The sequence below is a fragment of the Clinocottus analis genome, unplaced genomic scaffold, assembly GCF_023055335.1.
Source record: "Clinocottus analis isolate CAN_PGR_092001 unplaced genomic scaffold, fCliAna1.0.p SCAF_11, whole genome shotgun sequence".
Taxonomy (NCBI): Eukaryota; Metazoa; Chordata; class Actinopteri; order Perciformes; family Cottidae; genus Clinocottus; species Clinocottus analis.
In genome coordinates, this window is record NW_027175832.1 from 5,685,189 (window position 1) to 5,810,249 (window position 125,061).

At 41.3% G+C, this 125,061-nt stretch overlaps 5 protein-coding genes, 6 non-coding genes and 1 pseudogene across 15 annotated transcripts; 11 read left to right on the forward strand and 1 right to left on the reverse strand.

Annotated features, from left to right (window-relative positions):
- Positions 1–63,594: 63,594 nt before the first annotated feature.
- mylk4a (myosin light chain kinase family, member 4a) lies at positions 63,595–73,950 on the reverse strand. 4 transcript variants are annotated; one of them, XM_068571404.1, is made up of 15 exons: positions 73,140–73,950; positions 70,516–70,653; positions 70,085–70,181; positions 69,410–69,818; positions 68,821–69,140; positions 67,612–67,717; positions 67,059–67,152; positions 66,612–66,721; positions 66,221–66,362; positions 66,069–66,139; positions 65,850–65,978; positions 65,624–65,776; positions 65,467–65,545; positions 65,162–65,216; positions 63,595–64,940 (listed from the first exon to the last, which is right to left on the reverse strand). In XM_068571404.1, the coding sequence occupies exons 1-14, from the start codon at positions 73,668–73,670 to the stop codon at positions 65,163–65,165; spliced, it is 2,433 nt and encodes an 810-aa protein (XP_068427505.1). In that variant the 5' UTR covers positions 73,671–73,950; the 3' UTR covers positions 63,595–64,940; position 65,162. The 4 variants fall into 4 exon arrangements, 3 of the variants coding, with proteins under 3 accessions (XP_068427505.1, XP_068427504.1, XP_068427506.1); XM_068571403.1 differs by having other exon boundaries at positions 68,821–69,143; XM_068571405.1 differs by lacking the exon at positions 70,516–70,653 and having other exon boundaries at positions 68,821–69,143.
- A 9,043-nt stretch (positions 73,951–82,993) lies between these two features.
- On the forward strand, positions 82,994–91,255 carry hectd3 (HECT domain containing 3). Of its 2 annotated transcripts, none has more exons than XM_068571714.1 (20): positions 82,994–83,124; positions 83,709–84,184; positions 85,012–85,265; positions 85,371–85,506; positions 85,803–85,924; positions 86,394–86,507; positions 86,797–86,879; positions 87,028–87,193; positions 87,461–87,542; positions 87,739–87,921; positions 88,097–88,149; positions 88,253–88,421; positions 88,529–88,642; positions 88,754–88,843; positions 89,229–89,435; positions 89,587–89,716; positions 90,318–90,392; positions 90,519–90,600; positions 90,715–90,786; positions 91,045–91,255. In XM_068571714.1, the coding sequence occupies exons 2-20, from the start codon at positions 83,831–83,833 to the stop codon at positions 91,127–91,129; spliced, it is 2,571 nt and encodes an 856-aa protein (XP_068427815.1). In that variant the 5' UTR covers positions 82,994–83,124; positions 83,709–83,830; the 3' UTR covers positions 91,130–91,255. The 2 variants fall into 2 exon arrangements, with proteins under 2 accessions (XP_068427815.1, XP_068427814.1); XM_068571713.1 differs by having other exon boundaries at positions 83,069–83,269.
- Positions 91,256–92,048: 793 nt separating this feature from the next.
- On the forward strand, positions 92,049–95,618 carry LOC137782316 (small ribosomal subunit protein eS8). Its single transcript, XM_068571553.1, has 6 exons — positions 92,049–92,098; positions 93,004–93,110; positions 93,383–93,482; positions 93,714–93,889; positions 94,534–94,663; positions 95,463–95,618. The coding sequence occupies exons 1-6, from the start codon at positions 92,095–92,097 to the stop codon at positions 95,570–95,572; spliced, it is 627 nt and encodes a 208-aa protein (XP_068427654.1). The 5' UTR covers positions 92,049–92,094; the 3' UTR covers positions 95,573–95,618.
- Positions 93,161–93,267, forward strand: LOC137782427 (small nucleolar RNA SNORD46). The gene has a single exon (XR_011077280.1). It is a non-coding gene; the product is annotated as a small nucleolar RNA SNORD46 (small nucleolar RNA).
- On the forward strand, positions 94,351–94,419 carry LOC137782418 (small nucleolar RNA SNORD38). The gene has a single exon (XR_011077271.1). It is a non-coding gene; the product is annotated as a small nucleolar RNA SNORD38 (small nucleolar RNA).
- Positions 94,947–95,015, forward strand: LOC137782425 (small nucleolar RNA SNORD38). The gene has a single exon (XR_011077278.1). It is a non-coding gene; the product is annotated as a small nucleolar RNA SNORD38 (small nucleolar RNA).
- Positions 95,619–98,575: 2,957 nt separating the features above from the next.
- On the forward strand, positions 98,576–101,138 carry LOC137802439 (small ribosomal subunit protein eS8-like; annotated as a pseudogene).
- Positions 99,442–99,548, forward strand: LOC137782419 (small nucleolar RNA SNORD46). The gene has a single exon (XR_011077272.1). It is a non-coding gene; the product is annotated as a small nucleolar RNA SNORD46 (small nucleolar RNA).
- On the forward strand, positions 100,368–100,436 carry LOC137782424 (small nucleolar RNA SNORD38). The gene has a single exon (XR_011077277.1). It is a non-coding gene; the product is annotated as a small nucleolar RNA SNORD38 (small nucleolar RNA).
- On the forward strand, positions 100,769–100,839 carry LOC137782426 (small nucleolar RNA SNORD38). Its single transcript, XR_011077279.1, has one exon. It is a non-coding gene; the product is annotated as a small nucleolar RNA SNORD38 (small nucleolar RNA).
- Positions 101,139–102,504: 1,366 nt separating the features above from the next.
- On the forward strand, positions 102,505–108,669 carry acadm (acyl-CoA dehydrogenase medium chain). Its single transcript, XM_068568937.1, has 12 exons — positions 102,505–102,590; positions 104,088–104,199; positions 104,358–104,455; positions 104,771–104,840; positions 104,929–105,029; positions 105,286–105,366; positions 105,802–105,932; positions 106,224–106,332; positions 106,742–106,882; positions 107,407–107,502; positions 107,708–107,956; positions 108,059–108,669. The coding sequence occupies exons 1-12, from the start codon at positions 102,546–102,548 to the stop codon at positions 108,128–108,130; spliced, it is 1,305 nt and encodes a 434-aa protein (XP_068425038.1). The 5' UTR covers positions 102,505–102,545; the 3' UTR covers positions 108,131–108,669.
- Positions 108,670–108,928: 259 nt separating this feature from the next.
- rabggtb (Rab geranylgeranyltransferase subunit beta) lies at positions 108,929–115,300 on the forward strand. Its single transcript, XM_068571720.1, has 9 exons — positions 108,929–109,031; positions 109,374–109,481; positions 110,625–110,822; positions 111,232–111,337; positions 111,617–111,669; positions 111,769–111,879; positions 112,258–112,383; positions 112,620–112,769; positions 113,833–115,300. The coding sequence occupies exons 1-9, from the start codon at positions 109,029–109,031 to the stop codon at positions 113,971–113,973; spliced, it is 996 nt and encodes a 331-aa protein (XP_068427821.1). The 5' UTR covers positions 108,929–109,028; the 3' UTR covers positions 113,974–115,300.
- The last annotated feature ends 9,761 nt before the right edge of the window (positions 115,301–125,061 follow it).

The window sequence follows — 125,061 nt, forward strand, 5'->3', positions numbered from 1 at the left end:
ATAGTGGAATGAGCCTGGGCTGTTTGTGAGGTCGAGGCAGGGACGTCTGAGCACCGCAGACTCATATCTCGCTCCCTATCCCCTTCCCTCACATTGGCCAGAGACGGCCATATTCAGAGCACCCATGGGAAATGGGGAATTTAGCCTGCCACCCCCAAGAATATATTTTTAAGCAAGCTCTTCTCATAGACATATAATAGCTAATATTGCAAGGAATGTGCTTTTATAAATAGAAAATTCCCCAAAAAAGAGGAGTTTTATTTTGTTTATTTTTTTCGCTCAAATATCCTTGTTTAGATTGTGGGGTTTGGTTGCATTGAAGACGGGAGCAACTCTGAGGGACAGCAGCAAATTGAGACTTAAAAAAACTTTTGGGGGGAATTTTAGGGATTTGTTTTGAAAGACATTCAATGAAATGTACCATAACACCCTAGAAGTGCTGCAGCACATATTGTGAGACTGCTTGGACTCACAAACCTACATTCATTAGTCCAATCATCAGGAAATTGACCATTCGCTAAATCCCTCCTCCCGAACTGTGATTCTCCAATCATAGCCTAACTTGTGCAGACATGTCAAGCTATGGGTTTCTCAGAATATATAAGCGGTGTGTATTGCGCTGTAGACCAATACTCTATACAGGCTAAGGAGAGTTTGGGTGGTCTCAGTTTTGTACTCACTCCAAAATCAAAAATAAAACAACAAAAAGAGTAAGAAGCAGAGTTAGGATGGATTTAACAGCATCTGCTGTCATGTAAACTGCAAATATTAGCTTCATGGCTAACTAACTTGCTCCCGAGACCTACAGTAGGCCTATAACCCAGCCCAGAGGAATTCCTACTACACTATGTTGTGGTGCTACAGGTTAAGCCAAAAAAAGACTCATTTAAGACTAGCCTTTATGACTAGCATTTATGACTAGCATTTATGACGGAATAGTATTTTGAGTTTTTAACCAACCCGCGGCGTTCTGGCGATAGCTTCCGCTAAATGACGTTAACTGATCAAATCTGTGAGCAAAAGTCCTCAAATCTGCTGAAAAAATCCACAGATGTTTGCTACAAATGAGAAGCCTGCTTTTGTTTACTGCAGTGTGAATTATAAGACCGGCTATTTAACAAATTCTGGGGTTTTGAGTCACAATCTGCCATTATTATTGTAACTGTGTATACGTAAACTGTGAAATGGACATAATCAGTAGAGGGCATAGCAAAATGTATTTTTTATTTACACAGATCTTTATTATTTGTGTTATTGTCATCACCACTATCTTCAGCATCATCGACACGTGCATTATCATTATCATCATCATCCTGTCCATCATTATAAATATTTTCATTGTCATCACTATTGTCATTAGCACGCTCATGATGTCTGGTGTTCATTTGGAAAAAGCTGCACAAATATTCTGTTCCCGTTAAAATTACAGAGATCACATTTCTGTTTAGGTCATTTTTACATGCTTGGAGAGTCGTGTAAATCACATTTAAAAAGCATATACAAGTCATTATACCACTGAAGCTCTAATTCAGCAGAGTGCACTGGAGAATATTCAGACCTCATTTGTGGTGTAAACATGTCTTTACTTATCCAGATTAACTCCGCAGATCAGATTACCATTTCTTCCGCGACGTCCCTCAACAGGGCAGTTTAGGAAACCAACCCCGGTACCCCAAAGCAACTGGTGGCCCTACAATATTTTCTCTTAATTAGATGTGTTTTAAGTCATTGCAATCCATTTCATTCCATGCTCATGTTACAGCAGTTAAGCATTTTCTTGTGTATGTTACACCGAAGTGTACTCGGCCTGCTTGCTGGATGTCCTCTGAAGCCCAAGGCCACAAGCAGCGAGACCCGTCCATCAGTGGCAGTTATTAGGAGAGACCACCGGTGAACCAGGGCCATTTGGTGGGCCTAATAACAACGTGAATGGCAGAGCTGAGGGACAGGAAGTGCAGCCAGACAGGTCGGTGCTGAGAAAAGCACTTTTCAGCGAGGGAGGCCTCCTTGGAAAAAAAAACAATGACAAGGCCTATTTCAGCCTCAAACACTCCCATGGCTTACTTCCAGATGACAACCCAATGCATTCCCTGTGCTTTTGGTCAGGGACGTGGTGGAAAAGGCCCGGAAGGTAATCACAAATCCCATTTCATTTTACAATGATCAACAGAAGCAATAACGAAAACAAATGCAACTACAGCAAATGGATTTTTTTTTGTAATCTTTCCTCCTTTCTTGTATCACGGGTGCCGGGTTAGATTCAAAGCCGGTTTGGCGGTAAAGATTTGGGACCCCATATGTTTTAACTGCTCATCAACATGGGAGGCTTTCACTTTACAGCTCAGGGTTTATTGCGCGACAGCTTAAACGTAGCTCAGGTTTCACACAGGACTGTTCCACTGTTCAGCTGCTCTTCTCCCATCTCCTGACTGCAGGATGAATGTTAAAGAGGCATCTTGGCTGAGGCAACCAATATGAATGAAGTGCAAAGACAGAAAAATAAACAAGAGTTGGTGACAACATAATGTGATAAGCCAGATAATGTCATACAGCCGTAAGAGATTCAGTCTACAACTTGAAAAACATGAGGAAAAATTACTCATTTCTAAATCGCTTGAAAACCTGACTTACTCTATGATACCGTATCACACGGTAAAATGCACTTTCTAGGATAAATCCTAAATGAAGTCTAAATAATAAAGTGATCAAGTTCAGGAAAAAGTCATTCTCATATTGAAATATATGATTTCAGTGGTTTTGCACCAAAATTGAGGGTCACATATATCCAAGGTATACAAACACAATATGTTCACCATATACCAACCTATAAATATCACTGCAGGCTTCTTTAACAGTTTATTTCCTGTGATATGTCTACGCAAAAACACAGAAAGCCAGCAAAGTCATTAGTGGCTGTGACATCAGACCTGCGGGAGGCCTGGAATAACTCCTTATCTGGTAAATGCACCAATGGCCGAGACAGATTTACTGTTCAGCATGAAGGCAGCCCTGAAACAGGAGACATTGCACCAGTGTTTTTCAATCACTTTGAGCACTGTAATTGCACAGGAGGGAACAAGTGGCAAAAATGATACTCTAAACTACTCAGGGAGTCACAGTTTAGGATTTCCCAAGATGTCATTCTGAACAAAGGCGCATTCATCTCTTGTATATGTGACAAACCAGCATACTGTGCATTTATTCGTTGTAAATATCAAGTATTGGTGTGAAAATTCCATTACAGAAATACAAATCGGCATTGTTTTTATACTTGGTCACTAAGAAACAGGTCTGGTTGGTAGGTATTGCTCTGGCTGTTTGTTATATCTGGGGAGCTCATTGGGTTGTCTTCTATGAGAGACTGAGGAAAGATGAAATTAAATGATGCTTAGCCAGACAAAGATCCAAACCAGCAGCCATGAAGCTGACCACTACAACCATCCAGCATAAAAACAGACACAGGTTTTTATATACCATGAAACCTATGAGACAGAGAGGCTAAAACCAACAAAGAAATTGAGGAATTTATTTGAGGCTTTCAGTTGATCTGTTACTGCAACAAATGGCGATTTTGTTTGATTAAAAAAACTTTGAAGACTTGAACTTTTGAGTGTTCATTAAAGGATTAGACTGGGGATATTATGTATTTTAATTGTTAAAAATAAATCATCAAATCCAGTCCATTTCTAAATACAGTCCCACTTCTTCCGAGACCCAATCCCATGTGTGTCTACTGAAGATGTGCGTTTAAAAAATAGCCATGAAAATATACTTTAATTTTCAAGAAAGGTTAAAAAAAATTCTAAAGCAGCTGGCACTGCAGTTTTTATCAAACAGCTTTTGAACAGGAGTAAACAGTGAATTCATTGAGTATTTACAACAGCTCGAAATAAAGTGCAGTGCCCTTGTCCATCATAATAAAGGGACATGTCACCGCGTGGAACACCGTGGCATGCACTGGATCAGGCGTCGGCTTGAAGTTACTGTACTTGCAAGTAGGATCTTTTCATAATTGTTTTTTTCATCCCATTTGTTGACAATATGTAAGACTAATAAGTAAAAAAAAAAAAAAAAAAAGAGAAAGGAAAACAAGAGAAGTACATTCTAAGAACAATAAAAACAATAACCATTCACCTTAATAGATTCACTCGCTGACACATTCTGTGACGTAAACCGCATCCTCGTCCGACCAGTATGTGCAGCATTATTGTCTGGAACAAAAGTCTGTGTTTTTGGCCCTGCTGAATTCTGGGAATTTTCAAGTTGTTGTCTGAGGGTCTCAGCAGTTCTGCACTCCCTCTTGGCACAACTTCATAAGAGGACTCATGCAGCTCAAATATTCCAGCTTCAAATGATCTAGAAAAACACATTCCCACTGGGTGGTTAAAAGTGGGCGTGCACTGTGTGTGCACTTGTGAAGGATGGGAGAGTGTGCGTCGGTGTGTGTGTGTGTGTGTGTGTGTCTTTATGAGCTGTTCTGTGTCCACTTTATTTGTCTATAACTTGTGACGACTCAGAGTACTTCAAAACCCGCCGATTTCAGATACTCTTCCAAACGACTTATCTGTTACACTGTGATTATTTTTCTTGATTAGATGAACCCAAACAAGCTCTTCTACAGCAAATGAAAATTCAAATATTTCTGAAGGAATAAAATCATAGATGGGATTAAAAAGCCCTCACGACCACACATCAACTGTTCCCGGGAGCTATCGTGAGAGAAAGTACAAGTCTCATCATGAAAAGGGAAAGCTATTTATTCTCACTTGCATGATCCTCACCCAACCACACAGTACATTTGTGTAAGGTCAGTATCAGCCGTTGGGCTCATGGCCAAAGAATATCTTATGGAATTTAAGTTTATCAACGGAAAATGTATAAAGTAACACAAATGGCTTAGTGAGGCCTGTGCTGGTCGGTGAGTAAATCAGAGGCTATATTGCTTTAGGCCTGGAGACCACCCTGGCTGTCAAGCTCCTAAAGCCTACCCACAGGCCAGAAAACAACTATCCCGCCCAACCGCTGAACTCCCCTATTAGGATACTTGGATAAAAATCCCAAAAATCCATGGGCAGCCCGGAACCAGAAAAACAAGCAGTCTGATCTGTCCACTCAGGCTGCTAAAACCTACAGAAGCTTCTTTCTACTAACAAATACTTGGGAAGACAAAGATTTAAGGTATTACTGTTTTAATTTATTCCATTTTATTTATTTTATAATGTTTTGGAGAGGAAAATGAATAATGGGGCAGGTACTATAAGTCAGTTGTGCTGTGTATAAGAGTCCTGTTGGAACAAAGTGAAAAACAGACAATGTTAGGGTTAGTGATTTGGACTGCAAAAATCACAAGACATTAAAAAGAAGACCCAGATTATTTACTGTTTTCACTCTGCCAAAGCCAACACGAGAGAGCTTCAGTTAGTCACACAGTGAAGGATCGTTGATCTAAATCTCAGCGCTTGAAACAAGATAATCATGGTTTTAAAACAATCAAAAAGTTAAAACACGTAATGTTAAAAGACACTTTTGCTTCCTCAAATATCAATCAAGAGTAAATAACCAACACACAATATGTGTATACAATTAACACAAAACTATCCGACCAGTGTTTTTTAAATCCTCATTGTAAATCGGTGCAAATGCATCGTGGCTGGTGGTGCAAATGTGCTCCTCTTCGAGGCCTCTGCTGGAACCATGTTCATAATCATGAAGTCAAGATGGATTGTAATCACAATTTGTAAGGATATTTACAAAAGGTCGATATTTTTTCAGAGGGAGAATTATTTTCAGTGATGTAAAGTAAATTACAACAAATAAAGAAACACTCCTGTGTATACAAAGTATTTCCCTAATGTACAGCACATGCACAGTTCCCATAGCTACCAGGTGTTGTAACACAAATACAGGTGTAGAGAGACCTGGGAGAGCTCACAAAAATCCCTCCGAGGTGTCCTTTACTTACGTGAAATGTCTCGCATGTGCCAGCCCCACACTGACCACCTCCCATGGGTAAAACCGGTAAACAGACTCTGTGCGAAAACTGAGAGGATGAAGTAATTTCCTCCTCATGTGGTCTATTAAGTCTGGCAACTGTGTGGCACCTTACCTCCCGAGCATTTCTGGAGACAATGATGTCATAGTTGTTACCTCAGTCATACAGGCTAAGTGCTGTAAAGTACCACTGAGGCCACAGGCAGGTGACTCTCAGCATCACAACTGGCCCCAGTTGGGCTGTAATAATATCCTGACTTTTCATAAAATACTCTCCCTCCAGACTTGTATTTCTCACATTGAGACAATTATGTGCTTAAAGTTGAAGTTGTGCTGTGTTCAGTCTCTTTTCTCCCGTGGTGTGACACATTCTGTTTGTGAACGCTCGTTCATAATTAATGTTACCGCACGTTTAGGGTTCGAACTAGTGTGTCCAGATTGATGTGGACACATTGAAAATCAACATTTGCATCAGAATCGGCTTCATCGGCGAGGTTTGAATACACGTTTGATTGATGAATTTGACTTAAGTGCAAAAAATTCATATGAGTAGTTCCCAGGGAGCATTTGATTTAGTGCAATGCATTGTGCCAAATTCCATTTCTAATTATGTTTTAGCAATGTGTGTTTAGGACTGATCGCAGTACTTCTAAGGAGCTATCGCTTCACTCTGGGATAAGATGGAGTTTAATTGATATTGTTTCTGCAGGACATGCCCTGGAATGGTCGCCAGACTATCGCTGGGCACATATAGAGACAGACAACTATTCACGCTCACATTCACACCAACGGGCAATTTAGAATCCTTTATTAAACAAAGGACTGTGGAGGAAGCCATAGAATCCGAATATATATATATATTGCAGAGGCGTATATATATATATATATACGCCTCTGCAATGCATGCAGAGGCGTGACGCCTTTCAAAATGAGTTGTTATCAGGCTATTGCCATTATTTACAATGGCTCCACTCTGCTTGAAGGGTGCAAAGTGCTTCTAATAAACGGTTTAGAGTTTCCTCTTCTGCTCGCTGCTTGCCAGCTGCTTTACGAAAAGACCGTCAGAGTACTGACAGTAAATAGAGGAACTGGACCTTCCCCCGAAGCAGTAGGTGTGCGTTGGGTGGAGGCGGGGTGGCCGGCAGGTAACAGATGCATGTACGTAAGGAGAGAGAGAGAGAGAGAGAGAGAGAGAGACAGTCAGACAGACAGGTCTAGAGTATAAATAACAGACAAGTCGTGGCATCCGTGAGTGAAACAAGAGAACTATTAGGCCTTGTTGAAAGAGCACTTGTGTGGAGACAAGCCAGCGATAATATTTCACAGGTAAAGAGATGTCCACATGATGATAACACCCACTAGCAGAAAGGATGAGTGGGGGATGAGTGAGAGGTCCCAGGCCCCCAGTGGACACTCACCCCCCCACCCCTCTTCCCCTCCCACCCTCACACCTCACTCACGGTTGAGAGGAGATACCACAGGAGCAGGGAGGCTGTTATTCTCATGACTATCCCGGTTCATCAGCAGATTCTTATCATGCCTGCAGACTCAATCTTTACTCCAGTTCAACGATCCGATTGCCCAAAAATTCCTTAAAAATGCTTTAGCTGTGACCAGAAATGTCACTCCAGGTCACCTTGAAATGGGGAGGTTGTCATGGATGAGATTGAAGTGCGGGAAGGTGGCGTATGATCTTCACTGGTGGAAATTCTATCTCCCGTAGGCTCTTCTCCGACACTGCAGTCAGACGCGTCTCATATCGCCGTCGTCACGCTGCCGTTAGTGGTGCATTTAGCCAACAAAGAATATGAAACCTAATCGGCTCCTCGGCTTTATCTCCTTAAAGCATCCGTTGGCTATGGAATTAGAGGTTTAATATTTGATAGCGCTGGCGTCATCTCCATTCATGAGAACTCTGAACACTTACCCTTTTATATTTTCACAGAGCGTGTCCAGCCTTTCTCTATGCCGCCACCCTGGCTGGTTCTTATGGTTACATTTAGAAACTTATTTTGAAAAGCACGCTTTCAACTAGCATTAGAAGTACATTTTGGGGAAAACAACTTTTGGCTCCCTCACCAGGAGTATAAGAGAAGACCAATGCCAATCTGTGGTCTGCATGTAAAGCTACCTTCAGCAGCCGGTTAGCTTAGCTTATCATAAAGACCGGAAGCAGGGGGAAAAAGCTGGCTCAGCCCAAAGGCAACGAAATCCATGCAGTGTCCTTCGGTTGCCTCGCGACCTCATTGAGACACGGGACTTTAGAAGTTACGGTGTCAGGCCAAGAAGTAGTCCGGCACATTATTATTTTTGTCTCACGTTAATTGCACGGTACAGTTTTTAGGTTGGCGGTTTCGTGCCGTCGTAAGCAGCGCATGGAATTGTCTGTGAGAGGGGAGGTGACGCGTGGGCCGGGGGGTTCAGGTTAATTGTGTCAGACAGGATGGGATGTCCAGCCATCCTTCCCGCTGTCCTCAGGGAGATGGAGAGGGACAGAGCCGCCTCTCTGGCTCTGAGTCAACCAGCCGCATCTCACTGGTCAGTGAACTGAAGTTCATTAGACTGCCGGGAGAAGACATGAGTGGGCAGAAACAAAGAGGGAGAGCGGTGGTAAGAATGCAAAAAAATGATCAGGTGTGCAGGATTATGCATAGTGAGACAAAATAAGCATAATTAGGTGCAGAAAACCATATCACAAGGTGTTATAAATGCTGGTGTTTGTTGTTTGTTTGCTTTATTTGTCTGAGTTATTCAGCAGATAGTCATTCCATTATTACGTCCACAGCGTACCATGAAATCTAACCCGGCCTTTGCGTGTCTAGCAACCTCAAAGAATATTGTTGTCGTTGTTGTTGTTGTTGTCTTTTCTAACCTGGTCCAGAAGCAAGGGTACTTCAAATGACATGAGAGCTTCAGAAACACTTACAGAGGATTCTGAATTGCACATAAAGGGAATGAAAACCAATCCTTGAACGTAACTGCTCTGAACTGAGACCACAACAGAAACCTGTCAGCCATCTGCTGGTTGACATTGATTGTGTCCTCAATACGCAGCTGGGATGCACATGCAACAGCAATTGTTCTCACTTAAAAAATGCAACTCTATTTTTGGGTTGTTAGAAGACAATAGTGCAGTTGTTTTACACTATTTCACACTCATCAAGTGGAGATTTAAAAAATGATGTCACGAATAAGACTCATCAGTGTAATGTAATTAATGTACTAAATGAATGTAATTAAAGTGTCATTAAGGTAAACACACGTGTGTAAAATCTGTTTTCTATTGTGATGATTCAGATTAATCCAAACTAATAGTTTAACAAAGAAACTAGTTGTTGTCTTGTAACGTCAAGTCAACGTATTTATAAAGCACATTTAAAAATAACAAAATGTTGACAAATGTGCTGGGATCCGAAAGAAATAAAAGATTATTAAGACATTATTGAAGAAATACAAGCATGATAATAAATAATGTTGGCTGAAATGAAAAGAAACTAATAAGATAAAATGGTGGAAATAAATTGTGATAAAGGTGGAGATTCACAAAGTGAAAGTGAATGCTGATATGACCTGAAATAACATTCACTTTTATTATGTTTATCTTCTTAAAGATCAATATGTTATTGTGTTATATATGCTGTGCTGTTCATGGTTTTTTATTTCTTAATATACAAACAATATATGCATTGTGCTATTATAATTAAATATGAATTATTATAAATTCCACTTCAATAGTCCGATAGTAAAATAGTGTAGTATGAAAGAAAATTGACTGAAATTAAACACAAAAATGACAAAATAAGACAATTCTTCACATCCCACATCACCTTAAAAATTGATTTCAGCAAAATAATTGAAATATAAACCTCAGGAAAATGAAAGCATCAACCCTCTCTCCGTGACGTTCTCTCGTCTTCTCTTTCACCCAGTTCATCCCTCTGTCCTGCACCCCTCCATCCTTGAGAATGTGCAGATATTACTGATAAAGGAGGCGGTGAGCTGAGCGAGCAGAGGAGGGAGAGCTTAAGCTGCTCCTTGTAATAAGCAGAGCCGTAAAACTGTGTCAGAAAAATGTTGCCCCCTCGTTCTTCTTCCCTCCCCTCCCTTTATTCTTTATGGGTCTGTAACCGCATTTGTTACTCGTTTGATGGGCTGGGGGAGCGGTCCGGGCCCTGGAGTACAAGATATTATTCTTCACTCGCCCCCTCGGCCCTCAGCCCTCCCAAAATAACAGCCTCCAGCCTACTGTTTAAAGTCTCTCACCAGAGGGAGTGAGGGGGAGGAGAGCGGGAGGTTAGGAGGGAGGAGGGAGGAGAGGAGCACAGAGAGGCTGAAAGATGTCTCCATAGCTCTCCTCTGAGAAGATCAAAGTGGACTGTTCCTTCAACCCTGTGGCACCATAATGGTTTGGTGGAGTCAGAGTGAGAGCCCTCGCTGCTCAAGATGTTGTAACATGGATGATTAGTGACAGTGTAACACTTTGAACATGCTCCGTACAAAGGGAGACCCCAGCTGAGAGAGAGGCTTTAAACTTTTTTTTTCTTTCTTTTTTCTTTTTTGAGTGGGTTGGGCTAGTAGGGGTCTTCCTCAGCCACCGGAGAGCATTCAGGACTGAGATGAAGTATGAAGATATCACACTCATTTCCCCCCTCTCCCCTCCCCCGTTTATACACGCGGCTCTGGAATAAAGTTCAACAAATAGTGCAAGCGACTGTTACTCTGTAATACCAAGTACTCAAGTGGAAGTCATTGTACTCATAAAAGTATTAACCATCGAATTAAAGACGATCTATTGAAATGAAACAGCTTGAGAAGTGACAGCGGTAACTTCAGCGTTGTACAGGATTGAAAAGGGGCGCATAGATCTTTATCGATCATATAATCATGAGGTACACAAGGTATGGCATTAGCAGGACTGTTAGCATATGTTGTATTCAAACATAATAAAATACATGTGATATGAGGCCCAGAGTAAATCTGATGAACTCTCAATAAGCCTCTAACACTGAAATACATTCAGTATAAAGACATATAAAACATTTACTGTGTGTTGCGTAGCCAGTACATAACATGCATTGTTGATTACAAAAAAGATCTAGTTCAGTTTGGCATACGAGTTTGAATCGTTTAAATGTCCTTCTGGGCAGAAAAGTGGAAGTCAGTGGTAGTAATGTGAAAATTACTTGAATATAATCGGTAGAGGAGTCGGTTTTGACGTGGAAGTGATTGTTTGCCTTTGTACGCTGTGTACTGTCTGTATCTGTTTCACTCAACAAACGTTCTTATTTTCCTCCCTTTATTCCTTTCAGAGAGTCATCAGGGGATCGCAGCTTAGTGACATGATGAATCCAACAGCACTTAGAGAAGCCGAAGCAATCCTCACAACTATGGAGCTTTTCTTGTGGCGGTGAAAATTATTATTCTGGACAGAGGTCTCTTACGTACTCCCAAAACAAACTTGGTTTCTCTTTATTCTCCCGTCTCTTTCATTCTGTCTGGCTCCGAAAAAACTGACCCCAGTCGTGATCTCTGTTCATTACAGCTACTTTAGTGGATAGCTTCATATTAACATCCAACTATGATGTATATGTGAAAGGTTTGATCATAAGATGAATCAACAGGAACCATCACCCGATACTGCAGGGACCCTACAGATCTATGTTTTACTTATTCCATCTGCATTAAGCGGCTGTTTCAGTGTGAAAACTCTACTTTACCCAAAACAGCAGTCGAGCTGATGAACATAATGAACCCTTTAGCCACCAAAGAGTCTGATGTTTCCCTTGGGAGTTGCTAAAAATCCAAAGAGGGCTAAAAGAAAAGAAAATAACTTATATATGTCCAACACTTCCTATAGGCATCAAATACAGCTCGGGCAGCGCTCATGGCATCTGATACAGACACACTCAGCCCCCCTTTAGCTTTCGGATACAGCGTAACTCACTCACAGCAAACATACCTGCAATGAATAAGATGCTCAGAACAACGGCCGTAATGACTTGAGTCATTGGTCAGTGAAGTTAACGCTCCTAAACCTTACAAAGTGGTTTTATCACCTAAACATGAACTCCTGTGAATACAGAGATTTTTAGAAACTACAGATGTAACAAGTGCATTTTATGTATTGACACCGCGCCGCTGGCGTGAGAGGGGTGCAAAGAATGTCATAGTGTGAAGCTCAGGAGCCCTGACCAAGCTGCGCTGTTTGACACGTTGTGGTGGGAATGTGTTGATTTATCATGTGACCAGAAACATGACTCCACATGAATGCTACTTTTGCTCTTCATCTGCTGCATGTGCAAATAGTCAACTCTTTGCTAACCTTTTAGGAATAACAACTGTTGATAGCTTGTTGAGCTGCCCCATATTGATACAATTTTCTTTTTAAATTCACACTAAAACTCTTACTTTAAATCTTTAAAACTGCATAATCATCTTCTTACATCTTATTCTTTTCACTTCTAACCTTCTCTCCAATACATGTTCAAACTAAATATAATTGTAAGTATTAGTAATGACACTTCTTTTGAAATTGACACTAAAACTCGTAAAAAAAAAACCATCTGATTATTTATCATACTTAAACAATCGTTAAAACTGCATATTCATGTTCTCATATCTTGCTCTTTTTAGTTCTAACCTTCTCTCCGATACATGTTCAAAGTAAATATAATTATAAGCATTAGTAATTGTTTCACAATTATTTAAAACATCATCATAAAAGTATTTACGATGGTGGCAAATCAACATAATAATAGGGAAGCGATTGTAGCAACCAGCCTGAATAAAATCTTAAATTGCACTTGTGTCACTCTGTTGGCGCTCATACGATCATCTCCACTTCTTCATAGGAACATGTCCATGTGTCTGTACGGCGGACTAACAGGTTCACTGCCAGGTTTAAGACACAGGCTACGTAATCCACTTATCTTAAGTGGGCTTTACCTGCCTCACCTGCCCGGCTTTTAAGAGGAACAGGAAAGAGTGAGGGAAGGAAACGTTCACCTGGCCTCAGGCAGCCATGACAGAATGAACCACAGCACATGAAGGGGTGATGTTATCACATGTTAGATCAGCTTCATGGTCGCAAAGCACAACGCCGGATGTTGTGAAATCGTCCATTACGTGACGCGCAGACAGTTGTAATGTGTGGTGAGCAGTATGTGTGTGATGTGGCGTGTTTGTGTGTTTAAAACATCTGCACCTACTGGAGCGAGCTCCCCCCCCCCCCCCCCTTTTTCGAGCCCCGGAGACGTTTCATTTGGTCTAAAAATATTCTAAATATTTCTCTCAGAAATAAACAAGTTTTAAAATAAGACAAAAATGAGCCTTTTATGGCTCGGAATAGACGTGTCTCGTTCTGTGTGGCTTTCATGTTCCAGGAAGTGCAAAACAATCATATTGTTACATTGTTACATTTCCTTTTCTTGCTGTGAAAGCCTCACATTGATCTTTATGAGGTCACAGACAGTCCTTTGGGAAGTCCTGGAGATTATCTTTACGCACATGTATAAATAAGTATAGCGGGTGCTATAAGGATATTTTTATACTTCAGTAAGATGTACAGCAATACTAGCCTGCTTTTATAAAGCAAGTTTAATGATTTATTGCTGCAGTATGAATGACAATCCAATACAATCAATGAATTCTTCATCATTGCAAGATTTATACTTTTCTTTTTTACATTTTTTTAATAAATCCAATCTTATTTAAATGTGTTTCACATGACATGTTGTTTCCTGTGTGACACTGAAAATGTAGTGGTGCTTATTCTTGTACAGAATCACATTCACATTTGGACAAAGGTTCCCAAATTGTCAATGAACTGTTACTCAGATACTTACTGAGAATGATTGATTCAGTGATGAATGTTAGAGTTCATGTATTGTTTTATTTTTATTGACAGTTTACAAATGACCACAAACATACATTTAGCGTTTCTGTAATATACCAGTAAACATATCATTGTTTAACGCTGATATAAGATAATATATTGTGTATATGGACGTGTCTTCCAATTGGGTTTCAGGTTAAAAAAAGACACAAATGTGAATATTAATAGAATGGGTGGTATCATGTTTGTAAAAACATAGTGAACAATGATCAGATAGAGTGGAGTTGTGTTGTGTTGTAAATGATGGAGAAGGTTAGATTTTCCATTGAAACTAAATCTAACCTCCTCCATCATTTACAACACAAGAAACAGTCAAATCCAACCATTTTTCGTTGTTTTTTAAATGGCGGGAAAGAAAATAAGTAATCCTCATCATTAGTTTTGGTTTCAGAATGATTGTTTTTTTTTGCCACCCAAATGATGTCCATATTTGTCTATTACCAAATGGCTTTGGTAATTAAAATTAGAATAGTACATAGCTGCCGCAAATAGGGGGAAAAGCGCCTTGACCCCCGAGGTCTGAACTAAGATATTATGTTTACAATGTCTGGCTCCGGCACCGCCTGCCCGTGTGAGAAAGTTCAGGAGAATAACTTTATCAAAGCTCACAATTAAATCTTTTTGAATGAATCAAATGGGAAAAAAATATGTCAACGTTAAATAGGAAAAGTTTTGCTTGAATTTAGTTGTCCATGTCTTTTTCTTACAAAATGTTGCTCCCTGAAAATGGCTTCAGGATCCAGAATTCAGTCGCACAACAGACTAAAAATGCCCAACTCAAGGCTTCAAAACCCTCGTCCTCAAACCAACGGGTGACGTCAGAGTGACTACGTCCCCTTCTTATAGATAGTCTATGATTCATGAGAGTCTTGTTCGGCAATGCGCTGGAGCTGGGTCACTAAAGACACACTTTAGAGACCAACTATAACCTGTTTTCTTTTTTTATTGTCTTGTTAAAATCACTGGCCTTTAAATGGCTGTGCTGCAGAACTGTGTAAAAACATACCTGAAAGAGGGGAGAGGGGAGTCAAACATGAGAGTGAGACACAGGGAGAATACTTCATTCATCAGAGATGTCACAATGTTGAGTCATGCACTCAAACTTGGCAAGGAGTACTGAGTGAAAAAAAAAGAAAAGATCCTTGATTATTTGATTATCTCTTAACCGTCGCTGGCTCGCTCTCACTGTCAGGACCAATCACCCAGGAGGAGAAAAACAGCATTCTTCTTCTGCAGCTGGTATTAATGAACTGACAAACTCTGTTACAGGCACAGGATGGGGCACCTGTGAGGAACAGCCAGCGATAACGGAACAAGAAGAATACAAGGAGGTTAAATTGTCAGCAATTCCCATCAGCACAATTAGCAGTCAACCTTTTCCTTGAACACATAATGCGTCACGGAGATACTGGAGAAAGACAAGAAGTGAAGTATGAGGCTGCATCTGAAATATTATGGAAAGTCCCTTCATGTAATTGCTCTTTTTGTTTCTTAACCCTCTTATCCTTCACCTCCATCCCCCCCTACACACACACACACACAGTTGTAGAGCCCAGCTGTTGCCGCTGCAGGCCCATTTGGTAGTAATCAGGTTCAGGCCAGAAGGCCCACATCCTCTCCCTGATTAACACTTCTCAAATTCTAACACAGCTCTCGTCTTCTCCGCTTCTCGAATATTCGACCACTCCAGATTTGCTCACCTTCCGAGAGATGAAAAGCCCCGTTGTTGACATGGAAAACAGCTCCGTCTTTGCTACCCTGTGGTCGACTCTCTCTCTCTCGCTCTCGCTCTCTCTCTCCCTTTTCGCCTTTGAAGAGAGAAAATAATGTGCCCTCCAAGTCTAGCCCACAACTCTATTACAACTGATGGGTTTCAGTGCCATATTTGTTTATTTGAACAAGCCAGCAGTGGAAGTGTTCTCCTTTTTTGTAATCAGCTGAGTTTCTGAAAGGTTCCTGGCCTCGGGTTTTCTACCTGTAGTGGAATCTGGACCATTCATACGCTCCATTACCGCGGCTGTCAGGCCCAACGATCTCAAGGCCCAACACACAGATTAATGCATGACTGCCAGTTACAGGACATTTGGCGTGGACATTTTTTGTCTGGCCTGAAAAGTCTGATGAGAGGGGGGAAAAGTTCCCTTGAAGCAAAATGGTCCAATTAACTTTTCCCCTCTGATCCCAGTGTAAATGAAAATACAAAGTTCCATTTTAAAAGTTCAGAGCTAAATTTAAAAGCCTCCAGTGGGGGTTTTCCAACACTACTGACCCTTTAGCAATGTTTCGATGAGATAGTTTGTGTCTTGAGATCAACAAACATGGACACAACGAGAAGTTTATGCATTCCTCTTCACATTAACGCCTTAATATTATGACTCTAATAATTAAAACACTTGTGTAATTAGTTTGAAAGCGCCTTTTAAGCACAGAAGAGTTTAAAGGGGACTGTGCTGACACGTGTATCTGTACATGACACACAGTAAATTGTGGGCTTTCATAAAAATCCATTGTCTTTTCTGGAATTATGTTCAAAACAACATTTATCAGGCATGATCACAAAGGCAGCGTAGTCTCGAACGGCACCTTTGAGTCGGAGGCGATTCGGTCATTAGGCACGAGGTTCTCTGTGTGTATGAGTGTGTGTTTGTGTGACTCGGTTATAGGATGCAGCCTGCTACAGAAGCTGAAGTCGGCTTTGTGGTTAAATAATCACAGACGGCAGGGGTCTCTTCCCTCCTCGGCTCAGGCTGTGAAGTTTACAACCTTTCCATCCTCCTTTTATTTATCAGTTCTTTTCTTTTGATACATTGAACACGCCTGACCACATTTCCCTTCGGTGACATGCTCCTTTTCCTTCATTTCCAAACATGGTCTTTTGTGGCTAGGCACCCCACTGCCAAAACTACTGAGACGTTTCTTTGAAGTTTTTTACCCTCTGTCTTTGCTTTATTAACCTTAGACCCATGGTGGCAACATTTTAACGTCATAGTAGTCCCCCGGTAAACTCACAATGCTACTGACTAACATATTGACCCTGACAGTGTGGCACACTTTTATGTGACCAAGAAAAAGTGAGTAACCTTTTCTGAAATCCCATCAGCAGTATTTGATTACAAGGGGATTGTTTGGCCGTAGATCTATTTCGAGGTCGGCATGGCATGAAAAGGAAGTGACCTAAATTCATCTCGGGCTGATTGGCAGATGCATCTGCTTCGACTCCAGTCATCACAGACAGAGTGAAGGCCAGAGGTCCTCTAGAGTGAACCCTTACTGTAAATGCATTCATTGTGTTTTGATAAGGAAATATGGAGGGAATTCAATATATAGTAAGAGGAAAAGGTGTCTGTAGTTTTAAATGTACATGGGGGTCAGGGGGAGTACTTTGGTCTGTTACCATGCAGGTTTGCATGTTACCTGAGCAACTGCTGTGTGTTTTTCTTAAAGACAGCACCACCTGTTGGATGGCCAGGGTGCCGCCCAAATGAAACGGCATCCTAACTTCACATGCAGGTGACAGCATGTGGTAGAGGTTAGTTACCAACTCCAAAAGTGTGACCACCCGGCACAAATGAGCTCCCCTGAGATGATTTATAAACTCCTCATCTGAAACCTCTGCCCCTAGACTCTCTCTCTCTCTCTCTCTCTCTCTCTCTCTCTCTCTCTCTCTCTCTCTCTCTCTCTCTCTCTCTCTCTCTCTCTCTCCCATAAATACACACACGATTTGCCTCTTCATATTCACAGATGAGTACAGACTCCTAGGAACCAAAATGTGTAAAAGTGACAAACAGGGTGTGCAAGATGAGCCCTGCCATCATTCGTCTCATGGGGCTCGAGGATGAAATCTGCCAAGATCTTGAAAAGCTGCTTAAGTTTCCAGTTCCTCATCGTCTTATTTGTCCCCAACATTCTTGCCGAAGCCTAGGATTATGAAGAAAATCAACATCATTTTCAACGAGTTAGCGGAAGGTCAGAGATCTGGTCTCGCTGAATTTGCATTGTATTACATTTAAAACTCCGATCATGCATTAACACCAGTGCAGAGAGTGTTAATGGCATGTTATCTTGTTGGAGAACTCAAGGAAAGCAGACACTTGGCACTGAGTTCTGATGCACTTTTACACTGAAGAAAACCAGAATAATTCTGCATGAATTTGTTGTTTTAGAATATGAAACTGGCTGCTGAACAATTTAATGTCTGAGATTTGTGTCTGAATTATAATATGTATGTTGTTTTTCTCTGTTGTTTCCTGCCTGGCCTCGCCTCCTGAGCGATAGATATAAGTTATTAGAAGTGAACTAAAAACAAGGAGTCATTCTTTGTGTGAAGTGAGCCACAGAGAGGCAGAAAGAGAGAGAGAGAGAGAGAGAGAGAGAGAGAGAGAGAGAGAGAGAGAGAGAGAGAGAGAGAGAGAGAGAGAGAGAGAGAGAGAGAGACAAGGAGAGACTGATTTTTTTACTCTTTCTGCACAATTTCCTTTCTATTTCCTCCCTGAAGACCCTTGTCTGCAGAATGTGCAGAGTATGCTTTCCACGGACAGGAGGCTATGGAACGTGCCAGAACAAAAAAAAATGTGAAAAAAAGGGAGAGTGAGAGAGACGCTCCGCCTCCCTCTTGCACTGCAATGCAAAAAAAGATGGAGTTATTACCCAGAAATCCTTACCGCCTTGTTTTTTCACTTTTTTTCCCGGAGTTCCCGGAACACTGAGCTACTATTACGACCAGAATACTTGGACCGCACACCGGTTACCCGCTCTGACGTTGAGAAGAGGAGAAAAAAGAAATGGTCCTCGTTGCAAAGTGCATCGGCCTTTATTTCTGTCCTCCATCACGCCTAATTGGTGTTCATGTGAGACAGCCAATAGTAGGCTGGGGCTGAGGTTCAGCTGTGGTAGAAATATTAGAACAGTTGAATAAAGTTCCCAGGCGTCCTCTCCCTCCCTCCCCCGCCGTTAACCGTCTCAAACATTCGTCTCACTTTGAGATAAAATTGCATTTCTTGTAACAGCGTCGTTGCTGTCACAAGATACGCAATTTGAGTTTACACTGCAAAAAAAGTGTCTCTGAATTAAAATTAGTATTGAGTTCATTTTTTGAGTGATTTTTGTTGAGGTAGAATTATAGAAAAAAATAATTGTATCTTTCTCTGCTGATCATCAAAATATATGCCTGTTATACGACATTGAACAACTTTTCTGATGTGTACAAATAGTTACAATGTGTAAAAACATGTTTTGTAGTGGGGCCTCTTTTGTTTGCATTTGATCAATGTCTCTTTTAAAATGATCTTTCATATTAAAATATTGCCAAATGAATATAATTGACGTGATATGTTCTGCCACTTTGAGATACTAACACACCTTACTTGAAAATGGCTTTTAAATGTATAATTCACACTTAAGTCAAATAAGCACTTTTGGTCTTGCCCCCTTGTACAACAAACATTCAAGTATACTTTTAGCCACATTTAGTGCTAAAACGCTACTTACATTACTCTCACAACGTTGTTGACGTTGGAATGTGATTTCTAATTCCTCAAACAACATGTTTGCCCTCGTGACAATCAGTGAAATAATATTTGTGTTGCCTTGGTCTTCTATCAGTGTAAGTCATTATCCATTTTCGTCAATTTGGAGGAGAAAAGAAAGAGTAAACATCAACAAACCCTCCCAATGAGGCCACACGTTTTCACTGACTGTGAGATATGTCCTTTAAAGCCATGGTCAGTGACGGCCCTCAGCCTGATGTGTCTCGGGACAGCTGGCGAGAACGACTGCAGTTAGTGGCCATTTGTCCTGAACAAATTAAAGCCGAAGTCCAAGGGCCACTTGAAGCACCCTGTAATATGCAGCGGGGGAACCTGCGAAGCAGTGCATTGCACAATGGGTGTTACAGAGCAGAGGAAGTTGGAGTCAAAGAAGGAAGGATGCCCTCTTAAAAACCAGGAAATGAGACTCCAGGATGCCAACTGCTCACCACCGAGGATCAGGTCACACAGCGAGATACTTACTCACTCTGCGGTGTCTATTTAACTTTTCATGGTGGCAACACACCTAATTTCAACACACAACAAACGTAATAACAAGCCACCGGGATGCCGTGTTTAGCCACTGAGCAAAAAAAAAAAAGGTGTTACGGAAATGAATCTTCTACAAATAGACTGCGGTATTCTTCAAGTTACAACAAGTGTGCTTTTATTTGTATCCTATTGGTTTCTCCGACAACATGACACAGCTCAAATGTTCCTTCCCTCTTGTCATGAGTCATCAACCACTGCTGACACTGGCTGTCAATAAAGAATACCTTATTCTGCTCGCAAATCATAAGGCGGCTCAGTAACGGCCTATACTCCCATCTAGTACAAACACACACACACACACACACACACACACACACACACACACATGTAATGACAGAAATCTGCTCTGGATATTTTAACAGTGGGAGGATGCAGGAGCAAGGCCAAGGGCTGGGGAAAGGGAGAGGAAGGAGCGGGGAGATGGGTAGATAGACGGAGTCATTAAGATAGCTTGGGTGTCAATGTAATTCATCAGGCGTGATAAGGCCGTGGCCCGCAGCCAAAGAGCAAGGTGTGGCACCTTCCCTCACCGATCACTGTCAGTGGTAGCGTCCCTCGCAGTCGGTTTGTTGTTTTTACTGTTTTTAATATTGATGAAATGGAAATGAGAAGGAACAGCTGGCACATTGGATTCTCCACCATCTGATATTGTGTTTGTGTGAAATTCATTGAAATAGTTCTCTTCACACTTAAATGTCTTACATGATCAAAATGTCAAAAGTCTTTGTGACACAGGAATTGAGTGCAGGATGAATCCTTTTAATCTTGGTTTAGTACTTTTTTAAGCTGTCCTTATCCCACATGCATGGTCACCTTCTTATTCTCTTTTCATGAACTCAAACCTGCAACAATAAAGGTTATGCAACCATAAATAGGGTGTGAAGCAATAAGCACATTAATATCATGCTGGACATTTTTGCTTTTCCACTGCTTCCATCTCATAGATAATGATAAACAGCCGATGCAAAGTATGAACTGTGCCTCTGCATGTTAACTTTCCACAAACCAAATAGGAATTTTGGATGGCGTGGCATAATAGCACCTGAAGCGAAATTTTAAGTTGCACAATCTGCCAAGAACACACCCATCCAAAATCAAATCAGTCCAACGTTAACGCATTGCGACTTAAAGGACATACAGAGAGGAGAGCTCTGTGTTTTCCCTCGTTAAATTACCCAGAACGATGTGCGATCCATCGCCGTGTCTCCAGACGATGATGGATAGATCCATCAGTTGCGTTGTCTCCTGATTAAGTGGCTGTGTCTAAACATAACTTCCAATCTAACAATTGGGTTTTCAGTAGCAAACCACCGATGATTGATGTCTTGCACAGTATTTTCACTCCCTTCACTCATCCATTTTCCCCTCTTTCTCTCTCGTCAGCTTGTTCCACCTCCACTCCGTCGAGCATCATGTGACCAAGGTGCAACGCTCCCTGAGTTGCCTGGCCTCGCAACAACTTCTTCACAGTGAAAAGCTGCACAAATGGCCATTCATATCAATCACTAAACACCATCAACCAGGCTTTCTGTTTCCAATGGCACTGAGGCAAACACAGCCGGTCCTGTTCTGGACATGAAAAGTTGCTTGTGCAGAAATTCAAGGTGCTAAAACCGAGTTGAAACTCAAAAAGCGAGATTCTTTCGGCCGGGTTTTTATCAAGGTGGCGGAAGAGAAGGTGTTTTTTTTTTTTTTGGGGTCTTGATAAAGTTAGCGAAACTATTTCATACAGTTAGTGATGCTTTGATGAAAGAGAGCCCTATGGTGATCTCAAGGAGTGTAAGTGGAGGGAAAAGCTCCGGCCTCCTGCTGCATTTAGGAGGTGTGAAGGGCTGTCCAGGTTCCAGTGTTAAGCATCTGTCCCCCGAGCAACAAGCGAGGCTGTGTGGCGACCGGCTTACCTCTCTGCACAAAGGATGTCCTGTATTTTCCATGCACATACACACTTAAACACACAGTCAAACACATGACCCTTTAAAGCCTTTCTCTTTGTCACAAGGCACACGTTTCTGAGCCTCAGCTTACAAATACTTGTTTGCTGACAGCCTGCTGGTTTTCTGAGCTGCGAAGGAGAAGAGTGAAGAGCTTTAACCCACATCTCTTTCCCTCAGGCTGATAAAGTGCTCTGATAAGCTGCGAGGTGCTGGTGAAAAGTGGCTGGCCCTCAGCCCCCAGGGCTACAATATGAAAGAGTGGCTTGTCTGGAGCGAAGCAGAATAGAAGAGATGATGCAGCCCCCCCCCCAAAAAAAATGACATGGAGGAAAAACAAAGTCCAGAAGAAAGGAGTTGGATTGATGATGAAGTGGTCTGGGTGCAGTAAGCATGTCTGTATATGTGTGTTCGCTCAGGTATGCATGTGTGTGTGTGTGTGTGTGTGTGTGTGTGTGTGTGTGTGTGCGCATACGTTTGTGAGAACTTACTTTCGCCACCAGCTGTGGAGCAGCGAGACGGGGGCAGGGTGTGCATGGGGGAGTCCTGCCATGTGTTTATGTTGACTAATGAGCTAATTACCCAACCCCTAATCTACCTCGACTTGTGTCATTTCACAGGAATGCTGCAGCAGTCAAACGCTTGTAGATTATGGGTCATTTCCTGACAGTTAAAGGCAAACTACTACAGCAGTAATTCCTCCACACACCAGGCGCTAAACCACAAGGGCTGCAGCCTCTCCATTTGCCTCTTCGTGGATTTAGAGTCCTAAAATTTTGACTGCAGGATTTACACGTAGAAAGTGAACACGCTTACTTCAGCGTCTTGCATTTTATTTGTTAGATGATTTGACTTGAATTGACCCATTGTCTTTCGCACATTTCCTATTTCGTCAGCCCAGACTCCCATCATGTGTACAGATTATCATAAGGTATCATGAGGTTTTGAATGATTTAATCAACACAGGCTCAAATCTGTGCACAGTAGATCTGGATTGATAAATCCACGATGATAAGTCATGATTTTTCTATATTTCTGCTGTGACCTGTTAACAATGTAAGGCAAGGCAAGTTTATTTGTATCGCGCGTTTCAACAACAAGGCGATTCAAAGTGCTTCACATAAAACCATTAAAAGCAAAACATGGACAATAGTTAAGAAAACTTTAAAACAGTCAAGAAAAAATGAAATAAAATGAATAAAAGTTGCAGTGCAGTTTAAGAAATAAAATGCAGTAGTGAGATGCAGACATTGATATCCTTGAATCTGGTTCAATTAAAGGCAGCAGCAAACAGAAAAGTATTCAATCTGGATGTAAAGGGGCTGAAGGTCTCAGCAGACCTGCAGCTTTCAGATATGTGGAGCAGAAAAGCTGAACGCTGCCTCTCCATGTTTAGTTCTGACTCTTGGAACAGAAAGTAGACCAGAACCAGACGACCTGAGGCGTCGGGATGGTTCATCAGGTAGCAGCAGATCACAAACATACTTAGACTTAAAGTCAATTCTTTGTTGGACAGGAAGCCGGTGCAAAGACCTCAGAACTGGAGTGATGTAATGCACTTTCCTGGTCTTAGAGAGGACTCGAGCTGCAGCTTTCTGATTGACTTTTTACGTACAATACAAGGACAGCAAATATATATAAATTGTATTTATTCATTTGTGGCACCAAACATTCTTATATCAAGGGTAATATGTGTTTAAATGCATATCATCGCCGTTCAGTTAAAAAAAAAAAAAAATCTTCAAATTTAGATTTTTCCTTAGTAAAACAGAAGTGTATGTGTTTCTTTATGGACCTTTATTCTCCTACTTCTTAGAAGGGAACACCATCTAAATTAAGATTTCCAATATATTATGTCCATGGCCTATAAAGTTCAATCAATATTTGTTTTCACAGCAGAAACAATACATAAAAGGCTCAAAGGGAAACTGCCCCATCGGGAGTACTTCTTAAATAAGTTGCATAAAGCCTTTTGCACCTCCAGATGGGGTGGTGCAAAGTTTGAGATATTACCTTAAGTGATGTCACTCGCGTCAGCGTCGGACTGGAGCTGAGTGGAACAAGTTTGAAATTGAAAACAAAGAAAAACAAAGCTGAAAAGATGAGCGGTTAGTGCTTGAGGCTTGCAGCTTGAGGCTTGACCCTTCAGAGCCTTCAGTAGCCAATAGCTATTATGTAAACATGGAAGGCTCTTTATGACTTTGCTAAATAACTGCGGGGTGTCAGGATGTTTCATGATTTTGAAAAATATGAGGTAGCCCATAGCAAAAACATTACAATGCAGCTGGAAAGGCCACATGCCGGGATATAAGTTTGGGAAACGCTTTCAAGTGTTTCACGTGAGTGTTGACAAATTCACTCAGCGCTCCATCGCTTGCTTTCATCTAAGAAGTATTTCGAAAAAACATAATTCAAATAGCAACTTGTCTACACTGGAGCCGTCCAAGGCGAAGTAACTCATTGTTAGATATTAACTACCACTTGCAGATGAATATTAATCAACCCAAACAAGTTAGATGAAAGTCAAAGATGGGAGAAAAAGCAGGCAAAAGTTTAAAGTACTTTGGAGGATTGAATCAATCAAATTTCTCAGTCAGACAGCATGGGAGGTCTCCACCCACAGGGAGAGAGGTGTGAGTGGGGATTTAGTGAACTCACCCCTCCTTCCCTTCATCCATCCCACCTTGTTCATCATCCACCTCCCAGGGGTGTAGGCTGCTCCGCTCCCCCTCAACAAGCTCCCATCCATCACTCCTAAGAGTTCACTTTAATAGGTGGTCCTCTTCCTCTTTCACACACCCTGATGGGAACATTTGGCTGAGGAGAACAAGACAGCGGAGGGTGAAAGTGGGTGTGGTTTCAAACGTTTTTGTTGAAACGTTGTTGATACCAACAATGTTTGGTGCCAATTGGAGAGCTGAGTTTACATATCATACCACAATTATGGCTGCTGATACTTTATCTGGTGGTGTTTTCATATATTCTCGTTTTATTGCGGTGGGTATTCTTATTATTATTGATGTATATAGTTTCATTATTTTTAATTAAAAACAAGGCACATTCCTTATATGTGTGACAGGAAGCACTTATCATTCATTGCACTTTATTTAACGAGAGCTACTTCATACATCTCCACTTTACTTCTTTCCTCGGTTCTTGCCATAGCGTTGAGGTTACTATAAACTGAGTAATGTGTTTGAAGAAGATCACAATGCATTGCACCTTGAATCTTGATGCCTTTCATCAAGGATTGTGAAGATGTTTTTCTTCTAAACCCTTTTTTCTATTCAACAAAAGAAGACAAACCTGCTGAATGTGTTGCTGTGTAATTTAGTCTTAACACAAAGTGTTTATATCGCTGCTACAGACACATTCTGGACAGTCGAGAAGAGCCAACCACACACAGTCTATATTTAATCCCCCAGTGTTATCGTACCACAAATGAACAGCTTTGTTTTGCTGATGTTCACCCAGTTTGGTCCACGCACGGCTCAGAGGGCCGAGCACGTAACACCAGCATGCCGGACTACAGCGCGGGCTGTGTGGCAGCTCCTTCATTCAAACAGGAGGCCGGTTGGTTAATATTTAAATGGCCTCTGTTTGTTTTTCTTCTGGTCCCGTGTGTGCATGTGAGCCGAGTATAAAGGGCCGGGTCCTTTTGAAGGGGATAGCACCAGGAAAGCAAGGAGGAAGGAAACCTTGCTTTGGTGTTTTATATATCAACGGAATGACTTCCCTCAAATAAAGACGTGCTCCGTTCTGCCGGTCCGGCTGGAACAAGCTGCTCGTTTCCTGTCCTGAAAACTCAGCGTTGCTCAGAACAATGCGCCCCGGCCGGAACGAAGGAGATGTCACGTCTTGAAGATTTGGCGGGGAAACTTCTGTTTGACCACGAGCTCGGGCTGAATCGTGTGTTTACAGTATTTGTGACATTTGAATGAAGCCACACAATTGTGCTATTTGAATTAATAGAAATGCTGAAACAAAAGATTTCAATGACGCTTTTGAAGCGGTCATCCGGAACAAAAAGGCAAAGATGAAAGTATTTCCTGGCGAGGCTGTAAAGCCATAAACAGTGGCCTCACGGTAAATCTGACGACGGGGATAAAGACACCTCTGCAGTTGAATCAATCCCAGATGAATTAATCTTCCTCTAAATGTTCATATTTCTGCCAACTGCCGTGGCCACAAAGGCTTCTCTTTGCCTCTCTGTCCGCTGGGAGCTCGCCATGCAGAGTTTCTCACTCACGCTGCCTCCTCATCAAATTACAGCCCTGCTCCCTCCTGTCATGTTGGCAAACAAAGGTCTTAAAGCGCACTCCCGGTGTAATTGCCTCTAATCTCAGACATAATGTGGCCTTTCATGTCAACTAGTCCAAGAGAAAAGGGAGCTGTTGTTCTCTCAGCCTTTTTTTTTTTTTTTTTTCACCACTTGTGCTCTCCCACTTTCACTCCGAGGAGCCCGGTTTCACGGGTTCGGCTGCCGGGCTCTGTTTCCCATTTTTGAAGGTGGAAAAAGATACTTTAGTCAGGGCACAGTGTAAACATTGTGACAACGTAAAAGTTTGCTCTGGAACTGAAAGCCATCGCTGAACCTCTGCCGATGAGCAGATGTTTAGCAGCGCGGTGTATAAGAAACTTCATGAAATGTCAGAAAACAGTCCCGGCTCGTGCAGTAGTTCTCGATGAGCGCCTCCACCTTTGGCCTGGATTCCCTCCGTGGCGAGCATCAGGCAGTCTGCAGCTGGAAGTGTTTCTGCGGCTTGGCCAGGTGTCTCTCTGCCCTGCCCGGGACAAGGCCTCAGCGGGTCCTGGGACTGGAGTCTGGGAGCAGGCTTGAGGCGCTGAGCGAGCTGGCTGCCCCTCCGTGATCTAAAATGTCCCGCAGACCCACCTGACTGGTGGTCAGCTGTAATTGATACAACACGATAGCAGCGCTGGAGGGGGAAAAGAGAAAATGAAGATGTGTGTGAGCATGTGGGGAAGAGAAACATGGAGCTGTGGAGAAGAGGAAAGAGAAGGAGAGAGGGGATAATGGAAATGTTGGACAAATTCTTAAACTGAAGAGGCCTTTTGGTTAAATAATGGAACGCAGACTTTAATATGGTTTCCAGGGGCTTTGGCAAGCAAAGATGAACATATCAAGTAAAAAACACAGTATCTGATATCTGCGCTGTGCTAGATTTTCGAGCGAGTGGGGAGAAAGTGCAGGGTAAGAGGAGATGCAGTGTTTCTAAAACCATTCAGCTGGGCTTTTTTAAGGAACCCAGCTGTGCGCCCTGGAGGTCCCGAGCTCTAGCTGTGGCAAAATCAGCACAGTGAGGCCCGGCTGCAGCTTCAGAGCCTGGTTTGCCATGACCTGATGTTCCAGGAGACTCTGTGAATTGATGGGCCCCAGGAGAGTTGTCATAAGGGCCCTGGAACAATCACCCATTCATCCCTCCAGCCACAGCAGCAGGGCAAACACTCGCAGAAGTTTTGAAATAGGCTGCGTTTTAAAATGTGATATGAAAGAAAATTTAAAACCTTTTGTGTTTTTTAAGCAATACGTCGTGAAACGTACAAAAATGGCAAATAGGTTGAGGCGGTCTCACGTGAGTAAACTCCTTTTTTTACAAGTGAAATTTGAAGAACATCAAACATGTGTATATTCAACCGTAAATATGGTCAGTATACATACGGGTAATGTGGCTGAACTGGCTCAAGCACATCACGCCTGGTGTGCCAGGACGACACACATGCTGTTACATAAGAAAGCTGAGCCGCTCCAGACATCTAGACGAGTCCTTATGTGGACACAAATGGGTGTGTTCTCCGTGTCCCCTCGCCCCAAACCCATTTACCATGACTGTATCAACCAACTTCTCTCCAGAGTTTTCTAAGTCCCTCTCACACTCAAAGATTAGAGGCCTGGAGGTCAGCTGCACATCAGTTACATTTTTCTGCGCTTCACCGGCCAGTTATTTATAGAGCGAGAGCAAATATACAATGGAAGGAGGGTAGTGGTTAGGTTAGGAGGCAGGTTAAGCCCAGGAACATCTGTCCTTTCAAAGGCATCTCTTCCTTGGTATGCTCAAAATCCACTCCAGGGGTGTCGGTGCTTCACTGGTAGTCAGAGAGATGGCATGCTAGTCAAAACAGAGCTGAAGAGGAGGGAACGGAGAACCTCATCCAAGCCCAGTCTCCCATAGCAGAGTACATGATTCCCAAAGTCACCTGACTCCTGACGATATTTGCAAGTATTTTGAAGGTTTGCCTCATGGACACTCATGTTCCAGGCAGGGAAGGAACAGAGCAGAAATAGCAACAAAGAGGAGAAATTATAGTTCAAACATGAATTATTCATGACAGGTCTTAAGCAGCGATTAGTAGATATTATTCTAATATAGAGTATGACATCCTGGAAGAGAAGGGGTTTTAGTTGACATTCAACCGAATGAGAGCCTGAGCCAGTCCAGCGTGCTTTTGGTAAAAAGGCTGGTCGCATGTTTGCAGCCAATTGCATCACAACTAGACAACAGGTAGAAATGTAATGTGTCACAGCATTTACTTTCGTCAGTGTGCCTTTGTATTGTTCTTCCTTTGAGCTGTCACATGACGTCTTCTCAAGGCAAGAACAGTGCATGTGTGTGTGTGTGTGTGCGTGTGCGTGTGTGTGTGTGTGTGTGTGAGGCTGACAGAGTCTATGTTTAGTCTGTCAGCGTCAGAGATGCTTCATTACACACTCGTAAATCCAACCACGGCGACACTCCCAGTCTGACCTCTCACTCTTTCTCTCGCTGATTCTTACTGACGTGCACGGAAAACAAACACACACACACACACACACACACACAAACACTTAAATGGATGCAGATGTGCTGGTTTGACGAGAACCACTGAGCACCTGAGATTTGTTTTTAATTTAAATGATTAATTGTGTACATAATTTAAGAAATCTGCATATCAGATAGTACAAAGAATGAATCATAATTTTGTATTAATATCAATAAATAATTATCATTTCTCACAATGTTTCAATTTCAACTCGTAATTTTCTCAAGTGACATTTTGCCTGAAACATAATTTAAACTGTTGTTTAAATTCAAAGTATAATTATTCTGTTTGTTATAATTATGTGACTCAACATTGAAACAATTATTATTAAATTGTATGTTATTTGTTATAAAAAAAAATATGTATTCTTGGAACTTTATTGTATGACTCAGGAGACAATAAGAAAAACTTTACAAAAGAACTGTAATTGAACAAATCTAATCTTTTCCTGTGGACCTGTGTGTTTTACTTTCTCAGCCACGTATTGCAGAGTAACTTTGAGGATGAACAGCAGACTAAATAAACTCACTGAAAATAGAAATCAAAACTGGCTGAGAGATGTTTTATATCCGACACTTACTCGCTTTCTGGTTGTAAAATATTTATTTTCATTATTATATTAGTATGTATCAGACCCATTGCAAACACATATTCCACATGTTTAACAAATAATTCATTTGTCTTTTTAAACCCACTCACTCAAAACACAAACACAGGCCAAAACTCAAACCAGCAACCTTTTATTCAAAATGTGAATAAATCCTACATTCTCAAAAAAAATCCCAAATCGGGCTTAACTTTATGAAATCTGTTTAAATGTGTCATTAGAATATAATTTATATTGGATGTGAAGACAATTCAAATGTGGAGAAAAGGTTTCAGTCAGAGACTAAATGGAACAAAAATGCTTTTCTAACTTCATGTGAATACATTTTTCAGAAAACAAAATGAGGTTGAAACTGTTTGCTTACTTTGTTTTATTTTCTGGGTAATTGTTGATTGAACGCAACGTTGATGAAATGTTAAAATTAGTAATAACTGGGTTATTATGTAGTCAGAGAAACTGAGTTTCTCTGACTGAGGCTGGTGTCTGAGGCCCTGAACAACACGCTCACTTTCAGCCTTGCTCGTGCAGAAGCGACATTATGAAGAGGAATTCTTCCCAAATATGTTCCCTACAAAATCTCTAGAATAAATAAATAAAAAGTATACATCGAAAAAAGCAGTGTGGGAAATAAACGTGTTTTCTTTAAAGTAGGTTTTCTGAATAAGGCCCCTCGGGAAAATACAATACATATGTTTACAATTCATATATATGTATATATGTTCACAGTGGGAGGTGTTTTTGATTTAACCAATTATAAGTCATATATATGAGGAGGAAATTAGTTATTCTTAACCCAACCCCCAGCTACGTCATGGTTCTAATTATTTTCATTATTCCCCCATCGCAGACTGGCGACACATCCTGTACCTCTTCAGGCAAAAATTATAAAAAGTTCCTGTTGGGTCACGAAGGCAGTGCATGCTGGGAAGTCGACAATGTTCCTCCTTTAATTGTTTTAAGTTTGATGGCTTGAACTTCCAATAAGCCATTTCATTTGACAAAACATCTTCATTTCAAGTTTAATTTGAAGTTTTAAGATCGCATTTATTTCATTTATAAATATATTTTCAACTATTTATAGTATTTTAAAAACAACATTGTATGTTTTCCACTATGATAAATACTTGTATACAACATTTTAGAAACAAGGAAAAAAAAAAAAAAAGCTAACAATTAAACCACAAATTGTGTTAAATCCTATATTTAACCATCGGTAGATATGTATCATGCATCGTGAATCAGCATATCATGCAAAATTCAACAGAGCTGTCAAACTGCTGTGCAGGAGAGGACTCCCCCTGTAATTACATTTTAAGAGCAGAGGAAGCTGAAGGCCTGAACCCAGTCATTCAGTCGGCATTAAATAAACACAGCACCCATCAGTGTCAGATATGCCCTCACACAGTCGCACTGTAAATAATGACTTTCATGGCCGTGAGCAAAAGAAACCCGGGGTCATGACGAGGCCATACGTGAAGAACGGCCCAGCTCCGGAAAGCTGATATATCGATTAATCATTTTTTAAAAAATGTAACTTGTTATCATTTGGCTGTATCCTCAATTCATATTCACTCCTTCTAAAAAAAAAAAAAAAAATGTTTTTAAGTATGACACATTATTCAGCGTGTAGAAAGATCAGGAAGCAGCGTGTTGCCACTCGCCCAGTGGAATAACACAACACAACACCAGCAGACAGTGAATGATGGAAACCGCTCTCTTGTAATAAATACTACATGGTGCAACAATATTGTTACTGAATCAAAACAATGGTAACGATCGGAGGAGAGAAATGTGTTGTTCGCCGAGAGGTTTGCAAGATGACCTGAAACGTGATATCTAACACGTCATGGAATTTCTATTCTTCATCCGCCCGGCTGGCCTTTGATGCAGAGCGTAATAAAGCTCTAAGAACCTCTGAAGACACGCATTAGCCAGGGATTACATCCATTCAATGACAAATAATTATTGTGAGTGAAGCTGAGCTCAAAAGCTAAACTGTGTTTGACGGCGAGACAACAGTCAGACTGCGATTCCTGTCTTCATGTCACTGCAAATAATTCTTTCATTTTCAAGTTGTATTTTGTTTTTGAAAAGTGTATTTTTGTGATGTCATAATGTTTGACTGTTATGAGCCATCCTTATTTATTTTACTCTTTAATTTAAAATGTTTAAAATGAGTTTAAAATCATGTCATCAAACAATTTCAACTGTATATTACGATGAAAAATGGTGGTTAAACTTTTTTTTTTAACTAAATACATACGTGTAGCAGTCTTTTTGAAGCCAAGGAAAAATCATTTTTGAACATATTTATTCTGATTTACAGCTCAATCACACAGACATTAGACGCCCCCGTTGAGCTCTGTCCCTCTCCAGTTGTAGCTTAGTGATTTAGGATGACCTTTATAACCTTAAGGTCAACATCAACATTGTTTTAAGGTGTCCTTGTGTGGGCGAGCAGTGCTAATGCTCTGTGACACAATAAAGCATTTTAAAATTGGTAATAAGAAAGGTTGCAACGTTTTATCTTCCCTCATCCATTATTTAATCATTGTCTTGTGTATAGATGGGCCTCCGCAAACACCGTTGAAAAATACCTAATAATTAAAGGAATACCACAAAATATTTGTAGTATAGTTTCTGTTTAACCGCTAGACAATAACACCAACTACACTGTGACTGGTTTTACATTTTCCACCCACTAATGGGCCTCCAGAGGGCCCACGCTTATGGTCTCAACTACCAAATATTTAGAGTAATAGCTGGTTACTGTGCTATCTCTACCACTACAAGCTGTCAATCTCGACCCCGGAGCTAATTAAAAAAGGCCCCGGCGCTTTATTTGTTTACACACAGACTGGAACAGTCAGGCGTGGGGGCATGACAAGCACGCCATGCCCCCTTAAATCACTCCCCTGTGCCAAAACGCTGACACCACACAACAATCCTGACAAAACATAGCGCTGTGTCCCCGGTGTGGGCGAGACGAGAGAGGAAAAAAAAAAAAAAAAAATCACGATTGGGATGATTTATAGGAAATGGTCTGTCTTTCTGTATCGTTCCGTTCTTTCCCCTCAGCTCCAATATGAGCTTTTGGTCCCGTTCGTGTCACACAGATACACACCCTCCTTGTATTCCCTTTCCACATAAAGTACAGGAGACTCTTGCATCGTTCAATATAAAACATGCTCTGACTTACCGGCCTGCGTCCCGTCAGCTCATCCTTATCAGCTGCGCTTTATCTTTTCTCTATGTGTCACTGCTGCTGTACTTGAAGTAGTTATGCTACCTGCGGGAATATGCCGGTCCTGAGAAATGACACAAAGATGGAGCTGGCAAGGAATAAAAGACACTTTTTTTATTGTGTTGCAGTGGACCCTCGGGCATCAGCTGCTGTGGCCTCGTGGCTCTCTGCTGCCACCTGTCTGTCTGTCGAGAAGCACATCGGGACCTGCTCTGAGGCTGGACCTGCAGAATGTGCTGAGTAATGCTGTGGGGATCGTGTTGAAACACCTTGATTACTGTCTTGATAGCGCCATTTTTTAGTTTGCAATTAATTCTATGTTAGAACGACAAAGCGAAGAGTAAGACTAAACATGTCAAGTCGTCATCTCTCCACCGAACTCCAGCAGTGACTAGACCTTTTTGAGATATATCATTGGATTGATTCTCATGAGGGCAGCAGTAAAAATGTCTTGATCCTGATTAAATCTCAAACCAGTGTTTGGAAAGCAAACCCCTGTTTTGCATGACTTTACAGCTCAACAGGAAACCGTTGAAACTGTAACATAAATAGCAATCAGGCCATGAGTAAACCAATCAGCAGCTTTGTTTCAAAATATGCACCCATCAATTAGCCAATAGATTTCCTTCCAAATTAAAAAATACCAAATCAAAGCATCTCAGGAAAGACGTTACGGACGATCAACAGTTTGTTTTGCTTAATTGCTTTGCAGTCTTTCTGGATAATCGTCTAAAATGTGTTTTCTTAGCGCAGGTTTTAATCATCTGATCGATCATCGGCCTATTCCGCTTGATGGATGTCTCTCGTTGCAATTATCAGCCGTTGAGCTCATTTTGATTGTATCTCTTGGCAGCATCTTCTTATCCACTGTAAAGATAAGCAACAATAGCAGGTCATTACCACTCTTTAGATTTAAATAACTTCCCTTCAGCCTCTTGAAGACAGCCCGTTGGCCTCATATGTACTCCAGCCCCCTCACACAGCTGTCTCCCAGACTACGAGCAGAGAGCTCCATCACCTGCATCCAGCTGCAAACCCAAAACAGATTAAAGTATTCCGCTGGAGGGGGGTTTTGTGCGGTAAAGCCATCATCGGCACGGAAGATGAAGAGGCCAAATATCAAGTAGAACTGGCCTCCTGGTCCAGTAACAAAGGACAGTTCGCACAGCTCTGATCTGCTGTGCCAGTGAGCACTGATACAGTAGTAGCTAGGAATGTTGTCTGAGCATGTGACAACATTTCCCAGACCACTAAACATTGAAAACAGACCAACGAGGCAACATATTGCATTGATTTAGTCATTTGACAAATAGCTTTGGAATGAGTATTCGTGTGCAGTCGTTTGGAAGCGCTTGCCATACAAGTATTGGATAAAAGGAAACATGGTTTCTTATTTTAAGAACAGGAAATGAGACAATGACAGCAGACAAACTTATCGCATATTGAGATGATTGTGGTAACCGCGGTTAGAAATGCTCTCTGGATGGTGTCTTTATTGTCTCTCCATGCTGAAGTCCTCATGTGGTCATCCCATTCACAAGCTTTTCATTACATCTGCTGAGCTGCTGCAGCTCATGTCCACATGTTACAGCACAGGGTCATATTTTCTAGTGTATTCCAAGGAATTTGGTAATAACCTACCTGTTGATAGTTCACATTTTCTTGTCTTGTTTTTCTTACTGTGATTTTCTGCCACATTTTCTTGTGTGAAGGCATTGTTTTGATGATTCTGTTGACATTTCACCCCAGTTATTTCAAATATAGCAGGTCAGCAGTGTTAAAAGATAGTCTTCTGTGCTATCGTTGAGCTTCTAAACTGCTTGATAGAAGAAAAAAAAAATCATATCTTCCTATTACAGAAGCCCTCATATGGTTTGAGTAAGCTCTCATTCATTATATTTCAGTGTTCATGCGGTTTCCCATCTTTACTGCCATGAAGATCCTAATTACCTTAATCCCTAAATCATAATGGTTCTATAATAGCTAAATTCCTATCCTAATATAAGAAAGTTGTTTCTGCCCTGAATAAAAATCCTAAATGTCACCATAAACTGAAGATAGGATTTCAGGCGTAGGACGTTCCTGTAATGAGGCCCCTGGTGTGTAAGCTCCCTTGTTGGAAACCTCCGTGTGTGAATCACTGTGTGGGTTTCTTTAATCTCCCTCAACATGCTACATTATACCACTGGCCTGAATTGGTTTACATTTTTCACATCGTGCCAGATTTTATGGGAATTATTTCAACTTTTAACAACCCATATTTTATTTTGAAATGTGTCAACTGGACCAAAAATAGTATATTACACCTCAGACACCTGCCCTCAAGTATGTGTGAACACAAGGTTAGCGCTTACATTATGCGTCCGCGATCCAGTTTGGCTTTGCAAAACAAAACAGTGTTTGCCCTCCTTCTGATTTTATTAAACCCTCCGAACTCCAATGTGAGACTTCAGTCAGCGAGAGCAGAGCAGTTGAGAAAACAGGATTACTTGCTATGGCAACACCTGGAAGCAGCACGTGTGAAAGAGAAAAGTGATCCCGCTCAACTGCAGCAGATAATAGCACTGCTATATTTATATTTGTGTTTGGCAAATGGACAGCTTAGCCATTCCACTACTAACCACACGTGTTTTTTTGTGTTGTCTAAACAGTGCCGTTGTGACTCTCGGTGTTGTAGTGAAGTGTAACAGAAGAGCTTCCAAATACTAGCAGGGTCAATGGTGTCAAGTGACTTTGAGTCCTCCGAGTTTGTAATTACTGGAAGTAGGAGTTGCAGCATGTCAGTGAGTCAGTGCAATGATGTGCTGGACAAAGCAAGACCTGGAAAGTGAAGACAATCGCGGGTGTTTCATTATCTAAGTGATTTTTCTGCGTTCTCTCGGGGCAACGCTTTAACATTCGCTGATCCCGCTGCAGCACCTGCAGAACAGTGTTCACCGTTTATGTTTTGAAGCTGACGGACGTTAACTTTAGTTTGATTTGTTAGATTTGTTTGATAAACGGACCATTTCTTGGGTGAGAAAAATGTACATTGTTAGTAAAAGCGGTTGCTGAGAAATCAGGGACAACTTTTGAGGAGTTGGCCTTGAAATCAACGGGGGGATTGGGAATTCTTGAGGAAAGCAAGAGCAAAAATATGGCAAGATTATTATATATATTATTATTATATTAATACTATCTTTCTATTGAAAAAGCCGCCTCATTATCTGTATTTTTCTCTATAATTTACGACAATCGAAGTTAAAGACCCTCTCAAAAAATGGTATGGCATATCATACACTTTTGTCTTTTCTGCTTCTAGTAAACATTTCCTAAAGGCAGCCTTCTCCCTCATTGAAGACAATGGAATATATAAACAAACACATATTTTTGGCTTTCAAATTTCAACTGCTGCACACAATATGTCTCCTGCTTCACTGCGAAAAGTCCGTTCTCAGTGGTGCGTTCATGTGCAGTGTAAGTTGTGTACATGTGTTAAACTCAAATCTAGGGTGAGTTATTTGCTCCTTCTGCAGATAACTGTGAAAACACTAACTTTGAGTGACAGACGACATACACATTGTTCAGTAAAGACAGACCGTTAGTCCGGTACTGTGTCCAGATGCCCTCAGACTGTTTGCAGACTTTAATGCTGTTCTGTGTTTTGGGTTTTCTCCACTGCCTCTCCCTCCTTTCCACATCTACACACCTCCTTTGGATCAGCCTTGTGAGTTCTCCGCCTGTTCTCCTGCCTCACCACCTCCGCATCTGTCTTAAACAGGCTGGTTGTGTGAAAAATCACTGAAGCATCACACGTTTCCCAGATTTCTCCTGTGGATGACCCCTCCTGATGTACTCATCACTCCCATACGAGCTCCTGATAATGCCTGTCCCCACCCGCCCCGGGTCACATTCAGGTGGAGCTTCTGTTTGACGCCACAAGGCCATGATCCCAACCTGATAGGGGTTTTTTTTTGATGGGGGTGGGGGGGTTGTTTTTTAAAAAACTCGGTGACCTTCAGGACCGAGACAGTACCCAAGGCGTGTGTTGCGGCGCTCGCGCTGCTTTTATAGAGGCTTTTCCGGTCCATCACTGTACACATGGTGCCAAAAAAGGATGGCAACTATCAAACGAGATGTAGAGGCAGAGGTGAGAAAGGGCAAAGAGATGTACAAACAAAGGGAGTGAAGGAGAGATAAGGCCTCAGAAGATGTGAGATAGCGAAAGCAGCGGAGTGAAAAACGCGTTATCGCCGGGGCCTGTTCGACAGACTGGGTTGGCAGAGTTAAGAGCAGGGGCTTGCTGGAATATGTGTGGGGCCATAGGAAGTGCTGCGTGGAGAAGATAACGGTGCGTATGTGTGTGTGTGTGTGTGTGTGTGTGATGGAGTGGGGTGGGGGGGTTAAGAGAGTAGCAGTGTCCTCAGCCCTGCCCTGCTTTCCTCTATTCACTGCCCGCATCCTGTCTCTGTGCTGCTCCCTAATGGCTTTTAATGAGCCACCGGTGAATCCCTCTCCTTCCTGCCTTCACACAACATGCCAGGCAAGAGAGTGAAAAGGAGAGAGAGAGAGAGAGAGAGCGAGAGTTGAACTATCGACATCTTTGCCTCATGTGGTGGTGGTCACTTTACATTACACAACATTGAGCATGAGCTGCAGTCCAGGCGATTCTGATTCAATATCACGCTTGTCACTCCCTTTAGCGATGTAACTGCAACGTCGACATGAATGTCATTATTCGATCAGACAATAAATCATCAGACTAAATGCTCCGGGAGAGTGATGACGTAGTATGAAACCCCCCAAACACACACACAAGCATGCACACACACACACACACAGTGTGGGAGTTCTTGGAGGTGGAAACACAGTATTTTGACCAGGGGACTGGTGTTCGGGTCTGAAAGTGATTTTCCATTCTTAAGTTACATTGTTTAGGTTTCATTTAGTTTACTTGTTTTAAGCCCAACCACAATGTTTTTTTTTAATATAGTGGTTTTGCTTGAATTCATAGTTTAAATTCATAGTTTGACACACTGGGTTATTAGTCGAAAAAAAGATTACCAGAAAAGTAGAAAGGATTTTGACTGAGGGATGAGAACGTGTTGGGGAGTCCCAATACACTGTGTAGACAAAAATGATTATTAACAAGTAATTTAATTACCACTACAATATAATTTCATGAATTGTTTTTAGATTTTTTTCATGACATATTCCTCTCATGCACCGTTGTTGTGGTTTGCGTAGGTCTGGGGACAAGACTACAAGGTTCAGGTTAGAATAAACATCACGGTTTGGCTTTAAAGTTGACCTGTAAGATAAATAACTCACTATAATCGCCACAACACAACGTGGTGTATACAATACTGAGTACTTATGATGAGTACAAATGAGTAATGGTCAAGAAAATTAAGATATTAGTACTTTGATCAATATGTAGATTCACAGATATGTATCATGTAATTATTTCATAATGCTTCATTAACATAATCAGTCAACATAGTGACATAGATCAGTTTTCTGATCTGTTCCTGTTCCTGTCAACATTTTGTGCAAACACACAAACGCTGTACATTTGTAGCTGCTCATGTACAGTGGAAATGTATGAAACATTACGTAGCTCTCCCTTACATGTCGCTCTCTCAGTTGCAGGCTCGGAGTTGTGTCTCGTCGCTGTGATGGATGACAGGTGAGAGCGACTCTCTGATCCCGCTGACACTCTGTAATCGAGTTAAGAATGCTGGATTAGAGGCTCCTTTTGAAAAGGGCTGAGGTCAGCTCTCCCTTCTGTCTGATGCATCGCTCGGCAGAGTGAGAGAAAGGGGGAGAACGAGGGAGACAGTTATGGTGCTTGTGGCGCCTTCAGGGTGTTTCAAAATGATCCGATATTTTTGACACAATAGGTCTGAGATTTTACACAGAAATAAACAAATGCAGGCTTTTGTTTTGGATCGAAAACTGTTGATTTCATATACAACAGGTCCAACAGATAAGTAGAATTTGTTAACATTAGTTTTACAGTACAAGCTATTATTCATTTAATTCAAATGTTATTTCTGCTAACATTACATTGGATGGAGGTTGAGATTTATGCCTCATTGTTTTCTAATTTTAAATAGTGCGCTCCATTTATAGAAGTGTATAAAAAGGATCTGAGGAAAAACCAGATAAAAAAAGCCACATGAGAGTCTAAACTCTGATATGGAAGCATCGTGGGTGAATCCTGAACAGGTATTTTTTCGAATGTAACCTGTTACCCCACAAACTATTGTATTGTCTTTGAAAACAAGGCTAATTGTTGACGTAATCTCGTTCGTCCGACATGTCAAGAGTCCAATTAACACAATTGAATCAATTCCTCATATCTTTGGTATTATAAAAAGGAAAAAAAATAGCACTTTTCAAACTCTTGTTTATCTCTCTTGCACACCAACGTTCAAAGCTTGACATGCCCGCTGTGCTAGTTTTGATTGCTTAACTGCTCTTTCCAACTGGAGCATAATGGGCCGCCCTAACTCCTCCTTTGCTGCAACAGAAAGTCCTCATTTGTTAAGATTTAACAGTCGGGTAGTGACAGCACAAGTCCCACCGAAAGTCAAAGCCTCTTCCTCGCCATGGAAGGCAGAAACAAGAACAGTACAGTAGGCCTATGGGACAGAAGAGCAGGGTGATGTATGACGGGATGTTTACTGCTGCCGTGATTGTGTCCACTCACAAACCTGGCAACACTGGGTGGGCCAACCCCCCGCTGAGATGATAATGGTGATTACGGGAACATCTACAATGCCCGCAAAAAAAAATGGAAAAGCATTGCACTTCAGATGACCTGAGTTTCGCAACGAGAGAAAGCGCTTAAAGTCATGTCAGTGACAGCAAATATATCGCACACTGTTGTAAGACAGTATACTAAAATCCATCCACACAGCTTCTGCTTCCAGTGTTTTCAACCGCAGTTGAGTAATAGAGGGAACAGTGGCCTTTTCATACCTTCAAAATCACCCGTCATTTCTTTGGGAAGCGCTTGAAAAATAAAAATGGAGCTGACCTCCAGCCAAGTCAGTTCAGTAGTGGTGACAGCACCCAACAGATGGTGGTTCGGTTAGCATTAGTCATAATAGTCACGACGGCGATGATTATGACAATAATAGCTCCAGCAGGCAGACGACAACTACAGTTGCAGGTGGGGACACGGAGGAGGAAATGCGTGCGTGTGCGTGTGTACGTGTGTGTGCGTGTGTCTGTGTCTGTGTGTGTGCGTCCATGCAAACACCTGAGTGTCTTGGCAACCCGAAGAGGAAAGGTCCCGGTCATCGGACATCGGACATCCCTGCTGCAAGGCCCACTCCCTGCAGCAGACCCCCTAATCAGTGGGAACAAAGGGGGGAGGGCGTTGAACAGCTCCAAAATAGCATGAGGAGTAGGAAGAGTGGAAGGATGTAGGGAATCTGATGCAGTGCCTCTTAGTGCACATATTAGTTGTGGTCGACTAAAGATACAGTACACATCATTAATGTCTGTCTTGTTTTAAAAGCAAATGCCTCGTAATCAGGTGGCCAAGAGAGTAAAGGAGAACAGAGCGCGAGGCTGTAGAAAGGAGTGGATGGATTCACAGTTGTCTGCTTTATGTGTGTGCATGTGTGTGCGTGTGTGTGTGTGTGTGTGTGACTTCCTCAGCTGTTCATTATGAAGTGACAGCCTGACAAACTGTGGCTCTAGTGGTTGCATCAACTTCCTGACCCTACAAACCACAAGGCTCTCCCTGATTGACTTTTCCTCCCAGACGCCACACAAGATGAGGAAAAGAGCCACGGTTTCTGAGGGGGATTACATCACTAATCTGTCTTCCTAACTACGCTAGATCTACAATTGATCTGTACTCACGCATGTGTGCACACAGTTGCACATATTTGCTGCGTGGCTTGCTATCATGTTGAAATACTTCTGTGCATATTCTAGAATTTAGAGAATAAAATCCTCAGATGGTCACAGATATCAATTTTGATGACGCATGCTTTCTGTGAGTTTCTCTAGGCAGCCCTGTCTGTCTCTCTGCTGCGGCTCTTTTTTTTTATGATAAGTCCCTGTCCATGTGGAGAATGGCCCATCAAAAGCAGGAGATGATAAAATGGACAATAAGCGGGGGCCACCAGGTCCCCCTCCTCTGGGGCCACAGATTAGGCCTCCTGCACTTCCTTTGGAAAACAGGCACCGGACCCAGAGGAAGCTCCTGTCAGCTGCGCTCCCTCACCTCCCTGGCCTCTCTCGCTCTAACTCCCTCTCCACTACTCTCCATCTCTCTCCCTCTCTCTGTCGAGGAGATGAAACGCAGGCCTTTCCATCCACAACTTGCCACTGTACTCCACCCGGATACCACAGGCCAAGCCTCATCAGGCTACTGCAGCATGTCACACTGACTCTCTTTTCTCTTCTGTGTTGTCCCATGCTATGGTGACTTCATTTGAAAAGTTTTTTTCTTTTCTTTTGTGAATAGCTTTCATCAGTCCAGTGTTACCGATGCCATGTGTGTGGGGGGAGTGTAAAGTGGTACACAAGTGGATGCATAGACAAGTGACGCTCTTGCTGAGAATATCCTGTTCTTCTGCCAGAGGGCAAGAGAGTCAGACAGTGGAAGGTGAAGAGGCGGTCAGGTGATCAACAATGATTGCGTTTGGACACTCCCTTGACTGCGGAGCCAAATTACTGTTAAAGTCATCAGACAGATAGTCCTTGTTGCCTCCACCCTTCTACTGTCTTGAAGATGACCCAGAAAACTCTGTAAAGAGGTCTTTGGCCTCTAGCATCACAGGAGCTTGTTTGTTGGGCTGCAACATAGCATTTTTTTTTTTTGAGGTAAGAATTTTCATTTAATTTGCTTCATTTCCTTTTTCCAAATATAAAGTGGAATTCATGAGCAATAAACACACCCTTCCTAAATTCAGTTCACACATTTTTTTTTTCTTTCTTATTCTGGCATATTGTGTTGGCGAAAACTTTCATTTTCTCAATCAGCTTTCTCTTAGTTAAGTCGGCGAATGATGAAGTCTTTGTAACAACTTACTGAATCGAAAACAAAATAACTATGGCAAAATGAATAAAAGGCAAAGACCAATGGGCACGCATCTGTAGAATCATTGTATCAATTAGTGAAACCATCATCTGCCATCCAAACAAATGTCCTCCTCAGTAGTTCATCACTTCATTTAGGCCTGTGGCAAAGAGTAGAGTGAAAAAGTACAACATTTCCATCTAAAATCTATTTGAGTTTAAAGTAATATCTTAAAACTGTACTTAAGTACAGTGTACTGCGTTACTTTCCACCACTCCCTTAGTGAGCATGTTATAATAACAGATTGAACCGCTGGCCTGGGATACAAAAATAAAACCTCAATTGTAATAAACTGCAGTTATTGCAGAGTTCAACCTTATAATGAACAGACCTTCACTGAATAGTTGAGGCTGTCTGGCACGCACAAAGCCAAAAATCATGCTGAGGTCGCAGACCCCAATGATTGACATGTTTAGTGTCACATGTGTGGTTATTATTCCATCCAGGGGTTGAGTTCTGGTCTTTGTAGACATGACAGGCATTTCAGGAGACTGCAGAACTGTAGGTTCTATTTCCAGGAGAACCGCCACAGGCAATTTGGATCTCCTGCTGGCCAAGCAGCGTGCCTGGTGAGGACGCACATGGAAACCCTAAGTAGGTAACTCTGTCAGGCTTCCCTGCAGGCCGAGCGGCCGCTGAAGGCTGGCACACGGTGCCCCCTCTCCACCACAAACACTGCCACAGGTAATGTTTTCCTGAATTTATGCCAGCGTTTTCAAATTTCCATGCATTGAGGGAAAAGACCTACCTCCTGAAAAACAAGCAGTCGTCTCAGCCAAAAGCGGCACTAATGTAGTCTGCGTCTGCAGACGGCGAGCAGACTAGAGCTCGCCCGTCCTGGAACCAAAGAGGTGAGAGGATTAGTGCTCGCCACAACAGTTAATGACACTGAACCTTGTTTGATTCAATCAAGCGTGTTAAAAAAAAAAAGAAGCAGGAACAGACCTAAACCTCCTGTTTTTGACCCTGCCGTGTGTTTGTGTTTGCGTGCGTGTGTGTGTGTGTGTGACACTTCTGGCACTTTGCCGCACCATCACTGAGTTGAGAGGACAGGATTCATTCATCACGTTTTCCTCTGACAAATTTGACAAATTCACAGGAAAGTCCCATCATTTGTAATCAACATGCACCTCTGTTGAGATTAAAGGTGAGACACTGGTCCTTTCAGTGAAGCACTTACTTAATGTCTGAATGCTGAACAGCCCTATACCAACATGAGTCATTTGAGGAGTTTTACTGCTGAATGTGTCAACGCCTCACAGATTGACTTTTTCTCACTCTTTCCTCAAGTTGCTCTACATGCCAGCCTTGCCACCTCGGCACTCTTTCTGAATTAATTTCATCTAACATGCCAACGAAACGTTACTTTTTGAGTGCACAGGCTCTGCTCCTGACTGAGATGTGTCTCGCTATCATTCCTTCCATTTCATTTGTGCCAAAAGCCAGACCCCGGCCAGACACCAATACACACTATCCCTCTGGAGACAGGTTCAGCGATTTGACAGGGTCTGGGCCTCAATCTGGTCGGGCCGAAGCCGAGCGAGCCGCAGAGGAACAACGTGATAAATGGGTCTTATCTGGAGGTTGTGGCGTTGGGAAGCTGACTCTGTTTCCCTTCGATTACATTAGCAGGCAGGAAAATGGGACATAAGGGGAATGGCTGGAATTCCATACAACGGGTGGGTGGGTGGGTGGGTGTGTGTGTGTGTGGGGGGGGCAGACACTCGTTTTCACTTATTTGCTGACTGATAAAGAGACCAGGAGGAGGCATGGAGGAGGTGTGCCGGAGACGGTCTGCGCACAAGTATTTGTATTTGTATTGTAACTGTAGTGTTTTAATCCGGCACTATATTCCAGTTTAGTGTACCTGAGAATGCACAACCTTTTAGTTTTTTGTTGATGTAAATGATTGAAGGACACTCTATATGCTGCTCTCCGCTGACCTTAGCCCCTGAATAAACAAACTGTTCAGAGCTTATATCCTGGTGACTGCATGGGTCCATACCATGAGATTGATTACAAGGTACCAAAGTGACACCTGCACAGTCACAGACCTCCACACCACAGTTGGATCTCACACAGGTGTCGGTAGTTTTAGTTATTTTTTTGTATATAGTAATAGATAAGCAAAATAGCCTTGTCGTCAGGGGTTTGGTGATTAATTCATTCATGCTTATATTCATTTTAAAGACATATTTTAAAAGGAGCTAAATTAGTGAAAGAAGTAATTCCATCCTTGTTAATAGTTTGAAATCAAATATTGAGCAAATAGCGTATTGAAAATTAAACATTAAATTTGAAGAGAAAAAAACATTTTCCCAAAGGACACCCTTGTTTAATTTCTAAGGTGCTGAAAATGTCGCATGTCGCATGTCGCGTCACCCAGTTCCTGCAGACTTTGACTCATCTGCTCTGCTCTTGTGCTCAAGAGTACATGAAAGCTACTGTAAAGTACCGACAAAGGTTGTGAGACATTGATCCTCATGGTTTTAAAAACACAAAAGGCATCCTGCACCATAATATCAAGAATTTACCATATGTGAAACATGTGATCAAGATTGTTGAATTCAGTCCCTGAATTTGAAAGTTTGATCAAACAAACTAAATGTGACATGTGAGAGCTTTTTCTTTTTAGAGCATTGTTCTTTGAACGTGAGACAACACATCCAACAATTGGTTCAATATGACCACTACAATCACACCATGTTCAAAGTTACCTACCATGGCTGTTTCTTGGAAGTGCTTTACACATATTACTTAATACTTACTTACTGGCTTTCAGCAGAAAGAGTTGTTTTTTTCATGGGGTATACAATCTGAAGGATTTTGTTGTTAGGTTCTCTCCATGAGAAGAAATAACATAATTTCAAGATTTTGAACAGATAGAAAAACAGTGATATCGTATGATATTGAGGGAGAGGAGGGGAAAAGGAAGACAGAGCGATTGTGATAAGAAGTCGGCCGCAGCCCAGACAAACATGGCGTGGCCCTTCCTCACTGACATCCTGAGGAGGAAGCCGTGGTGCTCTGGCCCCTCTGCCCCAGTCCCTCATCCAAGTGAGCCCGGATCAACGCATATTAACACTTTCCCTTCCTCTTTCTCTTCTCTCTCTGACTCACTGACTATGGTACTCACCCACACTTCAACATGTACGTGCCGTCGGCTCATCCGTCTGTCTGGATATCTCTCTGTATCTCTCTTTTTCCATCATTTCCATCAACTTCCCGTCATTCCTTCGTTTTCCACCCACCGCATCACTGATTTTCCACACCTGCTTGTCACTGTTCTGAATGTAAATCATCTACCAAAAAACTGCAGATATCCACCAGACATGTAGGAGGGCTAGCAGAAGGAAAATCCCCCCTCCAGGCTCCATAAATCACTATTCAGACAATCAAGCTAATTGCTGCTCAAATGGCTTCTAGCGAAGCTCAAATTGAATAAGGTGGCTGGTTCATTTAAGGAGCGATGTAAGCTGAACTCTGGAAAAGGTTTCTAAGAGTGTGTTTTTAAGCGAGGCAGGCCTGCTGGCACCAGAGACACAGTGGTAAACGGCTCAGTTTAGCATTACAGTGGTGGCTCCCTGTGGGCCTGTCCTCCACTGTAGCAGCAACCTGAGAAATTGCAGGCACTCTGACAAAGGGCTGGAAAATAAAGAGTGAGAGCAGAAGAGAACCAGGTTGTGCCAGTAAAATATGTATGCCACAAACACCCAAGCGTAAGCACGTTTACTCAAAAACTTGCAAGTGCATTCTTGTTTTAATTACAAATGTGCCCGTACACAGTAAGTCCTAAATATTTATAGATTTATTTTAATTACGTTGCTCTTTTCGAAGAAATGTGCACTCAGCGTTCAAATACTGAAGGGCTGGTGGACATGTTTTGAGCAAGGCGTCACCGTCAAAAACACCATGTTGGGTAGATATCACTGTGTTGTTATTCTCTTTTCATTTTGTTCTCACATCTATTCATCCTCCGGCGTGGTTATCTGCCCTCTCCATGCCTGTCGAGCACAGCAGGGGTCCCCCGGGAGAACAAACCCACACCGGCGGGGATGGAGCAGTCCCACAATCCCCTCCCTCTACCTCCCCTCCCTCTCACAGTCTTTCTCCTCCTGTCCCACCGTGTCCCTGCCTATATGCCCCGCCAGTCGGCCTTATGACCTGTTTGCTGATAAGACCAGGGGCCCCGCAGTGCTCAGCGCCTGGTGCCAGCACTTCCCTCTCATACAAAGTTAGGGGTGCTGTGTCATAGATGGAATAGGTGATCAAAAACAGGAGCCCAGAAAAAAAAAGAGCAAAAAGTAGGAGACAATAGGGCTCCATGATATGGTAACCTGACCCTTTAAGCCCTGAATAGAGCTCATTTCTCACAATGAGAGATTTTCTCAGCATGTTAGCAGCATAGCATGATGGCTATGCCTGTGGCTATGTCTATGTATTTGGTCTCTAACTCTTTGGAAATAATATCCTGCATTTTAGCTGCTAAATGCTCAACTGTGTTCACTTGCTAGTCACTAACTGTGTTTGTCTGCAGTTGTGTCCTGTGCAGTTAGTGTGCAGTGAGTTTTTAGAGCAGCAAAGTATGAAAACATGTGGACTAAACGACGCTTTGAGCGCAGCGAGTGAATCAAAACTTACTATAAAGCTCTGTGAACCATAGAGGATCACATCACCATGTTCGTATTTCATTGCCAGCGTGTTAGCATTAGCATTTAGCTCAAAAGCAAATGCTAATACAGCTTCCCAGAGTCGTTAACATAGCTGTAGGCTCGGCCCCGGTCACACCGGGACACATCACTAGAAACGCCTGGTGTCCACTCTTCTCTTTCGCCTCTTATTTTATTTTTGCTTTGATAAAATAGTATTGCCGGGTTTCAGCCCTGCGCCGCAGGCTCCCCCCGTTGTTTAGCGCCACGCTTTGCTCAAGAGTTTTTGAAGCGACGGCACCTGTAGCGACACATCTCGTGTGATCGAGGGCCCCTTGGTCTTGTTTTTTCTTTGAAAGGATTAGGATTTTCACTGAAGCCGTTTGACCTGAGAAGAGGACTCTTGTAACTCTTCCAGTTAAACGTAAAACTTATTTTTGCCCGACACTGACACCTATACAAGGAGGCACACACCCTCACACACACAGTCCGATGTTTACATACAACCCTTCACTCACTCCCTCACTCAATCACTCAGTAATTCACTCAGAGGAGAGAGAGAGAGAGAGAGAGAGAGAGAGAGAGAGAGAGAGAGAGAGAGAGAGAGAATGTGTGTGTGTGCCATCTGGCATGGCTGAGTGTAGTTACTATTTGTCTGGACACATATAACAAGGCTCATCAATCTTCTTCAGGGACTGTTCGGAGTTTGGATTAAAAACACCTGGGCCTCCGTGGGCTGACTCGTGAGGTGGAAACACGCTCCTACCCTGTCAGAACAACCAAGAGCGGTCAGTCTAACACAACCTCAGGCCCGTAGAGATGGAGACCCGGGCAGAGCACAGAACCAGGCTGGCGCTGCGGTGCTCTGGGGATCTGTCTGTAACAGTAAACCTTCTTCCAGAGCGCCACTGGAAAGAAAGAGACAGCTTAGCGTACGAGCCTCTTCTTTCAAACCCATAATAAATCTGTTGGAAAAGATTAGAGGTAGAAGGAAGCAATAATTGTGCGGCAGCAGTTGAAAACATTCCCTCATTGACGATAAGGCTGTGACTCAACATACAATGCACCTCCTACTGGTCGACGATTGAAGCAAAACATTCAACAGTCCCCGGCAGTGAGAAGGATGTCAGCTTCCTTTGTGGTCGATGTGCCTTCCTGCGCTGTTCTTGGCTTTCACAAAGATTAAGTCAGCGACAGAAAACATTAAAGGTGAGAGCTGAGGTAGACTTAAAAAGTGTGCCCATGTTGAAAGGTTGGTATGATCCACAGAGGAAGGAAGGAAGGACAGTCAATCTGAGGGTGTTTCATAAACACATTCCAGAGCAAAATTCAGAGAATAAAACTTGCCAGAGAAGAAATTGAAGGCAGTCGCTGCGAAGAAAGATGATAGAGACATAGTGTGTGGTGTGTGTGTGTGTGTGCGCGTGTGTGTGTGTGTGTGTGTGTATGTGTGTGCGTGGCGCTTGCACGTGCGCGCGTGTGTGTGTGTCTGAGAGAGGTGCTTTGACCCCGGTCAAGTCACTTGACTTCTCGGCACCTCTGCCTACCCCAGCTGTATCAACACATCCCTGCTCTACCCGGGCAGGCAGTGGGCCGGCGGTGTGTCAGGAGTCTGGCTTCGGCCCATCACACGGAGACTGACTGGGTGTTTGTGTGAGTGTGGGTGGAGGGGATAGAAGGTGGTGGAACGGGGACCTGCAACCCTCGCCGCAACTCAACTCAATGGAATTCAAATCATTCCTCTCCACCCCCAACTGGCAACCATGCCCTGAGTAAACAAGCAGCCGGGGTCAGGGGCAAAGCAATCAGCACCACTGGGTAGCTCTTAATGGATTGCTGTGTTTGCTGACAGGTGGCTTGGTGGTGCCTCCAAATCAATACGGGGTCAGTAAAGGGCCCTTTTATGACATGTTGTAATGCAACAGTGATGATATTAATGTGATGATGTTCTTCAAAAAACGATCGATTGAAAGTCGTCCTGAAGAAACACCGTCACCGTCACCACCTTCATCTTATGAGAAGTGTTGAATGTCCAAGCACCTTTTTGTCATTGTTGAAACTTCTGCATCATTTTTGCTCTTAGTGTTTGAACACCTAAATTTAAATGTAGAAGGTAAATAATAGCAAATGAAATGACTTTTTTTTAATCCCTTTGAGATTCAAACCTCTTTGACAAGCGGGACCTATCCAAGACAGGTTCAGCATCTAAGAGATGACAGCGTGACAACACCAGATCACAGCAGCAGCAATAGACCTACAAATATACATTAAATAGTGCCTTAACACGGCCACATTAAGGTTGTGTGTGACCACGAGAAGGAGGTGTATTAGGATCAACGCCTCACAATATAATACACAATATATGGTGTGTCTCTCCTTTACACTATCACATTGTTTCAAAAAGGACTTTTTGAATCAACTTTATATGAAGAAAAAAAAATACCCTCTCCATTTAGCAATCTGATGACCTCACTTAACAACTTTTCCATTTTTACTCAACAAATATGAAAGAAAAGACATTTGCTCTCCTTTTGACTAAAGTCCCACCACAGGAAGACTAACTTTCTATGCAGGCAGCTCTGCTGGAGCAGCTCTGCTGGAGCAGCTGTTAAAGCTACGGCGCATGTTTGATTTCTATCCACCACGTCCCTTTTTAAATGGATTTAAGGATGTTGGATGCCCTTAGCAGTGACATTAAAAGAAGGAGAGAAAAAAGGTCTGCTACTTTGCTAATCCTCCCTGAACCTCTAATATCATTACAGCGGTAAATTCATCTTGGGGGAGGAGGAATGAATGGGCCCCTTTGTTTTATTATTATTATTTCTGGCACGGAGAACCACACACACGTCTGTGCAGCGCTGACCAAAGGTCTTTACCCAGATGGCAATGGTGCTACAACTTATTGTACAACAAACACATCTTTCAGGGTTTCCAGCCAGCACCAGTCTCATATGGGCTGGGACAGGAGCCAAACAATGCATTACCTCTCACCGCCTAACCTCCACTGCCTCCATCCCACATAGTTAGCCCTCCTCTGAACGGGAGCATCCCAATCCCCGGGCTGATTTACTGTCTGAGGGACACTATGGGTTTCCTGCTCCAGAGTACACAGAAGCAGCAGAAAAGAACACAGCACGCCGTATCCTTTAACACAATCTGTGGAGAAAAGGGAACGTTCACTTTTAATTGCTTATCAAATATTGCATGCCGGCGTTTGGAAGACAAATGACTATTTGGAGTTGAAAGCGTCGGTGGGGCCTTGAGTGCTTGGGTGTGCGGTTCTGTGCAGTCTGTGTTCTGACAGCTGGCGGAGGAAAAAATGAACCTGGCAGAAACCTGCTCTGCACAAAAAAAGCAGTCAATAACAGGAACTCAATCAAACTGCCCTGGTTTCCGGTAAGCTATGCACTCTGGACTGCCCGGTCTGACAGAGGCTGGCTCGCTGAAAGACTAGTTGGCTGCAGGTCGGCCCCCACCGCAGCACGGAGAACTCTCCGTTGGCTCCGTCGCACCGCACTCATTTGTACCTCATCTGAATGAGGTTTCGTCTTTTATTCAGCTGGGTTGGGAGAAAAAAAAATGTGCCTGCACACTGCAATGGTTCGCCAAAGAAAGTAGCGAGGTTAATGCAACACAAAGATTTGAGTTATCCTGCGCTCGCTTTTCAGAAAGTGATTAAAAATAGAACACTTTTGGAAACAGACACTTGCTATGTATGTCAGAAAGAAATGTGCTATTCCACCAAAATGTATCTTTTAAGAATGTAGTCGAAGGGCTGTAAAATGTTAGAGCTCAGTAGTAAAATGTTTCATGGCAGGCAAAAACAAAAACATCCATTAAAACTCTTCAAACTACTCTTGCTACATAATCCACATTTCCACTGTCAACGTGTATGTTCTGCAATTTGCAATCTTCCACCATCAAATCGTCACGCTGACTGACTCTGACCTGGCTGAACTCCTAAAAATTACGTTCGTACCCCTCATATTTGTTTCGGCAAGACATAATATTGGGAAACTTAATTTCTACTTTTCTGGGTACGTTCATAGCAAGATTTCTTAACTTTATCTTTAGAAATGTACTGAAAGTAAGATGAACCTTGTATCAGGTAATCAATGAGCCTATGATAGAAGTTAGGAAATAGATCGCTTCCCAACCCACAATTTTAAAGACTGTCATTTCTTGACAGAGAATCCGTATCCTCCGACTTCCTGTCTGTGCTATGCTCAGCTAAACCCGCCATCTTTGTAGTAATAAGTTCAATTGGGAATCGTTTTTTTCTTCTAGACAAAATTAGCGTTCCTTTGAAGTTGTCCAGCCATTTCAAACCGGGTGATGAAGGATTTTTTTAAAATGCCAAAAGTGTAATTAAAAATGGTGCTGATTCAAAATGTGCAAAGGTCTGAATGAAGCAGTGCGGGTACAGATAGTTGAAAGCGTGATGGTGGTCAGGAGACGGCTTCAGGTGCATGTGGCGGTACACGTGGAACCTAATGTCACAGCCAGTAAACCTCCAGTGACAAGCAGCGTTGGCAGGGTGAGCTCTCCACGCTTGGATTCCAGCGCTGCTGTCATCACCTCCACCTTGTTTAGTCTGAATGTCACTGTCTATCAGCTCACCGTAACACAGAATATTCCTCTTTTTCCCCCTGCAGAAAATCAAATCCAGAAGCAAGTGAGAAATAAGAGATGTTCATAGGAATATTTAATTTAATTTATTCATCAGATTTTACCCTGAATGAGATTATTTCCTTTACGTTTGGACCAGTTGTTTAAGTTATAACAAATAAACCAAATGCTCTTTATTTAACTTTCTAGATGCATTGAAGTTCTGCAGAGGCAAATGAAAGTGAAAAACTCTTTTCATGTTAATTTAGATTTGGATGAGAGATTTTGTCTTTGCAGTTGTTCGATGACATAGTATGAATTAAAGCTAATTTGGGTTGTCCTATCAGCGCTAACATCTGATCTCATCTTTCATTCTGATCGCCATCATTTCCAGTTCCAAAGAAGTCGTTTATGTTTATTGTTTCACACCATGTATAGTCATTCATCTGACGATGTCAGGTAACATTAAATGATTACCTTTTTGAATTATGGACAAAATTACAAATCTATGACCCAATTTGGTCACGAAGAGAAGTTCCTTTTGCTCATCATGGCCGCCGGCAGCTCAGTAAGGCCCTGAAACAGCAACGCTCTGTTTTCTTTCAGACCCCCTTTCCAGTTCTGGGTCCCCTGAATAATTATCTTTCCTCATGTGGTGCCGCCGTCACTGTTAGAGGTAACTCTATATGCATGTGTGTATTTGAATAATTTGGACAGCATCACAAATAGAAGGTAACGGTCAAATATTTGCCGAGCTCTTTTACAGTTTTTCTCTGTGCATACAATTACATTTAATATGACTGGAGACGCACGGCGCTTCAAAGTTCAGCTCGAGCTGGTGTTACTTTTAGATGTTTATGGGGGCTTGATTATCCCAGATACTGTGGAAATATTATAATAGAAAATCATTTGATTGTTTTTGTTTCTTTATTGATATGTGTGTGTTTGTTTGTTTTTCTTTTACTTCTCTTTCTCCTCATTTCCATACTTGAATAGTCAGAACTGTTTGCCACATACATAGAATCTGAAAAAATGAAATATATGTATGTGAGATTTTGAAGAGTAATAAAATATAAAGAAAAAAAGAAAATCATGTATCCCTTCATATTTCATTAAAATCAATCTGTTGTAATATATATGGCTGCATAGGTTGCTGAGGCCTTTACCAAGTTTTACAAATGAATGTTATAAATATGTTGCATGTCTTTTGCGTGCATGTTTTACAAAAGAAGATGAACTTGATGACTTTGCATGGAATTTAAGTCCAAAGTTGGCGACTGTGGCTTCAGGTCGTGCAGTGTGGGTGTCAGGCTTCATGACGACCCCTCAGGAATCTCCTTTTATCAAACTCTCAAAGTTATTAACGCCTACTTATGAGATGTCACATCGGCGCCACCCTCTGGCAAGAGACCTCAACTACACTCAGCCCCTCATATCACAAAATATTGTCACGTCTTCATGAACTCGTCTCAGATGCTCCTCCAAGCCCCGCATGATAAAAGAAGGGCCGTCAAAATGTCCAATACAAACAGACGCAGCTCGACCAGCGGCCACACACCGTCACCTCCGACATGCTCACACAGACCACCATCCTCTATCTCCACACTTTCTCACACTCTTTCTTGCCCTACCATGTTTAGAGCCAAAGCTTGGGACTAATTGAATAAGCAGCGACCCTGTGGACCGCCTCTCTGAGGGATTAGGATATGATCTCAAAAGAGCGCTCCTCCGAGGGCAAACACAGCCAATTTAGAGCCATTTCATGCTCTGCGCTTCAGCACACAAGAGGCCGGCATGGAAGGCCACACATACACACACACACACACACACACACACACACGCACGCATACAAACACACAAGAGAAAAGTAATTCATGGGCTCTCAAATCAAGCATGCTTCAAATTCTGGTCTTTCTCTTATGAAACACAGCTGTTTTTTTTTGTTTTTTAATACTGCAGAGACCGTGAATTATATTCCACATGTTCACAGAACAGCAGTTCAATGTCAAGTAATTATTACAAAAAGATCTCATATCTGTATTTGAAGAAAAAAAAATACCCCTTTAATGACACCCCCCCCCCCCCCCCCCCCCGCTGGTTTGACCCCTCGGCTCTCTTTCATGAAATGAATTGTCTGAATCCTGTTTTTAACGATGCTTGCTTCCATTATGTTTATCAAACTACTCTTTACGGACTATTTCTTGCAATTATTAAAAGTGAAAAGATTTCATTTACTGACAAGAATCCCATGGGATGTAATGACCCCGTATCTCTCTTTTAGAAAACTACAGCAGTCTACGTGCATTCCCGAGTCATTGTCCACTCCCGTGTCCCTTACTGGACCTAAAGTTATTCAGGATAATGCCCCCGAATATAGTTTTGACCTCATTTTTCACTTGACTTAGGACAAAATGCACCCCTCATGAAACCACAGCTTTATTTGAATAACCGAATGATGCTTTGATACAAATATTCATTCTTTACTGTATCACAGATGCAGTTTCTTTGAGAAAAGTTCTGTAATCCTCCGGTTTTTACTCTCTTCTACCTGCCGGCTTTTAGGTTCTCGTCGCTCCCTTTGTTAAATATGAAATTCATAAACGTTCACATCACTTTAAACACCATTTCTAGAGGCTCTGGGGTTCAGAGGAAGCAACTCAAACAGTGTGTGTTTTATTACATGCCTCAGTTATCCAGGAAAGGGGAAGCACATGTCTCGGTGAAATATGATCGAATTCAGATTATCTGTGGATATTTTGCCCCGTTTTAACCCCTCGCATAAAGTCAATCGTATCAAAGTATGTCCTAATTCAGTATGCGTTACTTGGAGAGTCGTCTTCTTCTGCGAGCGAACCAGGGCAGTAGTTTATGTGTGCCTCTCTTTTTCCAGCTGCCTATTAGGATTGTGGCTTCCCCTGTGGCGGAGTATTTCTCCCCCCTGGCAGAAAGAGAAGTATGCCATTAGTTCACCAGACCTGCTATTGCTGTCAAAATACGAGTGGGGAGTAGATCTATTAGATACCTATATTTCCTGGTAGGACAGCTTCCATCTCTGCCTTCCCCCTTTGGCACATTAAATAAGGAGACAAAACCCAGATGACTGGTTCTGAATCTATGAAAACATGCACTAAGTACACTGCTTTGGATGTGGATTCTCAAAGAAAATAATGAAAAAGCCACTGGTGGAAGACATGTTTTTTTTCTCAGAGGACATTTCAATTGAGAAGACACAGTTTGCTGTCATGGTTAGCTCCAATGCCAACTGCAGATGCTTTGCAGAACTTTTCCTGTTGATTTTATAAGTTTTCTACCTTTTGGAGATTGTTTTCTGAAAGGGCTGTGTTTGCAATAATTCAACTTTGACCTCCATCTTTCCTACAAACAAAGTTAATCATTTTGCAGTGACAGTGCCAGTCTCAAATCCTCTGTGCGATCTCACCTCATCTATCTTTATCATGAGATTCAAAAACAGTTGGAAGCCATCGATGGTATTTAGTTCCACAATGAAGCAAGCCTGATTCCTTAAGTAGCAGAGGGAATGGTGCAAGAAAGATTTGTAATAAAAGCCCGCTCAGGTAAATCACTTTTCAACCTGTCATCACCCGCAAGGGTAATATTATTGGAAACAGGCGGTGTGTATAACATGTGGATATTGGCTACTCGTTTCACGGTCCCTTAAGACTTGGGCACTGGTGAATTCCTCTCTTCTTTAGGAATTATCTTTAAACCTCGATTTGGCAGACAAGTTGATGTCTTTTTCTTTTCAATGCCAATTATTTATTAGCTCAACCTTTAATGTAAAAACTTTAAATTGCCACTTTTATCAAAGCTTTCTATTGTCACTGTTGGAGGAAATATTAAGAGGTATATAAATACAAGTAACAGAAATGTTCCATTACAAATAAAAGCGCCGGCAAAAATGAAAATACTCAATGCAGAATATTGGCCTTACGGAGTGTTATAGTAATTCATATAACATTACATTATGACTGATGGGGTTATGTATAATCAGCCTTTTACTGTTGAGGAGGAGATGATTTTAACAATATTATATACTGTTAGAAAATTACTGAGTTTAGGTACATTTATCACATACTGCATGTTAGTGTTATAATGAATTTGTATAGTTGTTACATAAACTTTAACAAATTTAACCTTAAACCGTCACACATGTATAGTTATTTATATTAGAAATCAGTTCCAAATAGTTATTTTTTTATATACATTTCGACTGTGTATAACAAAGCATTGCAGTTTGTTTGTTTTGTATGTAAAACTCTTCATCTTCAAAGTAACTAATAATTGCAGTCAAACGACCAATATTTGTCTTTCTTAAATGTACTGGTAAGTACAAAGTGGTAAGAAAAGTCCTTAAAATGTGTTCTTAACGATTAACGGTGAACCGTGGTCCAACCTGAAAGTTCTGTAGGTAAAACAAACACAATGAACTCATTATGCAGCTGAAATATGACAGACTAAACAGACCCAAAATAGTGTTTTCTAATAAAGTAATCATCTCAGTTTAATTCAGCCGTTATTTGACTACCCCCTTTGTCTGGCCAAAGCCTTATCCACTAAGCTGAGTCTCAGGGCGGTCCACTGTTTGTGTGAGCTCTGAATCTGCAGGCTTTACAGGCTTTCCTCTTCCCCGGGCCGGGCGGAGAGGCTGCTGACTCTACATTCTCATCCCTCTATCCCTCTTCCTCCATCCCTCCATTCCCCAGTGTCCTGTTTACTCTCTGCAGCCCTGCGGCCGTGCCACCTCAGAGACACTCCAGACCACCAAGGTCCTGGCGGCCGCCTGGGATTGGCCGTATGGACGGCCCTCACCATGGGAACAACTGGGAGACTTACTCCAGTGCGTGGGGGAGTGGTGCTGACGGCGGCTTAGTGGTGGGGATTTTTTTTTATGCTGCGGACCGGACGGGAAGGTGAATGTATGATTACGTGTGACCAGGCCTTGGCGTTGAAAATATATGGGGATGCTGTTGCATTGTGTGGCCAGGTGCGCTCTTCCTGGGCTCCTCCGCGAATAACCATGAAACCATTATTAAAAAAGAAGTCTCACCGTGACTAATACAGAGAAAACCTCTCTGAGTAACACAGACATTGAAAAAGAACAGTTTCTTCTTGCCGATTTGACTTTTACATTCGTGTTGGCAGGAGGTTTTCATACCATCCTACTTAAATTTCCTCCACAGCCATGAAGGTAATAGGAGATGTTATTTTTGACACTCTGAGAAAACTTGGCCTAATAATGTTCTGGGACTCTTTCCAGAGCGTCGGTCGCCCTCTGCTGGTTAAAGCATGCATTGTTCCCCTTCACTCGGTCAGCAATACTGCTGTGCAATTTGCGCAGGACTGCCTCCCACTAAAGCAGCTCCATCGCGACATCTATTTTTTGCATGGGTGGTCCCCTTCACATTGTTGAACTCAGCGACAGCAAGCTCTTGTGAATGTAAGATGTAAGAACCGGTCCAATTTGGGGCAGGAAAAGGAGTTCTGCTTAGGTCAGTCTGTCAGCAACCCATCAAAGCCAGCAGCATCGGCCAAGCAGCGCATGCAGCTATTGAAGGGTTTTTCTCAAAACGCTCACTGGCAGGACACTGTATTCTCTGCAAGAAGGCTGTCATTGTGGAATGACGAGGGAGTAAATGGGATATTGGTTTCTGCTTTGGAAGCGTTGCACATGAAGGGTTCAATGGCTACTTTTTTGAGGGCAGACATCCAGACGGGGATCAAGCGAGACTGCTGCAGAACAAGGGGATACAGGTGTTTGTGCATTTGCCTCAACATGGAGCCACTCCGCACTCATTTTCTGCTGAGTTTTTGGAAAGTGGGTTCCCGCTCCCGGGCGATCAGCAGTGTTTTCCCCGTGCTAATGTGTGCTGATGTGAGCTCTGTGGGCCTGCAGGTTGTGATGGCCTCTCCCCCTTCAGACAGGAGGGAAGGGAGTCTGCTGAGACAGCACATGAAGGGGAAGGGTGAGGCTCAGAAAGGCCCACGATGGAGCAGATTGTGTTTTACTTTTTATCAGGACCGAGTACCCAATGCCTTTTAAACGGGTATGCATGGATTATGAACTATAACCTGTTCAGATTCCTGTAGTCTCCAATAAGCAATTCACATGTGTTTCCAAAAAGAGAAGGTTCCCAATTGAAAGTCTTTTAACTCAGCTTTCTATAGCAAGAAAGGTAAACACAACAAAAAAAACAAGTTTCTAAACAGGCCCCTTTTAGCAGGAAAAAACCCTCAATGAAAGACAGCCTTCAAGTTTGTACTGAAACAAAACCTGGAACACTGGGGGAAACGGGACCGTCGGGGAAACGGGGCCGTGGGCCTCGACTCAAAGTGTTTGCGTTGGGTCTTCAAGATTCTGACAGCCACAGGATATGTGTGGGCCATTGTTAGTCACTCTGAGTGCTACCTCAGTGTACAACTTCCTCCTCCTGCTGCAACCAAGCTCCACGACCACACACACACACACACACACACACACACACACACACACACACACACACACACTCACCACGCATCAATCACAACTTTGTACATTTCTGGTGCGTGTGATTTATTTTAAAAGGACTGAAATTTTACTTTTTTATATTGTTGTCTTATTCAGATGTTATACATTACTTGTATTTGTGACTTTGTTGACATTTAAGAATTAAATAATGAGCTAATAGTATTTATTTAATTTACATTCATGGCATGAATCAAAAGTCTATTTAACTTAAATTGAATGTAAAGAGAATGCAGATAATTTACAATGATCCCAATATTAGTCTACTATATTTTTAAAAAAAAAGTAAATAAAACATTGGAAATATGAGCGATATAAAAACTGAACTTGGATGGATAATGCTCTGTTTTTAAAAATGTATGCAGCAATATAAATTTAGTCAATAGATGGATTGCATGAAAAGCTTTTTTTACAATCACATTCATAATTAATGAAACTGAGACTCGGACCAGTTTTGAAAATAGATTAAACTTTCATTTTTTACTTGATAATTCTTTAAAACAGGTTACAAAAGAATAACGTAAAGTCTTAAAATCGTGTTCACATATTAAAAAAGAAGCCAGTCGAATATTTTTCCATCCCTCATATAACACCTTTTTATAAATGTATATATAAATAAGGATTAATGTGTAAAATCTGTTGTTATAATGCTATAAATACTATAATAACAAGTTGCTAAAATCCAACTTCATTATATGATATAATATTAAGAAATTGGACCTCTCTGTTGCGATAATTATATATTAATACTTTTTTATGGATTGAACTGCTAAAATATAACAGTGTCACTATACCTAATATTCCAAACTGCCATAAATCCTCTACCAGTAAGAGCATGCACATCATCCAAAACGCCCGTGAATAGACAGAGACACAGTAAATCTTTTCGCTGCGCTGCATGCCACACAACACATAAAATGTCTCCCTCAAAATGGGCTCTTTGTGTGGTCAAGCGAATATGGCCTGAAGAGTGAACCGCAGCACTGTGACTCTTTTCCTGTTTCCCCTGTCTAAAAGCAGACTGGACTGAAATGGAGGCAGGGACCCAAAAAAAAAAAAGAAAAAAAAAAAAGCCCAAACCAAGAACAAACCAGCAAAGCATTTTTAGCTACGATATGTTCAGATAGGAGTGATTTGTTTACTCTTTATTTACATGATCGACACAGCAAAGGACGTCAATGTCTGTAATACAGATGAGGTGATTTGCCTGCTGTTGTTTCATCATCTCAAAGTACACGGTGTTGCAAAAGCACTTATTTTTCTCACCGCGTTGAACTTTAACAAGATACAAATCCTCATGACCGAAACCACCACGTCTTCTGCGTCGCCTCAGTCTGACCCTTGTTTCTCAGTTTCAGGGTTGTGTCATGCGTGGAGTCCTCCCCTCCTGTCTCGAGCCCCATCGTGGGAAACATTTCACACTACAATAGCAGCAGCCGTACGGGTTGCCATTTGGATGCCTTGTACACTGTTTTTGTTGGCCGGGGGAGCTGTTTTTGGGAGTCGAGACACGGAGCGGGCTATGGGGTCTTTTCCCCTCGGTCAATACGGTCCCTGCTGCAGAGAGAGACCGGGGCTCGGCTCATCGATCACTGTTGCGCTGGGAGGGAGGACAGACGCTGTGGGTGGGATGGGAGAACATAACAGAGACATGTACAGTATGGTTATGTGTGAAGATCACGGCTATTTGCTACGTAACATGTGTGTGTGTGTGTGGGCGAGTGCGAGTCGATCGAGGAGGTCCAATAAAGCATAACTGGAGTATGATGTGGGCAGGATAAGTAGATGTTTGCATGGGTAAAGGGTTATGGAGGAGTTCATTCGTCTGGCTGGAAAGTGATAAAACATGCACACAAGCAGCATGTTCATACACCCACGCCTGTGCACACGAGCTTGTATTAGCACACCAACACAAAGAACGCGCTCCATCAGTCTGTTTGAACAAGACGCTGGGCTCCATTTAGTTCCTTCAGCAAAGACTCCTCAGCTTGAGCTAAAGCATAAGAGAGCTAAGCACGCACACACTCGGGGGGGCTGATGGATTATGGCTCACTCGGCCACAGAGCCCTCTCAGCAGGGCTGGCAGACTGAACAGAGACCCCGTGCAGGCCGAGGGGGGAGCCAGAGGGACGAGTAAATACAAAGCTGATGGAAAAGGGCCCCATGCGGGACCGCCGGACCAGCGGTAGGGCCCAACCTGGAGATGATGTGGAGCCAAGCAGATGACCCAACAGCGGGGAACCTCCATGATCATTAAAGACTTCAGCGTGGCCATTTGATCAGTGTTGAAACCACCAACTGAAAACACCTGACACAGCAAGCTGCTGTGTTTCCCCCTCGTCTGGAAATCAATCTGCGCGTGGGTGGGAGATGGCTGTTTTCATTTGAAAAGTCCTGTTGCACTGTTCCTGCGAAGAAGAAAAAAAGTGTCTGTAGAGTAAAAGCATGAAGCCCATCTACTTCAAACTCCAAAAACTAATTAGACTTTTTACAAAGGGAAGCCCTCAAAAGGGCTTGAGGAAGCGAAACAAACTTCAAAGAGAGCGTCCTTGATACATTGTCACCTTTTAAGTGAATGATCATAAACTTGTCATCTTTTATATCTGGAGGATACGGGGCAACATGATAAAGTTATGTTTGCGTCCACAGACAAATATAAGCCGATATTCTCTCAGCTCAGCTTTTGGGTTCTTTGAGGGGAATATGTGTCTGTTTAAATGCTAAATGATCCACTTTGTTCAACAGCTAACTTAGTCTGCAGCGGGATGTCGGGAAATGACCACGACCATTATGTGGTGGTGACATGTAATGTGTAAGGGGACGTGCCACCACCACAAAAACAATTTAATGCTAGGTTTAGGCAACAAAAGACATAACACCACAGTGGCAAACACTGTGAACATTAGCTACTACAAACTACTAGTCATACCAGTCCAACTAAAATCGTTGTGGGGAAACACTGAGTGTATTGAATTTAGCATACATGTGTTTATTGCCTATAACTTGTCCTTTTCTTTTTTCTTTCAAAAGTCACAAACTCTTGCTTTTCATTGAAGATCATGAAGAGAGAAGATCCTTCCAGAAGGACTGGACGTTATCAGTGCTATCCAGGTGTGTCGGATGACAGGTTATTTCTTCTTATCCTGTCGGGATAATTGGACATTGTGTTTTTTATTGGTGAAAAATGTCAGTGGTGTTAAAATCATATCACTCACCCAGCATGTTCCCCCCTCAGTGGACGTGACGACACGTGTTCGGCCATTAGCTGAACTTAAACGTGGTCTGTTTGCAGCTCACAAATCAGAACCACCTGCCCCGGGCCCTGAGAACTGGCTTCATGGTCTTCTCTCCGGACCTCCTTGGAGAGAAAAAGCGCGTCTTGTTTGGACAAACGTCAGGGCCAGCTCCGGGGCTCTTGCATGAAACAAAGAGCAGGGAATCTTACCTTTCACATCGCCTCCTACAACCGCGGGCCCCGTCCCCTCCCTCCCGGGCAGGGCCCAATATTTTTTAATTACGTACAGGAAACTCCTGTTACAAAGGACACTTTCTTGGTCAATCTGCAGGGAGGCTGTGAGAAGTTCTGGGGGTCACCCTCCTCTTTCGTTCTCCCCCTGTCCTCTAAGTGTGGGCGGTTGGTGTATCTACTAACAAACTAGAGAGCATGCCACCCAGAGATTCAGGTCACTGCTGACAGCCTACCTTCCCAAAGCCAAGATGTCACCTGGTCTGTGAATGCAACCCCCTTTAACCACACACATCAAAACTATGCAGTCAGCAGACCAAATAAACCATGAGCACCACATGGTCTGTTACATTCTCAGTAACGTTACAGAAAGTTATAATACTTGTCAATATTGATAATATTATACATAGCAGGACAAAGAAGTAGACCTTTCAGTCAGCTTCTTTTTTTTTCCATGTGCAGCTTCTTAGCTCCGGTGGTCTCTAACTGACAAGAACTCAGGCACTATTTGTTATCTTTAGGCCCAATAAGTCCATCTGGTTTTGGTTTGGCTCCTCGAGATCGCCCCTAGAGATGTGGATGGAGGGGACTGGGGTGAGGGGGGTGGGGCAGTTCGAGGAGGCTTTTTTTTTTTTCCTTCTCTTAAATTGAATTTCTCACCATTCCAACCGGGGCCTCGGACAAGGGATAGAGCGAGAGCTCCAACCCTCGGGCTCCTGAAAGGAACATGCGAAAAAAAAAAAAAAAAAGAAAGGAGAGAGAGAAATACTAGGAAGAAATCAGTATCACCTGTTTCGCTCAATGACCTGCATGTTCTGTGTAATTGCTATTCACTTACTCTCTGTGCCTGTGTTTGTCATGGAGACATGTATGAACTCTCTCTGAACCACTCCTGACCTGAAACACTCAGTTTGTCTGATGAAATGATGCGGGAAAATAAACAAACAGCAGACCAAACAAAGCTGTCAGTCCTTGAAAGGAAATCGGCGAAACATATTCAAAATATGTTAGTGTTGTGATTTTTTTTTAATGTTTGATACATGCTACATGAAAAGGTAGCCTCTGTGATGAAGGTCCATATAGTGCTGATGGTTATGTACAGTAGTAGCCAGCACAAAAAAATATCTATCTTGCGAGTTAGCTACATCTAGCTAGCCGGCTGTACCTGAGGCTGCGCAAACATGTTTGTGTATCCCCATCAAGGTATTTGTCATAGATTTTTTAGATATGTACATTGTACACAAATCAATATCTGAGAATACTGCTCTCTTAATTTGTCTTCTAAAGTGTTCCCTCTAAAGCTTTGTGTTTTTCCTGCTTTTAGGTGAATTAAGGGTAATTCAATGCAAGCATCCAAAGCAAATTGAGCACTTTTATTTCCCCATCACATGCATCTGTGTTGTATTTTCTTTTTCAGTTGTCTTTAGTATCTGATGCTCCATAAACATTCCTGTGGGTGTTTTCCATATTTAGCTGCACATCTCTCCTCTCCTCCACTTTCTAGGAAAAAGACCCACAAGGGAGGTCATGTAGATTTCGGGTTTTCATACAGTTGGGCGACAGCGTGTCTCTCTCATTCATCTCTCTTGTCACTGTCCAGTGCATGTTCTATAAATCAGTGCTGAATAAAAATGAAAATAACCCCAAAACTGTGAATTATTTTGTCGGCCCTTACAATTTTATGGCCGTGACCGTCCCAAACTACTGGATGTAAAAGTGGTCAACTACTGGGTTTCTATGCTTTTTGGTGGTACAGTTTGCTTTCCTGGTATTTCTGTACAATTAAATACATGTTTCCCGTGGTACTCCCCCATAAAGTCTGCACTTATCCTTGACTAACCCTGCGGGTTCTGTAAAATAAGACCTTACTGTCTTTAAAAAGATGGCGCAGACTAAAAGTTGAGGTATACTTTGTGGAAATGTAGCTTGAAATGTACACAAATTTCCCAACTGTCATTCATTTTCATTTTCAGTGTCTCAGTCCTTCCTGTGACCTCTGTAAAAAAAAAAGAAGAAAAGTTGATAACCACTTTGGAGTCAAAGCCCCATTCCCCTACATCATCATCATCATCCTCCTCCTCCCACAGAGTTTATTTTCTCAGGTGAAAAAAAACCTATTACACACACTGGCTCCCTCAGATGCTCTTTATTAGGCTCCTGGAATCAGCTGTACTTTCATCCTGAGGAGTGTGTTTATGTATTTAAGGTTTAAATAGACCTGGCTTGAGACTGCAAAAAAAAGTTCAGCAAAAATAGTTCACTAGTGATGAAAAAAAAAAAATGCTTCATGAATACGGTGTTGTCCTCTCAGTTACGATACATAAATAGTGTAACACCACCTCGGTATCTTTGACTTGTTGATGAATTCAGCTATAATAAAAGACCTCATTTGGAGAGAAGTTTGAAGCTCTCATCTGAAGCGTGACACTGAGAAGGGGCCTTCACTAAGACCTCTTCATGAGGGGGTATGAAAAGGGAAAGCCCCAATGGTTTGCATAAAAAAAAGGTCAGAATCTCTAAAATAACATATTAGATCCTGGAAATTGCAAACTATTTGTGTGGTTTTCCATTTTATTTGAAAGCTTTCGTTTGTCCCACCGTATGTAGGTACGACCATTATTTTTTGATACTTTCCGCTGTATTGTATGATATCAATCTGAAATTCAAACAACAGTAATAAAAGGAAACTCCCATTTAGGTCATTATTTTGGTTTTAATGGATGTGTACACACTTCACAAATGCATGCTGAATTTGAAATTGTTAACACTCTGTGAGGACAACTTCTTTCACTAGCACTCTGTGTTCAACCACAATTAAAGTAACAATCACAATCGAGTTCAATTAAAACCACATGAATGTAGTTCTAACATTTCATCAACTTAGGCAGCATTAGGTAGTTAGTGTATTACTTTCAGTTATTGAACCTTCACAGAAGGTATGATAACTTTTTTTTTTTTTTTTTTTTTGGAAAAAGCATCTACGGAATATGCAGCTAGAGTGAAAAAAGAAAGTTAAAAAAAAATATTTCTGTGTCTGAATAAAACTTTAATGGCGGATAAAACTCATAAGACACATGCAATTAAGATCTAAACTGATACACGTGGCTGATAAGACCTTGTTTGGGCTTGTTGTGAAGTCAAATATATATTTTCTTTATAAACACCTGGACAAAGGTTGAAACAGAAGTAGGAAGAAAATACAGCTAGATCTGACCACACAAGCCTTCTCTAAGGAACTACGGCTTAATCTATGTTTAAATAAATAACATTATAAAGTGCATGTACTACAGCTCATGATACCAACCGCAGAAATTCCATTCTGTCCATACATTCAATACACATCCAGAAATCTAATTGAGTCCATCCCCTAAGATATCTAAAAATCTGAAATATTAAATCTACAGTTCAGCATTTATTTACAGCCAGATAATTCTAATTATTAGATAAGAACAGGGAGGATATATGCAACACATTGTACTACAGTCACGTAATTCAAATCATGCCTTAGCCTTCAAACAAAAGCAATGATCAATAACAGCGCAGCATTATTTGGTTGGAGATAAATGAGTGGATAGTACAATGTGCACCTCAACTTTCAAGACAAAGGTGTGACACACAATAAAGCTCTTTTATGACAAAACTGCCCATAAGTCTAACAACAGAAGGTCATGAGCATCTTTTTAAAATGCCACATGTACGGTGATGGAAAGAAAACAACAAACACAAACAAGCTAAGCAGTTGAGTTGACATTAACAATAATCCAAAATGTTTTATAAAGTCTTGTTATTTTTTCTTACTTTGAATTGTTCATTACTGCAGTACAATGCATGTAAGGACTATCCACGTTTAATCCCAACTAAACAAAACTGCTTTTGTCTGTATATTGTTTTGTGTATTGCTGACATAAACACAACAGCGGATAACATGTCAGAACAGGGTTTGTGGGGTCGCCAGAATTTCAGCCCACGGACCGAAAAGTAAGGTCATTTTAGAGGATAGGAAGGTTGGTCCAAGTGGCCACGGCTGAAGCCATCGCGTCGTTATAACCCTATAAAAAAGACAGTGTACTGTAAATAGGATGATATGGAGAGAAAGAGAGAGAGAGAGAGAGAGAGGTACTGAGTTTCTTCTCTGCTGCCCTGCACAACATTTGAGACATGCTTCCCCCTTGTGGATGTTTTGAAAGCTTTCCTGTACAGGCTAAAAGTTTTAATCTTTTTATATATATATATATATATATGTCTTAGCCTAAAAAAAAGAGACACCAACCTCAACTATCAGTCATGGGCACACACGATGAACGTCGTGATCGGCACATAGTTTTCTGTGAAAGGAAACCCAAAAAAAAATATTAAATCACTGAAGCTTCTCAACGACAAGCTTAGAATTGGATGATCTTCCGAAAGTATGGAACATGTTTTCTCATCTTTTCTTAACAATAACAGCTGGATTTTACTGCTGTATGTTTGTCTTTTGCTTTTGCTTCTTTTAGTATGAGTTAGTTAGTAAGTTTTAACATCAGCAACTTGTGTAGTTTCTCATTTCGTTGATTAGCATATTACTGTGAACTTTACCTTTGTATGAAGGCGATGATGAAGAACTGGGTCAGACAGCCAAGGATGTCTCAAGGCCTCAGATGCGCCTATCCTCCAACTGATGACACACACAATGACACATATATATGATGTTAAAGATCACCACACAGCGCACACGGTACGAGTCGATGGTTACCTTTTATTCACAATGAGCAGTCTGGAGATGAAGTCTTTGGCTTCCTCAGACGTATCCACAAACTCGTTTTCCTCAAAGTTCCACTTACAGGCCAAGATGTTGTTCAGAGTCTCGTTGTCATCGTCTCCGAGGAAGGGACAGAGACCGCTGAGACTAACAGGAAGAAACAGACGGGCGTGAGCATCAGTTTGTGCACGTGTGTACGCATGTTCGTTTGTTCGCTTACAGCATGTAGGTGATGACGCCGAGGCTCCACATGTCTGTGTTGAACGACACAAAGTCGTAGTTGATGACTTCAGGCGCGAGAAACTCTGGAGTGCCAAAGTTCACCTGCAGCTTCTCGCGTGGTTTATATCTACGTTGTGGTAAAAGGGACGATTACTTGTTGTATTATCACAGCAGTTGATAGCGATGGAACAAAACGGAAGCAAATGCTGGGACTTACATCCTCGCAAGACCGAAGTCGATGATTTTGATCTTATTTGTGACTCTGCTCACACATAGGATGTTTTCTGGCTGAAATTTGAATAATGGATGGATTAAAAATGGAGAATGTCTTATTTTTCTTCAAACAATATTACAATAAATATGAGTTACCTTTAAATCTAAGTGCAGGATGTACATTTTGTGCATGTGCTGCAGGCCCTCACAGATCTGCCTGATGAAAAGAACAGCGTCCAGCTCCATCAAAGTGTCGTTCTCATCAATGATCCTGTCAAACAGCTCCCCTCCACCAACACTACGGTTCAAGACAAATGCATATAAAAACACAGATCAAACAGCTGACATTCAAAGCAATTTCAATCTGAATTAGTGTTTTACTTTAACATAATTATCCACACTAACAAAAATACAATTATAAAAACAAACTTAACCAAAATGCTACAGGACATTAATGACGTAGTTTAAAGTCTATGAAGGACAACTACTTGCTACACGGCGCTGTTTTGAAAGAATATGTGCTGAAAATATGAAAGAAGGAGCATACTATTCAAGTACAAGGATGATGTCATTCCTTGACTCATAAGCTGCATAGAGCTGGATCAGGCTGGCATGGTCCAGATTATTCATGACCTGGATCTCATTCTTCACCACCTCCTACCAAAGACACAGGCGCAGACCGACAGACAGACAGACAAACGCAGAGGCAGACAAACAGACACAGTTACAGACAAACACACAGACAAGCGAGCACACACACACACACACACGATGAGAGGTGTCAGCTGTTCTCTGCTATGAGACAATGCATCTTCTCTTCTAGGTCAAATATTTCTCACCTCGGTGAGAAATATTCCCTCCGCTTCTGTTCCAAGTGGCCTTGTGGTGCATCATGCACTGAAAACTGGGCCCCTTTGCTTTTAATATCGTGTGCTACGGCTCTCGCTGTTGTATCAAAATAGGACAAAATCATCATGAGGATGCTGGGCGTTACCTTTTCTTTTAGACTCCTGGCTTTGATGACCTTCGCTGCCAAAGTGAGACCGGAGGAGTTTTCAACACATTTGTGCACCTGGCCAAAACGACCCCTTGGAGAGAAGGGAGAGAAGAAAGGCGTCACCTGAGATGTTACTCCACAGCGGCCCGGAGACGGCCGTGATAACACGACGGAGATATGATGTTTCTGTGACGAACCAAAAACTGATCATTTGTCAAACGGAGAGGTTTTAGGACAGTGTTGAGCTTAATCTGTTACTTCATTAAATCTGAGCTGCTGTGTCTCCTCTTTGAAGGTTTGGATTAACACTTAGCGATAAGCTACCAGCTGGCACCAGGGATACTGTTTCACATACCACTCAGTCCTGAAGTAAAAATAGCTGCAGTGACTCTGGAGTTATGGAGAGAGGAGAGGGGAAGGGTTACGCAATTAGGCTTTATGAGAACCTCTTTCAACCTGCCTTTGATCTGCAATAGATCAACTGGTCGCTAATAGCGTTTGATTTTTTTTTTTTTGCATGACTCAGAGATTTGAAAAGTACAGTGCTCACCCGCCCAGGACCTCCTGCCAGTTGATGGTGTAGAAGTTGATGATCTGGTTGGGCTTGGCAGAAACAATGCGGTGATTAAAAGGAGCCGCTGGAGGAGAAGAGGTGTCTAAAGTAGGACGGGAGAGCCGAGAAAAGATATAATCTGTTTTAATAAGTTATGAGCAATGTGAGAACAGAGGAGCTTCATTGTTAATCAACTGCACGGTGAGGCTTTTGAAAGGGTGCACGGCTGCTCTAATCACATTAGCACGTTGTGCACGAACGTGCTATAATAAACATCCACGATAGGCATAGTAACAAAGCTTTTTAACAAGCTTTATTCTACTTCACACGACTGTACTACTCTCACACTGACCATGAAGTTATTAAGAAAATATTAAGGATGTAATGTTTGAAGACCCCTATTTATTTGTATTGTTATTTTTAAGAATTGTAATTCCTAAATGTTATACGAAGCAGGACATTTTACAGTAATAAAGATCACTTGTCAGTGCTCTCTGCTGGACAAACTATGAATAATAACAAAACAAATGAATGTAAATCAAACCTCACACTAAAAAAAAACACTGTGAAATTGACAGTTATTACCTGTCAGCCATTGACAAGTAACTAACTTTAAAAAAAAATAAAAAATAACACAGAGAGAGACTCCAATCTAACTACAGTAGATTATGAGTTACTGTCATTTTCTACAGTACTTTTTGGGTGCAATACATTTTTACAGTAGATTCTTGGTTACTGTGATTTTGCGACATCACTACTGTGTTGTATACAGTAAAGCTTTGACACTATTGAAATGACTACACAGTATTTTACTGGGACATAGTTTACAGTAGGTTACTGCTCACAAACAGTACATTTCACAGGCGTTTTTTACAGTGCACGTTTGTATACTGCAGGTTCTTGTCATTTTTCAGCCACGATATACACCAATACCGATATATCAGAAATAAGATGGTTTATTTGTAGTTTTAGAATTAAGTGATTTACTAAACTATAGACTATAATGTGTGCATTGTAATTCAAACTGTACCGAATGAAAGACACACACACGGATCCGTAACAGTCTCCATCATGTGGATGTGGATTTCCGAATGATTCACTGGTTCTGGCACTGCCTCACGGTAGAATTAAAGTGGGTAAATAAAGCTCAGTTACTCAAACTTTCAACTTCCTACCATGCGTAACTGTCGAGGAGCCCCGACTCACCAATAAAGTACCGCTCTGCATTGTCATCATCCGCCTCTTCTGCATCTTTATCTGCATCATTCTCCTTCCTCTCTCTCTCCACTCGTTGTTTCAGGTCCAACTGGAATTGAATTCCATCCGCTCTGAAGACGGCCCAGCCCTCAGACGTCTGCTCTTCTTCCTCTTCGTCCTCCTCCCCCACCACCACCACCTGGCTCTTTGTGTGCTTCTCCACGACAAAGAGTTCCTCGGTCACACAGAACTTGCGAACCTCTGATGTCTGGTCCTGCTCAGCTTCTGGAGATGATGATGACGATGATGGCGCATCTTTGTGGTCCTCACTGCTGTTGAAAAAACTTTTTTTTATTTGTTTTTGTTTGTTAGTTGTCTGTCACCAAAGCTTGCATAGTTTCCGGTACTTGCTGTCGATGTGGCCAAAGGCACTGTTTCATTAATCTTAAAATAAATATATATTAAGATCGATGATAGTTTGTTATGTTTTGCATTAAAATATACTCGATTACATTTATAAAAATATATATTTATGTTGATCTTTATGGATTATAGATCTATTAAGACGTCATTCTTATTGGGGTAAAGCATAAACTACCTTGTAGCAATCTGCTCTTTTTCATCCTCGTGGCCAGAAGGCAACTCTGAGGCTTTTGCTGCTTCTTCAGGAACATCTACGTCTTCCTTCTTTTCCTCTGGCAGCTTTTCTTTCAAGACATCCTCCACGTCAAGTTTTGGTTCCTTCTCTGTTTCCTCTGCTTCATCCTCATCCACCTTTTCCCCAACCCCTTCCTCCCTAACCGCTTCAACGACCTCGTGTTTCTCATCCGCGGCCACTTGGGAATCTTCACGCTGGTAGTCCACCATTTTGCAAGCGGGGGCGTCAGGTTGTTGATCTTTTGGGGATACTCCAGCCTCCAGATCCAGGCCTGACTTTTCTGCATTGTTCCTGTTGAGTTTCTGCACCTCTTCGAGAAGCAACACCTGCTTCTTCAAGGAGATATTTTCTAAAACAAGTCCAAACATGATTTAAATTTTGTCTCTCACAACCTATTAAATACTGTGAAAGGTTACATGATATATTGATATTCTGAGCTTCGTTTCTGTGTCACAGTGTACGGTAGACGGTCACAGCTGTACATGTAATAGAATATCACTCTAACGCAGAAAAAGCTAAAAGGCCCAAATCATGTTTTTATTTACGCTCTGCTGCTGCCGTGTTAGAGTTTAAGTGACATTTCTAAAGAAAATAAAAGCGTGTTGATTTCAGCACCTGTTGTGTCCGGAGGCTTCAACTTCTTTTGAACTTTCAGACCCTTTGGGCTCAATGAGGGCTTATCTGTCCCGTCTTTCGCTTTGTGGTCCTTTAACTGTGGAATACAAATCAAACCGTCAAAAGACAAATCTGAACAATTCAGTTTATTGACGTTCAATTTTTTTCATTCTCAAAGAAATTATCATAGGTAAAATGTTAGATTAAAGGAATATGTTCCAAGTTTTATTTTCTTCTTTGCCAGAACTTACCCTTGTCTGAAATAAACAATTCAGCTAGGTCATACCGCACTATTTAAAAAGCTAAATTTAAAGACTTCAATGTTTTATTTGTTCTATATATTCATACAGTATGGAGGCACTCACACTATCATGAATGTAAAAAAAAAGACAAGTTTGTACACATACAGACTATAAGCACAATACACCTACAAATCTTCCACATGTGCAACAGGTGAGGTAATGCTTTGGTCCATGGAGCTTTATCTTGTGGGAAGTCAGTGGAGAACTGGGCTCACATGCAGGAGTTATCTCTTGACTCCCTTTACTGGCTTTATTAGAGGTAGAGTTCTAGCAAAAAGACAAGATGGCAATGATTAGTAGGGTTATATGAAAAGGAAGAACATATCACATGTTAAGAATGAATGCCAATAAGAAAGACAGAACGTTGATATGGTGAAGTTAGGGTCTCACGTAATGCACACGACATTAATCAAAAGTCAAATAAACAATGAAATGAAATGACAGCAGCAGTTTGATTTGATGAAGTTAGGGTCACATGTAATCCACACGACAGAACAACTGGATCGAACGTTACATAGCAATAATAATTCAATGACGTGACGTGAAAATAATGACGAATAGGAAAATATAAGCAACACTTCCTCTGTTTTCATGTTACAGATTAGCACATGTATTGCACGCCTCCATGCGCAGACTGACTTGCATAATGGCATGCCTGTGATTATTCATAGCAGATGGATAGACAGCAGCGGGGCAGTGAATTTATAGCTTATCACTTGTCGCACTCAGCGATGGAATGCAATGCTGACCCTGAGTGGAAAATATTACAAGCGACCGGAGGCTGTTGTTCAAATTTCTCAGCTAAGGAAAGTCACTAAACACTCGCTGATCAGGTCAGCATGGAAAACTCTGGGGGTCTCACATTTGTTCTGCGAATGCTGCCGTGAGGTAAACAGCAGCGGGTGTATTTCCAGTAGAGTGCTTCCCCGGTGACAGCTGGGTTTTCTAGAGTTCAAAACTCTAATTGAGAGTTTGGAAAAAGCGTGAGAAGGCCATAGTAACAGCAGTTGGAAGGTATGTCACACCTCTGGAGGTGGAGGAAGATGGCGCTACAACCTGACAGGTGCTCCGACGACCACAGAAATACCCGGAAATGTGAGTCACATAGAAGCTGTCGTAGCGGTATGTGGTCATTAATCATCAGAATATAATCTAGCCATAAAATCATGATCCACATTTTTAATTGCTTGACCGTGTCATATCTTAAATTAACACAAATGTCAAGACAAAAAACCCAGACTGCCCTGATGCACACTGTGCACTATGACATTAATACCCCTTTGAGTATGCATTAACCTGACGCTTCGACCAGGTGAGTTTACTATTGTAGGTCAGAAAGGAAAGGAGATATGTTTCTAACCTCTGCAGCTACGCAAGAGATAGAAATGCGGTGTTCACAGGTGTGTAAGTGCAGTTCATGCTGTTGATGCCAAACAGCACTCAGTGACCTCAAATAATTGTTTGATAAAGAACCAAACCTCCGGTTGGATTTGGAGGTGACTTAGATTTTATTAAAAAAAAATATGTGATTCAGCCAAGGCAACCACGTTTGAAACTAAAAACATTCAGTTTGAATTCTGGATTTGTGTGGCGGTATTTCCTGAAACACGGCATGGAGCGTTGATGACAGACATTTGCTGAAACGTCTAAATCGAATGTGTGTTGGCAGCACTATCAGCAGGACTCCAAATGCAATATTGTTGTATACAATATTATAGTTGCACTGCAGGAAGTTAGCGTTCCTTTGCATGTAATCACATGGCACCGACTGTCGCCAATACCTAATGTACAACAGTTGAAAATAGTCTCTTAAAACACATGTCCTTACTGGCACGGCTTTGATTGGACAGTAAGTAAGTAAGACAAACAGTGTACAGGGTGGAAATGTGCCTTGTTTAAGTGAGTCAGGGCTGAAGAGCGAAAGGGAGAAAGACTGACTCATCATAATTTGTTGATACCTGACTTCTGGTAAAACTGAAACGCTCGAAGAACTTTTAGACCACAAATACCGCAGTCTCAATCCAAAAACAGCTTTTCTATACCGAGACACTCACATTTCACCCCTGGCTCCACCTCTCGTGCCCTGCCGGGGGTTCCAGAGTGAGCCTCACGCCAAGGAGGCCATGTTGCACTCAGCACGGGCAGCGAGCCAACAAGTATAAATGTGAGTTAAATTGGGGTTTCATGTGAACTACAAGTGACATTTATTGTGCAGCAGCTTACATAACGCTCTCAAATTAGCATAAATGACACTCAATCAGCAGTTGGCACATGTCGAATCCCAGACACTAGCTTTTGAACTCAGCCCCACTATTCAACACACACACACACACACACACACACACACACAGGTCGAGTCTCATTCATAGTCTACAGTTGAACTGTTGGAGTGGTCAGCTTTGCTGCTATGATCTATTTCACATGTTCTGCCAACAACAAGAAGAAGAACAAGATCTTTGTGAGATCTGAGAAATCAAAGTCAGCAAGGAACGCATATAGCATCTTTTGCAACACTATTACAAGACGAGGTGTCCTCAGTGATGGATGGGCTGCGATTACATGGCAATACAAACTAAAATGGTGAAATATACTGGCAGAAATAACCTGAATTCACAGAATGTGCCTGAAATGTATCCAAAACCAAGAGAAATATAATTCCTGCAAAAGGAATAGAATGAAGCTTTTTCACATTTCCTACTTGAGGAAAAGAGATTTTGGGGTTTCGGCATAACAGTTCAGACCCTTAGTCTCACCTTGTCAAGCTTCTTGTTCATTGTGTCCGTAGAGGATTTCCTCTTAATGGCTTGCTTGCCTTTACTGTCTTTGGGTTTGAAGCCCTTCCGAGCAGCAGAGCCTTTAAAAATCAGCTCCATAACCCTGGAACTCTTCACCGTCTCCCCGATGAAGCTGATCACCTGCTGCATGCTGAGGACCAGCTTTTCCATCCCTTCGAGCTTCTGAGCCTGCTGCTCGGACCGCTGGTTCACCGCCGACATGATGGTGCTCATCTCTTGGCATATCTCCCTCACCTCTTGCCCTATGAACTGGGTCTGGTTCACCATCTTGGGTGGAATATGGATCTCCTCCTTGTCCACCTTCAGATTCTCCATATCCATTTCAATGACATCAATGTCCTGGGACATGCCGTCTAATCGGTTGAGGACCTTTTCTTGAATGTTGATGAGCTTGTCCATCTTGCTGCTGAGTGACTCAACCCGGTTTTGGATGAGGTCAAAACTTGCACCGTTGCCATCTCCTCCTGTGCTCATTACCGAGGAACTCATGGCTTACGGTGATAGAAAAATCACGTTAAGGCACCAACTTGAGACAAAAATAGGACCAATAATGTCTGTGAAACAGACAAAAATACTTTTTCAAAAATCGTAGCCAGCTCTACTCTTTTTGTGCAAACTAATTTAGATACAAAAAAAAAGTGGGAACAAAATGTTTTTTCTTGAAGATCACCAGTCGACGACAATGAAGTAAAGTGAGCTCTGACTGGTATAAAGCCCAAAAAACACTTCTCCTCTTCTGTCCCACGTTATCCCTGGCGTCTGCTTCTCTCCACACTAGAAATGGTATTAAGAATGGAGTGAGCCGGTGTCCATAAATGCAAATGGACAGTCTACGTCAGCAGGGGTCAAGTGTTTGGGGTGGGGGCTTGGCACTGCTCGGGCGATGAGACATTTGAGAGCCTTCAAGTGCTAAGCCCACCTCCGTCACTCCCCTGCTAGGTGTCAAGAGTGGTTACTGTACACAGAACTTCTCCAGTGTGACAATGCTCATTCAGTTTCACCGTTTTTTCCGACTCAAATGGCAACGACATCATCTGTGACAGATGGACACGTCTGGTTGAGGCTCGACTGGACAAAGATAGCACAGGTGGGATTCAAAGTAAAAGAAATCTTTATATTGTCATTTCTACAAATACAAGTTGTGTTGACACTGAAATGCTGCTTGTTATGTGACACAGCTGTACTAAAAGCTGTACAAATTCGCCCTCCTATCTCTTGAATGCCTGTAACTTGCACGTACTATCAAGGGAAAAGGGACCTACAGTAAGACGTTTAGCCCTTCTGCTGAAAGAAGAGATGGGGGACATGGGTGATTTATATGATGCCAACTCACTGACAAAAACATCCACCAATAACCTCTCTTAAGAGAGTATGTGATCTATTTTAACTAAGCTCTTGTAACATGACCTTAATCCATGTTCCCTTTGAATCAAAATATGTCTGATTTGTCATGTCAACAGACAGGGCTGTACAGATATTAGATTCCTAAGCAAACACTGAATGCATGCTATAGTCTAGATGTTGTGATGCACTTGTAGTTGATGACTCAAACTATTCCTGGAAATATTTTTCCAATCTTCACAAACTCATTTTGTCACCGTGAATTCATGGGTAACAGAGTTTAGGGGGTGATCCCGCATGAATTACTTTTGATGCACAGACGGCAAACCGGGGCGCAGGGACCCCGGCCAACCTCTCCAGTCACTAGGACGGGGCTGTGAACTTGGCAGTGGAGGCGAGTGGGGTAAGGCGAGGGGAAGGAAAGGAGAAGCAGTTTACCTGTCAGCTCGTGTTTAATGACAAGTCAGCGCATCAGCTTGCATATCACTCGCTTTCACTCGAGATGGCTTCAGTGGAAAGAACAAGAGATTCTGACGGGGCAGAAACAGATGGGCGGGAAATCAACCATCAATCACTGCGGGAGGACAGGGACGCTTACACCTGTCCTTGGATGCCAACAGATGACAGACAACACATGTCACTTGCAGCATGTTATGTCAACTGTCGTGCGAAGGAACACAAGCAGAATACACAAGAATGTTAAGTATTACTTTACAAAAGAACGACACAAAGAAATGGATTCTGCCACACGGTGTTAGAACTGTTAATTCGCTGCACTTTACAAAGGTTACCATGCATGACTATGATGTCTTTCATTGCCTCGAGGTCGGGGGCACTTTAAGGTTATTGAACCCCACATGGGATGTAAACAGACCCCTTAGCCTGTGACGCGTATTACATAAAGCACATCTCTGGTTTATATCACTTACACTTTACAGTGAAACTAACGCCAAAGCAAGTAACAACATCATGACTGGTGCCCAAAGTCCTCTCTCACCCTCTTTGCCAAGCTCAAGTGTGCACACAGACTGAGCCCACAAGCCAGCAGGTGAGAATTTACTGCCCCGGTGTAGTGCTGCATGTGAAATGTTGTTGAGTTAATGTAACGACAAAATTATTAGGCGGTTCGGAGGTATTGACAACTGCATGAATGTTCAGAACGTGTGTGTGTGTGTGCGTGTGTGTGTGTGTGTGTGTGTGTCCTGGTTGAGCCTCTCTGTGGATTGTCACCTCGTCATGGTGGAGAAGCTTGTGTGTTCCTGAAATCCAGCGAGCAAAGCCATCTGGAGCTACGCTCCCGGTATGTTCGCCCATGGTGGAAAGGTCAGGGAGGAGGTCTTTGTCAAAGAGCAAAAGCAAACAATACCTCAACCGTGAAACAGGCGGAGGATGATGGCTGACTTTCAGGCAGCATCGCACCAACTGGGAAGGTGAAGGAAGGCTGCAGCAGAAAAGGGCCCGCAGACGTCGTAGACTCCATGCCACTGGATCCTGATCGAGATCTGTCGATGGCCGCGGGGTCGCCGTCCGTGAACCGGTCTCCCCAAGTTAAACAAAGTCACGCACGCCTCAAGTGGCTGCCGAAGATGATGGCGAGCCTGGCAGTTTGAAAACCTACTGACTTACAGACGTCAAGAGTGTAAAAATGTAAAGGTAAAATGATATACACCAGAGGGCTTAGCTCCTTTTAAGTCAGTGAAACAGAAGTTAGAGCGTCTTCAGCTTCCATAGAGGAACATATTTCACAGTGAAACAGATTATTCGAGCAGCGTACAGTTACCGGAGGGATTTATATAAAGTCCTTCGCATTTGATTGGAACGCTAAAAAGTGGGCAGGCTTAGAGTTTGGTGTGACACAAAGATACGAAGGGTTGTTGACACACCAGGCCACAATTTTAACTTAAACGTTCACTATTTCCAATGGCCAGCAGGGGGCGACTCCTCTGGTTGCAAAAATAAGTTGGATTGTACATAAAGTATATGAGAAAGTTCAAACTTGTCATTGGATGTATTACTTCAGTAAACATTGTAAAAAAGAGTTTATAGTTTTAATCGCTAGTTTAAAGTGTCCTTCAAAACAGCATTATGTTCATTTCGTAAATTATGGTCCCATTTAAAGTAAAACGGACAATAAAGCAGGGTATGGTTAAGGGCGTGGCCACATTGACAGGATGCTGTCATTGTCCGGTCGGCGAGCTGTCCGTGTTTTTGTTGCGTTTCCATTGTTAACCCTTTCATAGTGTGTTTTCAGTTAATCAAAGTTTATTGTAACATTTTAGTGGCCTAAAAATGTCCAGAAAATACAAGAATCACAACAGCCTTAGTGCGCACATGGGAGATATTGACCTTCAGGGTTTTCTGACAGAAAGGGTGTATTTGAAGCCAGAACATGATATTTTTATAAACCTAACCACACGGGAGGAGAGATTCTTACATATACCTAAATTGCATATCTCGAGGCTTCAAATCCGATGTCCACAAACCAGTGGGACACATCAGAGAGACTACATCTCTGACTTATGTACAGTCTGTGCTCCACCTACACACCTGATTCACCTTTACTTCATTACTTAATTACTAAATTAATTGTTTGGTCATAAAATAAAAAAAATGTATTAAATAAATTCAAAAATGTTTCCCAGAGTCCAAGCTGACATCTACAAAAAAATGCACTTTTGTCTGACCAACCCCCCAAAATCCAAAAGATAATTTGCAATGATATAGGACAGAGATCAAAACTGTATATCTTAACATCAAAGAGGCTGTAGCACCAAAGACTATATTCTGCATTTTCCTTTGAATAATATGTCAAATCAATGAAGTGAATATGAGAAAATGTTTGATCAAGACATGATTATGGTAAAAATGAATGAAGACCAAACAAAGTAGTTGATGCCAGCTGGTATTAAATAAAAAAAATGCAAAAAAAATGCATTGGAAGTCTTATTATGGAGTCATCATGGACACAAGTCAGTTCCGTCTGGTTGAATAATGGGACCTGCACGGCCTTCTGTTTTAGGCTTTTTATTTGGCACAGGGACGAGGTGAACTGTTAAAAGGGGAGCAGCCCCTCCCCAACAGAGAACACAATGTCCTGGGAGGCGGCAGGGCTGTGTGCTGTGGCCACTGTCCAGTCACCTCACCAGTCTCCACTCACACATCGCACAGCCTGCCAGTTCTGACTACACTTTCTCCTGGAAACTTGTTGGCTTAAATGTGTGGCAGCAGTGAAACTTGACTCCTCCTGCTCATGTCTAAGACGTCTCCACTGTTCTTTCCCTCTCATGTTTTCTCTTGGCACGTTAACATATTCTGCTGCAGCGCAAATACACTATTATGATTTGTTGACATAAGTTATTAAAAAACACTTAATGCCGATTCAATACATTGACTCCCCACATACAGACATGCGCATTGCACGTGTCTGTTTAAATGTGATAAACGTATTACGTCTGGACTAAATCCAAATGTTGAGAGATTGTATTGGATATGCACTGATTCCTTTTGATATTGGACACGCTACAAAGAAGAAAAATGATGTAAACTGTCATAAAAACGTCATAAAAATGTTACGAATGTTAAACAAGCTTTTATCTCGACCCGACTTGACTACAGCGAGGCGCTTCACGTAGGTGTTAGCCAGGCCTGCCTTCACGTTGGAGTTGTTCCAGAATCCCTCCATCACAGGATTAAATGACCACAAGCCCCTCGCTCTGACGTCTGTGGTCAATCCTTGGCGAGACCGGTTTTGACCCACGTGAAGGGCATCACAGGACCTCTGCTGAACCCCTTGCAGTTGCCAGGCAAACATGATGCAGTCAACATGGGACTGCTCTACATCCTGCAACACCTCGGTTCCCCACAGGCAACGACCCAGTTTGTGAACTTTAGCTTGGCGTTCAACACCGTCGTTCCAGAGATACTGCGGTCCAAACTCACGTCACAAACTTTCTGACAGACAGGAGGAGCAGGGGAGGCTGGGGGGGAAATCACATCCAGCACCCAGAGTAGACCATCGACACGGCGACCCCGCCAGAGATGTGTGCTCTCCCCACTGGTCTTTACTCTTTAGGCCAAGCGCTGCACCCACCTCAGGAGAACCGTCTGTTAAACTCTTGAAATTTGCAGACGATGCATGAATCATCGGCCATCATGGGATCCCTCATATCTCATAACACCAAGTGGACTTCTTACAAAGACACCATGAGGAAAAAGGCACAGTAGAAGATGTGCTTCATGCGGATTGGATGCCAAACAGGACAGTAAACAGACGACATCAGACAATCAGAACTACAGAGAAAGACATTAATGCCAGCCTTCCCTCCATACAGGAAACATCAATGTAGAGCCTGGATGGCCTGGACACAAACTGTTTTAACTTCTCCCCTCTGGGAGGCGCTAAAGAACATTGCACGCTGGAAGCAGCTTCTGATGAACACTATCCCAAACATCAGTCACTCACTATCAATAAATCCTGGAAGATCAAAATATCCACGGCTGCCACTGTAGATTATTATGCTACAGTTTTGAATGTACACATGTTTTAACATGTACAGCATCTGTCAATGTCAATTTGAATACTGTACATAAGCCAGATAAATTCCTTGTGTGTGCACACACTCGGCCAATAAATGATTCTGATTCTGAAAGCTGCAGCTCGTCTTTGAACAGGAAAACGCAGGCGAGTGCCTCTGTACTGGCTACCTTCACTGGCTCCATGTACATTTTAGGATTGATTTTAAGGTTTTATTGTGTACCTACAAATCCTCTCAGAGAACCTCTCTATGAGCTTTTACAACCATAGGTTCCCATCAACTACACTCGTTGACTTGTTGTCCAAATATTATAAATAATGTTTTATAAATACATTTGTAACTGTATGCTCCTGGTCCAATTAACTCACAGACTTAGATGGTATTTTGAGCAGTAGGTGGCAGCAGCAGTGTTTTCAGCCAACTTAGCATCCACGTGGAGCACGCAGGATGATTGTGGGGCAGAGTGGCGGTATTAAAGGTTAGAGGCATGCAAAGAAAGCTTAGTCACATGCTTTTAGATCTACAGAAGTAAATGTCAGTGTGGATCTCCTGAATGCCAAGAGGGGAATGGAAACAAGAGAGGTGCTGTCGGCATTAAGACAAAGTATGTGTGTGTATCTAGATGTGTAATGTTTATATATATATATATATATATATATATATATATATATATATATATATATATATATATATATATATATATATATATATATATATATATGCATTAATTAGCATGATATGTGAAACAGGTAAAGTGAGACTGAGTCATAACTAATTGTTTTGATGGAGGCAAATAACTGGAACAGAACTCCTCAGGTGAATATCAGCAGAAGCTCTCTTTCCCGTATCTTGAAATGTTTTTAGTCTCTTTTCACACCACATTCAATGTCACCTTTGTATTAATACTCCAATGCTAGCAAAGTTCACAGTAGCAAAGTATAAATCACTAGGTGGCAGCAACACACTACTATAACTGTCACCCTCAGGTAGAGCTGGTTGTAACGTCACAGCAGGTTCTCTCAACTCTGCACTCATAAACACCATCAACTCCTGATCTCATGTTGTATCCTTGCTGCTGCGGTCCTTAACGGAGTAAAACACTCATGCATCACGATTACCTGTCTCATCTTTCTTTTAAAAACTAAGCACCAACACTGCTGCTGGAAGGATCACCCACCATATGTTGGGCTAACTAATTAAATTAAATGTGACATTTAGCTTGAGGATAATGTGGGAAAAGTGAGTGCAAGGGTAAGCAGATATATTATATATGTATATATATATATATATATATATATATATATATATATATATATATATATATATATATATATATATATATATATATATATATATATATATATATATATTGTAAAGACAACACCGCAATGGTTTAAGATACTGTTTTTTGCCTCACCTCAGACAAAACTGAAATATGTCAAGAAATATTATTATAAGTACATATCAATAGCAGCTAAACTTGTTCACCTGTAGTAATAATTGTAAAGGTTGTAAAAGTCTAACTCAGTAACATTTCGAGTGCATGCATCTGGTATTCAAGGCCAATCCTGCGTCATAGCGTCTTCTAAAGACACTAAAAACAACATCAATGTGAATAGGCAGCAAATAAAGGACATTGCTGTGTCTAGTTTCATTTTTAATAACTTTACGTTTAATCAACCTCAACATTTCATTCAGCTGCGAAGCATCACCAATGACTATTCCTCTTGTCTAATAGGCCGTTTCCTACAAGGACACTGAGATTATGAAGTAAGGGAGGTTGTTAGCTGTTGCAGCTGCCGCCTTTCCCTCTGAAGACAGGATCTATTGTAACTGCTCAATGCATCCTGTTTAAAGTCCATCAAGAAGCATCACACAACTATTTATTGCTGAAAACTGTGATTTATATGATTTGATGCAATATCCACTATATTCCTATTCATCTCTCGTTGGAGATTAATGAAGTACTTTTCATTCATTCATTCATCTGATGCATTTGAAACGATCATAATCCTGCAGGATTTGCAGAAGTCAGCAAATCAAGCAAAGTCTTTACACTTTTGTTTTGTAATCTCTTAATAGGACATTTGACAATACAATTTGGTGAATTTCACCCGCCTTTGTCGTTCATTAAAACACACACACACACACACACACACACACACACACACACACACACACACACAGAAAGATACATTTTTACTTCATGAAACAATTCAAAAGTAAGCTGCAAAATATTCAACGCCCTACTAATTCAACAACCACCATTACGATGAGGTTAACATTCTAGTCATGTTCCGTTTGACAGAAATGTGTGAGTGTTCCTCAGCTAATGTGTGTGCGTCATTCAATGAGTCAAACAGCCGCTATGTACCTGAATGGCAGGTGGAGTGGAGGCTCTGTGCTTCCTCCTGCAGCAGAGTAAATCCCGCAGCCGGCTCCAGAGGTAGGAGGCCACCAGACACATGCTGCTGAGGAGCCAAGCGTCCCAGCCAGCGACACAGCTCTCCATGGCTTTAACTTTACTCTCCATGCCGGAGCCTTGCGTTTCCTATCTTTAACTACAAAGGCGCTCTGGGAGCTTATGGAAGAAGAGTTTCAAGAGGAGAGTAAGAAGAGACGACGAGGACCAAACGGAGCTACCCTCCACAGCCTCTGCTAATTCAGTCAACACTCACATCAGCACTTAGAGCCAAAGGACGGGCAGTTTGTCCTCGTGATAAAAGAGTGACAGGTGCCAGCAAAGGGTGTCGAGCTCACTCGGAGACCATCTCCTTCTTACAGCATCTAATCCTTCCATCTTTAATAAAAAGCAGTTTATTCTGCACTCAGAAAATATCGGAATGAATGAAACATTTCTCCAACAGCGAAAAGTATCTTTAACAGTGCTGACATTGAAAAGTGATGCTACTATGATCGGGGGTCTTCTTCCTGTGGACAGACACTTGGATGTGGTGTAAACAAATACCCTGTGCTATTGGATTACTGCTCCAAATGTCATGCAGACTATCACCATGGGAGCTTCAACTCAAAGCTCTGAACTGAGCCATTTTATATCATGTTATATTATTTAAACCCCAAAGTATTGTGTAAATACTAAAATAACATTATTAAATGGCAATCCAAATGAAAAATTAAGTGGAAGATAAATCTATGAATAAGCAATCTCTCAGGACTTTTACACTCAAACACATAATCTCTGTATTGTGCAACAACGGCCCTTTGGCTGTGAAAGCCATATGGCCACAAGTTCAGGAATGCATCATCTGGCTGACAGCGGCCAATCACAGCTATGTACAGCATGTCTGGAAAGCGCCCCGGCCTCCTCAGGCTTCGGCCTCGGCTCTGCCAAATACAATAATGAACTCACTCCTGGTGGTGCGCTCGCTGCTCAAATGAATCTCTTGGCTGGGGGAGAAAAGCAAAAGTGGTCTTTGATTACTCACAATGTCTCAGTTTGCTTTAGAGTAGATTCCTCACGTTGCAACTGCAGCAAATGTAGTTAGTTGAATCCAAGACTAAATGTTTGACGAGATGATGAAAGGTCTTTACAGGTCTTAACAGTTCCTTCTGTGTTATTGGAATTATTCACAATGGAAAGTGTGAATTTTGTGAAGAATAAGAAACTGTGCACCGTGTTTTATTGTCAAAATTTCAATTCAGCAAGACATGTTTTAAAAATGAACGTAGAGAGATCAGAGAGGAACATATAATAAATGTACTTTAGAAAAGCTTTAGTAACAAATATAATTAGGATCAACGGGACTAATGGATAGAACTTTATACTTTTTACTCTACTTCTATGTATTTATATTTATTCCTGGGTCCACACGCCAGATTAGTATGCGGCGGTAATGCACCGGAAAGCTGTTTACCAAACGCCATTAAAATAAGAGAAGAAGAAGAAGAAGAAGAAGAAGAAGAAGAAGAAGAAGAAGAAGAAGAAGGTTTTTGTTAAATTGTTCTGTGTGTTTGTTTTTTGTTGTTTTTTGTTTGTGTACTGTTTTGTTTTGTTTGTTTCTTAGTTAGTTATAACAGTTATTCCTGAATCTGCACACTCCGATACAGTAGGTGGCGGTATACACCTAGGAAATTTGGTTGCGATTTGCCTGTCAAATTTATAGAAGAAGAACAGGAAGACTGAGGAAGTAGCTAAAGAAGGAAGAAGAAGCATCTAGCTGGTTGTTTACCTCACTGCGGTTAAAAAAAGAGGTATCGTTAACGTTTCGCTGACAAGTTATTGATCCGGGAAGTTTGCCTCTGTGAATATAGCAAATATAACAGTTTCACGTTTGATAATACTGCTTGGCAGTACGTGTACGTTAATACAGATCCTTGACGTCCTCTGGCTTTTAGTGCATACAACACTTTTCTCTCCGTAACTTCTGAGTGAAATGAACATGGTTGTGTGTGTAAAATGCACCGTAAACGTCTCTCACTAGTTTAACTAACACCCCGCTAGCTTGCTAATGTTAGCTCTTATGGTTCAGAGGAGGAGCCAGTACTTATCGACCAAAGTCCGGATTTTTCTTTTTACCCTTTCGATTCGAGTGAACAGCTGGAAATAAAATAAAATCACATGATTTTGCTGCCGTTCGTTGAATGCTGTGTTTCTCAAGAACATTCGGTTGTGTTTGCTTTGTTTGGACAGGAGCATCCACTCACCCAGGCAGGAAAACAAAGGCAGGACAGTGGTGTAATGTCAGCTGACGCCCCCCTGCTGCTGAGCTGCTGATCGTCCCCTCCATCATCATCATCATCATCATCATCATCATGTCTCTGGGCAACAACCCTCACCTGCTGCTGGGCAGGATTCGCTTTCTCAACAGGTGTATCGAGTGTTTCAAGAGGGGCGAAGTGGTGCCGGAGTGTCTGTGTTATGTCCCCAAAGAGGTGTGCTACAAGATCTGCAAGGATTCATCGTCCACCTCCTCAGCCTCCACCGGGGCATCTACAGGAGGCTCCACCGTGGGGAAAACGCTCGTCTCTGTCTATGAGAGCCCACACCAGACTCCACACAATAAGAAATTAGGCAAGTACAACATAGAACCAAAGAAAGGCACTTGTATCCGGACAACAGGGGAGGAATACTGCAACAGCCAGGGCCTGTGGGTCAAAATCAATAAGGTAAGATTCTCTCTCCTTGCCAAGTTGCACTCACTGAACCAGAGCCATTAAACTACTGAGAGCCATGCAAACTGCTCTACTTGACTAATGTACCTATTGGTATGGAATATGTATTAGTCTACATTATTTTCCTCTTTTCTGTCACATGTTCTCTACATTAGAAAACGTGCGATAGTTGTAGTCATTTGTTTTCGATATATAAACATGCTTTCGTACAACTGTTAATAAATTGTAGAAAATATCACAGACTGCCTTTTTTTGAAATAATACATTTCAAACAGAATGGTTCAAATCCAGCTGAATTGAATTAAGTTTTACTGTGTCAAGTTTGGATGTTGTCCAAAAATAAATGTTGGTTTGTATAATAGCTGGTTGGATGAGTAAATAATAAAGACTTGATAGTAAAATGATAAAGAGATCAAGAGTCCAACTTAAACTGATTTAGACAAAATTTGTTGAAATTGGAAAAAGGATAATGTTTCATCGTCCACATTAGAGTGTCACTGCAGCAAAATATACTGTTTCTTTCACATTACTTCCACTTCTAATACAAACAATTTTGTGTGTTCTAAAAGTTTAAAACTCTTCTGTTAAATCACACTTATAAATAAAAATATTAATAATAGTATTAATAATACATAATTGAGAATATCAGCTGAAAATGAATGTTGCATTTTGGCATCTAACTATTTTGTGGAATTGACATCACATTCGGCACAACTCTGCATTGTCCATCTTTGGCTAGGATGCTTTTGTTACCTGTTTCTTCAGTTTAGATGATTTGTGGTGGGAAACGTGTTGACTTAACGATCCATCTCTGCGTCCAGGAGCAACTGGAAGAGCACCGTCCGGGCCAGGAGCTCGAGGAAGGCTGGATCCTGGTGTGTAAACACACCGAGGGAGGCGACAGGCTGGTGCCGGTGGAGTCACCGGAGACCATCAGCCGTCAACAGCAGCTCTTCGGCTACGACCACAAGCCCTGCAACAGGTGGGAGCAGGTGGTCAGTGTGGAGAACGCACTTTACATGGGCTCCAAACCCAAAATCGCTGAGTGTGATGACGCTGCCGTCCAGAAGCTAAGGTGAGCATGTTTGTGATGAATCAGATGAGAGAGTCGAGACTTTTTGAGTTGTGTTTGAGCAGGTTGTCAAATTAAGCTGTTGCTGTTCCCTTTCAAATACTCAAGGTATGTTCCTCCCACCTGGACATATGAATGTGACGAGGACTTGGTGCATTACTTCTATGACCACATCGGGAAAGAGGATGAGAATCTGGGCAGTGTGAAGCAGTGCGTGACCAGCATTGATGTTTCCTCATGTTCGGTGAGTCACATCACTGGGGTATTTGTATTTATTAGTTTTTCCTGTTCCAAACTGTCCAGACTTGGATTTGAAATCCATAGCTGTGTACATTTTCTAGACTTGAGAATAAAACTGTATGAGTATTAAAGGCAAGCAAACATTCAGTCTGTTTATCTTCTACTTTTTTTCTTCACCTCCTATGATTTAACAGACTCAATTTAATTGATTGTTACTCTGTGTTCCTGTGAAAAAGGAGTGATAACGCGTCAGTAAGTGAAGGGTTTAATACATGGCATTACCTTGATATTGGCTGACAGGAGGATCCAAATGGAGGAGCGAGCTGTCTGACAGACGGCGACACTGAAACTTACTGGGAGAGCGACGGCATGCAGGGACAACACTGGATCCGCCTGCACATGAAGAGAGGCACCGTGGTCAAGTAAGCGAGCTGCTGAGCAACAGCAAAGTGTCGCAAGGAACTGTCGTGTGTGTGTTTTTAGTTTAGTCACTTAATATTTTAGTTAACTTTTGTTAACTTGTTACCTTTGGCGATTTCTGCGCTCTCCAAGTGGGCTGCTAGTTCTATATCATATTTAAATGTTGCAATAAGTTATTTCTTAACTGCATGTACTTTTACGATGCAATGTGTAAGACTTTTGACCGGGGTGTGAGGACCAACTCAAGATTAAAGGATCATTAATTATCATATTGCAACAGATTGTTGCGCAACGAAATGCAGTTGTGGCCTAGTCCCTTTATGCTACATATGAAGACCATGACAAAACAAAGTTGTGCAATCACAGAGTGCATTTCTCTGGACAGATATTATGGCCAGCATCTCAACATAAAGAAAGTTCTGAATTCTGTCCTGTGGTAAATTGTAGATGTTGCTTCTCTTTGCTCTCCAGTAAGCTGATATTGACAGTGGACTCGACAGACGACAACTACATGCCCAAACGAGCCACAGTGTATGGAGGAGAGGGAGACAATCTGAAGAAGCTGAGTGACGTCACCTTAGACGAGTGAGCCCTTTTATTTAAATTATTATTATTAATATTATTATATTATCAGGTTTAAATGCAGTAAATATTTTTGGTGAATTGTAATTTTAGGAACCTCCCTATTATTACAACCGACAAAATCTAATCTGTTTAATAAAAAGTCAATATCAATCTGATATATTGGTCTAGCCTCATTTAGAAAAGGGATGCTCTGCTCAATAATCAAAATCTATCTTTGCTTGATGAAAGTAGAAATATAAAGAATTTATTTGTAATTATGAAGCATATGTGCTTTTTTTCCCGCCTGTAGCAACCTGATTGGAGAAGTATGTGTGCTGGAGGATATGACGTCCCACCTGCCTGTAATTGAGGTCCGGATTGAGGAATGTAGAGGTATGGCTTTTTTCGGATGTTTCTATGGAAATTTGACCAGATATCTTCTGTGATTTTAAAACGCTTCAATACACTGTGTGTGGTTCTTTGGCTGCAAAAGCTTCTGTCGTGTTGTAATGTACCTGAAATAAAATGTTTGGCTCTACAGATGAGGGCATAGATGTCCGGATTCGAGGTTTGAAGATCAAGTCATCATGTGAAAGAGACCTGGGTCTGAACGCTGATGTTTTCCAGTCCTCTAACCTGGTGCGTTACCCCCGTCTGCAGGGCAACACGCCCGACGTCCTGTACCGCAGAGCACTGGTCCTCCAGAGGTAACATTCATCTTACTGCCATGGCTCTTACAGTCAGGAAATATCACAAAGTGAAATCTTTATCACCTAATTGTGGTGTTTTTTTTATAAAGTTTCCAGGAAGTTTTAGAATTGTCACGATAATTCCAGTAGTTTTTAATGAACCAATGACTCTAAAGTTATATAAACCTACGAAGTCGGATGCAGTGCTGTGATTGTCTTCACTACTTCAAAGCATTACGCATTTCTCAATGTTCAAGTTTTATTTTTCTGTCTCGCTCTCCGCAGGTTCATATGTCTCCTGGACAGTGTGCTCCCACACTTGGTACCAGCCTGGGACTATAGTCTGGGTACCTTCAACCAGATCAAAGTAAGTCATTGTGGAGTTTTCTTAAATATACTAAACTGACAATGAATAAAAAATAGGCCATAAGCAGTGATAAACTGATACTTTAAAACCTGATAGTAGGTCATACTAACATAATGTGCTGATTTACTGATGCATCTGTACTAATACTTAAAAAACTTTAAAAGCTCCCACAATGACTTTCTTTGGCGCCCTCTAGAGCATAAAGCAGTTCCTGCTACTGTCCAAACGCCGCTCAGCCCTCATCACGCAGTGCCTGAAGGACTCAGAGACCAGTAAGCCAAACTTCATGCCCCGGCTGTACATCAACAGACGTCTTGCCATGGAGCACAGAGACAACCCCTCTCTGGAAACCAGCTGCAAGAACGCTGTTTTCAATCAGGTATAAAACACTTTAAGTAGTTACGTCTCCACCTTCGGTGTGATGAGATGTATTTATACAAAAAGGACAGTTAGGGAATTCTGGCTGGAGAAACATGAGTCTGGTTTCATCAATTATGGGTGCATTATGGGTGCTGTTATTCGTAGCCTTACGATTTTTATTTTTCTCCTTCCAGGTGTATGAAGGCCTCAAGCCGTCTGACAAATTTGAGAAGACTTTGGATTATAGGTGAGCAGGCTGCTCAGGCACATCTGACATTTCTTGCCTGAATATAACTGAAACTCGTTGGCATTAAAGTCTAAATTGACCATCTTTCCTCTTGGTTTGTCAGATGGCCTGCCCGCTATGACCAGTGGTGGGAATGTAAGTTCATTGCAGAGGGAATCATTGACCAGGGAGGCGGATTTCGGGACAGCCTGGCAGACATGTCTGAGGAGCTGTGCCCCAGCTCAGCTGAGTGTCCAATGCCTCTGCCATTCTTCAGCCGCACGTCCAACCAGGTAATCACGGACCATTGTTGCCTTCATTTATTATTTTTTTTACTGTAGATTTGACCGGACAGTGTGCTGATTGGCTTTGCCTTTCTTTTTGCCCGCTGGTCTCTTAGGGCTCGTTGGAGGCCAGAGACTACTACGTCCCCAACCCATCCTGTAAAGAGTTCCAAAAGTATGACTGGATCGGTCAGCTCATGGGAGCTGCTCTCAGAGGGAAAGACTTCTTGGTGAGTGATGCTCATTCTCCATCTATTGTAGGTCTTTAACAATGCTGTAAAGAAGGAATGAGTGGATGTAAAGGCTTGATTCTCTGGCTGCTTCTGTGTCCAACCCTGTAGGTCTTGGCTCTGCCCGGGCTCGTGTGGAAGCAGCTGACTGGGGAGGCGGTCAGCTGGAATAAAGATTTCCCAGCTGTCGATTCTGTTCTGGTGAGGACATTCAAACAATTACACCTGCTTAACATGCGATGTTACATCAATTTTAGGCTCTGCAGACTGAGTTTCAAGTTTGTACAGCACATTAAGTCTGGAACCTTCTGCGGGCCAGAATTGTCAAGATCAATATTTGAAGTTTTATTAGAATGCGTTGCTACTGAGATCCTTATTGCTTCACAGATTGAAGTTCACTTAAATGACCAATGCATGTCATTGTATTGCAATTACATAATTGAGAATTTGACAAATGGCCTGTAAAGCATGCCACCTTCTTGTATCTTTTCCATTTCTGCATTCCAATAGAAGGGGAAAAAAATGTTTAACTTCTTGTTTGGCCACTAGTGACGTTGTCTCAAGTTAAATTTGGATGTGTGTTCAGGTGAACCTGCTGGAGGCCATGGAGAATTTGGACCAGGAGACGTATGAGTTTAGGTTTGGTGAGGAGTTGGTGTACACCACCCTGCTGAGCGACGGCCAGATGGTGGAGCTCATCCCCGGTGGCAGTAATGTGGCTGTTCGCTACGAGGACCGCAGCGAGTTTGTCCGCCTGGTGCAGAAGGCTCGGCTGGAGGAGAGCAAGAAGCAGGTAGGACTTCCTTCCTTCCTATACATTGCTACTACAAGTGTGGTTTGCTTTTATTCTGACGTATTAACTCATCCAGTAATTCTGGTGTGTTTAAAGTGGCTGAATCATTGAATTGCGTTCATGCGCCCCATTGTCTGTTTGTGTGTTACAGATTGTAGCCATGCAGGCAGGGCTGCTAAAGGTGGTTCCTCAGGCGGTGCTTGACCTGCTCACCTGGCAGGAAGTGGAAAAGAAAGTGTGTGGAGACCCTGAGATCACTGTGGAGGCCCTGAAACGACTGAGTGAGTGTCCAGCTTAGAGAGTATTTTAGACAATAAACATACAATTTCTGCATTGATTTCTGCAGTCACACAATTTCTGCATTGCTAGCAGTCAGTGGTGGGCCGTCAGGGCCCGCTGAGCCTTCTCTGCTGGCCTAAACAAAATCACAAAGTTATAGCTATTTTATAATGTAATTGTTTTTCACAAATACACTACGTGTATTATAATTATTTGTCCCTATTAGCTTATTTTCTCATTGACCAGCGCCTGGTGTCCCGGTTGACTGAGTGACCAAAACCATGGCCCGCCACTGCTAGCAGTCCACTACTTTGGTCCAGACTTAAATAACTCAACAATTATTAGTTGTACTTGTATCCATGATGACAATATAATGTATCCTTTAAGTCAAAAAAGACATAAACAAGCCAAAACATTTACTCTGATTATCCAAACCACGTCATTTGGAGGATAAATTGAAATTTAAGTCAATTAAACCCAAATTGAGCATTTCAGAAGCAAGCTACCAAGCTACTAATTAAGTTTGGGAAAAGATTATAGATTGTCCTCAATTAAGTATTGTATTCAGGACTCAGTCATGTTTTTTCTCTATCTCCCAATTAGCACGCTATGAGGACCTGGAACAAAGTGACGTCAGAGTGCAATACTTATGGGAAGCACTGACAAGCTTCACCAATGGTCAGTTCACATTTACTTGTCAACATTTTACAAAGTATGTGTCATGCTGGAATATCCACATACACCTTTGCTATACTGAAGAAAGGAGCGACATTAATCAACAATGCTTTTAAAATTTGCTTTCAGAGGATCGCAGCAGGTTTCTGAGGTTTGTAACTGGTCGAAGTCGTCTCCCTGCACCCATCTACGTCTTTCCTGATAAACAAGGGTGAGTGCAAGTGCATCCCTTACATGTAAGGATGACAGTTTAAAAAAAAAAGTTAGCAAGCCAAACGCTTACAATAGAACATGATGCTATTCATTTTTGGGTTTCCTGATTTAGCTCCGAAACGACCGATGCTCTTCCACAGTCCTCCACCTGTTCCAGCACTCTTTATTTACCCAACTACCCAAGGTATACCAACGTTCTGTGTTTTATACATGCGGAATGTGTTACAATTGTGTTAAATATGTACGATATAGTATTATTGGCGCTATACCAAAAATCTATTTAAATACCAGTTGCTGTCATAGTCTATCTGACACTTAATTCAATTCATATATTGCTCTATATCAAGCTCTTTGCTTTTTAAAAAACTGCTCTTTATTGACAGTAATTTTACATTTAAAGCCTCCAATCCTTCCCTGTCCTCTTTTTCATTCTGTCCTGCAGTGCAAAAGTGTGTGAGGAGAAGCTGCGTTACGCTGCTTACAATTGTGTGGCCATCGACACCGACATGAGCCCCTGGGAAGAGTGATCTGTCGACTGCTTCACTGAACCAACACTTTACAAATCAGTGTTTATGGAAAGCAATCTTGTCATGTGTATCACCATATCTACACAACCGCCAATTAATCTTAGCTGTATATAATAAATAACTGGAAACATGGAAATGACTTTGTTTTTTATTTCTTTATTGTATTGTTCTGAATTGGTACAAACTTGAGATGGCAGTTTAGTAACTTTCTGAACATCAAACCACTGCATTCAAAGAGGGTACACAAAATAAATCTGTTTAACTTTGACATACAAAACCAGTACATTATATTAAAGTTGACCCCAAAAGTTCAGTCATGACCTTGGAAATAGTAGTTTGATAAAATGTCCTCTTACTAATTTTTCACAGATATATTAAAATAATAAAAAATGATATTTTTATATCTATATCAATTTAAGACACGAGAGGAGTGTGTGCAATGAGAAAATACGCTAGTAGGGGGGAAATAATTATAATATAGTATTATAAATAATAATAATTATAAATATGTATTGTTATAGATTAGTAAACCAACATTAATTAAATTTAGCCCTACATTTACCCACTGCAATAGTAGTACACATTCATTTATAAATAATTATAATCAATCAATATAATATTTGTAAATGGACCTTTGTCCATAGTGAGGCTAATTTTACTTTTGCCCTTGTAGTATATTGTGATGCTAATATTTTAGTACTAAAAGTAGAATTTTCATTACAGGACTTGAACTTGTGACAGATTATTTCCATACTGTGATATTACTCGATTCTTCTTCCACTGCATTTATTGTCAATAATTCAAAGGTACTCATCCAGGTTTGGATAATCTTAAAACGACAGAAGCCATAAAAAAAACTCACTCACGAGAATACCGTATAGTGTGGCTTGATTTCTCGCGAGAATACGTTGCTTCAAACCTTCCCATGAGCCATTGCGGTTCCTCTTTCTAGCCGGCGCCTGAGAATGGGTACGTGTTTTCATGCTCGGGTCGGAGAGAGAATCCTTGTCCATCTGATGTTTTATCGAAGGAATATTTCTATAATGGTTTGCTATCTTGTTGCTAAATGTTATTTGAAGAGCTGTATCTTTAACTTAGCTGTCTACAGTCAGTTTATTGTATTTTATTGAAGAAATCTGTGAAGGATGTGTGTACTGCTCCAAGATGGCTGCACTCGTTGACCATGGCGTTAGCGTGTAATGCTCAATGTGATAGAAAACGGCACAATTTGCTGTTCGTTTATAATAATTTAAGGTGCTTTCAGCGTTGTTGTAACTCTGCCGTTACGGAGTTGTGTTCATAGTTTGTATAAGCGCCAGGCGAGTGGAAAGTCAATGTTAATGTTAGCATTAGCTAGCAGGATGGCGGCGTACATGTCACGCTGCCTCACGGAAACTCTGAAAGTAATTCTTTACAATAATTTATTTTAAATTAAATTGGCCACATTTAACATGTGAACGTTATATATCTATAACTACTGTCACGTTAAAAGAGGCTCATCTTGCATACACGCATTGCATGTTCTTAAAAGTCCACCGTATAATTTTGAGGGCCCAAAATTGGCACTTTAGAGTACTAGGTGTATCACATGTTCTATTCCGTTCAGTAGAATATTAAACTTCTGAAGGAAGTTTTGAGATAATTTAACCCTTAAGCGTAGTTCACCACTTTATTCAAACAAAAGATCTGCAGGCACCATTCAGTTGAGAAGTGACCGTACATTTGCTTGAGCGAAATGATGAACTAAAGGAATCCATAATTACAATTGCGGAAAATACCTTGGAGAACTGATTGCTCAAGCATAGACAACGTTGTGCTGAGTCTCCTGTGAGTTATCCAATGATCTTAACACCTGTTTTTGTATCATTATTCAGGTATCTCAAGGGATAACTGGCATAAACGCCGTAAGACCGGTGGTAAACGCAAGCCCTACCACAAGAAAAGGAAGTATGAGCTTGGACGCCCGCCTGCAAACACAAAAGTATGTATTGCAGTCTTTACCTGCTCTAAAAAAATATATATATTTTATGTAGCGTGGTTGATGAAAACATGACCTTAGGTATGTCTTTTTGAGCCGTCTTGGTTCAAAGTTCTGGACTTACCAATGTTAGGACTTGTCATAGTTACACTGACACGCTTCAGTATATGTGCATATTACTTTTTTCTAAAAATCCATCTGACTTGTATCTCTGCACAACATCAAAGCATAAGTGTACAAATTGCATCAATACTAAAATATGTCTATTTCTCTAGATTGGACCTCGTCGCATCCACACGGTGAGGGTCCGTGGTGGGAACAAGAAGTATCGTGCTCTGAGGGTGGATGTTGGTAACTTCTCATGGGGCTCTGAGTGTAAGTTAATTCAAAATGATACTTTATTTGCATCACAATGCTTAGATGTTACACATGTCTTTCTATGAGGATAACCTTGTCCAGTTCTGCTACAGAATTTAAATGGTGATACCAAGACACCTGAGAAAGATCTTTGTCCTATGTGTTGCACTTTTAAATATCTATCTAGTTATTGGTTAACCAGAATGAGGAGAAGTTGCTGTTGCTAATGGCTTTTGTTTGTGTACACAGGCTGCACACGCAAGACCAGGATCATTGATGTTGTCTACAATGCCTCCAACAACGAGCTGGTCAGAACCAAGACCCTGGTGAAGAACTGCATCGTCCTCGTTGACAGCCTTCCCTACAGGCAGTGGTATGAGGCACACTTTGCCACTCCCCTGGGGCGCAAGAAGGGAGCTAAACTGGTATGTGTAAAATAATTCAATCTTTCATACATCTTGTTTTAATTCAGTTGTGAAATATAAATAACTGCATCACACCTTGTTTTTTTTTGTGGGTTTGTATAAACCATGGTCCTTGCATCATAACCTATAAACGGTTAAAATGCCTACAGTGAAATATATATAAAAAGGAGGCGTGTGTTCAGATATTTGGAAAAGGCATCTTTGTCTTATCTACACAAATGACACATTGAGCAGTACTTGAGCTTGATGCTAAAGAGATCCATACATCTGAGAATGATGGTCCTATATGTTGCCCAAATGAGATTCTGCAATTGCATCATGCCCTTATTTCGCTTTGAATGTTTACTGGGTTTTATAAAAGGGCTCTTTCAAGCCAGTTCATAAAGTTACAACCGGGATCATTTGCTGAGATGCTTTCATGGGGCCTTTGTTATATGATGCTGTCAGACCTGGTAAATGTCTTTCCATGAAGATAACTTTGTCCAGTTCTGCTACTGAATGAAAGTGATGATAATAACGACTCTGAGAAAGACACTTTACCTAGACAGCCTTCCTCTGCAGTATGAAATGGATTGTATATCAACTACTGTTCATAACGCAGTGTTTAATGTCCAGCTAATACTTCATTTCCCCCGCTTCTCTAGACCCCTGAGGAGGAGGAAGTCCTGAACAAGAAAAGGTCAAAGAGGACCCAGAAGAAGTACGATGAGCGTAAAAAGACAGCCAAGATCAGCACCCTCTTGGAAGAACAGTTCCAGCAGGGAAAGCTGCTTGGTAAGACAACATGTGTAATAGTAGCTATCCTAAAGATTATTTTTGTGATATCTTTGACATTGTTATTTCTTGGGCATCCGGCAACATTTTTAGTGAACTTTTTAAGGCAATATTTCTTGTTTACTTTTTAGGGATGTGTAAATGTGCCGATCTGATCCTGTGGGTTGAAGTTTGAAACTCAGTCCGCACTCATTTAGACTGAAATGGCTTCATGCAACCAGGGTCACAAGATGCACTTTCTTTTCATGGCATTTCTTACGAGTGCTCTGATCTGGTGCACGTCTTTCCATGAAGATAACCTTGTCCAGTTCTGCTACTGAATGACAGTGATGATAATAACGACTCTGAGAAAGACTTGTTACCTCCATAATCGTCTGCTGCAGTTTTAATCTACTCCGTCTGGGGGTTGACGTTTTGAAAGTTTCAATATCAAAACTTGCCCCATACACCACTGTTGCCTTAAGAAGGCACTTGTCTGTTGTGTGGCAGACGAATGACTATTTGTACGAAGTGCCTTCGTGTGTAGATTTGAATAGCTGAGGCAACCTTCGACTGGCTGTGAAAGAACCCCAAAAGATGCACTTTGTCACTTGTAATCTTGTATAATTTATTTACTAGTCTATCTTCTATGGTACTTGTTTTATAATCCATCAATATTAACAGTACAGTGTCTTGGCATGCCTGCAATCACAAAACAGCCCTCGCCCTGAGATTATTTGATTCACACACTTTTTCCTTAATCTCTTGATAGTTAATCTAACTCATCACTGATAATTTTCCCCCCTCTTCCCTCCTACAGCTTGCATCGCCTCCAGGCCTGGCCAGTGCGGCAGGGCAGACGGCTACATCCTAGAGGGAAAGGAGCTTGAGTTCTACCTGAGGAAGATCAAGGCCAAGAAAGGCAAATAGATGTTCAGCTGTTTGATACTTCAATAAAACATCCAAACACCCCAAACTGTCTGTTGCCACTACCTTACTCTGTTTATTGATGTAAATCTCCCTTAAGTGTCTAAACTTGGCCACAATATATACAATGGCATTTGTTTTTAATCTAATCAGCGGGACTTGAGGACATGAGACTGGAAAAAATAAAGCACAAAACAAACAAAATTTCTATTCAATTTAATTTTACACATGACTAGAGAGATGAATGGTAGGAGGCTGAGTGTCTACTGGAAGATGAAATGCACAATTTAGTCTACATCAGTGGGTCATATGTTGAACACTAAAATGTAGTATTTGTGACCAAATGAATATTGTCTTTTAAATGAATATTGAGTTTCATTGCAAAGAAGGAAAGACTGCCAATGTAACTATATCAGGTGTACAAAATTACCATATTTTGATGTTACTGGTAAGGATCATCTGAAGGGAAATTAATGGTGTGTGTATACACGCTGCGGGTAAAATAAGTTTTGAACACGTCAGCACTTTTCTCACTAAATATATTTCTCAAGTTTGAGTATATATATTTATAACTATGTCCCGCCTTTAAATTTATTGGAGTAAAAATTAAGTTTTCCTCTGAAATATAAAACTATGAAGTACTTTCGAGAGTACTGTAGTACTTAGGCTTCAAAACACAAATGTAAACTGACAACCAAACAAAATCTACATGGGCATCTTACTTGGTTTATAGACGGTCTATCATCTATTATAGTATGATTCTGTGTTGTGTATCTTCTGTTCACTCATTCGAACATCAGTAATGATGCCAATTACACGTTTGGTTGATTATTAAAATTGATCAGTTAAATCTAGTGTCGTTGGCTGATTCTGCATTTTTACTCTAGACTTTAGGAATCACCTTAATGTCTGCTTTAATGGATAAGGTCTAAAACTGGAGTGTTGTCATGAAAGGACAGTAAAACAATACAACTATGCAGTATTTCCCAGCATGTTTCAATACAATGCAAGACCTTTTATTTTCCCTATGATACTCAGAGAAAACACAGTAACTGCATAGGACTAACTATACTTTTAACAAAAGGAGTGCAAAGTTCATGGAATTGGTTTGTTTCATAAATGGACAAATGTGATCTGATCCTGTTGTGGATGACTGAGGATTTGCAGCTATGGTCGTAAGTAGTTTTGCTCCCATAGCAACACCTGTTGCAAACGATTAACCTTCATTGTCAAATCAGACATGTCAACTGCTTGGTGCATCTCTTATTCATTATAAGAAATAAACACGGTCTTGCAAAAATTTACCACAAGGATAATATTGACCATTTAAAGCCACAGGGGTTATGGAAGTAAAGGCTGCATCGAGAGATTAAATCGGGACGTGTGTGCCAAGAAATATCCAACAAGTAACACATTTTATTTCTCATACCATAGAGCAGACAGTGTCCGAGGCCATTCATGTTGTAGAAAAAGGTGTCATCCCTTCACCACTCTATTGTTGTGCATGATGAGCGAGCAAGGAGCCTATACCACTTCTCTAAATGAAGGAAACTAAAAAGATCAAAAGCATGGTTTCTCCAACTAAAAAGTGTTTGTCTTTGTTCAAACACAAGAAACTGGCATGGACAAACATGTAATACCAAGTGAGTTCAACAAACCCCCGGTATCTTTACCTTGTCCGGCTTAACTAACCCTAACAGTGGAGATCCACTGGACGGTCCTATGGCGGCGTTCACATAAAGGTAAAGATGTTAGCGTTTAAAAGTTTACTGTCAGCAGGGCAGAATTTCACAATCAGAATTAGCTTTATTGGCCATAGGCTTAGGCATACAAGGAATTCGACTCCGTTTTCTCCATTGATACATACAGAAATAGCCACAAAAAAAACAAGGACAACTAAGTAAATTAGACTTCAGCATAAACATTTTTAGGAATGTAGTTTGATGTTAAGCTCACCTGGAATGTACATATTGATAAAATGGTTAATAAATATAAGAAAGTTTTAAATGCCATTGGAGTTCAGAATAATACAGACAATGATGACGTATTGGGTCAGTTTACAAGGATAGAACAGCCATCCGACAAAAAGTGCAATTGAGCCAGAACATGACAAAACGCCAACCAAGAGCTTTGGTTGTGTTTGTTGTTGTTGTTTCGAATGTAAGCACCACCCGCCAAGACAAATTCTCTACATGTGTAACATACCGAGCAAATGAATGGTTCTGATTGTGATTTTGATTGCTCAGGAGAAGGCTGGGGAATTAGATTCATTGGATAGGAGGTATTCTCCATCAGTGGTTCTGCCAACTATTCCTCCATTGGTTACTGCCACAGCATGAAATTGGTCTTGCCTCCTTGAAGTGATATCCTAAAAGTTGATTTTTGCATTTGTGTAGTATGATGGACATATTTGATGTGCGATGTTACTTCTGTGTGTGTGTGTGTGTGTGTGTGTGTGTGTGTGTGTGTGTGTGTGTGTGTGTGTGTGTGTGAATACATTTAAATACATTTGAGAATTTGAAAATGTTCCTCGATTTGGGTCGCGGCTTGTAGGGCCTGGTTATCAGTGGAAGGGGGTTTCTCTCGGATTTAACACTAGTTCTTGCATTACATTGGGTGGAGGACGTTAGTCCAGAGAGAAATGACATTAGACTCGTGAAGTGCGAACAAGTTTGACATTTTGCCACTCCAGAAGCAGAGATGATTTGCTGTGTTGGAGTCGATGCCAATGAGAAGGCGGATAACGCAGTAAAAAGGGCTCTGAAGAGTGGGAGAAATATCGTTAATTTTTATTTGTCTGTTTGTATGTTTGGTTTTCATTTGGGTTTTGTATAAGATATATTTACTTTGATTAAGTCCACACTCCAGATTAGTGGGTGGCGGTAATGCACCCGAAAGCAGTTTGCCAACCGCCATAAAAAGTAAAAGAAGAAGATGATGCTGCAGAAGAAGAAGAAGAAATGTTCCGGATACGAGCACAACATGTGATAAATCCCGCTGCTGTGATTGGCTGAGAGGCGCACGTTCTATGTATGTAGGTCGGACAGTAGATTCAGTACAGTCTGGTATGCGGCGTGTGCACTATCAACACTTCACAATGCTCTTCAAAAAGGTACGTATCATTAAAATACCTTAATTCCACCATAACATTTTCATAGTTATAACACATATACATTTGTTTTTGAGTAAATCTGCTCGAGGCTTCGCTAACAAGGTTAATGTTAACGTTAAGCTAGCTAGCAGCATGGCGGTGCACATCTCACGTTGCTACACAGAAACTCCTGAAGTGATCGTTATTTTTAATGAAGTTGGGCACATTTAAATCATTTATGTGAAAGTTATATTCATGACGAATAAGTTCCATCTTCGTAAGAGGCCACCGTATAATAAGTGCCCGAAATGTCGACATTGCGTGTGCCAGTTTAGAGCACGTGGTCTACTCTGGTTAAGTATCAAACTTCTGTTGGAAGTTGAGTTAAACTAATCCTAAACATAGTTCACCATGATCTTTAGTCAATTAACAGATATGCAGCCACCATTAAACTGAGAAGGGACCGTACATTTTCTTGAGCGAAATGATGAACTAAAGGAATCCATAATTACAATTGCGGAAAATACCTTGGAGAACTGATTGCTCAAGCACAGACAACGTTGTGCTGACTGAGTCTCCTGTGAGTTATTCAATGATCTTATCACCTGTTTTTTAATTATAATTTATTCAGGTATCTCAAGGGATAACTGGCATAAACACCGCAAGACCGGTGGTAAACGGAAGCCCTACCACAAGAAAAGGAAGTATGAGCTTGGACGCCCGCCTGCAAACGCAAAAGTATGTATCGCAGTGTTTACCTGCTCTAAAGAGACTTTTATGTAGCGTGGTTGATGAAAACATGACCTTAGGTATGTCTTTTTGAGCCGTCTTGGTTCAAAGTTCTGGACTTACCAATGTTAGGACTTGTCATAGTTACACTGACACGCTTCAGTATATGTGCATATTACGTTTTTCTAAAAATCCTTCAGACTTGTATCTCTACACAACATCAAAGCATAAGTGTACAAATTGCATCAATACTAAAATATGTCTATTTCTCTAGATTGGACCTCGTCGCATCCACACGGTGAGGGTCCGTGGTGGGAACAAGAAGTATCGTGCTCTGAGGGTGGATGTTGGTAACTTCTCATGAGGCTCTGAGTGTAAGTTAATTTAAAATGATACTTTAATTGCAATGCTTAGATGTTATACATGTCTTTCTATGAGGATAACCTTGTCCAGTTCTGCTACAGAATTTAAATGGTGATACCAAGACACCTGAGAGAGACCTTTTGTCCTATGTGTTTTACTTTTAAGTATCTATCTAGTTATTAGTTAACCAGAATGAGGAGAAGTTGCTGTTGCTAATGGCTTTTGTTTGTGTACACAGGCTGCACACGCAAGACCAAGATCATTGACGTTGTCTACGATGCCTCCAACAACGAGCTGGTCAGAATCAAGACCCTGGTGAAGAACTGCATCGACCTCGTTGACAGCCTTCCCTACAGGCAGTGGTATGAGGCACACTTTGTTTGGAAAAAACATCATTTTCTTATCTACACAAAGATGACACATTATGCGAATTATGATCCTATATTTTGCCCAAATAAGATTCTGCAATTGCATCATGCCCTTATTTAACTTTGAATATTTGGGTTTTATAAAAGGGCTCTTTCAAGCCAGTTCATAAAGTTACAACCAGGACCATTTGCTGAGATGTTTTGATGGGGCCTTTGTTATATGGTGCGGTCTGACCTGGTAAATGTCTTTCCATGAAGATAACTTTGTCCAGTTCTGCTACTGAATGAAAGTGATGATAATAACGACTCTGAGAAAGACACTTTACCTAGACAGCCTTCCTCTGCAGTATGAAATGTATTGTATATCAACTACTGTTCATAGTGCAGTGTTTAATGTTCATCTAATGAACTTCATTTCTCCCTCTTCTCTAGACTCCTGAGGAGGAAGAAGTCATGAACAAGAAAAGGTCAAAGAGGACCCAGAAGAAGTATGACGAGCGTAAAAAGACAGCCAAGATCAGCACCCTATTGGAAGAACAGTTCCAGCAGGGAAAGCTGCTTGGTAAGTCAACATTTAGCTATCTTCATGCAACCAAGGTCACAAAATGCACTTTTTCTTTTCATGGCTTCTCTGAGCTGTTAAATGTCTTTCCATGAAGATAACCTTGTCCAGTTCTGCTACTGAATGACAATGATGATAATTACGACTCTGAGAGAGACTTGTTACCTACTTGATCGTCCGCTGCATTGTTGATTCTTCCTGTCTGGGGGTTGACGTTTTGAAAGTTAATTGGCAGAACGCACTTGAGTCACACACTATTTCCTTAATGTCTTGATAGTTTATCTAACTCATCACTTATACTTTTTCCTCCTGCAGCTTGCATCGTCGCCTGGCCGGGCCAGCGTGGCAAGTTAGACGGCCACATCCAAGATGGAAAGGAGCTTGAGTTCTACCTGAGGAAGATCAAGGCAAATGGATGCTGTTTGATACTTCAATAAAATGTCCAAACACCCCAAACTGTCTGCTTTCACTACTTTACTCTGTTACTTAATGTAATGTTAAGATCACTACGTGGTGGTAAATAAAGCAAAGAACACATGCATTCAATATCTATTATGGTAGGAGACTCAGAGTGTCTACTGGAAGATGAAAATGCACACACAATGTCCAAGTTGGGTGTAATAAAATGGAATGACGCAGGGAAAAAGTATTGATTACGCTGTATTGAACATGGCGGAGTAAAACAGGATCAGCAGCCCTGGTTGTAGAATCCTGTCCCAACCACTGTAGGCCTCTTTAGCCTGACAAAGCTGCCTGAGTTTTGCAGTGAACTAGGGTTTATTGATCGTGCGACCGGTTTTAGTCAGCACACCATGTCCTCACAAAAGCTGATGTATGATGTCGGTGTCAGTGAGTGCTGGGTTTGTAGCAGCAGCCTCAAACACTCCAATCAGGCAAAGCAGGACTGTTGCTCCAGCTTGGCCTCACTAGTCCATATCTTCAGGCTTGGTCGATTTTAATTTCTGCCTGCCTATTTATTACACATGGCATGCAGGAACCTGTGCACTTCTGTGGGCCTCTTCATTGGCTTGACAAAGTTGCTTAAGTTTTACAGGTTGACCAACGGGCATTGCAGATTTTAGTTTCTGCCTGTAGGTTGGGAGAAGATGAACCAGACAATGATCAGAGAGTTCCAAAGCTGCACGGGAGACTAAGCGATAGGCGTCATTTTTTATCACAGTGTAACAGATCCAGTGGGTTTTTGTCCCTGGTAGTACAACTAATGCTCTTTCAGTATTTTGACTTTTTTTCTGAGGTTTGCTCTGTGATAACGTCACCGCCGGCAACACAGATCTACAGGTGAATCTCCTGTGGCGGAGGAGGGGCGCCCAAGAGCATCTATGACCATGGCGGAAGTCCAGCCGACCGGAACACGTTCTTGACGTCAGGGAGGGAACCAACGGCGTCCCCATATCACCTCTATAGGATGCCCGCCCACCGTGATTGGCTGATAAGAAAAAGGGTACCCTGACGCCCGGTGAATAAAGTTCCCTTCTGCTACACATGTAAAGGTAGACTGTGTGGGTTAGGTAATGCAAAAGTTACCATGGATAAATGACGTGTAAAGTCACAATATGTCAGTTTCACCACGGTGCAATAAAATATACCCAGTAAAATATATATGCATACGAGAGTCCACTGCATGTGAGAGACCAAAGATAATAGACTAACATGTTGTGTGATTTATTTGGATTGACTGTATATAATGCGTTGTGAGGTAACGATCATGTAAGGTAAAGTCTAACTGGGGGAAAAGTCATTTCCCGGATGACGAGTCACGTCATGTGATCAATCCCGCTGCTGTGATTGGCTGAGAGGCGCATGATATATAATGTAGGACAAAGGTTTCAGTGCAGTTTGTGTATGCGGCCTGTGCAGTATCAACGTCTCACAATGCTCTTCAATAAGGTACGTATCGTTAAATTAGCTTCAATTCACTATAACAGTTTCAAAGTTTTAGTCAATGAAAGTTGTTTTTCCACATGGGCTACATTTTTACATTACATATACATTTGTTTCGAGTAATTCTGCTGAAGGCTTCGCTAACTACCTCACAGTTGTCTGCTTTCCATAACACATCTTAAGACGCGTTGTCCTTGTGTTCACGCCTATCATCAGACACAAGACGTAACTTCTCAGCCCCACCTGCCTTACAATAAGCTAAACCTTCAGTCACAGAGCTACGCATGTTAATATAACTACAAAATGCTTTTCCGGCAGAAAATGCGTTGGAACAGGTGGAATCTGAAATCAATCGCAAAGCATTGCTGAAATTACGTCACATGACATAGAAGCAGTAGTAACGTTAGTTGTCGTAGTAATAGTAGCCTATTAGTATGTGTGGTAATATCTGTTAGTGGTTCAACGGACCATGAAACTCTTAAACTATGTAATCTTTAACTTTTAGAGATTCCTGAACACCTTTTTTTTTTGCAGCCGATACTAATTGATGATCATTTATGATCTATATTGGCAGAAACAAGCCTCTTTGTTGTTTGATTATAGCAGCTGGTCTACAAAGATCTAGCCACTCCCCCAAAAATCATTTCAACTGCAATTCTAAATGGTATCCTTTTATGTTGTCATAGTAATTAAACAGTACACAATTCAAATATTAAGGAAAGAAAAGATTGTAATTGTATTGATTAAAGCAAATATTATCATCAGTAGTTTTAAAAACGTATTGTAAACTGCTCAGAGCTAGTGTAAACAGGTCATAATGTCCTCTCTAATGTTGATCTTGTTCTAAAATAATCTCCAAACAACCAGATGTATTGAAGTCTTCCCAACACTACATTTTACAAGATTACATGTGAACACATTATAGTCACATTATAATTTACAATCTCCCAATACTCCTGTTCACTGAACAAAACCTGAACGCATCATAATGTAACTGTAATTAATTTTGAATAATAGTTTATGACAATAACAATAGTTTTAAAATGTCTACTGTTTGTGTTCAATAAAGAATAACGAGCAATGTTGATTCTTTTTCAATGAATTGTCTTTTCTTTCATGCAAAACATTTCATCAATGTATTTCTTATGTGTGTGTACAAAAGTAGCCACCCTATCTAGGACATTTCCTGGTGGATAGAAGTACAATTGCAGTTTAAGAAATGGGGTAATAAGTTTTTAACCAGATGGGTTAAAAGGTGACTTTAGTGTTTTTGATAAATGCCTTCACTTGAGAACTGTACTTGAGAACCAAATGTTAAAGTTATCTCTGCGTTTTTTAAAACATGTTTTTTATTCATAATGTTACAATGCTTAGCTCTGTGAATGCAATTGTGACGCATCAGACGCAAACTGGGTCTCGCTAATGTTTTCCTAACTTAACTTATTGCAGTAAAATCAGGTGTGTTGTTTAAATGTTTTGTTTGTTGCTGATTTCCATCTTCAGGTTATCAAAGCCAGTGTGCGAGCTGGGGTCCAGCTGCAGAGATACAGTTCTCCTGCATCCGGCGTCGCTGCATCTCACTCAGGCCAGCCAGCAAACATCGGCTACTCTTTTGGTGAGTAGGATGGAGGAACCGTTACATCATTTTCAAAGGATACCATCACATTCTAATCATACTTGCTTAAAAACAATGCTCACCTGCTCATATATACAATTAAATGATTATTGGTCGTTGTAATTGTTCCTTCTGTCTGTACTGGCTTTGCCCAACAGAGCTGACTGATGAGCAAAAGGAGTTCCAAAAGCTAGCGAGGAAGTTTGCGCGTGAAGAGATCGTCCCTGTTGCAGCGGCTTATGACAAGAGTGGTGAAGTGAGTATAACATGAAGATTAGGTGGCAGTTGGCGTATAGAGCATTACTAAACTCAGCTTGACTCAATAAGTTTACTGACATAAAGGCTTTTAAATGTTATCAAAGTATGCAATTTCTTTCTGCATCACTTGGTGACATTTTGGGCACATGCCTCCATCTCTCCCAGTAGGTCAGAATCAAACTCCAGTAATACATAGCTTTTTAATGTTGTTTTCTCCTAAGAGAGTTTATACAATGTTTTCTTGCCTCTTACCCTGTTGCTGTAATGACAATTTCTCCTTAAATTGAGTCATAATGTATACGTTATGTTGCAGTATCCTATGCCCATCATCAAGAAAGCATGGGAACTTGGCCTGATGAACGGTCACATTCCACAAGACTATGGTATGTGTTAATACGGTTGTTTGTTTATTTCATGCAAGTTGGCTGACGTCCGTTTAAAACCCCGTTACGTTTGTCTCTATGCTTTCAGGTGGAATGGGCTTGTCAATCTTTGATAACTGCCTTGTCACAGAGGAGCTGGCTTATGGCTGCACTGGAGTCCAGACTGCTATTGAGGCCAACTCTCTGGGAGTAAGTTGTCGATTATTAGCGTTTCATTTGCATTTCAACAGTTTCCAAAAAAGTTAGTTTGTTTAAATTTACAAAAAATATCCACCAAATTCTTCTTTGAGATTTGTAAAACCATAGCCTCCCCCTTTCTTTCCAGTCAAACCTCATAATTTTCTACAATTAATATTTCCAGAGTGTAATGAGGTCATTCATAACAATGATCAATAACAGTTGTTGTGGCTCAGTTAAAATAAATATGTCTGTTTCTCCCACATAGCAAATGCCTGTTATTTTAGCTGGCTCTGAAGCACAGAAGAGTAAATACCTGGGAAGGATGACTGAGGAGCCTCTGATGTGTGTAAGTATTATTGGACAGTGGTGAAAATGACCAGATGCATATTAACTTAAGAGAGATGTAAATTCCTTTCTTGAGTAAATATGTAAATTGCTTCTTACTTTCTTCTCTGCTCATCTAATCCTTTTATTTCTACCAAAGACTGCATTACTTCATGTGCATGTGTCCCTGGTGTCGGAAATCAAGTTTAATGCATCACAACACGTTGAAAAGTAAAACTGTAATGACTAATAGATGTATTGATTAGTCATATGAGATAACTATTTTGAGCATCCTTTCAGTATTTGCTGACCCCAGGCTCTCAAATGTAACTGTTTCTTCGAATAAAAAGCAACTTGTGAAGGCAGGAACATGACGTATCGTAGTAATACTTTATTACTGTGAGCTGACGACACCAGCAAAAACATTTAATAATGGGGTGTGGTGTGTTTTCGGCAGGCTTACTGTGTGACGGAGCCTGGAGCGGGCTCTGATGTAGCCGGCCTCAAGACCCGAGCTGTAAAGATGGGCGACGAATATGTTGTTAACGGGCAGAAGATGTGGATCACAAATGGCGGGAAAGCCAACTGGTGTGTACTCCCCACCATTGTTCCAATTGTACACTAAGAATATATGCTCAGTCGGCACGCCATGTTTGTGATTCTGTTTTGAATCAACAAAAACGTCACATCACAACCTTCATGCAGGACTCATTGCTGGACTTTTGTATTAGACCGCATTAGTTTTAACTAGGTGGGCATAATAACTTGGCAACTGAGTTTTCAACTCGCTCACTCACTCACACACCATAATGAATACAAGGACATCTGCCCGTTGCTCTGAAGGTTATCTGAACATTCATAACTCTTTTATATTCCTAGGTACTTCCTCCTGGCCCGCACTAACCCAGATCCTAAATGTTCAACCGGCAAAGCTTTTACTGGCTTCATTGTGGACGCTGACACTCCAGGAATACAAATCGGAAGGAAGGTGAGATGACTCAAAATCACACATCGACTGGTTTAGTATTCAGACGAGTATTTTTCTCAGAGGTTAGAGACATTGTAACAAATGTAGTTTTGTAAGCGACGTCACTTTGAAAATAAATAGTATTTTTATGTATGTATGTGTATATAGATAAAAATAATATACATATTTGTACAGCTTCATTTGCAATCTTTTAGAGCTATTCACCTATACACGAGATTCCAACAACAGAGACGGCAGGTTTATTTGAAGGGACATGTGCTGTATACATCGTAATGAGATGGAATTAGACTATAAATCTGATAGGGATACTCTGTGTGGGAATCTGCCTTTCTGTCAGGATTGTCTAATAATGAATTCTGATGTGTGCACAGCAAGATAACATGTGTTTGTGTTTATTCTGTGCTTGTAGGAGCTGAACATGGGTCAGAGGTGTTCTGATACCAGAGGCATCACTTTTGAGGATGTGAGGATACCGAAGGAAAACGTCCTGATTGGAGAAGGAGCTGGCTTCAAGATTGCCATGGGTGCTTTTGACAACACCAGGCCACCAGTAAGTCCTCTATCTGTAACTGAATAGTAGACATTTGTAACGCCATGTTTTAATTTCTCCTGTGTCAAAAGAACATGTTTTTTGTTATAAAAAAAGAAACAGGAATTCATTTTCATTCTTTAGAGTTTCTTTTCTAAATATTTTAATGGATCAAAAGTACAAAATTATATTTGATCAGCATCAGGAAAATAACATTTGCGATTTAAAAACCCCCACTAATTTGGCCATGCATAGCCTTAAAAGAGTCAGCATAATCAGCAGTTATTTTGTTGTTGCAATTTTTTTTACATTTCTATTATATTACTTATTTTATGAGCGCCTCGCCACACCAGCATCGTGGTAACGGTGAACTCTAGTCAACATTGTCTTCTCTAAGCAGAAGGTGCAACCTTTTGGATGTGTGGACATGTGGAAATTACTTTTATATTTTTCCATTTGAAAAAATCTGTAAAAAAAACAAACAATTTTGCTTAAAGATGAAGATTTGTGTCTGTGATGTTACTAATGTATTTATTGCAATGCAGGTGGCAGCAGGAGCAACAGGCCTGGCACAGAGGGCCCTTGAAGAAGCTACCAACTATGCACTAGAGAGGAAGACCTTTGGCAAAGCTATTGCTGAGGTTTGTTTTTCTTTTATCAGCAGAAACGCATGTTCTCTCACAGCGTATATATCCTGCTGTACCCCATTTTGAGTTCAGAGTTGACTGTACAGAGTGTAGAATGCTGTTTTAAAAGAAAATGGAAAATAATACTGTCATTAGTGTAACTACCAAGATAACTCGGCTGTACTGTACAGGGTTCACAGTGTCTCCTCCTGTTTCACAGCACCAGGCCGTGTCCTTCCTCCTGGCTGAGATGGCGATGAAGGTGGAGCTGGCCAGAATGGCGTACCAGCGCTCTGCCTGGGAAGTGGACCAGGGCCGCAAAAACACCTACTATGCCTCCATCGCCAAAGCATTCGCCGGAGACATCGCCAATCAGGTGGCTTCTGATGCCGTTCAGGTATTTGGAGGCAACGGCTTCAACAGCGAATACCCGGTGGAGAAGCTGATGAGAGATGCCAAAATCTACCAGGTGCGTGGCGATGTTGTGTAGTTGAGCTCAGCAAACAGAGATGTGGTCAAAACTTAATTTTCTTGATTTTGTTCTACCTTTTTCTTTTAATGTCCCTTGTAGATCTACGAGGGCACGGCTCAAATCCAAAGACTCATTATTGCCCGAGAACACCTGGGAAGATACATGAAATGAACTCTGCACACCTGACATGTCCTCATTGAAATGCAGTTGAACTTTTTTACATGTTTAACATGTGTTCCCGGAAATAGATCTGCTTACATAGTTGTAAAATATTGTTTGGTTAGAAATTGTAAAGAATATTCTATTTCTATGATTTATTTGCCTTAACAGCATTCAGACTTGCAATTTTTGATCGGATGCAGACCCTGAATTAGTCGACAGCGTTCTAATCAGAGGACATCACCGAGACCTGTGCTATTTGTAAGTTTTTCCCCAAATACAGCTCGGCTCAGAACGGTGGCCTTATTTTGTGACTTGTTGAGTTGAGGATCACCACATTCAGGCAAAAGATCACAGGACCTTGTTCTTGTGATGGCTACACCATCTGTAGGTTGTAAATAGTTGCTGCACCAACACTGCTGCCTTTTGATAGCAGTCTGGACATTAATCTGTTAAATTGTTTATATGACTGTTTTGTGTCTGTTTAAGGGAAAATTGATGTTAAATCAAGCAGAACCAATAAAATCCATATCTGTACAAAACTGTCAAAATGCATGTTGTCTGAAAATGTTTTGTGTCTGATTTAGAAGGGGGGACGGGTAAGGCATAACAGGGAGCATACAATAGTATAATGCAGTAACAATGAGACACGACCACTAACCCTGAAATCCTCATTAAAAAAAATCGAATCTACTGTTAAGCGAATATTTTACCAAGCGGTAGAGGGCAGCATACGCCATGCAGCGTAGTCGCCAAGAAGAAGTGAGTTTTTGTGAGCAATAGGACTGATGGGAAAAGTATAGTAGTTGAAACCGGAAGATGGCAGTATTGCAACAAAAAGGACGCAAGCTGCCGTTAAACACCACCGAAGAAGAAGCAGAAGAAGCCTGATCATGCGAACGCTTTCAGGATGGTAACCGGTGTCATTGTGTTATTGTTGTAGTTTAAGATAACATTGTAGCCGAAGTAGAGGCACACGTCCACTTGTCGTCATTATATATAACTGTAGTGCCACAGCTGAGCGGTATTGTGTTAAAGCAGTTAATTGTAGTAAAGTTGCTGAAATGTAGCTTAGCATCAGTAGCATGTAGCTCGTTGATTATCAAATCTCAATAGTGTTAGCTAGATTTATACTACAGGCTTACTCATGTCGGGGTTGACAGCAACATTAGGGAAGTTGTAATTGCGTCTCGTTCGCACAAGGTCATTTATTATTTGGTTTATGTTTTTAATTATGTTGTGTGTTTAATGACAGGGTACCCAAGTGAAAGATGTCATCATTAAGCCTGACGCTCCCAGCACACTGCAGCTGGACAAACATGCAGACTACATCGCTGCCTACGGCTCCAAAAAGGATGACTATGTGAGAAAACATATATATATATATATATATATATATATATATATATATATATATATATATATATATATTATAATTATTTGTTTTAATTTTCACTACAGTGTACTTTTGCTTTGGGAATGTTTTGTTTTAGAATACAGTAGCTAAACCAGTTTTGGGGGTTACATGTATACCCTTTTCTGTTTCAACAGAACAATGCTCCCGTGTTCAATGCCAAGTTCATATTTCCATAGTTTTCCCAGGTTTATGTGGAAAAGGGTTCACTGGAAATTACTGTTTCAATCTCCTTTTTAGATTAAAAAAAAAACAAATGCGATGTGAATAATTCACATTCAATGGACAGAGCTTTTCCACCACAAATGGTTAAGTCTGACCCAGAAAAAAAGTTAGCAGATTGAAGTACAATATCAACATTAATAACACATTTCCAACACAGCCTTGAGCTCAACCCCACCCAGTAGTTTTGTGATGTATTGTAACACAGACTACAGGCTTGTGAGCCAGGCCTGATCGCCAGCCATCAGTGTTGGACCTCACTAGTGCTGTTGTGTCCGAATGGGAGTAAATCCCTCCAGCCAGATACCCAAATTTAGTGGAAAACCTGAAACAATTGCCTCACCCTCGGTACACCAGGGGGAAAACAAAAGTACACTGCATGCTCCCTCCTGCTATGTTCTCATGTGGAATATTTGAGCCTCTTTTCCAACAACACCACTGTTTTTTATTACAAAAAAATAAATAAGTAGTGGCTAGATGATGTTACCAAGTAAGTCTGTATTTGCAGTGCAGTTTAATTTGTATAGATGTAAAGATGTAAATCCATGTTGAACACACTTTACTATTCATTTAAGGCTATCTGTGTGAACAGAACATGTTTTAAACTTAATATCTTGGGATATGGCTCCTGCTATATTTATTTCTTCGCTGTAGACTTCATTCTGTTTTATGCATATAAACCCTGTCTGTGTTGTACATATGGGCCTACTGTGTTAATTATACAAAATTCACAAAAATTTGCTATTTATGCAAAGTTCACAAACTTTGTTTATTCTTTTAATGAGTAAACAAGAACCCCCGTTTCCATAGGCTGTTCAGTAAACCGGTCCAGCTGTCCTGTTGATTCATGGCCTGTTTGTGCTTGTTCAGGAGTACACGCTGTCAGAGTACCTGAGGATGAGCGGCATCTACTGGGGGCTGACTGTGATGGACCTGATGGGGCAGCTGCCCCGGATGAACCGGCAGGAAATCGTAGACTTTATCAAAGCCTGTCAGCACGAGTGTGGAGGCCTAAGCGCCAGCATCGGTCACGACCCGCACCTGCTCTACACCCTCAGCGCCGTCCAGGTGACTCTATGAAGTCTGACTGTTTGACGGACTTATTCTTGTTTTCAATATTTATGCTGCGAGATGTTAGAATTTTTGCAGACTAGAAAGACAAGAATACTTTGCTGTGATTTGAAGTCAATGAGATGTCCCCGTCTCGAGGTATATGTACAGTATATACATGCTGTGTGTGTATAAATAAATAAAATTCATTTGAATTTTGCATGGCACAGAATGATATGTGGAGCTCGATAATCAATCTATTAATCAATTTACATTATAACAAGTGTTTAAGACTGTATACTTAAGTAGCCTCATTATTTCAGTTTTTTTTAAGATTTGTTCTTAAGGGTCTTAAAGTGATATTTGTATTTAACTTGTCTTAGCTAAATTTTGACATTTGGTTTAATCATTTTTTTGTTTTCCTCAGATCCTTTGCTTGTATGACAACGTGGATGTGCTTGATGTGGACAAAGTGGTGGAGTACATTAAAGGGCTGCAGCAGGAAGATGGCTCATTTGCAGGGGACAAATGGGGTGAGCAATCCTATAATGGGAAACAAAGGAGTGAATGAAAAGCAAACAAGAAGTTTAGTACAGGTGATAAAATAATAGGCAATACTCGCACACAATATGTACCACAAGTTTATTCATTTTTATATATATTTGAATAAATATCCAATTTAAATAATTGTCATTTAGCATGTGTCTGAAATTTCAGTAAAACAATATTGTAGTTCTCATTTTTTTAGATTATAATTTGCTTTAAATACAAGTATAATGTATTTTTACAATGGCAATGCTTTTTTGTTACAGGAGAAATAGACACAAGATTTTCTTTCTGTGCTGTCGCTACACTTGCATTACTGGTATGTATGTCATGTTCAGTTTTTCTCAATTATTTTCCTTTTTTCAACTCTGTCACACTTTGTAATCTGAAGATAACTCTCTTGTCTCCTTCCTTCTAGGGCAAGATGGACTCGATCAATATTGACAAAGCTGTAGAGTTTGTCTTGTCCTGTATGAACTTTGATGGAGGCTTTGGCTGCAGACCAGGTTCAGAGTCTCATGCTGGTCAGGTGAGTCCACCTAATGTAGTTGTGTACATAGGTGTGTACACCTATGTACACAAGGTACATGTTTTCAACAAGCTGCTTTTGTTGAAAAAAGTTCTCTTTTTTTCAACAAAAGCAGTGTCATCTGAAGATCTAACTTGTGTTACATTTCTAGATCCATGTAAAAGTTATCAGACAAATTAATTATCATTCGCACATCACACATTTGAGGCTTTATGTTTGTCTTGTGAGACAGCGTTTGACCCCAAACACGGACAGAACAAAATGTTCACCCTCTTAAAAAGCTGACTGGTATTAAGTTCACACTCCTCTTGGGCTTTAACATGTGTTAAAGTCCTTCTCAAATCTAACCTCGACGGTCTTTTCCTTCCTGTCTGTCAGATATACTGCTGCTCTGGCTTCCTGTCGCTCACAGGGCAGCTTCACCAGGTCAACGCTGATCTGCTGGGCTGGTGGCTCTGCGAGAGGCAGCTGCCGTCCGGAGGCCTCAATGGACGACCGGAGAAGGTTTGCTCTCTCCAGATGCTTTACTGGGAAATCAATTGCCTCGCTATTTCCTCGCCGTCTGTAATTTATTTTCAAAGTTGTGGGTTCCCTAAACTACTTTCTTCATATTGGAAGAGTTCAACTGCAACATATCTAGTCTAAAGTTTTCAAAATAAGTAAAAAGGTATTTGAGCTAACGCTTAAATCAGATTAAGTTCCAATACTGACCGAGCTCTGGCTTTCTTTGTCTCGTTCAGCTTCCAGATGTTTGCTACTCGTGGTGGGTTTTAGCATCGTTGAAAATCATTGGTCGGATCCACTGGATCGACAAGGCCAAGCTGCGATCGTTTATTCTAGCTTGTCAAGACGAGGAGACCGGAGGTTTCGCCGACAGACCGGGAGACATGGTGAGCTGTCAAACACAAGCAACTCCCGCATCCTGCAACGGAAGCTGGAAAACCTATTCAACCTGTCTTTTCACAAAATCCTGTCTTCTCTTTCATCTTATGTAAGCGTTTCTGCACCTCAATGAGCCCATCCTTTGATCGCATACCTTTTCACTAGTTGAAAAAATATATATGAGACAGAGAGACAAACTTATCTTGCAGTAGATTCACACAGAATGTATTAGGTGGTAGGAGCAACTAGATCAGATCAGATTACACTTCATTGCCCATGAAGTTCAGGTACTCAGACAACGTGAAGTGGCATCAAGCCAGAAGGGCAAAACACAGTAAAGTTCAGAGTATTGTACAGAAGGAATGGTGTAAAATGAACAAAGGGGTTATGAATACATTATATGCAGTAACATTGTGTAATTAATTCACACTATGTATAAGATGTATTCACTATGAACTTAGTGAACAGCAGAGGTTTAAGTATAAAATACAATGTTTTGTGTGTCGTGTAATTACAAGTAACAGTCGACTATTAATCTCAGAATAAACAGCTGGAAGTATGATATGAATACAAAGTAACACTATTGACTGTGGTAAAGAAAAACAATAATTCTCTATAGGTCAGAATATGATCAGTACTGTTCATCTGTTTTTAAAACTGGAAAATACTGTACATGAACTGTATATTTATTCGATAGTCATTTTTGGTCTCGTAATGAAATTTCAGCTGAAAACGCAAGCAAAAAATCGATCACATTGCCTGACCTTTATGAATCATGCAAATGCATTGTTCAATTTCACTGTAGCTACTTATACATATGTATATAAACGCCACCATGGTGAGTACAAGGTGTCGATGCTGCTTTAAAGCTTTATAAAACACCAGTTTTCTGACTTTCCGTCCACATTGCCCTCAGCTTGACTTTGATGTCCTCGTACTTTTGCATGGTTTGAAACTGTGCTTAAGTATTATGTTACAGTGGTATTACAAGCCCAGATAATGGAGGAGGGCATGCAACTACTTTCTGTATTCGTACCTCTGATTCTTACTGAGGCTCCCACCTTCTTGCAGGTGGATCCTTTCCACACTCTGTTCGGAATTGCAGGACTCTCCCTCCTTGGAGACGAACAGATCAAGCCAGTTAATCCGGTCCTCTGCATGCCTGAGGATGTCCTTCAGAGGCGTGACCTGCAGCCTGACCTCCTCAGCTAGCCCTCTGTCATCGTCATCATCATCATCATCACACACAACAATAACAACAACAACCCCACTCCCACGGCTGGTTGTCGGGAGCAGAGAGAGGAGCACCACACATCTTAGTGTTAGCTGAAGTCTACAGACACATTTTAGATGCAGGATTTGCTCTGTGCTCACTAAGGACAAAAAAAGTTGTGCGCAGTTCTGACTCCGAGTCTGTCTTTAGACCCTGAACCACTCATTGTGTTATCAAGTCACTTTTGTCGTTTTTACTGCGAGAGAACGGTTTGGAAAAGGAGATGTTTTGAAGTTTGACCATCTTTGCAAAACCCTGGAATTCATGAGACAACATTACTTAACTTTTTGACGCGCACACCTTTGTTTTTATGGGCGTGAATGATAAAGGAATATTCAATCTGAATATGTAAAGATTGTGTATTGAAACAGACAAGCATTGGCACGTTTGGTCTGTGATTCCAGTGTTTTGGGGCTTTAGACACATCTTAGTGTTTTGTTGGCTGGTTTTTGCCTTTTCCACACATCCACCGTTTCAAATCAAAAGTGAGCATGTGAAGGGCAAACTAGAGCAATCATTTTAACACTGGGCCACGAGGTTAAAACTGGAGATGCAACATATGACTCGTTGCAAACAAAAACAAATGTTTTTGGCAGGAATTGGCTGAAGGGGCAGTCTTTTTGTGTGCAAGAGGTTAAACACGTTGCAGCGTCGTCATCTCTTGCCAAGCACATTTCACATTTTATCCACAATCACAGCCACACTATTTAAATACACGTTACTCAGCCGTGTTGTTATGCAGCAGTGGACAAAGGGTTTAGATTTCCCCCGAAACAAAGTGTAAACAATCCTGAAATATTTCCAGTCTTACGTTTTGACTCTCACACGTTGTTGTTTTTTCTCTACTAATTTGGTTATTTAATTTCTTTCAGGAGTAAGTGATCTTTATAAAGCTGCACTCTTGTTTTACTAAATGCAAATGTTGTGTCGTTGGATAACTGTTCATGACAATTTAATAAGGTAAATAAATCATATGTTGAATCTATTCGTTTTCAGGTTGTCCCCAATTTAATTGGCGGATGACTGAAAAATGTCTTGATTATAATTCAAACAAAAGCCTTTAATGTGATCTTAAGGAATAAAGCACAGCTCTAAATGAACTGTCCTGCTTAAAGATGATTAAAAGCTTCAAAACAACGTGTTGAGCTACTAAGTCTCTGTGTTAGTTACCAAAAAAGATGCTTACTGTTGGCAACTTTGTGTGTATATTATTGTAACTTATTTTTTTAATCTTGACTGACAATAAATGATGTTGTGACACAATTAGAGTGAGTAGTTTAGTGAGATCAGTTTAATGTTATTATTACTTCATATACTGCTGGGTGCCTACATTTTGAATAATGCATCAAGATTTATTTGTTATTTTGAAAAAAATATTCTGCGTGAAATGGAATACTTATAATAAAGTAAAATATATAGACCTCAGAATTGTATTCATGTGCAGAACTTGATTAACTCTCCTCAGTGTCATTCCATCCCTTAATATTTAGGTACAAAAATAAGAATACATTTTACAGGAAATTAATGTAATGTGCTTCAGACAACTGAATTAAAATGTATATCTCAGGATATAATATGCTGAACAAACTGATCTATAGTTTTAAAGATAAGAAGTATTACAAATGAACAGACTGACATGACATTAAATATGTCAGATGTTCTTTTACTGTTTTCGGTCAATAAAAGAACCTTTAGGAGTCTTAGTTTATGAGACGAATACAACCAGTGAGGCCTCAGAGTTGAGGCCGAGAGCCCTGCTGCACATAAGAGCGCCATCTACTGGCAGGGAAGGAAACTACCATTTATCAACCACATAAAACACACAGAAGCTACTTTAGTTATTGGAGAAGCGTTAATCTATTGGCAATAAATACAACAAGTTACAGATATGAATTTGCTGCAGATGACTTAGCCGTGTTGCATCTGTTCTGTGTGTGTGTGTGTGTGTGTGTGTGTGTGTGTGTGTTTGTGTGTTTGTGTGTGAGGGAGATTGGTTAGTGGAAAGTTTAAATCCAAACGTAAAAGGATTCTTTCTGCAAAGTCCATTTCCATCTCGCTCTGTGTGTGGAGTAGATGCCACTAGATGGCAGCCTCGTCTTCCAAAAATACATTGCATGTTTTTTGTTGTTGTTATCAATGATATTTGTGAGAAACTAGCCAGATGATGTGTAGTTTGTGATGTGATTCAAGCAAAAAAAAAATGTACTTGCAGGTTTAAGCCTCTGAAATAAACGTGTCTTCTATAACCGATACAGAGAGATGAAAGTGGCAAAGATCTGTGGTGTGACTGTGAGACACTTTTGCATTTCCTCGTGCATCTTACATCCGACGTCACATCCACGCTGTAGTAATAATGCTGACACTCCAGAAACGCCACAGCTGATACAGTATGATGAATGATGTTTCATAGCCGTGGCAGACTGTAATAATGGGGCGTAAAGGTTGATGCACGCCTGAGAAATTAGAGGCAGATAATCCTCTCGTACATGACTTCTTGCTTGTTGTATAGATAATGACGTCTCCTGTATTGTGGCGCCTGATAAGAAAGTGACACTTTACCTGGAACAATTTCGAACAATGGCTTTTTCTAATTAATGAATATGTGAGTCTAACGATCAAGCGATAACAGTAATTATGCGGAACATTATCTCCATGCACTGATTATTGCATCATGAGAGTGAAATACACTTTTGAATGGAGTTGTGAGGATGAGACTTGTTGTAGTTGTTTGATTGACTTTCCAATAAAAATCCTCATGCACAGTAGTGTTTTGCCAATTTTTCATCTCTTTGGAACGGATTTATGTCTGTTTGTGGTTGTTTTTGCATCTTTGTAGTCTTTTTGAATCTTGTTTTAGACACTCTGCTAACATATTAATAAATTGGAATTGACTTTCCAAAAATAAATGGTAACAGTCACTTCATAGGCATGTGTCCTTTGTGGAGGTTTTGTGTCTCCTTATGGTTGGTTTTCATCTTACTGGACTGTCTAGTACCCTCTGGTCGGGGGCGGGTGTTACTCAGATGGCTCATGCCACTCTTCCCTGGCACTCCTTCTGTCCTTGCCACATTCATGTTTCACCGAGTGATATTCTCAGTGCAGCTCAGAACAGCAACACAATATTTAATAAAACTGTCAGCCTTGTGAGTTTTCTATTTATACGTGTATTTGGATAGGCTATGGGGGAGCAGTAATCTGTGCTCCCATGGTGTCTGGGCAGAGACAAACATGCTGGTTGTTAGGCTACTGAGAAACCCCACCGGCTCTCATTAGTGAAGAAGAGGGAGATGCAGAGAAAGACAGAAGGTGGGAGAGAAGAGAAAGAAAAAAAAAAGAAATGAGAGATAGAGGTAGGGAGTTAGAAAACCACAGGGAGAGAGACGGAGAGAGAGAGAGAGAAAGAGAGAGAGAGAGAGAGAGAGAGAGAGAGAGGGAGAGAGAGATTGATCACAGCCTTCCCCCCTCAGTCTTGTTTGTTTGTAAGGAAAAGGCGCAACCCATTTCCCCTCCCTCTCCTCTTCTCAGTCTTGTCATCCTCTTGTTATCTCAGCACAAAATGCTGGGGATTAGTCCGGGCCACAGGGGCTGAGCCAAATGCTGCCGAACTACAGGCACAGCCGACAATCACTTAATAAATGTTTAATTAAACCGCTGCAGTGTTGCGTCTGAATGTCGATGACTCACAAGTTCGGTGGTGAAATGGAAATGCTTTCAAACGTCTCCACGAGAGACTCACGGTCAACCTTTCACCCAGTCGCGACTTATTATCAGGGACCGCCATGTCGTACTTATTGTCCCTCAACAGCTCTGGCGAGCTCTGATTTAATAGCTCAACACTTCGGCATTGACGGAAGGCTTTTTGTTTGGAGAAAGTTTGTTTCCACGGAATCCCTAATTTACCTCATGTCATGTCCCGGTGGAGTTTTTCACCCACCAAGTTACAACAGTTTCTGTGAGACAATGGCTCTGTTGGAGCGGTGGCTCTGGTCAAAGTGCTGCTGTCCTCTGACACATCTGGCACACATCCACGACAGGGATTTGGTGAAAGTTATGTAAGAATTATGTAAACTGTTGTCAAAGATTCCAACTCTACGAAACTAAAGTTCAGCAGCGGCCTCGCTGAGGAAAACAAAACACACTGATCACTGAGTTCTGCCGACCTTCTGTCTGTTGGAGAGTCCATCAAACGCCGATTCATGCCAAGGATGAAGATTATTTTTGCAGTTTACTTCACCGCTTACTTTCAGGGAATGGTTCAACATTTTGGGAAGTACGCTTGCTCCTTTAGTTGCAAAAGGTCAGACGAGAAGAGAACCACTGTCATGTCTGGTAAATATGGAGCTATTGCTCAGGAGCACGAAGACTGGAACCAGCGAGCCTGAGTCTGTTCAAAGGGAACTAAACGGGCCTCGCGCTCGCTCTTTCAGCACGCTGATGAATGAAGTCTTTTTGTGAACGTTAAGTTGCTCGTCAAACTTCTGTTAGAACCACGTTGTTTTGTTTTCATACTGTTTTTCTATTTGGATCACGCAAAAACTAAATACCTTGTGAATGAGTGAGTTTTGGAGGTGCTAGTCACTGGTTTTCGATGCTTCCAGACAAAGTCAAGCTAGCTGTTTCTGTCATGCGCTAAGCTAAACTAAGCTGTTCCTTTTTCATTCATTCATTAATGCGTAGTCGTGTTTTGGTCCACCTTATGTCCAATGCATGTCCAATATTTTCTCTCTCTTAGCTGTTTTTTGGCCTCTAAGCAGCTCCTGACAGCTTTCACATCGTCTTTACAATGTGTGCTAATATAAAATGAGTGATTCTAGATGCTGAAAAAACATGATTTCCCCCCTTTAAAGAATCCTGAACATTTGGATCCTGAGGAATCCTCTCTTGACAACACTATAATAAACTTTTTTTTTTAAAAATGGACTGTCAAGGGTTCTATCAACAATTGTTGTTTTACTGCTGCTGGAAATCACCATCTGGCTCAACTAAAAACTTAACTTTCAAGAGCTTGAAATGAATGCTGTGCACTCTCGAAGTGCGAACACTATTTATGGATCCACGGTCAGAGTTCTGGGCTCCGGGTTATATTTCATTCTTTTATCATCCATGGTTTTTCCAGGTAAAATCACCTGAGCTCCCTCCAGCAACAACCAGCCTGGTGAACGCCGAGCAGCTCCTCCTACGCTGTTTGGGGTCAGCACACTTGCTCAAGGTTTTATATTTTGCTGAATATATATATATAAATATATGAGATGTATTTTCTTCGTACGGAAATTTGATGAAAAGCTCATTGTTGACCTTGGCAGCTGACAAAACAAGCAACCTCAAGGAGCTTTTAGTAGCTGTTGTGGAGCTTTGGGTCAGCTCAGCTGTCAAAGCATTGTTTTTGCACTTCAAGGACTTCTCGTCCCCGTTGGCTTGAAAAATACTCATGAGATCACGTCTGCATTTTCACGGCCACGGGGCCGAGTGTCACTGCTACCAAATGGAGGAAGAAGCCGTCGTATGTTTGTGTTTTTAAACAGTGTCGTGAGCCTTGTTTTTGTTCGCGGGCTTTTAGCCTTTATCGGATACTGAAGACAGGAAACGGGGAGAGAAGCGACGATGTTCTACATCATGCTGTCTTTAACGAAAGATACTGTGATGTGTTGTAGTTTGTGGTGCTGTTGAGCTGCACTGTAGAGGTGGGTTTGTGTTATTTAGCTTACAGCAACACAATTAATGAACCACCTGTCAGTATTAATACAACTCAATGGCATTCTCTAAAACAGTCCAACGAAAAACATCATAACCTTTACGAAATTTAGGACATTTGAATCAAGTCCTTAAATCATAATCACGCAAATTATTTCCTCAATTCCTTCAATACACTCTTATCACTATTAAGTGGCAGTGAAGCGCAACTGCTGTGCAGACATACTGCATGGCGATGGTGACCTTTCACAGGTTTGTTTTTGTAGACAGAGATACTGTCAAAAAGAAATAACATGACCATAAAGCTACTTGAGGGCAAAATAACCAAAACATATGTTTCGAAATGACGTTTGTGTGTTCAGATAAACCATAACCCACACATTATCAGACTGAGATGGTATTAAAAGAAGAACACCTGGTAATTTGATTTCAATTCATGCTTCCTTTCAGTGGAGAGACCGATCGGTCATATTGAGTCAAGATGATTCATCTTGGTAAGCTGTCTGGGAAGCAGGGAAGGAACACGGGACAGCAGCTTATCCGCTGTTTCTGTAGCTGGAGGCAATCTGATGTGCGAGTACATCCTCTGTGCAGAGCCGCAGCGTGAAAGGCTCCACTTGTGTGAAAGTGCTGCACGAGTTTCACTTCATTCACGTCACAGCGAGGCTGTAACTGTTCCAGAGAGGGACGGTTGGTTTACCTCTACATTTTAAATGATTCATTAAAAGCCTTCTTGAAAGGTTATTTGATGAAAAGTCAAAGAATTATTCTGATTACTTATTTTTTTCACAAGGCAGCAGAACAAGGAGGACTGTATGTGGAAGTGTTTCAACAGCAGAGATGACAGCAAAGAAATGTCAAAACAGAGCGCGTTATCAACAAAAGTTACAATTATGTCACTATACGTGTTGCCATGCTGATACATTTCCATGGAAGTTGTGGTTTTGTCTGCACTCACATATAGTAACCAAGTAATCTTTTAGTGTTTTGTTTCCAACAGCGAGTGATGTTGTGGATGCTGATTTGTCTGAGAATACAAACAGTTAAAAACTGCTCCATAGTGCCACTAGAGGTCAAAACCTCCACAGGACACCTTAAATACATGTATCCATCTGTTTTCTATACAGTTATACCAAAAGCAGCTCTGCCTATGCTTAGCGGCCTGGCTTGGGTGAGAGGCGGGGCACTGGACCGGACTCAGGAGAGCAGAGCTTGCCATGTTTATTATGTAATCCTTGAGCATTATAGCTGCTCGACATAAGGCAGTGAAACATGCGGTGATGTCGAAACATCAGCATTAATATTTTTACAGTTACTATCCTCTTCTCCAACATACTGAAACACGTTGGATATTTGACATGAAGGTTTACATCCACTCATTGCAGATGATTTGTTTGATGAAAAGTAAAACGCCCATCTACAGATGTCTCTTCCACACTGACGGGCTGTGAAGAACGACTTGTCTCCATCAGCTGGGAACCTCCACCGGTGTCTTTGTGCGTGCGTCAGTCAGCGGAGGGGGAGGGTTTCAGGCATCATCACGCAGGCATCCTCTTACTGGGCTCACTGGACTAAAGCCTGGGAACCAGAGCAATGGTGACCGTTCTCATCAAGCAAATGGATCCAGGTACTCTGAAACAGAAATCAGAGCCCTGCTTCTCAGCTTGGTGTCCAGTGTTTTTAGAGACTAGCTCAGAGAGAAAAAAAAAGTACTGAACTGGACTGAAATGTCTCCACTCTGCACATTTATTGTATTACTTATTTATTCTTTGCTGATGAGAGGAGAAAAATCCTAAAATGAGGTCACTTTTTTCTTTTCAAAATATGATAAATGCTCCAGTCATATACATGTTTAAGCACTTTTGGTTTCACACCTTTTCATCAGATAAGGGTTTTTTTAAGGGTTTATATATATATATATATATATATATATATATATATATATATATATATATATATATATATATATATATATATATATATATATATGTATATATATATATATATATATATATATATATATATATATATATATATATATATATATATATATATACATTTAAGATCATCATCTCTACCTTTTTTATATTGTGTGCTTTGTCTCTTTTTGTTTTGCAAATGGACATATAAGATGATTCAAGCATTGACAGTAGTGTCACGTGTATTATTAACATGATGACTTAAAGTGTAGTTCTCACATATAGTATATTTGACGCCCATACTTGTATACAGTTAGTATCGCGTATGAGACTGGGACACAGCGTTGTTTCCATTTGAAAGTTGGAAGTGAACCCGACGATGTGCACACGTGCTGCTGGGTGGAGAGTATTATCTTGTAGGCGTTGCGCTACGTTCCCCAGCTTTCCTGAAGCTGATAGCTCTTTATCACATCCGAAAAGATGACGGCGTATTATCCACCGTCTCTTAATCACCCAGAGCTAATTTCAGATGCCTGGTCTGCAGATGACCTTGACTCTCCCTCTTTGAGCGGGACGCGCACACTGAGAGTTTAATCCGTGGTGGTGTGGCTCGCTCAGAGTTTGAGGATTCCTTTTTTTCATGCTCTTTTTGAACAGCTTTCACAGAGAAGAGTGATATTTGGTGATAACCCCCAATAGAGCTATTGATTTGGTGCGAGGAACTGCTCCACACGTGGCGAGCTTCAAGCGAAAAACACTGAGAAATGTAATCAATGTGCTGACAGCCAATCAACGCCGTGGCGCAGCGGCAGCCTGCGTTACCCGCTCAGAGGGGTTGAGTGTGTGTGCTCCTCTTTCCATCAGCAAATGTTTGTACCTCTGTGGATTCATGCTTGTTTGTGTTGCAGTAATTACAGATGGGCTATATCAAATATAGTCGGCTCAACAAAAAAAAAAAAAAAAAAAAAGAGGAGAAAAACTCAGATTGGTTTCTTTCATTTGCAAACAAGACTGACATCTTGGAAAATTTCTATTTACTCAAGGTGTCATGTCATCTGGCAGAATGGCAGACTGCAGCTGAACTCAATTACAGCCTCCCCGTCTCGGCGGGCAACACACAAAGGCAACGTCTGAAGCACTTACCTGAGTTTGCATCACTTTTTCTGATGAGTTCAACAGTTTCTGTGAAAATATATATCAAAAATCTGCCTCATGAACCAAAACATTTCGAAAATACAGTACAAAAAAAAAGATTAAATTGAAATATGTTGTCTGGTTGCTTGTCTGGAGCCAGGCCTTGTACTCATTTACTCGGTGTATGTATTTATACAGACCTGTTCCATCTACTCAAAGCTATTTCTGGGATGAAGTCTGTCTTGTCAAAAATACTTTTTTTGCTCAAAATATTTTTAGCAAGGTGTAGAAGACATTCTTACACAAACCTCCTCTCTGCATTTTTACCATTTGTCCATAGACTGTACACATTGCAGGGTCTACCACTGTAACCATCCTTTTTGTCTCCATATAGTTTATATAGAGGATGACATGAAACAAATGAGTATAGAAAGCCTCAAGTTCTTCAGTAAATTGACTAATTTAGTTTCATCATAAAATGTTATTATTCAAAATTGTAAAAATTGTGACAAAGGCTTTCAAGACCGACCATGACACTGAGAGCAAGTATAGCACTCTGCTAATGAAGCCCTTCTTTTTCCTCATAAAAAGGTCAAGATATCTGCTTCCTGTGATGCAAACATCTTCTCACCATGTCGGCTCATGTTCCGTCTTGGTGCTCCGGTTTCCTCCCAAAGTCCAAAGACTCGGAGAAAGTGTGGACTGGACACTTAATATTTTGGGATTGAGTTCGGAAACGCTCCCCAATTCGAAGCCTAAATGCAACTATTTGAGGCAATATCATCATATAATATCAACGAGTAGTACAGTTTCCATCAGGATCCCTAAACGTGTCTGAGATGTCGATTTTGTTCACTGCAACAGTTTAAGCATTCAAGTCAGCACTTGATAAAAACATATATTATGTCCCGAGTTTATCTTTCACTCTCTCCCCACCAGATAACATGAATATTCTCAGATATGAAACACAACTGACATTCTACATGCACAATAGCCTGAATGCCACAGTTTTAGTTTTCATTTTAGCAGCATGACTGAAGGAAAGGATACATATTTACCCAGTTTGTGTCTCACATGGATTAGACTACATTCAGGTAACCATTGGTTCCTCTAGCATTTACTGTTGGCATTCTTACAAAGAGCCCAGCGTTCTCCCTTTAAGAACCACTGCAACAGAACATGTATATATTGCACTTAAAAAACAGCACATGGAGGCAGGAACCAACTCCAGTGTAGAGTTATCACAACATAGTCAGCCTCGAACCTGCACTAATTCATTAAGTTGAATTCGCAGGATTTTTCAGAAATTGATTCTTTTACCAAAGTAATATCTTCTCACACATTCTGTATTTGATTTCCGTACAATAGCTTGGTTTCACGAGACAATATAAAAAAGTACCACAAGTTGAAACATTGCTTTTGTTCACCTTACTGCGTCCCCATCTTCAGCAAGCTTGATGACGTGGTTGAAGCTGGATCTGGCTGTGCCGTCATGATTCAGTGGGGTGAACAGAGGTGGACTGAGGGCTCAGTGGATGACGTTCGACGTTCTGCTACCGATCCTGATCTACTGTGTTCTTCAGGTGAGAAAGTCCAGGATCCAGTTGTGTTACTGTGCTGAAGCCCCATGTATTCAGATTCTTATTAGATGTTGTGGTATGATTTGTGATAAACGCTGAGGTAAAAAGCTATGAACAGCACTCTACTGTGAGTGTCCTTCTTTTCCAAGTGGGTTTGGGTCAGGTGCAGGGAAGAGGATATTGTATCCTCAATGGACCGGTTGGTCTCGTCTGCAACTTGGATAAAGTCTAAGGTTGGGTTAGGATGAATCTGATGAACTGCTTGACCAGCTTCCTAAAGCACTTCATTATCTATGCTAACGTCTATGCAGTAGGGCGGTTGTCATTTAAGCATAAAACATGTGTATCTCTTGATAAAAAGCTGGTCGACAGTGCACTCAATGTTTTGCTTTAAAGATGAAAGGAAAGTAAAGAACTTAATAAAAGAGACTAGTTGATACTGCTTCAGTGTTCATTGGTGTATGTGTGAATCCTGCAAATATATTCTTCTTCTTCTTCTTCTTCTTCTTCTTCTTCTTCTTCTTCTTCTTCTTCTTCTTCTTCTTCTTCTTCTTCTTCTTCTTCTTCTTCTTCTTCCTCTTCTTCTTAACATTATTCAGTGGGTTTTATTTTCCACATTATGTTACTATACATTATATTTTCATCTTATTTTTATTTTGTATCTAATTTCGTTAAATGGGTTATATTTACCTTTATTGTAAAA

Coding starts and splice junctions, on each gene's coding strand:
- LOC137782316 (XM_068571553.1), top strand. Junction 93,111..93,382: donor GCCCGCCTGCAAACACAAAA/GTATGTATTGCA, acceptor CTATTTCTCTAG/ATTGGACCTCGTCGCATCCA. Junction 94,664..95,462: donor CCAGCAGGGAAAGCTGCTTG/GTAAGACAACAT, acceptor TCCCTCCTACAG/CTTGCATCGCCTCCAGGCCT.
- mylk4a (XM_068571403.1), bottom strand. CDS start 73,670: ATGAGTTCCTCGGTAATGAGCACAGGAGGAGATGGCAACGGTGCAAGT. Junction 67,153..67,611: donor TGGCAGGAGGTCCTGGGCGG/GTGAGCACTGTA, acceptor CTTCTCTCCAAG/GGGTCGTTTTGGCCAGGTGC. Junction 65,979..66,068: donor GACTTCGGTCTTGCGAGGAT/GTAAGTCCCAGC, acceptor ACCACAACGTAG/ATATAAACCACGCGAGAAGC.
- rabggtb (XM_068571720.1), top strand. Junction 109,482..110,624: donor GCTCCAAAAAGGATGACTAT/GTGAGAAAACAT, acceptor GTGCTTGTTCAG/GAGTACACGCTGTCAGAGTA. Junction 110,823..111,231: donor ACACCCTCAGCGCCGTCCAG/GTGACTCTATGA, acceptor TGTTTTCCTCAG/ATCCTTTGCTTGTATGACAA.
- acadm (XM_068568937.1), top strand. CDS start 102,546: ATGCGGCCTGTGCAGTATCAACGTCTCACAATGCTCTTCAATAAG. Junction 105,367..105,801: donor CTGAGGAGCCTCTGATGTGT/GTAAGTATTATT, acceptor TGTTTTCGGCAG/GCTTACTGTGTGACGGAGCC. Junction 107,957..108,058: donor GAGATGCCAAAATCTACCAG/GTGCGTGGCGAT, acceptor TGTCCCTTGTAG/ATCTACGAGGGCACGGCTCA.
- hectd3 (XM_068571714.1), top strand. CDS start 83,831: ATGTCTCTGGGCAACAACCCTCACCTGCTGCTGGGCAGGATTCGCTTT. Junction 88,150..88,252: donor GAGAAGACTTTGGATTATAG/GTGAGCAGGCTG, acceptor TTGGTTTGTCAG/ATGGCCTGCCCGCTATGACC. Junction 89,717..90,317: donor GGAGGCCCTGAAACGACTGA/GTGAGTGTCCAG, acceptor TCTCCCAATTAG/CACGCTATGAGGACCTGGAA.